Consider the following 132,667-nt stretch of genomic DNA (forward strand, 5'->3'; position numbering starts at 1 on the left):
CGCTTGCTGTGTTGTTGGTAAAGGGTATTTTCCGTGACCAATGTGTTCTCTTGACAAAACTATGTTTGCCCTCTTTGCTTTTGCCCTCTCCATTTTTCACTCCAAGGCCAAACTTGCCTGTTTTCCATGTATCTCTTGACTTCCTACTTTTCATTCCAATCTCCTATGATGAAAAGGGCATCTTTTTTTTTTTTTTTTCTTGCTCGTTCTAGAGGTGTTATAGGTCTTCATAGGATTCATCAACTTCAGCTTCTTCAGCATCAGTGGTTGAAGCATAGACTTGGATTATTGTGATATTGAATGGTTTGCCTTGGAAATGAACAGAGATTATTCTTTTTTTAGATTGCATCCAAAGTAGTAAAGAATCTGCCTTCCAATGCAGGAGACTTAAGAGACATGAGTTCCATCTCTGGTTTGGGAAGATCCCCTAAAGGAAGGCATGGCAACCCACTCCAGTATTCTTGCCTGGAAAATCCTATGGACAGAGAGCCTTAGGCAGGTTACAGTCCATAGGATGGCAAAGAGTTGAACACAACTGAAGTGACTTAGCACACACACAGAAACTGCATTTTGGACTCTTGTTGACTATGAAGGTACTCCATTTGCTCTAAGGGATTATTGCCCACAGTAGTAGATATAGTAGTCATCTGAATTAAATTCATCCATTCCTGTCCATTTTAGTTCACTTATTCCTAAGATTCACCAGCTGGAATCAAGCTTTCTGGGAGAAATATCAATAACCTCAGATATGCAGATGACACCACCCTTATGGCAGAAAGTAAAGAGGAACTAAAGACTGATGAAAGTGAAAGAGGAGAGTGAAAAAGCTGGCTTAAAACTCAACATTCATAAAACAAAGATCATAGCATCTGGTCCCATCACTTCATGGCAAATAGATGGAGAAACAATGGAAACAGTGAGAGACTTTATGCACTTGAGCTCCAAAATCACTGTAGATGGTGACTGCAGCCATGAAATTAAAAGATGCTTGCTCCTTGAAAGAGAAGCCATGACCAATCTAGACAGCATATTTAAAGGCAGAGACATTACTTTGCCAACAAAGGTCTATCTAGTCAAAACTACAGTTTTTCCAGTAGTCATGAAGGGCTAAAGAAAGCTGAGCGCTGAAGAATTGATGCTTTTGAACTGTAGGGTTGGAGAAGACTCTTGAGAGTCCCTTGGACTGCAAGGAGATCCAACCAGTCCATCCTAAAGATCAGTCCTGGGTGTTCATTGGAAGGACTGATGTTGAAGCTGAAGCTCCAATACTTTAGCCACCTGATGTGAAGAACTGACTCATTAGAAAATATCCTGATACTGGGAAAGATTGAAAGCAGGAGGAGAAGGGGACAACAGAGGATTAGATGGTTGGATGGCATCACTGACTCAATGGACATGGGTTTGAGCAAGCTCCAGGAGTCAGTGATAGATAGAGAAACCCGGTGTGCTGCAGTTCATGGGGTTGCAGAGTTGGACATGACTAAGTGACTGAACTGAACTAATTCCTAAGATGTTGCTGTTCAATCTTACTGTCTCTTGCTTGACCATGTCCAGTGTACCTTGATTCATGGATGTAACATTCCAGATTCCTATGCAATATTGTTCTTTACAGCATCAGAGTTTACTTTCACCAGCACACACCTCCAGAAGTGAGTGTCATTCCTGTTTTGGCCCAGCTGATTTCATTCTTACTGGAGCTGTTAGTAATTACTCTCTGCTCTTCCCCAGTAGCATGTTGGACACCTTGCAACCTGAGGGGCTCATCCTCTAGTATCACATAGTTTTGCCTTTTCACAATGTCTTTGGGGTTCTCTAGGCAAGAATACTGGGGTGGATTGCCATTTCCTTCTCTACTGGATCACATTTTGTCAGAACTCTTCACTTGACCCATCTTGAGTGGCCCTGCCTGGCATGGCTCATAGCTTCACTGAGTTGCACAAGCCCCTTTGCCATGACGAGGCAGTGATTTTTGAACGATATACGTGTATAAAGGGTATATGTGTATATAAATCATTTTGTTGTATACCAGAAACAAATATAACATTGTTAATCAACTATAATTCAATTTTTTAAAAAAGTGAAACCTCATGGTGGTAGCAACTGGTGTTTCCTCTAGCCAAAGCAAGAACAATCTTTTTTTCAACTTTCCGACAAAACATTTGAAGATTTAAGATTTATGTTTATTGACTTGCCTAGGTCACATGTCCAGCTTTAACCCAATGCCCGTGTCCAGGAAAGAAGAAATAATAGGGATTGGATTTGGGACTCACCACTAAAGCCAGGAGTTAGTGGGTGTGTGATGCTGTGACCAGGGAGAAGGAGGGAGAAAGGAGTGCAGAGCAGAGAGATCATCCTGTCCCCCAGAGAGGATAATCCTAATAAAGGAGAAATTTTATGACTTTATAGGAGAAACATGCTTTGTCTCATCTTAGAAGCATTTACATTGATTCAATCACTTAAATACTATGTGCTATGATTATCGCCTTCTGTTCATTTCAAAGGCTATTCCTTGAACATTGTATAAATTCCGCTCACACCATAAACTCTGGTGCAACAGCATCATTTGCTATCGCAGTACAGCTTGAGAAAAGTTCAAGGCCCTGAAAGTGCTTTGAGGCCCAAATTAACCCTCAACTGCACTAAATACCATCTCTTTTCCCAGCAGTTTTATAACGTCATAAATATTTTTGGGTCTGATATGACTAATGAGTTCCATAAAAGAATTTCTAGCCCACAAACATTCTAGTTCAAATTCTTTTTGGCCACACTAATTAGGTATTTTATGTAACTGTGCATGGTTGGACAGCTATTTTTAATAATTAAAGTTAACAAAATTTTATGATGTCCTTACAGAAAGACAAGACTTTTGTTTTTATTGTCGGTTGGTTTTTGTTTGTTTGCTTCCTCTCACCAGGCATTAAAACAGAGCCACGTCTGAGAGATTTTTGCTGCTCCATATGGAAGAACATAACCAAAAAACATTTTTCTGATGGTGACATTAAAGCAAAATTTCAGTTCAAGTACACCCTATTTCACCTCAGTATCAAAAGTACTCACCAAAATGAGGAAACCAACCACTTGAAGTTGCTAAAGTTAATTTTAAATTCGCACTGTTTATGTAGGTCTTTATTACTTTTGAGAAAGTACTTCAGTCAAATTAGACACAAAACCTCATTCAGATGCCTCATTACCCTTCCTTTTCACTGAAATGCATTACAGAGCGGATGTTAATGACAAGAAGGCTTTTGTTCTCCCTCTTTCAGAAGAATCCTAAAGAAGGAGAACTATTTTCTTTCTCTCACCTCTAACCCCCTTTGAAATGTTTTGCTGGGTTTTTAGTCCTAGAGGCAGAAGGATGCCCTTGTCCTAGGGTCATATTTAATAGGTTTTGAATTAAAGTGTCAAACACTGAAGGGTGTAGTTCTGAAGTTACCAGAAAGTTAAGACTGAAAATGTCTCAACTGTTAGATAATTTCTCTGATGTGAAGGATGGAGATGGGTTTCTTGTTTACTTTGGATTTATTTTTCATGAGAGTTGTGAGGAATGGGGTTCTTCACAAGACGTGGGAAAATATGAAAGGGCTTGGGGGCTGGTAGAAGGGGTGGCATGTGAGGACCTGGAGAGACAGAGAACCCTAAGCACCATGGCCTTGATGCTGGGCAAAGTTTCTGTGCTCAGGCTCTGGTGGAAAGATAGAGCTGCTCACAGCATCTGAAAGATCATGGACCTCAGAAAATGACTTGATACCCTGGAGACAAGAATTCTTTCTCATATTTGCCAAGCATTGCTAAGTTCCTCAGTTTACCATCTGAAAGGAAAGGGTCCTTTGAAATAGAAAGTACGACAAACTTTAATTTCTCACCACCCAGGGGAAGTGAGGGCATAGATTCAATTAAGTTTAGAAAAATAAGGGCACTACAGACTTTTCTTGTACCTTCTGTTGACTTAAAAAAAAAATACACAACATGAGAGTTGCACATTAAGTTTTATTTGAGGCAAAGTGAGAATTGCAGCCTCAGAGACAGCACCTCAGATAGCTCTGAGAAACTGCTCCAAATAGGCAGGTGGGTACATCAGTATATATGTGATTTTGGTGAAGGGAGAGTACATGCATTCTAGTACATATTTTTTGCAGGAGGTTTCTGCTAGCTATGGTGATCCAAGGATGAAAGAGCAGATAAAACCAAGAAGGGTCTTGGAATGCAGGAATGGAAAAACAAGACCCTATCATCCTTCCCTTCCCTATGTTGTAACTATTAATGTAACAGTATAACCTGTCTCCCCTCCTACCCCATAAGGAGGAGGTATTTGCCTTACTCTTCCTCCCACCCAGTATACATGCCTCATCCAATTAGCAAATGACCCGCAAGAACCCTATCCCACTCCCTGTACCATGGGTATAAAAGTGGACTAAGACCCCCCATTCAAGGTCAGTTCTCCCTTGAGCTGGCCTGCTGTTCTAACAGCATCTCCCACTCTAATAAACTTTATTTCCCTCTCATTCTGTCTCATGTCTGGAAATTCTTTTCCAACCTGCACCCAGACCACAACACTAGCCATGAGGAGCAGTCATCACCATAAAGGATTTTAGTGCTTTTCTAGGTATGAAGAGATATAAGAATTGGGCTCATAAAATTGGTTCCTGAAAATATCTAGCTATCTAAGGACTTATTCTGTCATTTTTCCCTGAGCAAAGAGTGTCTCATTTCTGCTTTCCAAAACTGCTGTCTGCATTTCTGCTCTCCTTTAAGGAGTTCAGGTGTTAATGGTCAGCAGCTGCAGTAGCACATGATTTAATCCTTGTAGAGGCAGATGGCAAGTGCCCATGGCAAATGCCAACTTGTAGTTGATACTTCCTTACAAGTATAAGTGGAAATCACACTCTCTGTTTGTTATTTTAACCTTTGTTCAGCACTACTGTCCAGCTGACACCACCCATCAAAATTCTCTTTGAGTTGCCATTTCCAAATATTAAAAAAAAATTCGTTCTTCAACTTCTAAACAGAAGATAGAATTACTTGTAACAATAACCCTGTATACAAGACAGCAAAAGAGACACTGATGTATAGAACAGTCTTTTGGACTCTGTGGGAGAGGGAGAGGGTGGGAAGATTTGGGAGAATGGCATTGAAACATGTATAATATCATATATGAAACGAGTCGCCAGTCCAGGTTCGATGCACAATACTGGATGCTTGGGGCTGGTGCACTGGGATGACCCAGAGGGATGGTACAGGGAGGGAGGAGTGGGGAGGGTTCAGGATGGGGAACACGTGTATACCTGTGGTGGATTCATTTTGCTCTATGGCAAAACCAATACAATATTATAAAGTTAAAAAAAAATGCTTCTGTAGACATTAAAGCCCCTTTTAAGGCTGAAACAGAATGAAATGAAGACAGAATTTATTGTATTAGGATGACAACAGCCACAGACTCAGGTAGAGGCATCTTTAGAACACTTGCTACCAAGCAGCTTTTAGAGTTAATAAGAGAACAAACACGTAGAGAAGAGTCACCAGAGCACAGAAACTTTGGACCTTTTCAAGTAATGTTTTCTGCAAATGCAAACATACACAGAAACTAGCCGAACTACTTGCTTTCCAGTTATTATAAAAACAAGGTACAGGAAAAAGGCTGAGGTTAAGTAGAATAAAATTCATACAGCTCAAATTTCTCCATAGATAAGCAAGGAAATTTGGGTCTAAAAGAACCACACATATCCATGGCATTCTTTAAATGGTGTTTCTGTATTTACTATTTGTTATATTTGGTGTATAAATTTCAAAGCAGCTTTTAAAATCCAACAGTGTTTCAAAATTATGTTGCCAAAGGAACATGAACAGCAGATCTTGGTTATTAACCTTGAAATTGATTAGTGGAATGATGGGCGGGATGATCTCTAGCCTTTATGCTACAATTTAGAACCAAGATATCATTGTTCAGGTAAACAAAATTGTGTTCACACTAGTATGTATTGTTATCTTTCATATATGAGTAGTATTGCTTTATTCCATTTACCCTCATGGTGCATAAAAGGAATAGTGTTGTATGCAGAAGTTCTAAAACAGCTATCTTTATTGAGTACTTACTATGTGCCAGATACTGCCTCATTTTATCTATTCTATTCTGCATAATATTATTTTAAAGGGGAACAGTCCTGAAATTTGCATCACCCTGACTTAGTAGTAAATGGCAGACCAAGGATGTAAATATGGATTGTGTCTCATCTCTAAAACCATATGTGACCCACCATTCTACATTTTAAATGCATACTAAAATCATAGTAGTGCTACCAGGCAGTACCTTTCTTTTGCTGCCTTGCTTATTTAACTTATCATAATGCCCTGAAGACCCATCTATATTGAAGTTTAATAATATTCCACTGTCTATGTATATATGCATGCTTCTTCCTACTATTTCAATCATCACTAACTTGTTCACCATATAATTGTTGAAGCCTTCTGTGCCAGGCAGTGGGGCGTTGGGTATACAAAGACAAACATGTCAGATATGTTCCTGTTCTTATGAAATTTTGTTTAATGTTTTCTGATAGAGAGTCAAACATTATCAAGTTAATATATTTCAAGTCTACATAAGTAATGGCAAGAAGTAGACACACAGCACTGTCTTTTAATGGAGAGTCATCTGAAAAGTCAATTTAAAGCTGTTACCTAAAGGAATAGAAGGAAGAACCACATCTTTCAACACATTTACCAAGTTCAACTTTGGGGTTCATATCATTCAAAGGAGCAAGAGGCACACCCCAGGGAAACTGGTGATTGCCCCAAGATACCCCAGTGATCAACAACAAATTAATGTGCTCACCAGATGTCCATTGACAGATGAATTGATAAAGAAGTTTTTTTGTACATATATACCATGGAAAATTACTCAGCCATAAAAGGAATGCATTTGAGTCAGTGCTAGTGAGGTGGATGAACCCAGAGCCTATTCTACAGAATGAAATAAGTTGGAAAGAGAAAAACAGATATTATCTATTAACACATATATATGGAATCTAGAAAGATGGTACTGATGAATCTATTGGCAGGGTGGCAATGGAGGTCCTGAGAGTCATTGAACACAGACTTATGGACCGGCAAGGGGGGAATAGGAAGGAGAAGGTGGGGTGATTGGAGAAAGTAGCAAGGAAACATTCACTAAGATATGTAAAAATAGATAGCCAGTGAGAATTTGCTGTATGACTCAGGGAACTCAAATCAGGGATCTGTGACAAGCTAGAGGTGTAGGATGGGGTGGGAGGTGAGATGGAGGCTCAAGAGGCAAGCAACATATGTATACCTATGGTTGATCCAAATTGATGTATGGCAAAAACCAACACTATTGCAATTATCCCTTAATTAAAAATAAATAAATTAAAAAAAAATAATACTGTGCTCTTTCTCCCTGACCACATAGTTGCAGAATCCTTTTGAAACTCCTTTGTGAAAACAAAGAAAACATTAGTGTATAGTTACCTATAAGTAGACTAAGCAGCTCAGAATATGGCATGGATTTAGTCGTATTTACATCAGAAATTCTTCAGACAGCAGGGCTGGGAGAGTGAGTGATTAAAGGGACAGATTTGTTATTATGTATTGCTATTGTTTTTTATTGAGGTGAAAAAGTTTAAAACAGTTAAGGAGTTTTTGAAGCTTGTTGGAGAGAATTTCAAGGTGGCATCTGAGTTCAGCAGGGAAGATCCAAGATATGTACCATGGCTGCGTTAAGAGATAGGAAAGGAGGTCAGAGGAGAGCCTGAGGTCAAAGTGCAACCCATTCTCTAAGACAGAAGCCTTAACCAGAAGTGAAACAAGTGTGAAGGGTTCAGGGCAAAATCTTTGAAAGAAAGACATAGCCTGAGGACATGACATAAACTGATTAGAACCAAATGGGTTGAAGATGGCAGGGGAGTCAAAAGAACCACAGTTGCTTTTGAACTGGGGCATTGGAGAAGACTCCTGAGAGTTCCTTGGGCTGCAAGGAGATCCAACCAGTCCATCCTAAAGGAAATCAGTCCTGAATATTCATTGAAAGGATTGATGCTGAAGCTGACACTATAACACTTTGGCCACCTGATGCGAAGAACTGACTCATTGGAAAAGACCCTGATGCTGGGAAAGATTGAAAGTAGGAGGAGAAAGGGATGACAGGATGAGATGGTTGGATGGCATCACTGACTCAATGGACATGAGTCTGAGTAAACTCTGGGAGCTGGTGATAGACAGGGAGGCTTGGCGTGCTGTAGTCCATGGGGTCTCAAAGAGTCAAACATGACTGAGTGACTGAACTGAACGGTGGGGGAGTCAACTTCCACTACACCTTGAGCCTCATTATATGCTTTTCTAACACATCAGCTATATGACATACCCACAGGTGACAAGACAGTCCCAAGGCTGACCATAAAAGGTCAAAAAGTGAGCAGTAGCCCAATTTCTGGAAATCCCCTCCTCTTTCCCAAAATAATTGGAATGATCCTCCCACTCATTAGCTTATGAAATCACCCAGCCCATAAAACTTAACCACACCACATTTCAAGGCTCTTCTTATCTTCTGAGTTGGCCCACCCTGTGTGTGTGGAGTGTGTTTCTCTTGAAATAGATCCACTTCTTACCTACCACTTCATCTCTAAGTTCTTTCGAGACAAAGCAAGACCCTGAGATTCACCAGGAACAGAAGGTTGGGCAAGAGTTGAGTATTAGTCAATATCTCCAGTCAGATTCCCTAGAAGCAGAACCTGAATCACAGATCCAAATGCAAGTGATGTATGAAGCTGCCCTCAGGAGAAACCAAGAAGAGAAAGAAAAGCCAGAGTCAGAAGGGAAAAAGCCAAGGAGAGTGCAACTTCCCCAGGGAGCCCCAGGTTCAATCTGACCCCTCAGGGAATCCTCAAGGAGTTGGAAATGTAAATCCCATCTCAGAGTTGAAGGGTCTGGACTTCTGTCATGCACACAGTTGGTTCTAGTTTCAGGCTATCCTGACCAGAGAACACATGACCTGGGGGCCCTTTCCACTGACCAGGCCACGTCCATGTCCACGGCATCCTCTGAAGCAGGTTTAGCCATGGTCTTTCCACATAAAGACACATCTGAACTGAAGGATGGATGCTAGAAACAAATCTGAGAGGATCTGAGAAATGTAGAAGGATCTGTAATAGCACTTGTTAAATTCTAAATAAATACAAGTGACCAAGAGAACAATATAGGGCAAAGAGGAAGAGGATGAGAATGAATTGAGCTTCTGGACTAAGATGCCAAGGACATGCCTCCCTGCTCAGGGTTCAAAGCATGGTCATCCCCATGGAGGCAGGTATTGTGCAAGAAAGGCCCAAGACTGAATCTCAGAGGCAACAAAGATGTTGAGTAAAGATACCCAAGGAGATAGGTGAGGTGGTCTGGTATTCCCATCTGTTTAAGAATTTTCCACAGTTTGTTATGATCCACACAGTCAAAGTCTTTAGAATAGTCAATGAGCAGAAGTAGATGTTTTTTTGGAATTCCCTTGATTTTTCTATGATCCAACAGATGTTGGCAATTTGATCTCTGGTTCTTCTGCCTTTTCTAAATCCAGCTTGTACATATGAAAATTCTCAGTTCCCATATTGCCGAAGCCTAGCTTGAAAGATTTTGAGAATAACCTTGCAAGCATGTGAAATGAGTGAAATTGTATGGTAGTTTGAACTTTCTTTGGCTTTGCCTTCTTTGGAACTGGAATGAAAACTGAGCTTTTCCAGTCCTATGGCCACTGCTGAGTTTTCCAAATTTGCTGATATATTGACATAGCACTTACACAGCATCATGTTTTAGGGTTTTAAGTAGCTCAGCTGGAATTCCATGACTTCTACTAACTTTGTTGGTAGTTATGCTTTCTAAGGCCCACTTGACTTCACACTCCAGGATGTCTGGCTCTAGGTGAGTGACCATCTTGGTTATCCAGGTCAAAGAGATAAAAACCCAGAAAGACAATAAGCAATCACTACTCTGATAAAGGAAATGGTTAAAGGGTAATTCCCTTTGTCACAATTCTATTCAGCCAGTATGTCAGGCAGGAGCGAAAGATGAACAGTAGATGATTAAGGGTTAAATGGGGGTGAATCTTCTGACTCATTCAATTTACTTGATTTGTTGACAAAATCATTTTCCTAATCCAGGAATATAGTTTATTGCAATATATTGAGTATAATTCCCAATATGTATATACAGGAATATATATGTACATTTATATAGTTCCCAATATTTATACTGTATATATAGTAGGTCCTCATTTGTTACCTATTTTAAGGGAATCTGAATTAGAATTGGGCTCTGAGTAGAAACTAGCACTAGTTACAGAGTGGTGTCTCCAGCAGCCAGCTTAAGCCCATAGGACCAAGGTGCAAGCCAAATAGACACAGAATAAATCTTTGGGAAAAATTTGAAATAGGCTCCCCAGATGAGGCCTCAAAGTTTTCAGATCTGAGAACTTCTTAATACTGCTATTCATCTAGACTCCTTGAAAGGAAAGTGTTGTCTTGCTATTGGGTTAATGGAGACTTCACCTACCACGGTTGAGTTTAGTTCAGTTCAGTTGCTCAGTTGTGTCCGACTCTTTGCAACCCCATGGACTGCAGCATGCCAGGCCTCCTCATTCATCACCAACTCCCTGAGCTTGCTCAAACTGAGGTCCACTGAGTTGGTGATGCCATCCAACCATCTCATCCTCTGTCATCCCCTTCTCCTCCTGCCTTCAATCTTTTGCACCACAGAAGGGGTTAAATAAATCTAAGGCCAGAAATGCTGATGACCACTGAGGTGACATCTTAGAAGCATCCTCATTGGAAGAGAGCCACACGGCAAAGTTCATTCATAAAATAGAAGTGGGATGAATAGATGTAAGCTATTATATATAGGATGGATAAGCAAGGTCTTACTGTGAGGTGACATCTTAGAAGCATCCTCATTGGAAGAGAGCCACACGGCAAAGTTCATTCATAAAATAGAAGTGGGATGAATAGATGTAAGCTATTATATATAGGATGGATAAGCAAGGTCTTACTGTGTAGCACAGAGAACTCTATTCAATATTCTGTGACAAATCACAATGGAAAAGAATCTGAGAAGAATGCTTATATATATATATGTATAACTGACTCACTCTGTTGTACAGCAGAAATTAATACAACATTGCAAATTAACTATACTCCAATAAAATTTGAAAATATAAATTAAAAAAATAAAATAGAAGTGATGAATTTAAGAATGGCAGGAGGATGGGGGTATTGAGCGGGGGCCCCCACACACTAGAGGATTGCCTCAAGTTACATTTGTAAACTTTCATTTTTAAATGAAAGTCTATTTACCGAAGAGTAACAAAGAAAATACAGAGTTCCCTATACCTTCTCCCAGCTTTCTTTCACACCGACATAGTAAGTAAACATGGTATGCATATCAAATGCTAGAATATTAACATTAGTGTTGAAACTGACTCACAGACTCCCTTCTGTATCCCCAAGATTTTTGTCAATGTCCTTTTTCTGTTCCAAGATCTCTCTACATTGCCTTTAGTTCTCATGTCTTCCCAGCTTCCTCCAAACCAGGAGTGTTTTCGTGTTTTTTTTTTTAACTTCAACACTTTTAAAGAGGACTTGTCAAGTCACCACAGAATGTCCCTCAGTTTGACTTTCTCTAATGTTTTATTATGATGAAGCCAGCGTTCAAGTTAGATTTTAAAAATAACCCACATAACATAGTAAATACAAAGTTTGTAAGGAACACAACTAAGGCCAAGGAACACCAAAAAAATGGAAAGATCAACAAAGAGAAAGTTGCATGATAAAACTAACATCAGGCAAAATAAAATGTAGAATTAAAGGAGAAAGGTGTGAAGTGAGGCTAAACAGCACAATTCATAGAAAAAAATGTAACCAAGTGCAGTAATGCAACACAAAATGTCAGTCTTGAATTCAAATGTGTGCAAATTATATATATGTGTGTATGTGTGTAGAGAAGGCAATGGCAACCCACTCCAGTACTCTTGCCTGGAAAATCCCATGGATGGAGGAGCCTGGTAGGCTGCAGTCCATGGGGTCGCTGAGGGTCGGACATGACTGAGCGACTTCACTTGAACTTTTCACTTTCATGCATTGGAGAAGGAAATGGCAACCCACTCCAGTGTTCTTGCCTGGAGAATCCCAGAGACGGGGGAGCCTGGTGGGCTGCCATCTATGGGGTTGCACAGAGTCAGACACGACTGAAGTGACTTAGCAGCAGCAGCAGCATGTGTGTGTGTGTGTGTAATATATAGAGAGAAAAATATTTATAAAGTCTTAAAATATACAGAGCGAAATCTAATGGGTTATGAAAAGAAAATGACGAGTTTTAAGCATTTTTTTTTCACAGATTTTTAAAAAATGATTTATTTATTTATTTATTTTTGGCTGCACTGGGTCTTTGATGCTACATGTGGGCTTTTCCCTAGTTATGGTGAGTGGGTGCCACTCTTTTTGTGGTGCTCAGGCTTCTCATTGCTGTGACTTCTCTCGTGGAGCTAAGGTTCTAGGTGCATGGGTTCAGTAGGTATGGTTCCTAGGCTCTAGAGCACAGTCTCAGGAGTTGTGGCACATGGGTTTAGTTGCCTTGCAGCTTGTGGGATCTTCCCAAAGCAAGGATTGAACCTGTGTCCCCTGTATTGGCAGGCAGATTCTTAACCACGGGAGCATCAGAGAAGTCGTTTTTCACAGACTACATTCACCAATCACATCTAGTAAATAAAAATATCAATAATAAAATAGTAGCCCCCCAAAAAGATACCCCTAATGATAGCCAAACATACCATGAATTTGGATTCTAGAAGTCATAGTTCAGTTCACTTCAGTTGCTCAGTCGTGTCCGACTCTTTGCGACCCCATGAATCACAGCACGCCAGGCCTCCCTGTCCAACACCAACTCCCGGAGTTCACTCAGACACAAGTCCATCGAGTCAGTGATGCCATCCAGCCATCTCATCCTCTTTCGTCCCCTTCTCTTCCTGCCCCCAATCCCTCCCAGCATCAGAGTCTTCCAATGAGTCAACTCTTCACATGAGGTGGCCAAAGTACTGGAGTTTCAGCTTCAGCATCATTCCCTTCAAAGAAATCCCAGGGCTGATCTCCTTCAGAATGGACTGGTTGGATCTCCTTGCAGCCCAAGGGACTCTCAAGAGTCTTCTCCAACACCACAGTTCAAAAGCATCAATTCTTCAGCGCTCAGCCTTCTTCACAGTCCAACTCTCACATCCATACATGAGCACAGGAAAAACCATAGCCTTGACTAGACAAACCTTTGTTGGCAAAGTAATGTCTCTGCTTTTGAATATGCTATCTAGGTTGGTCATAACTTTCCTTCCAAGGAGTAAGCGTCTTTTAATTTCATGGCTGCAGTCACCATCTGCAGTGATTTTGGAGCCCAGAAAAATAAAGTCTGACGCTGTTTCCACTGTTTCCCCATCTATTTCCCATGAAGTGATGGGACCAGATGCCATGATCTTCATTTTCTGAATGTTGAGCTTTAAGCCAACTTTTTCACTCTCCTCTTTCACTTTCATCAAGAGGCTTTTTAGTTCCTCTTCACTTTCTGCCATAAGGGTGGTGTCATCTGCATATCTGAGGTTATTGATATTTCTCCTGGCAATCTTGATTCCAGCTTGTGCTTCTTCCAGCCCAGCGTTTCTCATGATGTACTCTGCATATAAGTTAAATAAGCAGGGTAACAATATACAGCCTTGACGTACTCCTTTTCCTATTTGGAACCAGTCTGCTGTTCCATGCCTAGAAGTCACACTCCTAAGTAATTTTAGTTACAGAATAAACGAAAAATAAACTTAAAATCTTTTGTACCTCAGATTCAACAAAAATGCATGTAAAATTTGTGGCATGCAGCAGTAATTAAAGAGGAATTTATAGCAGTAAACGCATTCAGAAAATATGAATTGTTGGAAAAACAACCTAAGCATTTGAATCAAGAAGTTTAGGAAAGAACAACAAAATAAGTCCAAAGAAAATAGAAGAAAGAAAATACTGAAGAGAAAAAGATAAATTAATGAAGTTGAATTATGCATCAAATCAGAGTTGGTCAATGAAAAGCTAAACCAATTCTCTCATAAGACTAGCAAAATTGAAAACATTTCTGTGATTAAGAAAAGAGAAGTTTTGAGTAAATATCACAAAGATAGAAAGTAATATGGATCATATTAGAGTATATATGTTCCAAAGCATTATTTCATGGATAATTGTCAGGAATTTAAAAACCAAATATAATAGATAATTTCCTGGAGAAAAATGAATTATCAAAATTCATCTAAGAAGAAAAGAATCTGCATAGACCAATATGCACTTTTTAAAAAATGTACTTAGAATAATAAATGTCTTTCAATTTACCTTCAGTAGCAGAACTCTAGATGTGTTTTATGGGACTGAAAGCTCCAGGCTTATTTAATTTCTTCCAGTCTAGGAAGATATAAAAATGTACATTTTATGAAATGAGTGTAATCTTGAAGCATAAATAGAATATGGATGCTATAAGAAAATGATATTATTGGCCAATGTCACTTATATACGTATAAAACAATTCACATAACTCTTAAAAGACTGTACTAAATGTAAAAGGAATGTTCTAAAAATAATATGTCACAGACAAAAAAAAAAAAACCCGTTTATCCCAGGTATTATTTCAAGTTAGAAAGTCTTTTAACACAGATGCTACAGTTTATGAGAGAAAAGCAATATAATTGTGTCAGTAGCTGCAAATTGAGACAATGAGTTTATTTAGCATATCATTTTGGGCTCCGAAAGCACTGCAGATGTTGACTGCAGCCATAAAATTAAAAGGCGCTTGCACCTTGGAAGAAAAGCTATGACAAACCTAGAAAGCATATTAAAAAACAGAGATATTACTTTGCCGAAAAATGTCCACCTAGTCAAAGCTACGGTTTTTCCAGTAGTCATGTATGGATGTGAGAGTTGGGCTATAAAGAAAGCTGAGTGCTAAAGAATTGATGTTTTTGAAGTGTGGTGTTGGAGAAGACTCTTGAGAGTCCCTTGGGCTGCAAGAAGATCCAACCAGTCCATCCTAAAGGAGATCAGTCCTGGGTGTTCATTGGAAGGACTGATGCTGAAGCTAAAACACGAATATTTTGGCCACCTGATGCAAAGAACTGCCTCATGGGAAAAGACCCTGATGTTGGGAAAGATCGAAGATGGGAGGAGAAGGGGATGACAGAGAACGAGATGGTTGGATGGCATCACCGACTCAATGAACATGAGTTTGAGTAAGCTATGGGATTTGGTGATGGACAGGGAAGATGGACAGGAAGGCCTGGCGTGCTGTGATTCATGGGGTTGCAAAGTGCCGGACACGACTGAGCGACTGAACTGAACTGTGCATATGAGCTTGGTGAAATTTCTACAGGTTAAATTCTGATTACACCATTTGTTGAATTGAGGGTGTAAATTAAGTTCTTTCTTACAATCTTGATAGAAGTGTCAATTGATACCATTACTGTAGAAAAATTTTGTTACCAATTAATTTTTTAATTGCACAGAGGGTCTATCTGTAGTTATCTGCTATACAAAGTCATTCTCTGATAAATAATAGAGCACAAAAGCAAAATATGTTTATTTTAGCATTGTTTGAAATTATGAAACAATATAATTACTTAAATAAAATATGATACATGCATATGATTAAATAATCTGTGAATCTTTCTGAATAGTCTCAAAAAACCTAATGTTGTGAGTGATGCATATAGTTAGCATTAATGTAAATTTAAAAACATTAATACTTGCACACTTTTTTCTTTAAAATAGTATTAAATTTGTTTGGAAAAATACAAACAAATTGATAATCATGGTTCTCTCTAGGTGTAAGTGCAGAGAATCAAGATAAAGTCTTGGAGGTCATGATGATTTCAAGTTTATCTTAAAGGTTTTGTTTTTTTTTAAGACAAAGTATTCATGTGTATTTATCAATAAAAAGAATAAAATAAAACTTCAATCAAATATTCTGGGAAGTTGAGGTGATTTAATTCTATGTTGGAGTATAGGTAATTATTATATTTCCTTTACCATTTTTCTGACTTTTATGGACTCACACCCCTATCTGTGTGTGTCTCTCTCTCAATCTGTTTCTCTCATATATGCAAAATAAAAGAGTAAAACAGGGAGATACTACAAGTGGGAGTAGGGGGTTGAGGAGGTTGGGAGAGGTTAAGAGAGGGATGGGGAGTTAGTGTTTAATGGGGATGGCATTTCAGTTTAGGAAGATAAAAATTTGGGGGGATGGATGATGGTAAAAGTTATACAACAATGTGAATGTACTTAGTGCCACTGAACTGCACAGTTAAATATGGTTAAAATAGTATGTTTTATATGACTTTTAGCACAATCAAAAAAAACATTTTAAAAAGAATAGTTTTTACATTTTATAATAGTTTTTTAAAAAAATCAGAAAAGATTTCATGACATGCAAAAATTACATGGAATTCAAACTTCAGTGTTCATGAAGTTTTATTGGCACACAGCCACACCATTTGTTTAAAACAAAGAAAGGAATTTTACATAGTGCAATATTGTAAATATCTGTTATCTCCAAATTCATATGTTGAAATGTTGATACCCATACCCCCATGGAATGATATTTGGAAATTGAGGTTTGAGAAGGTCATTAGGTCATGAGGGTGGAGCTCTCTTGAAGGGGATTAGTGCTGTTATACAAGTGGACAGAGAGCTGGCCAGCTCTCTTTCTGCCATGTGAGGGTGAAAGAGTCAGAAGACACTCCTCTGTAACCAAGAAGGAGCTATCCCCAAGAACCTGACCATGCTAGGACCCTGATTTTGGGCCACCATCCTCCAGAATCATGAGCAATAATAGATGGCTGTGGTTTAAGCCACTCAGTCTATGGTGATTTGTTAAAGCTCAAGCTCTGTACCTATGGGTATTTCTCTACACATGCTGCTGCTGCTAAGTCGCGTCTGTCGTGTCCGACTCTATGCAGCCCCATAGATGGCAGCCCACCAGGCTCCTCCATCCCTGGAGTTCTCTAGGCAAGAACACTGGAGTGGGTTGCCCTTTCCTTCTCCAATGCATGAAAGTGAAAAGTGAAAGTGAAGTCACTCCGTCATGTCTGGCTCTTAGCGACCCCATGGACTCCAGCCTATCAGGCTCCTCCATCCGTGGGATTTTCCAGGCAAGAGTACTGGCATGGGTCACCAGTGCCTTCTCTGTCTCTATACATAGGCAGATAAATAATCTAGGAGAGATTATTAGAGAGCATTAAAGAGCAAGAAAAATGCTAATTCAACTCCCATATCCCTAGATGGTGAAGGAAAATAAGCAGGGGCTACTTGTAACACACAGAGAGATCTATTGAGATCTATTTCATGGTTTGATATCTAACTTAAACAATTCTCTGGACAGTTCTGGTTAGGTGCATGCATGGCAGAGATAGAAGTAAAACACAGAAAGCTTCAGGATGTGTGGGTTTTATTTATAATGGCACGGACACTCTAGCAGGCACAAAGGAAATAAGATAGAAGAGTGGGGTATCAAGATATACATCCCAACAAAATGGGACATTCTGCAAGTGTCAAAATGCCCTGGAGGACCTGGTGTATGTGGAAGGAGTTAGAGTCACCCTAAAGAGCACGTGAGTCCAAAAGAACAAGACAAAGTGAGTATGGATGCAACTAGGCATTTTTCCTGCCAGAACCTTTTGGCAGGTAGAAAAGAAGAGCTGCTCTTGATGTCTAGAATGATGGGGTAGGGGAATGGACAGTGCATTTTATGAGTTGGGACAGAATGGACCTGAGGTACATACAAGAGTGGGAGTGTGTTTCAGTGTACTGCATATAAATAAATAAGTGGAACAATCTGTTGAGACTAAGTCTTCTTTCTGTGGGCCATCTGGTTCATATCAATTAGCACACACTTATTTTATTTGATCTTTAAATAGGCATTCCCTTAAAGAGCATCTAATGTAACATTCGTGTGAAATTGCTTCAGATATACATGAAATAGGTACTCTGTAGGAGTTCCTAAAGAGCAAAAATGGAGTAGCTCTTAGTTGCAAATAAAATACCAATCAGTGTTACATACTATATGTAGGTATATATACATATGGCTGGCCTGGTGGCTCAGACAGTAAAGAATCTGCTTGCAATACAAGAGACTGAGGTTTGATCCCTGGGTTGGGACGATCTCATGGAGAAGGAAATGTCTACCCACTCCAGCATACTTGCCTGGAGAATCCCATGGACAAGGAGCCTGGGGTTACAGTCCATGGGGTTGCAAAGAGTTGGACATGACTAAGCAAATAACATTTTTTTAACAAATATACGTATACAAATGTATACATATATTTGCATAAAGCTCTTCACACAAACACACACGTATACACATACATCCATATATATATATACATTCATATTTATAAGAGAGTCCCAGAAAAACATTGATTTCTGCTTTATTGACTATGCCACAGCCTTTGACTTTGTGGATCACAATAAACTGTGGACAATTCTGAAAGAGATGAGAATACCAGACCACCTGATCTGCCTCTTGAGAAACTTGTATGCAGGTCAGGAAGCAACAGTTAGAACTAGACATGGAAAAACAGACTGGTTCCAAATAGGAAAAGGGATACGTCAAGGCTGTATATTGTCACCCTGTTTATTTAACTTCTATGCAGAGTACATCATGAGAAATGCTGGACTGGAAGAAACACAAGCTGGAATCAAGATTTCTGGGAGAAATATCAATAACCTCAGATATGCAAATGACATCAGCCTTATGGCAGAAAGTGAAGAGGAACTCAAAAGCCTCTTGATGAAAGTGAAAGTGGAGAGTGAAAAAGTTGGCTTAAAGCTCAACATTCAGAAAACGAAGATCATGGCATCCGGTCCCATCACTTCATGGGAAATAGATGGGGAAACAGTGGAAACAGTGTCAGACTTTATTTTTCTGGGCTCCAAAATCACTGCAGATGGTGACTGCAGCCATGAAATTAAAAGACGCTTACTCCTTGGAAGGAAAGTTATGACCAACCTAGATAGCATATTCAAAAGTAGAGACATTACTTTGCCAACAAAGGTTCGTCTAGTCAAGGCTACGGTTTTCCCAGTGGTCATGTATGGATGTGAGAGTTGGACTGTGAAGAAGGCTGAGCGCCGAAGAATTGATGCTTTTGAACTGTGGTGTTGGAGAAGACTCTTGAGAGTCCCTTGGACTGCAAGGAGATCCAACCAGTCCATTCTGAAGGTGATCAGCCCTGGGATTTCTTTGGAAGGAATGATGCTAAAGCTGCAACTCCAGTACTTTGGCCACCTCATGTGAAGAGTTGACTCATTGGAAAAGATTCTGATGCTGGGAGGGATTGGGGGCAGGAGGAGAAGGGGAGGACAGAGGATGAGATGGCTGGATGGCATCACTGACTAGATGGACGTGAGTCTGAGTGAACTCCGGGAGTTGGTGATAGACAGGAAGGCCTGGCGTGCTGCGATTCATGGGGTCGCAAAGAGTCGGACATGACTGAGCGACTGATCTGATCTGATCTGATGTATGTATTTTTTAAAATCTAGTATCTTCTCAGCATTATACTTATGTTTTAAGTATTTAACAAGCTTTCTTCAATAAATGGATAAATACTGTGACTATAATATCAAACATATTACCTTGCTGCTACTGCTAAGTCACTTCAGTCGTGTCCGACTCTGTGCGACCCCAGAGATGGCAGCTCACCAGACTTCCCCGTCCCTGGGATTCTCCAGGCAAGAACACTGGAGTGGGTTGCCATTTCCTTCTCCAATGCATGAAAGTGAAAAGTGAAAGTGAAGTTGCTCAGTCGTTCCTGACTCTTAGCAACCCCATGGACTGCAGCCTACCAGGCTCCTCTGTCCATGGATTTTCCAGGCAAGAGTACTGGAGTGGGGTGCCATTGCCTTCTCCTTAAGGAGAGTTAAATATGATTTTATTACCTAAAGATTGGCCTCCCACATTTTTAATGTGAATTCTGAATGCAGTACATTACTATCTATATGGAACTGGTTAATTGGATATTTTGATTAATTGAGAATAACCATTGTTCAGCAGTTGGATTACAAATCTTCAAAGAAGGAGAATACAATAAAATATTTTACACAACAATACTATTGAACATAATTTAGTGTTCTCTCTTTGTTTCTGAAAGAATTTTGCAAAGATGTATTATTCCAGGATGATCATTATGAGCATTAATTATCTTTTATTAGTACCATACATGCATGAGTTATAAGGGATCATACAATGCATGAATCACTTCCATACATGCACAAGTTATTATGACCTTCATTTGTACAGCCTGTTTAATGTGCCTTGGAAATTCTTTTCATTATTCTTTTTTTTTTTTTAATTCTGAAACATTCTCATTTGTTTATTTTTCTTTTTATAGGATAAATGTAAAATATTACCCTTAACTATGTAGATTCTGAATTTTGGACATTCCATTGCCCACAGCCTAATTCCTAAATTATGGATCTCCAACTAAATAATCCAAGAACTCCTTAAAATATTCCAAGAACATTTTAATATACATTCATATTTCCTGCTATTGCTACTCTCTTTAAATTGTTTTATATTCAAAATTGAGCTCAATGATTATGGATGTCACTGCATATTATTAGCTAATAGAGAGTTTTGCACTAATGAAGAAATTTTGAAAGACTGAAACTTCATTAGAAGTAGTGTAGTGCTAGAAATAGTATAGTAGCAGAAATAGATAAAAGGAGATAATAATAACCATAATTTCTTGCACACTTACTCTGCACTGGGAATCCTGCTGAGACTTCTTATAATAATACATTATATCCTCACATTAATGTTACTATGTTCTTTTCATTGGGGAAACTGAGGCTCAGGATGTTAAAAAATCTGCCAACATTTACTCTGGTGAATGGGACGCTACCTCAGACTACCTGCTTCAAAGTCTTTTGTTGTAAAACACTGCAAAAAATAGAACTGTATGCTGTAGTTGGTAATTTTTAGGTTGTTTTTAATCCCTCTTTGAACATAGGGTAATTGAGAAGAAGATTCTTTAACAAGGTCTGCAGGGTTGTAAATGACAAACCCAAGGCTATAACCACACACTATTATTTCTTTTAGCCCAATCTTTCTACTCTCTCCTGCTCCCTCTGTGACTACATACTGGATAGGCTTCTGACATAGCATAGACTCTGCGATTATTTCTATAGGATGCATGTCCCATGTATATTTCTTGGGAAATTTCACATTTTTATTTGGACATTTAAGTTAATTCCTTGGAAATTTGAAAGCTTCTAAGATGCCAGTGGACTGATAGGAGACTCTAGTGATTTTTGAATGAAAGGGCTTTTGAGTATACAAAGGAATTAACCAGAGGCAGGCAGCTGTGCTTAGAAAGAGGCTTTATAATAGTCCAAGGCAGAATTTATTAGATATTCCTGCTAATGAGTTCCATGTTATATTTTCTCAGTGAGTGAAATATCATCTTCATAGCTGACAAGCCAGCAGATTCTGACTTAGATTTATGAAAAATGCTTAAAGTTTGTTAGTAAGCAGCAGAGATGCTGCTGCTCTTGTGTATCAAGTTCATGTCCTCAGGAGGTTTCTAAAAGCTTTATGGAAACTAGGTTGTGGTCCTGCAAGAGAAACAGCCAGAGCGTTTACTATTTTGAAATGCCATGTTCCTTTGGCTACATTTGCAACTCCTATAAACACTTAAAAGCACATCCCTTGAGAACATACAATAAACTCAGCTGAGACTTTCAAAAGCTAAAATCACTTGCCTCTTCATCTTGTTTACCATCTAACAAAATAGGTTTCCTGTTATGTGTCAGCCAAGGCATAGGGACAAGGTAATGCTAATTGACTAATAAAATCCCTATTTGATGAGGTAATTGACTGCATTCACACTGCTTTACAGAGCACTATGATTCCTGCTTGCCTCACTGTGAATCATATTAACTGAACTGCCATTGCCTCAGGCTACGAATTGGGATTTTTTTTTTTCTGAAAATTGTTTCAAGTTATAGGATTAAGATCAGATGGGAATTTTGGTTAAGAAACAAACACTAGCTAAAGTGTTTTACATCATCAGCTATGGAAATTTTGCTTTCCTGTTCATTATTTCCTCAGTCACTTTAACTAGGAAATAAAATTCAAATGGCACTTTAACTTTTAATGGCAATGTTTCTACACTTTACCATTCGTACTTTTTCTTTTAGTTAATGTCTAGCTTCAAAATTCTATGATCTGTAGTAAAATGACCTTTATTTGGCTGAAGTAATTTTTACTTATTTTTCTTTAAGACAAGTTATTTAATTTCAATGATTTTCTTCTGTATTTAAATGATATGCATTATGCATTCTGATTCGTATTATAGTGATTTCTGTACTTAACATGCTTATCTCTCTCATACTGTTGACTATCATTAAGGAGTGATTCCACCCTTAAAAGTTTTCTTCATCTTAAGCTAACAGAAGACCTTGAATATTTTTAAGTACCCAATAAGCACTTATGTATTTACAATTTTTTATTTACTATTCTACACTGAGAAGATTTAGAAAGACTTGTTTTGGGTATGATACATGTTCATTTCAGTTCAGTCACTAATTCGGGTCCAACTCTCTGCAACCTCATGGACTGCAGCACACCAGACTTCCCTGTTCATCACCAGCTCCCTGGGCTTGCTCAAATTCATGTCCAACAAGTCAGTGATGCCATCCAACTATCTCATCCTATGTCATCCCCTTCTCCTCCTGCCTTCTATCATTCCCAGAATCAGGGTCTTTTCCAATGAGTCACTCCTTTGCATCAGGTGACCAAAGTATTGGAGCTTCAGCTTCAGCATCAGTCCTTCCAATGAATATTCAGGGTTGATTTCCTTTAGGATTGACTGATTTGGTCTCCCTGCAGGCTAAAGGACTCTCAAGAGTCTTCTCCAACATCACAGTTCAAAAGCATCAGTTCATTGGTGCTAAGCTTTCTTCATGGTCCAACTCTCACACCCATACATGACTACTGGAAAAACCATAGCTTTGACTAGACGGACATTTGTTGGTAAAGTAGTGTCTCTGCTTTTTAATATGCTGTCTAGGTTGGTCATGAGAAGGCAATGGCAACCCACTCCAGTACTCTTGCCTGGAAAATCCCATGGATGGAGGAGCCTGGTAGGTTGCAGTCCATGGGGTCACTAAGAGTTGGACACGACTGAGTGACTTCACTTTCACTTTTCATTTTCATGCATTGGAGGAGGAAATGGCAACCCACTCCAGTGTTCTTGCCTGGAGATTCCCAGGGACGGCAGGTTTTGGTAGGCTGCCATCTATGGGGTTGCACAGAGTCGGACACAACTGAAGCGACTTAGCAGCAGCCGCAGGTTGGTCATAGCTTTTCTTCCAAGGAGCAAGCATCTTTTAATTTCATGGCTGCAGTGACCATCTGCAGTGATTTTGGAGCCCGAGAAAATAAAGTCTCTCCCTGTTTCCACTGTTTCCCCATCTATTTGCCATGAAATGATGGGACTGGATGCCATGATCTTAGTTTTTTGATATTGAATTTTAAGCCAGCTTTTTCACTTTCCTCTTTCATTTTCATCAAGAGGCTCTTTAGTTCCTCTTTGCTTTCTGCCATAAGTGTGGTGTTATCTGTATATCTGAGGTTGTTGGTATTTCTCCCAGCGATCTTGATTCCAGCTTGTGCTTCATCCTGCCCAGCATTTTGCCTGATGTATTCTGCATTTAAGTTAAATAACCCTTGTGACAATATACAGCCTTGACATACTCCTTTCCCAATTTGGAACCAGTCCATTGTTCCATGTCTAATTCTAACTGTTGCTTTTTAACCTACATATAGGTTTTTCAGAAGGCAGGTAATGTGGTCTGGTGTTCCCATCTCTTTAGAATTTTCCACAGTTTGTTGTGATCCACATAGTCAAAGGCTTTAGCAAGAAGGCAAAGACCTTTTTCTGGAATTCTTTTGCTTTTTCTATGATTCAACTGCTACTGCTAAGTCACTTCTGTTGTGTCCAACTCTGTGCAACCCCATAGACGGCAGCTCACCAGGCTCCCCCATCCCTGGGATTCTCCAGGCAAGAACACTGGAGTGGGTTGCCATTTCCTTCTCCAACGCATGAAAGTGAAAAGTGAAAGTGAAGTCGCTTAGTTGTGCCTGGCTCTTCGTGACCCCATGGACTGCAGCCTACCAGGCTCCTCCATCCATAGGATTTTCCAGGCCAGAGTACTGGAGTGGGGTGCCATTGCCTTCTCCAGATGTTGGCAATTTGATCTCTGGTTCCTCTGCCTTTTCTAAATTCAGCTTGAACATTTGGAATTTCTTGGTCCATATACTGTTGAAGCCTAGCTTGAAGAATTTTGAGCATTACTTTGCTAGTGTGTGAAATGAATGCGATTGTGCAGTAGTTTGAATATTCTTTGGCATTGCCTTTCTTTGGTATTGGGATGGAAACTGACCTTTTCCAGTCATGTAGCTACTGCTGAGTTTTCCAATTTTGCTGGTGTATTGAATGCAGCACTTTCACAGCATCATCTTTCAGGATTTGAAATAGCTCAACTAGAATTCTATCACCTCCACTAGCTTTGTTTGTTGTGATGCTTCTTAAGTCCCTACTTAACTTTGCACTCCAAGATGTCAGGCTCTAGGTGAGTGATCACACCATTATGGTTATCTAGGTCATGAAGATCTTTTTGTACAGTTTTTCTTTGCACTCTTGCCACCTCTTCTTAATATCTTCTGCTTGTTAAGTCCATACGGTTTCTCTCCTTCATTGTGCCCATCTTTGCATGAAATATACCCTTAGTGTCTCTAATTTTTTGGTAGAGATCTCTAGTCTTTCCCTTTCTATTATTTCCCTCTATTTCTTTACATTGATCACTGAGGAAAGCTTTCTTATCTCTCCTTGCTATTCTCTGGAATTCTTCATTTAGATAAATATCTTTCTTTTTCTCCCTTGCCTTTAGTTTCTCTTTTTTTCTCAGCTATCTGTAAGGCCTCCTCAGACAACCATTTTGCCTTTTTTGCATTTCTTTTTCTTGGGTATGGTCTTGATCACTGCCTCCTGTACAATGTCACAAACCTCCATCCATAGTTCTCAGGCACTCTGTCTATCAGATCTGATCCCTTGAGTCTATTTGTCACTTCCACTGTATAATCGTAAGGGATTTGAGTTAGTTTATACCTGAATGGTCTAATGATTTTCCCTACTTTCTTTAATTTGGGTCTGAATTTTGCAGTAAGGAGTTCATCATCTGAGCCACAGTCAGTTCCTGGTCTTATTTTTGCTGCAATGACTATAATCAACCTGATTTCGGTATTAACCATCTGGTGATGTTCATGTGTAAAGTTGTCTCTTGGGTTGTTGGAAGACGGTGTTTGCTATGACCAGTGCCTTCTCTAGGCAAAACTCTGTTAGTTTTTGCCCTGGTTCACTTTGTTCTCCAAGGCAAAACTTGCCTGCTACCCAGGTATCTCTTGAGGAGAAGGGCACGGTAACCTACTCCAGTACTCTTGCCTTGGAAATTCCATGGACAGAGGAGCCTGGGGCACTACAGTCCACGGGGTTGCAAAGAGTCGGACATGATTGAGCGACTAACACACACACACAGACACACAGAGGTATCCCTTGACTTCTGGTTTGAGAAATTTAAAAAATACTTATGGAAGTCAAAATGCATTTATTGTTTGAAGTACAGAAATTCCAACTAGAACTGAATTCATGAATTTTCTCATTGCTCTTACTGGGTAAGGACAAAATTTAATAATACGTTTATGTGTGTGTGTGTGTAGAGAAAATGCATGTGTGTATATCAAAATTAAAAATATCAAGTTTATGCATATTACACACACTAACATTATAATCACCTTTGAATATGACATCTCTATTACCCATTAATATCAATCACAAGAAAGTCTGTAAAGTATATCTACTCCATTGATGTAAAGAAAGAACTGAACACTAACCTCATAAAATATTAAGACTAGCTTCATACAAAAAAAAAAAAAGTAGAGGGGAGTTAGTGAATGCTAGATCATTGATATGTTGCATAAGCATATGAATTTAATTTTAAAATATAAGTGGCAAATTCTGCTTTTCTAAAGCAAGGTAGTAATATTCTAACAATAAATCCTTATTAAAGGTTATAAAAATCGTTTCAAACTATTTCTCATCTTAGGCTTGGTACTTTAAAATTTTATATCCAACTGTTTATTGAAACTGAAATTTTCCATTATATGGATGATGATAAATTGAGTGGTTTTTAGAGCAGCTTAATCTTTATACTGCATATGCAATCTTTATACTGCATATGTAATGGTAAATATTTTAATTTCATTATTTAATAAAGAGGAAACTGCATAACTGAAAAATGCTTGATGTTGAATAAAAACATTTCAGTTAAAATAAGTATTTGAAGACACGCCATCCAAGAATGACCCACTGTAGAGAAATAATGAGACGTAAAATTAACCACTAACCTAAAAGGAAAGGAGCCTGGCTGAACTTAGCATTCCTGTCAGTGCTAAGTGTGAAACGTAAAGGTCAGCTTCGGTTTGGTTGGCATTTAAGATGTGAGCAGTATGAAATGGCTAAAAAATAAGTTAAACATTTAACAATCTGAATTTTATATGTCAGAGAGTGGATTTTTTACTTAGTTCATTGGGCAACACAAAGCTCTAAAGATACCTGAGCAGAATGCCATGATCTCAGTTTTGTGTGTCGGGGGGTGGGGGTGGGTGAGTAATCTCTAACTTTTCCTTGTTCTAAATTCAAGTGAGGATTTGCTTTCTGGAATTGATTTTCCTGTCTTTTTTTTTTTTTTTTTTTTAATGGCTGTCCTGGTTCTTCTTTGCTGTGCCAGCTTTTCTCTAGTTGTGGCGAGCAGGAACTATTATGTAGTTACAGTGTGTGGGCCTCTCGTTGCAGAGCACAGGCTCTAGGGCATGCGGGCTTCAGTAGTTGCTGCACATGGGCTCAGTAGTTGAGGCTCCCAGGTTCTGGAGCATAGGTTTAATAGTTATGGCCCACAGGCTTAGCTGCTCTGCAGCATGTAGAATCCTCCCAGAACAGGGATTGAACCCATGTCTCCAGAACTGGCAGGCAGATTCTTTACCACGGAGCCACCCGTGAAACCGACTTTCACCTTTATTTTAAAGAAATTAACATCATGGCAAATAAGTAGAGAAGGTGATATTGGATTGCATCCTGATCAAAAAAAGAAAAAAAAAAAAAAAAAAGGGTGGGACAATGGGCAAATTTGAATAAAGTCACTAGATACTAATTCATCAATGTCAATTTCTTGATCTGGGTACCTAATGCATGTGTACTTAGTCACTTCAGTCGTGTCACACTCTCTGCCACCCCATGGACCATGGCCCGCTAGGCTCCTCTGTCCATGGGATTCTCCAGGTGAGAATACTGGAGTGGGCTGCCATTTCCTTCTCCAGTGATAAAGTATGAAGTGAGTGAAGTGAGTGAAGTGAGTGAAGTGAAGTCTTTCAGTCGTGTCTGACTCGTTGCAACCCCACGGACTGTAGCCTACCAGGCTCCTCCATTCATGGGATTCTCCAGACAAGAGTACTGGAGTGGGTTGTCATTTCTTTCTTCACTGGGTGCCTAGTACTACTGTGATTATGAAAGGAGTTCCTTGTTTAGGAACACACATTGAAGGGTTTAAGTGTAAAGGAACATCATTATATCTGCAACTTTCTTTTAAATGTTTCAGAAAAAAAGTGTCTTCTTAGCACACACAAAGTGGGAGAAAGAAAATAAAGCAACTGTGATGAAACACTAACCTTTGGGCACTTGGATGAATGGCGCACAGGAATTCTTTGTAATATTTGCACGTTTTTTGAAAGTTTGAAACAATGTCAAAAAAGTGTTTAAAAAAGAAAAGTAGTATGTCCACAGCATACAACAGGTTAAGAGACGGCTAGGCTGTGAACGTTTGCACACAGCATACTGACAATCTACTTTAGAGGAGTTTTGAAACTAGTTAGTAGAAACTACCAGAATTTAATGGGCTTTCCAAATGGCACTAGTGGTAAAGAATCTATCTGCCAATGTAGGAGAGGCAAGAGATGCGGGTTAGAGTAGGAAATGGCACCCTACTCCAGTATTTTGGCCTGGAACCTTCCAGGGGCAGAAGAGCCTGACAGGCTACATACCGTCCATAGAGCCACGAGTTGGTCACGACTGAGCATACACATCAGAATTTAAAACATAGACATTTTTCAACTCGGTAACTCCTCTTCTGATATCTACCTTGTGGAAATACATGCATATGTGAGCATAAACATTTAGTGCAATGCTATTTTGCATTAGAAGGGATAAACAGAACTTCCCTGATGGTCCAGTGGCTAAAAGTCTACATTCCCAAAGCAGGGGTCCCGGGTAAATGACTGATCCCTGGTTGGGGAACTAGATTCCAGTTGCTGCAACTAAAGATGCCGTGTGCCACTAAGATCTGGTGCAGTCAAATAAATATTTTTTTTGAAAAAGATAATGTTTTTTTTAAAAAGAAAGCAAAAACAGTAAAAATTTGTGTTTAAAAAGTAGCTCAATTCAGGTACATTCACACTAAAGAATAATAGGAGGCCAAATATAGATGTATGGACATCTGATATGGCCCCAAATAGAAATATCCCCAATAGGTGAAAAATAATAAACTGAAAAACTGTACATATGGTACAATTCCATTGATGTTAAATTGTCCTTTATATTTAAAAAGTAGATAGAGGTTGTAGATGCCTAGAGTAAGGTCTAGATACTCAAAAGACAGTGGTGACCTCTGGGAAGAGAGGAGAGTTTGTAGAAAGAAGGTGATAACACCAGCATTAAGTGCTTACTTTAAATACATCTGTTTTTCTAATGCAACAAGATATTTATGCATTACTTATGCAATTAAAAAATAAACATCACAAAGTAAATTCAATAACAGAGTTAAGAAGGAGGGAGCCTTCAGACTGCTGTAACAGTCTGATGAACATAAAAGGGAAACAAGTTGGGTGGTGTTTGCAGAAATGGAGACCAGGTGGTCGGCGTAAGAGAGAGAAGTTTAGGGCTTGGTACTTGACATCGGGTACCATGTGAGAAAGGAAGGTGGATGGACCTCAGAGGAGTGAAATAGTGAGTTGTTTTTTTTTTTTTTAATCAGAAACAGGAAATAAGAGAAGCCACTGATTTGTAAGGAGAAGATCATTTTTATTTTGGAAAGATCAAATTTGCAACACTGATATCCAGGTAAATACTGCAAGTTTCCTAGAAAGACATAATATTTAAAGTACACAGATCAGAACTACCCTGGGGTTAATTGGCTAAATTTTCAACATAACAATAGAAAGCAACTGTTAGTGGACACTGATTGTACTGCATTATGATCATTGTGTAATGTTCCATTTGTAGTTATATATACACACTTAATCCTGGGATAGCTATTTATATATATTTGGGTAGTAAAATGGATCTTAGGAGGCTGCAATATTATATTACAGAAAGAAATTCATTCACATTATTTTCAAGAAATAAATTCTCACAAAATGAGACTATTTTCCATTGGGTACATATCCCACTTAAAACTGTATAGAAATCAAACTCCCTAATATGAACGAAATTTGCAAGGATAAAGAAAAGAGACTATAAGGAAGTATAATTATTATTAATACAAATGTAAATGGTCTAAGTCTTTTTCAAGACACCTTTTTCCTATCACAGTACCATTACGATACTACTGCCCTGGGTCCTAGCAGGATGTTAAGTCTACCAATAGGGTGACTTGTGGCAATTTTAAAATGATTCAGATGGCTAAGCTTCTGCAACTAGAGGGTGCTGAAAGACCACAGAGGATTAGATACATCTCATTTTGTAAAGATTTAGTAATCAGTGACTCTTTTACAAATTAAAGTCTTCAATAAAATAGCCTTGAAATATAGGTTGCAGTTTGCATAAATTGTATGTAAACACACTTTATTATTGAATTAACCATCCAAGATCTCAGCTGCTACTAAATTCTCCACATAAATATATTTATTTGGCCTCATGTTTATGTTACGTGGATTACTGATAGTCCTAGTATCAGCTATGGAGAAATAAAAGGTACTTTGGCTCTGATATTACTAGGAAATTCAAGTCTTATAGACCAGAAAGTACTTATTTTCAAGTTAGAACAAGATCAAAGCAAGTAAATTTAAGTAGTCCAGACTTTCAGCAAGAAAGAAAATGCAACTAGAGGTGAGGCCTAATGAAGTAATCATTTACTTAATTGTTAAATGTTTTGTAACAAGTCAAACATTATTCAAATAAGAAAAAAGAAAATGAAAAAAATTAATTTTATTTTAAAATATGCTAGCATTTTAATAAAATTAAGAAGCTACAATCTTTTAATGATTTTAATTTAATGATTATGGATTTTTCTTCCTAACTCAAGTTACTTCTAGTAATAAGGTATTTTCTTCTTGGTTTCTTAAAAATGGTATGAAATCACAATATTCATTACTATATTCCAATTTAAAATATTTATGACTCTTTTTAAGGCACAATGATTCTGTATACTCTGTATCAACAAAATAAAATCCATGAAAATATATTTAGGTTTTAAAGTGGACTAAATAGAATTTCTTTTATCAGAAATATTTAATCAATATATCTACTTTCTTATCAGAAACCAGAATTCAGCACGAATGTAGGTAAATCTAGACTTCCCTTTATTCCAAAAATGCTTACTGGATTTTATTGTCTGGCATTGCCAACACGGGCACACTTTAAAATTAGCTGACTTTACAAATTAGGAATCTTTTTGAACTTTATTTCTCCACAGCCCCCACATAATTATAGCTGATATATTTCTACTTATAAAGTTATACCATATGTAATATAATTTTGCTTTATCTGTAATAATACCATCTAAAATTATACAAGAATAAGATGGCTTTCTTTGAAAGTTACAAGGAAGATTTGAAATGCTACATACATTGGAATGCTGATCTTAACAGGGTTCAGCGTGCATACCATTTTATTATCAGAATTATCAGAAGTGTTTGCAATTTACACTAACTGGAGAGAAATGTTTGGATTTTATTTTATGTAGTATGCTTATCCTTCGTTTATTCCTAAAGCAATTATGTTTGCTTTACCTAAGTACATCATGATTAGAGCACAGACGTAACACAATCATGCTGCCATTCCACATGAAGGTGCCATATTTGTGTTACAATCCCATGGCATCCAAAATGCAACATACTGCTATGAAAATGCAAAGATTGTTCACAGATTGGCATTTATGAATGAGGTTGGTCACAATGCAATGGGATTTTACTTCATATGAAAGGAAAGGGTTTATCATAAATATATAGACCAGTAGATAACATTGAAGAATAAGAAGCAGAAAGGAAACAAGGCTCTCGCGTAAAGGTCGATTCTCTTTGCTGCTGTCGGAATAACGGGTTTGGCAGGAGGTGGCTTCTTGTTGTTCTTGGCCTGAGACTTCCCAAGTCCGTTGTTGACCTCAATGGGTTTTCCATAGCAGTCATAATTGGACAATTCAAAATCTCTCGGTAAGCTTCCCACAATGCTGAAGTCGTTAGATCTCAGATCAGACTTGGACGTACAAACCTTTTTGCATCTAGTCTCCCCAACCTGAGAATAACAATTAAAGACAGAGGGTATTGAGAATTTTTCTACGTATAAAGAATCTGGCAAAACCAATACAATATTGTAAAGTTAAAAAATAAAATAAAATAATAAAAAAAGAAAAAAAAAGAAGTTAATATCCAACACATGTAACAGGTCATACAATTCAATATCAAAAAAATAAACAACCTGATTAAAGATCGGCCATAAGAACTAAAAAAAAAAATCGGTGGTTTATTCAGTTGGCTAGTGTCTCATTTAATCCACTAACAGAAATAATAGTCCACTGATTAAACCACATAATTACCTGAACATTTATGGTTCTAAAATGTTGCCTATCCATGTAACAAGGCTTAAGTCGTGGGCATAAACTTTCAGGAGGTTGTTTTATGTTAAGGGATCACGGTACCTATCATCATTTATCTTAGGTGCTCCCAGGCTTGTGAGATTTCTCAGCTGAAAGACTGATTAATAATAAAAATCCAGCATTGAACTATGACACATATCATATTAGTAGACTATACAGAATACAAACATCTTCTGGTGCTTCTAACCTTTGACTTTCCTAGGGATTCTACTTCCAAATTGAGTGGTTTTTAAATGACTGAAGCATGTATCTCTTCAGTGAGACAGACTGTATTTATAAACCACACTCACAAATATCTAAAAATGGTCACAATGATCATAAATCAAAGACTGATGAATGAAAGGCATTCATCACTTGTTGACTAAAGATAAAATAGCTAGAGAATCCAAAGAAATCGTGTATATTTCAACCAGATCATATCCTACAGAAAATATTCAGCTGATCATCTCTGAATTTCTAAATTTGACTTGATTTCCTATAATATATAAAATCATTATTTCACAATGAACTCTCTCTGGCCATCAGAAAAGTTCCTGGAAAAGACAGATGTATAGTGCTGACCAGCGATGTAAGGAGTGCCTCCACTGCTTAATCTTCCACTGTTCTTACTTCCAACCTTTGTGGTTTACCTTTGGAGTCTTCACTAAAATATTCACTGCTGCTGCTGCTGCTGTCACTTCAGTCGTGTCCGACTCTGTGCGACCCCAGAGACGGCAGCCCACCAGGCTGCCCCGTCCCTGGGATTCTCCAGGCAAGAACACTGGAGTGGGTTGCCATTTCCTTCTCCAATGCATGAAAGTGGAAAGTGAAAGTGAAGTCGCTCAGTCGTGTCCGACTCTTAGCGACCCCATGGACTGCAGCCCACCCGGCTCCTCCGTCTATGGGATTTTCCAGGCAAGAGTACTTGTTACCATAACTCTCAGTATACTAGAGTTACACTAGTTTTTGCCTTATTATTATAATACATTGAGTAATTTTTTGAATTCTATTTACTAGATTATGCCTGGGTAAAAATGATGCTCAATGTAAGACATAAAACAAATGATTCTCCAGCAGTCTTCCAGGTACCAGGACACTGTCCTTTATCTGAACAGACACCGAGGCATGTTTTCTGGGCAAAGTCAAGTGGCACTTTTTAGAGGTGGATAGCAAAGACAACCAACATACACTGAGTGAAAAAACAAGTGAAAATGTGTTTACACATCATCCTGGCTTGATGCATTTAAGTTATTTCTATATTTTCAATCTTGAACAAGCACTAGTAATGCTTTTTGAAGCTGGTTTACAAATGTTGGCTTTACCATTATATCATTATACTACATAGATATTTTTACACTCCTGTCGGATAAGAACTTTTGAAAAAGAAGTTTAGGTAAACAAATAGTTTAGGTAATATAATAGTACAAAAGCATTCAAGAAGTAGACTTCCCTGGTGGTCCAGTGGTTATGAATCTTCCAATGCAGGGAACATGGGTTCGACTGCTGGTTGGGGAGCTAAGATCTCACATACTGCACAGAACTAAGCCTGTACATCCACAACTACAGAGCACACGAGACTCAACTAGAGAAGCCCGCGTACCACAGCAGAAGATGCCACGTGTCTCAACTAAGACCCAGTGCAACCAAATAAACAAATAATAAACAGAGAGCATACAAGAAACTGTTAATAAGTAGGAATGGGATTGAGGCTCTGGAAGTTCATCCTTCTTGAACGTCTTATATGTTTAAAAAAATGGAAATCATCAATATATTAAAATATTTAGAAAATGTCTGTTTATCTCCATCCTGGTTTGACTGGACTTTGAGCTAAAGGAAGCAAACCTGAGAAAAGGGGATTCCTGATCCCCATTTTTTTAATGTGTATTTCCAGTCACCCCAGTGTGAGAGCCCAGTGGGGCTTAAAGCGGAATTATGTCTTGATGGAGTCACCACTGATCCAGAGTCTGATCCAAATCAATTTTACACAGCATCTAGGAAAATGTCTGGAGAAAATAAGGACTCATCAATATAATGAAACAGAACAAAGCTAGCAACTAGAATCGAAGTAATTTAAATGCAACTTTGGGGAATCATTCATATATATGCATGAATACATATATTTAAAATTTACTTCCATGTGTTCTATTTAAATTCCCCAATTTGAAATCTTAAAAGGTCTCTTTCAGCAAGCAGCCCATCATCATCACACACACACCACACACACGTTTCCACTCACACACCTTCCCAGTAAGTGTCACAAACAGAAGACACAACTTGAAGCTCCAGTTTTTCAGTGTTGTTTGAAGGATGTGTAAGCGAACTGTATAAAGACTGAATCACAACCTGCACTGGAACAGAAATGGGAAGAGCCTCTACGTAACAAACCTTTGCATTATTCTCACTCTCAGAGCAGCCTGCTGTGGGTACTTAAGACTCTTCCTCCCTTCAGAGTCCTCCACTCCAAAAGCACTAATCATGCTTTGGAATCCACATATCAAAGCAAAGGAGGACTTAAGCTTCTGACAGTAACTCAGGAAGCATGATTCTTATCAGTTTCTTTTTTTTACTTTTTCACAAAGAAGGCTGTACATATTTACTACAGAAATGCATTTACTCTGAATAATTCATGACATCACGAATGGTTTCATTACCTGTAAGTAACCAGACAAGTAGCCAAATTTATATGATACTATAATCTAAGTAATACATTTAAACACCTCAAAGTTTCTAGTTTTTTAACATAAATTTATTCTTATTAATAGATTCTGCCAGCAATGTTAGTCATTATAAAATTGTATTAATATCTATACAGTTTATTAAAAATGTAGACAATGCATGTTATATTTATTCTGAAAGATTGTTTAAATATAGTAAATACCTAAAAGAAGAATAACTTCAATGTTAAAGTGATAACATGAAAACCACCCCCAAAAGCTTCAGTTTGGTTATACTAAATGTTTAATCATTTAATTTATTAAACCCTCTTCTATAACTGTATTTGCAGATTTTGATATTTGAAATGAGGGGTGTGAGTATGTGTGTGTGTGTTGGTGGAGAGAACATCTACAATGGAAGTAATTTTCAATGATGTGACAGAATTGAATAAGGGATAAAATTAGGTTCACTACCACTCATAATTCTTTACCTAGTTAACTGGTCTCATCAAACACTTTATACAAACAAAACTTTCTTCAGTTATCACTCTGTACGTCAATATCAAATCAAATCTTTACACGAGTACAAAGATAAAATAAATACTATTTTGTACTTTTCAGGATGGGGAACACATGTATACCCTTGGCAGATTCATTTTGATATTTGGCAAAACTAATACAATTATGTAAAGTTTAAAAATAAAATAAAATTAAGATCAAAAAAATACTATTTAATAAATACAAATAAATATTATTTAGTAAATACTATTTAATAAATATTTACAAAATAAATACTATTTTAAGCATCATAATATTATATGCATAGGGACTAAATGAACTACTTAAAGTAAGACAGTAACCCTACTTAACACATTCTTAAAGGTGATCTTGGTACTATGATTCTCTAATTTATAATTCCCCCATTGCTCCTCTTAGGAACATGTGACTCATTTACTTTCATCCTATAAACTTGTCATTTCTGAAAATTACTGGTAGCAAAAATCAGGTATTAATGCTACAATAATGAGACTGTCGAGGATGAAAAATGATGCACATAAGAACTTCCAAAGGCTTCCAACTGTAGCCTCTAAGATTGTCTTCGTGGTCCTTCCCAGCTTCAATCTTCACACATGCAAAAGCGAATCACAGTAAACAATGTTGTTTTTTTTTTTTAATTTTAGGGAGACGTTGGCTGGAACAAAAAATAAATTCTTTTTCTCTTTTTATCAATGACAATATTTCTTGGCCAGAAGACTTAGGTGTGATTTCATGGTGATAAAGGTATCCTCTACAGATGATAAAGATGCTCAGAAGGGAATAATTCCTATATATTTTACTGTATTTAAATCAATTCTTATTGTAAAATATATATAATTTTCATTAAGAAATAGAAATCATATTCATGCTACATGAAATGCAGCTCTGACTCATCTGGTGGATACTAGTACCGGTTTAGTCACTAAGTCATGTCTGACTCTTGCGAACCCATGGACTGTAGCCTGCCAAGCTCCTCTGTCCATGGGATTCTCCAGGCGAGAATACTGGAGTGGGTTGCCATTTCCTTCTCCAGAGGATCTTCCCGACCCAGCAATCAAACCTCAGTTTCCATGCATTGCCGGTAGATTCTTTACTGACTGACCCATGAAGGAAGACTATGAAGGATACTAGGGGTTGGAAATAGGTTCATGTGAACAGCAATAGGTCCTCAACTGTTTTGATTGAATAAAAGTAGAAATACATGAATGAAACAAATCAATAAACAAAATATTAGGATTTGTGGAGGAAGTACCAGATTTGGGGAAGGGAGAAACCCAAACAACTATATATGCCTGATGGCAAGTGATTTTAAAAATCAGTATCAAAATACTTCTACAATTCAAATTTCACTGTGTTTTCATTAATCACCATTGTTATTCTGTCTGAAAATAAGTGATACATTCCCTGATTGACGTTATTGAGCAAAAATTTGTATTTTGAAAAGCGAAATATACTAGAACAAAGTATTCTGAAACTAAAGTCATAATTATATTTTACATCAGCAAATTCAATAAATTAAAAGGGCAATGGTTTTGAAATTTCCTTTTTCATATTTTCTTTCATGTGTCAATGTATAACAGTCTTCTGAATTTGTCAGTCTTACACATTTGCTGTAAGTTGGATGTGCCTATTAAAGTTGAGTTATTTTTGGACTCATTTTCATTTTGAAGCTTGTCTCAGGATACAAATTGCACACAGGTTCCTGTGCATCTTGGAAATTTCATTTTGTAAGAAATAAGAGTACTTAAATTGATTTCTGGAGATGAAAAGTGAAAGTCACTCAGTCGTGTCTGACTCTTTGCAACGTCCAGGCCAGAATACTGGAGTGGGTAGCCTTTTCTTTCTCCAGGAGATCTTCTCAACCCAGGGATCAAACCCAGGGATCTCTCGCATTGCAGGTGAACTCTTTACCAGCTGAGTCATCAAGAAAGCCCAAGAATACTGGAGCGGGTAGCCTATCCCTTCTCCAGCAGATCTTCCTGACTGGGGTCAAACTGGGGTCTCCTGCACAGCATGTGGATTCTTTACCAGCTGAGCTACCAGAAAAATCCTGGAGATGAAAACCTCTGGTCAACTTTTCAACTCTAAAGCATTATTCTATGACTTTAGTATCAAAATGTTCTAGTAGTTTCAGAATCCAGGCATGTATGCTATTACTAGTTGCTAAAAACATAGAGAATAAAAAGATAAGAGTTTTCAAATATGTTGATTTATTTAAATGCGTGTTTATTTAAATTATTTAAATATGTTGTTTTATTCATTGGGTAGTTATTTTAAAGCTTGAAAGCCAAATTTAGGATAATTCAGTCTAATATCCTGGATCCTACTTATCTTTTATATCTATGTTCACAGATCATGCTGGCATGTTCTCTATTACTCTGAAAATCTGAGTGTAAAGAATCTGTTTCCACCAAGACACTGGTTCATGGAATTAAGACCTAAGATTCTGCTGGCATGTCAGTAAACAAAGAATATTGCAGTCATGAACCAATCGCATAACAGCCACCACCCTCCTCTCCAGTGAGCCCTGAGGGAACCCAGGACGGAAACAGGATGCCCCTCATTTGGCAGTCAGTCCTGAAGCTGCCCCCAATGTTGCATCTGAAGGAGACTCAGGATGAGAAAACACAGGGTCCTGGCCCAGACAGCCAAGGTGCACATCAGAGAAATGACTTCACTAAGCACAGACTCTCGCATCTTCCCTTACAGAGAAAAGAGCTAAATTCATTAACTTGAGAAGTCTGGTTTTCAATCTGTTAAAAGAGTAACAATAACCTTTTGTTCCAACTACCTAGTCTTTGTTGTAAAGACTCTTGTGCAACCTGGCTCCCCTCTTCCTCTTTGGAGCAGTTCTCTCAGCGTTCTCTGAGATGAAGTCTCCCAGGCCATCAGCCAACCATATGTTGCCCACAAGAAACTCACTTCACATAGAATGATATAGACATGATGCATGGAAAAGGATGGAAAGAGATATGTTAAAGACACGATTTCATTAAGGCTATGATAACTCCACATTAATGGATATTTTATACTTATTCTTCATGAAGAGGAATAGGGTATAAAGAGCTCTAGGGCCTGAGGAACCTCCCTACAAGGTAGCAATGAAGAATTTGCAAGCAGACTTGACTGAAGGCTTAGAAAATGAGTTGATGACTTAACAGAAAAACAAACAAAAAAGAGCTTCAGGCAGAACCACCTTAGAATAGTTTAGTGGCCTCTGTATCTAAAAGTGTGTTAACACTCTAGGGTTCAGTGGTGGTGGTGGTGGTGAGCAAATGGACATGGTCTGGGGTCAGGGTAGGCAGGAGGGCAAGGTTTCCCAGAGGCAGAATGGTCTGGACCTGTTAGTCTCTTGCAGAACTTCCCATGCTAAGTTCCATGGAACTGGTCCCCTAGATAAGGGTCTTCTCAACTTGAGGATATCAAGTAGGCATAATGGGATAAGTGGACAGGTGTCCTTAACCCATGACATTGCCTGTGGCTAAAGGACTTATCATTACCTGAATCTGGAGGCACTGTTCACTATTCTTAGCCCGATCACCAAGCAACAAGGCAAGGTTATGGTTTTCCAGTTCTTCTCCAGCTACTCACCCTGCACTGGACATATACCAAACCATGGGCATAGTTTCCCTTTGGGCCAGGCACCCAATAAAGAAGTAGCCTGCCTGACATGTGCTTTGTGAAGCACATTGATGCGAAGCAACTTGATGCGAAAGAGGTGGGAGATTGAATCAAGAACATGGGCTCCCTATGTCCCCTGGCCATTCGTGAAGGATTGCCACATGAGAAACAGTAGGAAGGTCTGGAGTTTGGGCAAGACCTCCACATTTGATAGTGAACATCATACTGAAGGAATTTAAGCATCCTTGAATTCCACGGAAGTCATCTAGCAATTTGATGGTTGATTTGCTAAGTGTTCTATTCTTTTCCAAAAAGTAGATTGAGCTTAATTCTTTCTCATCTGTGAGCAAGAAATGAGTGTGAATCAATTCTACCAAACCTTTACACCCACAGAACGCATTTCACTGGCCGACGTCAGACGTCATCCTTACCTGCAAGGTGCTGATGTGAACAGGTGTGCTTGCGCCATTCACAGTGTTCTTTTTAGCCACGTTTCCCCCCTTCCCAACTGCTTGCTCAGCCTTGGCAATTCTGGCTTTTTCTGCTTCAACTCGCTTGGGGTTATTGAGCATCACCTGGACGACTGCGTACTCCACCAGGGACGCAAAGCCAAAGAGGAGACATGCGATGAGCCACACGTCCAGCGCCTTCACATAAGACACCTTGGGAAGTTCTGCAGCCAGGGTTGTACACTCAGAGGCCAAACTCAGTACCGAGAAGATTCCTGCAGGACAGAGACCAGAATTCAAGATGCTTCTTGTTGCTGCTGCTGCTGCTAAGTCGCTTCAGTTGTGTCTGACTCTCTGCGACCCCATAGATGGCAGCCCACCAGGCACCTCTGTCCCTGGGATTCGCCAGGCAAGAATACTGGAGTGGGTTGCCATTTCCTTCTCCAATGCATGCATGTATGCTAAGTCACTTCAGTTGTGTCTGACTCTGTGCGACTCCACGGACAGCAGCCCATCAGGCTCTTCTGTCCACAGGATTCTCCAGGCGAAAATACTGGAGTGGGTTGCCATTTCCTTCTAGGGCTGGAGTAAGATGCTTCTTACTCCCATGAAATGTTCTACAATCACTGTTCTTTGATGAAATCTGTCTCCAGTAACTGGAGAAGGAAATGGCAACCCACTCTGGTATTCTTGCCTGGGAAATCCCATGGACGGAGAAGCCTGGTGGGCTACAATCCATTCAAGTCACAAGAGTCAGACACGACTTAGAGACTAAACCACCACCACCTCTCTAGTAACCCATTATCACTCAAGTTCCTTTAAAGCATAAAGAGTAGAAGAAATACTATGTATATAATTTTTATGAAGGAATTATTTAATGTGCGTGAGGATGCATGTAAACACCTAACATTTTTTAAAAATAAATATAAATGTAAACCACGGTATAAAAACCACCATTTGGATCTTATCTAAATATTAAAGATATCTAAAACTATTCCATAGTATCTCTAAGGAAGCCACAGAGCTCTCTGATTAGAGAAGTTATTTCACTTCTTAGCTTTACTCTAAACATTTATAGAGCTGAGTTTTGCTCCCTGAACTACTAAGTCAGAAAAAGAATAGAACATATAAAGCAATTTTCTGATAAGGTTCAAAATTTTTAAAAATCTAATAGAAAAGACAAAGCAAAGAACATCCTGGATTATTTCAGGGAAAATAAATGATTCTAGTTTTTTAAGGAAAGAATGAAATCTTGTTATATGTTTTATTAACCTTTATGGGATGCTAACTAGTTGTGTATCAATTTAAGTCAAATATGTGTAAAATTCCAAAGGAGAATAGCAATAATTCATCTCCCTCCTTCTCTCCCCTCCTGCCACACTCCTAAACTTTCCCTGGGTCTTCCTTCCTCAGTATTTTCAGAAGAGGGGCTGGGAAGCCTGACTTGTTGGGACCATCACCACCACATACTGGGCTGGAGCCTCAGGTGAGGTCAAGGAAGCCTCACTCTAAGTCAAGCAGGAGCAGGTTTGCCCCGGCTCTTGAGAGTGAATTTCAATTATGGGGCTATGTGCACCTTTTTCTTCCTAGATGTGACCACTTCTGAGAGCTAGTGAATATATTACCCTAATGATGAAAGATGTACTTGGCTGTCTTTGCTCTTGCACTGGGAATACAGTAAGTACTATACTAGTATCAATAATCAGCTAAAACATTGAAAAATATATATTCCATCAGTTTCATCATTTCAGAGGCTTCTGAAAGGTGTAGAGATTTTTTATTTTTGTTTGTAAATACTGAAGAGCTAAGAGACTCTCCCAGAAAGAGATACTTTTTGTAAAATATAACTTCTGCAGATAGAAATAATATTAAGTATATATATATGTGTATGTATATATATATATACTTGTATATAACAATATTTGGAGAAGGCAATGGCACCCCACTCCAGTACTCTTGCCTGGAAACTCCCATGGATGGAGGAGCCTGGTGGGCTGCAGTCCATGGGGTCTGGAAAGTCAGACACGACTGAGCAACTTCTCTTTCACTTTATACTTTCATGCATTGGAGAAGGAAATGGCAACCCACTCCAGTGTTCTTGCCTGGAGAATCCCAGGGACAGGGGAGCCTGGTGGCTGCTGTCTGTGGGGTCACCCGCACAGAGTTGGACACGACTGAAGAGACTTAGCAGCAACAGCAGCATACAACAATATTACATATATACATGTATATAATAATATTACATATATATTTAGGCTTGCTAAACATCTCATTTACTATTATAGTAACTATCCTTCATCCTGATGAAAACTAATTATGTAATAGCATTATATTTTAAAAGTTAACATAGGTTTTAATGTTTTCTAACCTGGAAGTGAAAAGTAGCATAAAAACCCAAGATCTTCTCAATCACTGCCATAACCTCAGTTAATTATAGTTATGGGCACTCAATTGGTAAGTCATTTTTCCAAAACATTTTTTCTTAATTTTTAATCAAATGTTATGTCAACCTAAGCAAAAAGGGGCCTTGAGATAGACTATACTGACCGTTCTCTGTTTTCATGGCATTCCATTCTCATCAATAACAGAATGTATCACATTGTAGCAAATTTAGTAGCATACCTGAGCCTTTGTCTTGACATGTTAGCAACCTTATGAACGAAATGGACAATAGTGCCAGATTATAGAAGGTCTTAAAAGTCCTAAGGTGAACCTCTAATTGTATTTGGTAGAGAAATGATATTATCAAAAGAATGTTTCAGTAATGTCCCTCCAGTAGGGATATACAAATAGACTAAGAAAGAGAAAATAGGATATTCAGAAACAAAGAATAACAAAATGAATGATAGGATTGATGTAGAAAGAGGGATTCTGGAGGAGCACTTTTTAAAACTTGGTTACCGATTAAGAAAGAAGGTAGACTGAAACAAACTTCTGGACAGAACGACTGGGGAAACATGAAATACATAATAGGAATAGGAGGCTATAGAAAAGATGTGACTTTGAAAGGAAAATACCTAGTTAGGTCAAATCAGGGTCTAGAAACAAAAACTGGGAACTTGTTAAAGGACAAACTGGTCAGTCAGTATCATTTAGGGGCGTCATGGTGAAAAGGGGAGGGACTCTGAGGCAGGGATGCTCAGGCGTCAGAAAAGGGGGATCAAAGAAGCAGAGAGGAATTAGGAGGGATAGGATATTAATGGACATTTGGGAGGTATTTAAAGTCCCAGGTGTTAAGTTAATAAAACCCATAATGGCCAATTCCACTAAGATTTGTATCGTTTTGAAGAAGCAGGAATGGAAATGGAGATGAACTGAGGGACATGACTGTGAACCTTGTCTACAGGAAACCATTAAAATAGGAAACGTCCATATGCTCTTTCATCCTAAGATAAGAAATTTGAGAAAATAATATTTCTCTAGACAATTCAGTATTTTCTTAAGACAGCTGTCAGATGGGATTACTTCATTTCTAACTAACCCATAGTGAAATTTTGCCTGAATTTTACTATATTATGAACCAATAAAAAGAAATGTGAAGCCCATCATTCATACAAATGTGGATTTTTATAATTTCAATATTGTATTCTTAATAAAATATCCTTATTTAATGGAGCACCTCTCTAATAAATGTCAGGACTTCTTGGTTTAATATTTCTAAAAACGTTTAAAATATATAGTCCTTATTTGTCATTTGTTAATTTTCTCTCCCTAGTGCAAAAACAAATCAAGTCTAGATTTCAAATCAGGGAATATGCCATAAAATTTTTATCAATTCTGATAAATAGATGTGGAGGTCTACATATATTAAATGTTATGGCTGACAAATAATATAAATTAAAGCAATAATAAATTACATAAAGAACTGACCTGGACAAAAACATTTATAAAGAATTCAGAGGGAAGAGAAAGTTGTTTAGCTCATCAGTATAAAGAAAATACTTTATAGTGATAAAATCCTTACAGGACCACTATGTATAGTGAACTCTGATTGACTGTGGGATGTCCAGAGAGTTTTCATTTAGCCAATCTCAGAGGAAGCATCTGTAGAATGATTCTTAAATAGCACATATGCTAGGAACTTCCCTGGTGGCTCAGACGATAAAGCGTCTGCCTGCAATGCAGGGGACTTGGGTTCAATCCCTGGGTCAGGAAGATCCCCTGGAGAAGGAAATGGCAACCCACTCCAGTACTCTTGCCTGGAAAATCCCACAGATGGAGAAGCCTGGTAGGCTACAGATGGAGGAGTCTGGTAGGCTACTGTCCATGGGGTCGCAAAGAGTCAGACACGACTGACCGACTTGACTTCACTTCACTTCACTTCATGCTAGGAATGCACTGAATTAAAGAGGAATACCTGTGGTGGATTCATGTTGATGTATGGCAAAACCAATACATTATTGTAAAGTAATTAACCTCCAATTAAAATAAATAAATTTATATTAAAAAAAAAACCAAAAAGCAAAAAAAAAATGAAGAGGAATACCAAAGCTAGAAGACTAAAAAAGGAAAAGAAGAAAAAAAGGGAAAAAAAGTGTGAAGAATGGAAAGGAAAAGAAAGGGGGTTCTATTCACAACAAACAGAACCAACAGAGTGAGTTTGGAGAAACTGTGCGTAGCAGCTACTATCTAAACCTAAAATCTTTTTTATCCCACACTGAGATGAATTACAGTACTCTCTAAATTCCTATATATGTAGTTGTTATTAATAACATGAAAATTCATTTAGAAATACTGCAAAATTATTATATCAGCATGTTATCATTTCACATCATTCTAACCAAAGGACAATTAAAAGCAAAACTACAGTTGCTACCATGTGCAAATCCAAAAATAGTTTTGAAATTTTTGAAGGAGATTCTTACAATCAAAAAGATCTTGAATCATGCTCCAGATGATAATAAAGGCTATAAGAAAAAAGAAAGGTACTATAAGAAGAAAGAAAGAAAGAAAGACAGGTGGCCTGCTGCTGCTGCTGCTAAGTCGCTTCAGTCGTGTCCGACTCTGTGCGACCCCACAGACGGCCGCCAACCAGGCTCACCCATCCCTGGGATTCTCCAGGCAAGAACACTGGAGTGGGTTGCCACTTCCTTCTCCAATACGTGGCCTACTAGAGATCTGAATTGTGACCTGAGTTACTCATCTTTTTACATTTATGATTGAAAATTATTTGTTTTAAAAAATCCTTTTTTAGCAGCAACAAAAGCATTTTATGTATCAGGAAAAAAAAATGTTACAGCTTACTTAGAGTAAGAAGTAGAAGACATTCCTGCCACAATCACTTTTATAGTTAAAGAAATAGCTGAAGACAAAGCCTACCTAAAATGCACAGAGGAAGCTCTGATTTTTGTTAACAGTGAAGAATGTAAATCAAAAAAAGACAGGAAGAAAAATAAAACTAGAATACAAACCAATCCTTTTTTTAAAAAAGCAAAATGAATCTAGGGTAAATGATACATGTTTTTCTCCTAAATTTTTAAAAAATAATATGAGCCATCCTAGGAAAAGATTGGAAAATTGATTTTGTAATCTTTTGAAACAATGTAGGGAAAAAAGAGAGAAAGGAAATATACACTGGGTCAAAATAGCCATATTGACAGAATATCCTGAAATTTAATTTAAGTCAGTAACATGATTTCATTTTTCTTTTTGGGTAAAATTAGAAATATGTGTGAGTCTAATATCAGAGCTTCAAAATACCTGAAGCATAATTCCATAATTAGAGTTGGAGATTTTAACCATACCCTCATCAATAACTATGACTTAGACAAAAGACAGGAAAGATTTTAAAAGTACTATCAACTGACTTGGCTCCATTCATACTTATGAATACTACACCAACAATGACAAAGATGCGCTGCAAGTGTACATGGGATGATGCCAGGAAACATATGCTGGGCTGGGCCATTAAAAAAGGCTCAATAACATAGAAGTATTGAAATCATAAACTTTGTTCCCTGATAAGATTAAAAACAAATCGTATTCAAGTACTTATGGAAATCCTAAATATTTGGAAACCAAACTACACACATCTAAAAAATCCATGGGCTCAATAAGAAATCATAATGTAAATAAGAAGAAAAATGTTAATGAAACAAGGTAAAAATATATCAACATTTGTGCACTTCAGCTAAAGGAGGCCTTACAAGGAACTTTGTAACTTTAAGGGCTCAAATTAAAAAAGAAGAAAGACCTAAAATGAACGGAGTTTCTACTTCAAGCATCAAGAAAAAGATAAAATAAAATCTATTAGAATCTAAACAAGAGTAGGTATATGTTTCCGTATGGCTGATTCACTTTGCTGTACAGCAGACTCTAACACAACATTATGAATCAACTATGTTCCAATAAAAATTATTACTCCTAACAAATTAATTTAAAAAATAAAAAAATTAAAAATCTAAACTAAGTGAAAAGAAAGAATAAAGAGCTAAAATCAATGAAAAAGAAAAGTAAATAGAAAAAATGAATGAAATCAAAGCTTATGTTTTGAAAATACCAAGAAAATGGATAAGCCTTTAGCTAGAGCAGTAAAAAAAAAAAAAAAAATTGACCAGTTAACAGTATCAGGAATATATAGGATTGAACACATTGCTACAGCTAGACATTAAAAGGAAAATCAATATTATGAACATGTTTGTACCAATAATTTTTCCAATTCATCTATCATCTAGAAATCAATTGGTAAAATTCACCAAATAAAGGGAAACAACATAAACATTTAAACATACACAGAGAAAGCATCTGGCAAAATTCAACAGTCATGATAAGCTCAGTTCAGTTCAGTCACTCAGTCGTGTCTGACTCTTTGCAAGTTGGAATAGAGAGCTGGTATTATAAGCAACAGTGAATGCTTCAACTATTGCTACCCAGGGTTAGGAATAAACATCTCTCACAATTCTATTCAACATTGTACTAGAGGCACCACAAGAAGACACAAAAATTAAGTGTTTGGGGAGTATGTGACAGAGGAGTATATAAAACAAACAAAACAGTATATTACATTGATAAAGCCTTACAAATAGCTGTGAAAAGAAGAGAAGTGAAAAGCAAAGGAGAAAAGGAAAGATATAAGCATCTGAATGCAGAGTTCCAAAGAATAGCAAGGGGAGATAAGAAAGCCTTCCTCAGCGATCAGTGCAAAGAAATAGAGGAAAACAACAGAATGGGAAAGACTAGAGATCTCTTCAAGAAAATTAGAGATACCAAGGGAACATTTCATGCAAAGATGGGCTCGATAAAGGACAGAAATGGTATGGACCTAACAGAAGCAGAAGATATTAAGAAGAGGTGGCAAGAATACACAGAAGAACTGTACAAAAAAGATCTTCATGACCCAGATAATCACGATGGTGTTATCACTAAGCTAAAGCCAGACATCCTGGAATGTGAAGTCAAGTGGGCCTTAGAAAGCATCACTACGAACAAAGCTAGTGGAGGTGATGGATTCCAGTTGAGCTTTCTCAAATCCTGAAAGATGATGCTGTGAAAGTGCTGCACTCAATATGCCAGAAAATTTGGAAAACTCAGCAGTGGCCACAGGACTGGAAAAGGTCAGTTTTCATTCTAATCTCAAAGAAAGGCAATGCCAAAAAATGCTCAAACTACTGCACAACTGCATTTATGTCACACGCTAATAAAGTAATGCTCAAAATTCTCCAAGCCAGGCTTCAGCAATACAGGTACCGTGAACTTCCAGATGTTCAAGCTGGTTTTAGAAAAGGCAGAGGAACCAGAGATCAAGTTGCCAACATCCGCTGGATCATCAAAAAAGCAAGAGAGTTCCAGAAACACATCTATTTCTGCTTTATTGACTATGCCAAAGCCTTTGACCGTGTGGATCACAATAAACTGTGTAAAATTCTGAAAGAGATGGGAATACCAAACCACCTGACCTGCCTCTTGAGAAACCTATATGCAGGTCAGGAAGCAACAGTTAGAACTGGACATGGAACAACAGACTGGTTCCAAACAGGAAAAGGAGTACGTCAAGGCTGTATATTGTCACCCTGCTTATTTAACTTCTATGCAGCGTACATCATGAGAAACGCTGGGCTGGAAGAAGCACAAGCTAGAATCAAGATTTCTGGGAGAAATATCAATAACCTCAGATATGCAGATGACACCACCCTTATGGCAGAAAGTGAAGAGGAACTCTTGATGAAAGTGAAAGAGGAGAGTGAAAAAGTTGGCTTAAAGCTCAACATTCAGAAAACGAAGATCATGACATCTGGTCCCATCACTTCATGGCAAAAAAAAAAAAAGATAGGGAAACAGTGGAAACAGTGTCAGACTTTATTTTTGGGGGCTCCAAAATCACTGCAGATGGTGACTGCAGCCATGAAATTAAAAGACCCTACTCCCTGGAAGGAAAGTTATGACCAACCTAGATAGCATATTCAAAAGCAGAGATATTACTTTGCCAACAAAGGTCCATCTAGTTAAGGCTATGGTTTTTCCAGTGGTCATGATGGATGTGAGAGTTGGACTGTGAAGAAGGCTGAGCACCGAAGAACTGATGCTTTTGAACTGTGGTGTTGGAGAAGACTCTTGAGCGTCCCTTGGACTGCAAGGAGGTCCAACCAGTCCATCCTAAAAGAGATCAGTCCTGGGTATTCATTGGAAGGACTGATGCTAAAGCTGAAACTCCAATACTTTGGCCACCTCATGTGAAGGGTTGACTCATTGGAAAAGACCCATTTCTCCAAAGAAGACATACAGATGGCTAACAAACACATGAAAAGATGCTCAACATCACTCATTATCAGAGAAATGCAAATCAAAACCACTATGAGGTACCATTTCACGCCAGTCAGAATGGCTGCAATCCAAAAGTCTACAAGCAATAAATGTTGGAGAGGGTGTGGAGGAAAGGGAACCCTCTTACACTGTTGGTGGGAATGCAAACTAGTACAGCCACCATGGAGAACAGTGTGGAGATTCCTTAAAAAACTAGAAATAGAACTGCCTTATGATCCAGCAATCCCACTGCTGGGCATACACACTGAGGAAACCAGAAGGGAAAGAGACACGTGTACCCCAATGTTCATCACAGCACTGTTTATAATAGCCTGGACATGGAAGCAACCTAGATGTCCATCAGCAGATGAATGGATAAGAAAGCAGTGGTACATATACACAATGGAATATTACTCAGCCATTAAAAAGAATACATTTGAATCAGTTCTAATAAGGTGGATGAAACTGGAGCCTATTATACAGAGTGAAGTAAGCCAGAAAGAAAAACACCAATACAGTATACTAACGCATATATATGGAATTTAGAAAGATGGTAACAATAACCCTGTATATGAGACAGCAAAAGAGACACTGATGTATAGAATAGTCTTATGGACTCTGTGGGAGAGGGAGAGGGTGGGAAGATTTGGGAGAATGGCATTGAAACATGTATAATATCATGTACGAAACGAGTCGCCAGTCTAGGTTCGATGCACGATACTGGATGCTTGGGGCTTGTGCACTGGGACGACCCAGAGGGATGGTATGGGGAGGGAGGAGGCAGGAGGGTTCAGGATGGGGAACACATGTATACCTGTGGTGGATTCATTTCGATATTTGGCAAAACCAATACAATATTGTAAAGTTTAAAAATAAAATAAAATTAAAAAAAAAAAGGAAAAGACCCTGATGCTGGGAGGGATTGGGGGCAGGAGGAAAAGGGGACGACAGACAATGAGATGGCTGGATGGCATCACTGACTCAATGGATATGAGTCTGAGTGAACTCCGGGAGTTGGTGACGGACAGGGAGGCCTGGCGTGCTGCGATTCACGGGGTCGCAAAGAGTCGGACACGACTGAGTGACTGAACTGAACTGAACTGAAACACTATTTTAGAAAAGTGAAACATACTTTCCCCATAAAATGCAGAAACCTCACTTCTAGGTCTTTATGCAAAAGTAATGAAAACATATACCCACACAGAGGCTTGTACACAATTATTCGTAGCATCATTTGTAATACTCCAAAACTGGAAACAACCCAAATCCTCAACAACTGTTTAATAGGAAAGCATACTATTGAAGTGGAGCAGGACCCTATGGGTTTTGTCCCTTATGTCTTCTGTCTGCCTTCTGTCTGTGGAAAAACTTAAGCCAAAGAATAAGTTTAATCAGAGAAGTGAGAAAATGCAGAAACAAAAGAAAACAAAGGACATCAAATAATAATAGTTTAGTCATTAAGCATCATCAAAAACCTTTGGCTTCCCTAGTGGCTCAGTGGTAAAGAATCCTCCTGCAACACAAGAGACTCAGGAAATGCAGGTTCTATCTCTGAGTTGGGAAGATCCCCTGGAGGAAGAAATGGCAACCCGTTCCAGTACTCTTGCTGGGAAAATCCCATAAACAGAGGAGCCTGGTGGGCTACAGTCCACGTGGTCACAAAGAGTCAGACATGACTAAGCATGTGTGCATGCATGCACAAGAACCTTTAGTTCCTTCTCAAAAGCTGTAGATAATATTCTAAGTCATATCTTGTGAGCCGTCATGTACATACTGAAACCCCCACCAAGTGGAGAAGTTAACTACACGATTACCAGACTGTAGCCATGACATGTGCACTTAGCTTAGTTGTGTCTGACTCTTTGGGACCCCATGGACTGCAGCCTGCCAGCTCCTCTATCCATAGGATTTTCCAGGCAAGCATACTGGAGTGGGTAGCCATTTCCTTCTCCAGGGAATCTTCCTGACCCAGGGATCGAACCCAGGTCTCTTGCAATGCAGGTGGATTCTTTACCGTCGGGGAACGGTATAGGGAAGGGAAGCCCTTCCATGGGGAAGCCCAGCCATGACATACACTGCCAACATACTGACCGATCCCACTTTAAATTTATGATCATTGACGTCAAGAGGTCCAGGATCCTACCAGGTAGTCAGGATGTATTTCCTCTGTTCCTTTACTACTTTGTCTCTCCCTTCAATCCTGCAACACTCTCTCCCACCACACCTGCAACTCATGATCTTTCTTACTACTTTATTAAAAAATCAAACTCAATGACAAGCCCCACGACCACATTTGTCCACGTTCTCTGTCTATGCCCACTTGCCCTGCCTTCTCTCCTGACCCTACAGACCAGGGTCAGTCATCTCAATGCACAGGGCAAATGTAACTCACCACCTATTTCTATAAATCAAGTCTTATTGGGATACATTCTCATTTCTTCAGCTATGTATTTTCTAAGGCTGCTTTAGCACTATGATAGAAGATTTGGGGATCTCAACAGAAACCTAAAATGTTTACTCTCTAGTCTGTTACGGAAAGAGTTTGCTGACCCCAAGGAAAAATTGACTTTAGCAAAGTCCAGTCTCTCCCTTGCCTACCACTCATGTTCCCTCACTACTGCTGCATTTCTTCCATTGCTAATTTTTTCCTTTCCTACTGATTATTTTCCACCAAAAATAACCATGCGCTGACAGTCTGCCTTAAAAAAAACAAAACCAGAAACCTTCTTGACTCCCATTCCCACCCCTACCATTTACCTATCCTCTTTTACTTTTGGCACCTAACAGTGTCCAACGAGTTGTTCACACTGCCCATCTCCAGGTCCCCCTCCTAGGCACTCCTGAAGTCACTCCCACCAGGCTTTCTCCTTCTCCTCACTCCATGGACACTCTTTGTCCTGCACGCCAGCAACTCCCCAGGCTGCTAAAGCCAAGGGTAATCTTTAGCCCTGGCCTTGACCTACGGGCACTGACTGGTCACTCTCCTTCCCTGAAAACACATAATTATCCACTTGGCAGGATTCTAGGAAACCACATCACATGGGTTGTTCCTCATCTTCTCAATCTCAAGGATTTAGCCCTGAGACTCCGCTATCTCCATTCCACTCACCCCTCTAAATACCATCTAAATCCTGAGAAATCTCAAACTCAGATCTCCAATTTTGTTTTCTCCAAGACCTGCTATCTCCACCTAACAGATATCTCAAACTCAGTGCATCCAGAACCTTCCCACATTCTCAAAACTACTCTACCTGAAGCTTTACTCACCTCTGTTAATGGCAATTTCACCTCTTAAGTTTATTCTACTTTCTTAAATCCCACATGCAACACATCTACAAATCTCTCTCTACCACATCCATCATCTAATATTCATAAGTACCTCCACTAACACTCCCTGGTTCACACCAGTGATTATTTCAGGCTTCCTACCTGCTTTCCTTGCTTCTATTTTTGCCGCCTTTGCTGCCTTTCAGCCTATTCTAAACAAAGAAGTAAAGAGAAACAGTTAAAATTTCAATCAGATCGACTCAAAAGCTCTCAGGGCCTTCACATTTCACTCTGAATAAAAGCCAAAGTCACCAGAATTCCTTAAGAAGTGTTCCATAGCCCATCTCTCACCGCTGTTATTTTTCTGACCTCATCTACTGATTCCCCCTTCTCTTACTGGATTCCTTAGTGTCCTAGGCAGGCTTCTGCCTCAAGGATGCTCCCCTGATTGCTGACCAGTCACTCCCTTCCTAGAAATCTATAGTGGTCCATTCACTCCCCTCCTTCCTGCTCTTCTCAACATCACTTTCTTATTGAGGCAATTCTCCACAAGCAGGCTGCTGCCCTCAACTTTCCATTCTGTGTCTCCATCTTATATATTCTATGTTGTACTTATTTGGTGTCTGTTTCTTCCCAAGAGCGCATAAATTCACTGAGGCTGAGTTGTGCTTTTAAAAATCTATTTTATAAACTATTTATTCACTACTTACTTTACATCCCATCATTTTGCATAGTACCTAGCCCATAGTCAGTGCTCCATAGGTATCTGCTGAATAAACTAGAATGTGTCTAAGTGCTTTGTAAAGTAATATGTAAATGAGGCACATTATGAACTCATGAATGGGCTTAACACTCACTTTTTTCCCCAAATTTCCAAAAGTCCCTGCAGTACTTTTTCATCCCTGTTGATGTCCAAGAGTATGTTCGTAGAGGCTGGATCTGATGGCTAGTTGTAACAACTGGTAGGCACAGAGCTGGAATTCAGACCTGGTTTGATTCTAGAGATCGATATTTAACCATTAACTTCTTTCCAAATAGTGGGTCTGCTGGATGCTAAGTGATAGCTCAAGAATTTTATAATCAGAAGTCCTATAAGAGATGAGGGTTTACAGAGAGTTTCCTCCAAAAACAAGCCAGAGATTGGGATGTCTCCAGAGCATCCTTGGAAGGCTGATATTTCAATTTATATCACTTCATGAGAGTAAGATAACTCTAATAAACAGAATATTTAGCAATTTAAGGGAAAAGCATGATATTTTTGACAAGCATAAGACTTTAAATCAAGTTTTGAGGTATTTTAGTCCCAGTACAATATCTACAAAGTTAATTCTACTTTCCTAAAGGATTAATCTAGCAATTATATTGTCTTCCTTAGAGATACACAATTCTTAGGATGAAATTTCTCACTTTTTTTGCTTATTAAGATATAGATCTGGTCTCTGTGGTTTTTATTAGAGAAAAATCACCAAATTTCTTATCTGGATAAAATTGTCATTTTCATTGGCTCTTTCCTGATTTCCTATTCTTTAATATCTGTATTTAGTTCCTCCAGTAAGTCAGGAGGGAGGCTTGCACAAGGCCTTTTTGATGATAGAAAAAAAATAAAATCCTGAAACTAATCAGGTTGCTGAGAGGTCAGATATTTCACAGACTTACCTATGTAAGTTTCATGTGATGTTCAGAAAACACACACATACATATGAATGACAAATTTCAAAACTCTCCAAGCAATCAAAATGTGTTGTTACGATGCTCTTACTTTAAAGTTTATTCACTTTACCCAGAATAAAGGCTCTCAATTATTTTCCCAACCAAAGACTATTTAAGCCTTAATACAGATATAATTTCCAACTCTGGCTAGTGGTGTTTCTATGTCACAGAGCATTAAAAATAACAAACAGGCTTGATACATATCTATAGGATCACCAGATCCTATTTTCTCTAGCTCTCCTGATGGTATGCACACAATAATTAGTGTTCAGGAAAATGATGCCAAGTCATTTTTAAAACGATAAATGTTATTACACATTCCCTGATGAAAAGTATGAGATGGTATATAAAATGATTTAGAAAGATTTCTACTCAAATAGTCATTCATTTTTAAGCTTGGCACTACTGGGGATTTTAGGCTTCCATTATCCATGAAAATCGCTTATTAATAGTTATTTCATGAGCATCAATTTAGGGTGGATTAACTGCTTAAAATACCCCAAGGACACAAAAAGAGAAAACTTGGCTTAATTATAGAATGCATAAACAGAGAGAAAATCTAGTTCAATGTCAAGAATTGGAGAAAGTCTGAGGAAAAGGTTACAAACCATTCCAAGACTCATTGTTTCTAAATGATTTAGTATGAATTCAAAACTACGCAGTCTCTTCTATAAAGACGCAAGCACGCTCCTGACCCCCAGAGAGAGACACTTTACCCAGGGGCACTCTGGCAGCACTGGCATCAGGGTTGATCCAGAAGGAAAGCCAGGACAGAACCACGATGAGCAGGGTCGGGGCATAGACGCCCATCATGTAGAAGCCCACCTGCCTCCTCAGGGTGAAGATGACTTCCACACATGTGTAGTACCCTGCCAGACACAGAGGCAAACAGGAGTGAGGTTCCTGGCACATCCGACTGCAAAATCACAGTGTGCACGTAAATCAGGAGTCATTGCTGCTTGAGGCAACTTCACAAAGTGAACCCCACCAAAAATGGAGTATTTTTTTCTGTAAATATACATCATTTATGTGATATAAGAGGATGGAATTATGGGACCTGTTTCACCCAACCTTTTGCAACTCCATTATGAGACTGAGAAGCAAACTTCCATGCTGCTCTGTGATACCCAGTCTCAGCTTTTAAGTCTTTGTTCAGAGATTTTTCAATGACTTAAACTTTTTATCATCCTTGGGTACTCTGAGAGCCCCTGGGAACAGCAAATCGAAGCAGCGCAAGTCTACAAAGAAACACTCCTGGATTATGCATTGTCAACATAATTTTCAGCCTTGTGAACCACTTCTTATCTGGGAGGACTGGCCCACTACAGTAGCTCATATGCATATTTATACTTTAACCCTGAAGATAGTGTAAGAGGTAAACATTAGCAAGGATAAGAAATGAATGTCCCCAGTCCATGAAGGTAAAAGGTTACAGACGGCAGACATCTGACATCTCTCCAAGCCTCCCCTGGCTCCACTCCAGGACCTTGAATGTTCCCTAATCGAGGGAAAGGATTTCACTTTCACAGACATAGACAAAAGCAGACACCACTTTACAACATCATTCTAGAGCTACCATGATATCAACTAGTCTCCCAAATTAATCACAAATTATGGGCCGCCTCATAATAGCCTTTGCTGACTGGAGAAAGAAAATAAGTGACACAAATATTCTCGCGGCATTGGCATAGAAGAGACATTTCCAGATGTCTGAGATGCTTTATTTTAATGCTTACTTTAGATGAAAATGTCATTTCCCATTCAACAAAAGGAAGGTTATGTATGAATTTCAAAAAGTTAAAATATTTTCAGCTGTGCTCAGCTTAAACTGTACAAAATTATTTTCAAATGTCAAAACAAATGAATGAACAGTGAATAAATAAAATAATTATGGGGCAAAAGGCAATATTACTTTTTACTATGCTAACATGTGTATAACTCTGGCGGATTCATGTTGATATATGGAAAAACCAATACAATATTGTAAAGTTAAAAAATAAAATTAAATTAAAAAAATAAAATAAAAATAAAAACTTGCATTTATCCCTTTTTGCTAGTTGGGAAGAAGACATATACTTCAGATGCTAGAATAGTTGTCACGTCATTTTTATTCGTTAGTAGTATCCAGAGTAGTAATTGCACACAATGCACATGTTAAAAACTGTTGAATAAAAGAATGGCTATTCTTATCCTTTTATCAAATAACCTAGATCAGAAATCTATCCTTTTCCTAATGTGAATTATAATGATCGATACCTCAGAGAGATTAGAAAGATATTAGGGCTAATACATAACAAATATAAAGAGCTGATATGAACTGAAGTAAATTCTAATTATGCCAAATGTTTCCATATTATATCAAAAAAAGCAATGCACAGTGTTTGTCTTTTTTAAATTTTAATTTCACTGAAAGTGAAAGTGTTAGCTGCTCAGTTGTGTTCGACTCTTTGCAACCCCATGGACTGTGGCCTGCCAAGCTCCTCTGTCCATGCAATCATCCAGGCAAAAATACTGGAGTGGGTTGCCATTCCCTTTAATTTCATTAAACTAAGAAATTTGTGAAAATCGTGCACAGGTTCTAAGAAGACATGAAGGGCAAACCGATGGAAACTTCCTCTCCTTATTCAATGCCCATCTCTTATTTCAACTTCCTTCCTGGACAAATAAGAACAAAAGCTTCCAACTAACAATCATGCACAAAACTTCCAAAATGTCATCTTTTACAAGTCTATTTGCTGTGATCAAGAAGGCCCACAGTGTTTCCTACGAGTGGTTCTGAAGTACCTTGCTTTGTAAGAGCACCACTTGCTCAAGGTAACTAATTCCACTCCCATCTAGTGCCTATGAAGTAGGGAAGGACACATATGTGTTTACTATGTATCTTTAGGAGCCTAGGTTGTCACAAAGATCGTAATAATTTTCTATAAGGTTGCTTACTTTCAAATGCATTTTGTATCCTATCCCCTCACATATAGATGACAGCCTAGAAACTTAAGTCCTTCATCTGAAGGCACCCCGCTGGGGAACTTCCCAGGACTTGGATGCATGTGGCAGAGAAATACATGCTTGGATATAACAGTGATTTGCTCCATAAGCTTTTATCAGAAACATTTCTTGATCTTTTTTGATCTTTTCGTGGTACTGTTAAATTTATGAGAGGCAGGTGGGCAGCTAATTGATATAAATGTTCATTGGCGAATTCAATTTACTATTTCCTATGAGGCTTTACTTGATTATTATTCACTTGGGCTTCCAATGTAAGTATAGAAATTGAATTTGGAATTATACTTTCATACTCATATTTTTCTCCACCTCTGTAATTTCTATAATTACAGAAACAGTAATTTTTAATAAAGTTAAAGCCAAATCATGATTTTTGGATAATTTTATACAAATTAAACAAAGTATTGGCCATCCTTTTGTACATGCTGCCCTCTGTCTTATCCACTATTCTACACTGTTAAGCATTCCATATATTTTGAATGTTCTATTTTTCTACATATATTTCTAAGTATTATCCAAACACTAAAATGTTTCTTATATACATACAATTATTCATATAAATGTTGATAAAGCATGTTTACTGAAATATATTTTCAATTATTACTCTCTTAGCCATGAGTTTTTGTTATTTTCTGTAAATAATGATATATAATTGACTCATTTATGATAAACCAAAAATACCATACACAAAAATCTAGGAAAGATTTACTAATCATAAATCTTGAGTATCTCCCCGAATACTCTCCACCACAGCACACCCTAGTTCCTTCTTTGAACTAAAAGGGATTATATTTCATTTATTTGCCTGCCATTGGCTCTATAAAAAAGCAGGGATCTATCCTTTATTTACTGCTGAATCCCCAAATGAAAACTTTTAAATTCAGAGCTTAAAGGTGAAAAAATGAATAACACCAGAGTTTTCAACTTTGTTTTTACATAATTTTATACTACATAAAATTAGATATAAAATTACTAATTTTATTTTCATCTCTAGATGAAGTTTAAAACTTCAATAAAAGATATTTCAAGCTTCTCAAGACAATTTAGAGATTATTCATTTTAGAATGTGAAGCATATAATCTGGATGTGGGTAACTATTTTCCAAGTAAAATAGCACTCACTGAACTCATAACATTCCTGTGAGGACTAAATTATGGAATTCCTACAAAGCACTTAAAACAATGCCTTACAGCAAGAACTCAAAAAGCCATCTACTAAATGTGTTTCTATACAACAATCCTCCCAAAAATACCTCTATTGGCTTTCAAGTTCATTTTTTCGTTTGATTTGTAAAAATCCCTAAAAACTGTAGTCAGGCTCTATAATTTGAGTGAGGAGCAGAGAGAGGAGAAGGAACACTGTGCCCAGGTCACAGCTGACACGGATTTGTCCTTGACATTCAGTAAGACATTCACCGAGTGTTTTAGGTATTTTTTGTGTTCAATACAGGAGCTGTCTCAGAATGAGCAAAAAGATCATGTCCATATCCAACAATCACTGAAATCTATGATTTCTTCATTGAGTACACTGACGGCAAAATTTTTAAGAGTGCTCCTTTTTTCCATTAAAAAAAATTGGCAATTCTTTCAGTAGTGTATTTGCTTATTTTGTTTCTTGTCCTAAAATACTATCAACTCTACAAGAGAAGGCACTCTTTATATATAAGTGTTATATAATCTGTTAATTTATTTGAACGTCAGTGATAATGGATGCTTAAACTAACTATTTCCGAGCTGGCCTGTGTCATGTTTATTACAATGATGCAAATATGCAATTGTTCATGCTTCTATTCTAGTGTCAGATAGGAATGTTTTAAGTCATATCTTGTCCTTCCTTAATGATGTCACAATGGCAGAATTTTAGTGCAAACATTTGATCTCTATAAATTTTCCACAATCACACTATATATTTTTACTTTTGCAAAGTCAACATAAATGTTGCAAAAACTTAAACTTTAATTTCATCTATTCATAAATATCTTTGATTTACTTCCTGATATAGACTTAGAACTGTATGGCAATTTACAAGTTAGACAGATTATTGATACGAATGTAATGATCAAAATCAATCATCGTTTTATTTACATTGCTAAGGGCAATAGCACTATATTTAATATCTAAAGTCCTCAATAACCTATAACTACCATAGGAGACACAAAGGTTTGAATACTAATCATATTATGAAAGTATTGATCAGTGAGTACTGCATTTTCACTTCTGTAAAGCTTGATGTAATTTAATGAATGAGATTAACTTGTTGAGATTTCATAATCGGCTGTTCCATAACCTAGGCCAAGAATATTATGTAGTGAATATTTACCAATGCCCAATTACCTCATGTGCTAATTATTTCCTGCAGAGTATAAAGATGAATGCTTTTGAAAATCAAGAATATGCAGTCAAAAACTAACATCAAAAAACTGCCCTAATGACAGCAGATGACTATAAATGGGTTACATGTTCACACCCATAATGTCTGGCCCTTCCCAAAACAGAATTTCTTGGCAACATCTAAGAATATCACTGCCTGGAGAATAAAATATAAAATAAAATAAAAAAATAAAAATTGAAAACTCTTTTATTTGTAATTACATAAAGAAAAGCAAAACTATCTACTGAGTAAAAAAAATGTTTAACTTTAGTGAATGTAATTTTATGAAAGATTTAAATATATCAGTATGAACCATCTATAAATTTTGAACTTATTTTTTAACTAGTTTTCTCTATTCTGTCCTTAGCATATACAGTATTGAAATAAATCTTTGGAATAGGACTTCATTTTGTTTAATTTAAAGGACATTACTTACCAGTGCCTTTATAGTATTTTGTGCAGTTACCATATTCAATATCTTCCTTTTTAATATCAAATTGAGGCAAGGCAATTTTTTCTAACTGGACAGGATCCCCCGACTGCCAGATAAATCTTAAGTCATCAGTTGTGTAACCAACTATAAACAAAAATAAACAAAATACTAGCTTGGGATATAACATTAACACTTTTTCAATATTGAAACATCCAAATATTAAACATAGAAATGGTAAAACAATAGGCCATTCTTACGTGAAACTTCCGTTAGAAATGTAAAGAGGTAAAAATCTATGGCCACTAATGCAAGTATTCATACAAAAGTTACAGATAATTGGCTTAAAGAAAGGACAAGCTAAAGTAATCAGCATATGGCAAGTAAAATCCCAGGGTGTCAAAAATGGTAGTACATTTGTCTTTGTCAGAATTCTGAACTGTCATCAACAAAATAGTAGGAAATAAGTGATACTAGCTTCCTGAATGTAAACATTTACAAATTATGCCCATATGCTACCTGGAAGTTTTCAGAAAAACTTAAGCACCAAAACAAATTTTCTGGAAGAATTAACTACCAACTTCCCTAAAGGAGTTGCAGGGCCTCAGAAAAACAATAAAACAGCTCCTCAAAGGGACATCTCTCCATCGCTAGTGCCTCCGGGAGCCCACCCTGTGGGCTTAGGTAACCTGGCTATAATTCAAGGGCCCATGGGCTTATGGTATCTAACAGCCTACCATTCAACTCTTTCATGCCTGTATTTTTAAAAGCCATACTTTAGTGTATACAGTAACAGAAGTGAATATATATATATACCTTTGAAATTTATACAAATATATATTGATACACAGACACACATCTACAACACATACACAGGTACATACATACACTTACATCTGCAAAATCTCAAATTATAGTCAGAAAGCAATACATATTGCTCAAATTTAGGATCCAGCTTCAGTAAATTAAAAATAAATAGCAATAACAACAAATAACCAGTAAGTAACTTTAAAGTGTATCATCAAGTGCATACAATACATTTTATAAAGTTATTCTCTGTAGAAATAGGACACAGAATATGGGTATTCAGGCTGAAGACTCCTTACATTAGTGTTAGTTTTTCAAGTTTTATTACCTACTTTTATTTTCACCTGACAAGCTTCATAGCAATTTACCATATTTTAGAGCTAATCCTTTTGGTGAAGACATAATATATCTTTCAGAAACTGAAAAATACATGATCACAGAAGCAAAGAAAATCCAAAATCCAATTTTGTAAACAATCTTTTTATAGAGCCATAGAAAGTGAATGCTTGGTAACATTTAGTTAATTTTTTTTCAGGGTTTTCCAAATTTTCTGCTGTGATAAATATAGTTTTAACATTATTTTAACATTAGAAAAGTTATTAGGACAGACATCATTTTCTCCTTTACCTTGTCTATATTACTAATTCAGATGAAGATGGCAATTGGAATAAGTTAGAATTGTACAACTACACCTAAATAACTCAACTGAAATAAAAAAAAACTAATAAAATGCCAAAACAAAATATCAAAAAGATTATCTTAGTACAAATTATATAGTAAAACATAATTCTAATAAAATATAAAATATTAAAAATATAAAATTTATAATTTCCCTACATAAATTATTCTAATGCCTGAAGTGATCTGAAAGTCACTCAGTCACGTACGACTCTTTGGGACTCCATGGACTATAGCCTGGCAGGCTCCTCTGTCCATGGAATTCTCCAGGCAAAGAAAACAGGAGTGAGTAGCAGTTCCCTTCTCCAGGGTATCTTCCAAACCCAGAGATCAAACCCAGGTCTCCCACATTGTAGGTGGATTCTTTACCTTCTGAGCTACCATTCTAATGCCTGAAATGAAGTGAAGTGAAAGTCTCTCAGTCTGTTCCGACTCTTTGCGACCCCCTGGACTATACAGTCCGTGGAATTCTCCAGGCCACAATACTGGAGTGGGTAGTCTTTCCCTTCTCCAATTCTAATGCCTATTTACAGTCAAAAGCATTAGCTTCAGCATTGTTATCTACGATATTAGTAGCACGTAATGTCTCAAAATTTTAAGCATTTTATTCCTATAGTCACTTAGGGTCTCATTTACATACAGCTCTCAAGTTGCATCTTGCAACGCTGTGTATCCATGGGAAACAAGGTCAAGTCCAAAGGGCAGGAAAGAGTAATAGATAACCTGAAAGCAGAAGCAGAGGTCTTAGAACTCGTTTAACACATGCCTCGGTGACACACTGATTTTTAAAGAAAACTATAAATCCACAAATATAAGCCATAAAAAGAGTACCTCATACTGACAAGGACATCTCCATCTCGAAAAATGAAGAGAAGGATGTTTTCCTGGGTGACATCATGAAAATTGGCACTTTTTTCATTTGCAAAAAATAAATCAGGTTTCCACAGACATTTGTACATTGTGGGGTCCACGGTCAGGGCGTCCGAGCCCCGGAAATCACTAGGGAGCTTCAACCTGGGATCGTTCCATTTTTGCCTCAGGAAGATGTTGACTCTATAATCCTGGAAAAAATTATGCGTGCATGTGTGTGTTTACTGCTATTTTTAAGAACACGCTCAGCACCAGAATAAAAAGGGTTCAAAGATTAGCAGCCCAAACATGCTTGCTCGTCTGACATCAAGTAGGGTCACAATAGCTCGGGTATCTTTTGTGTCTTTCTAATGACTCTACAGACATCCTCTCAGCACTTGCAAGTTCAAGTGTCATCACAGTACTTTACCGATAATTGCTTTACCCTAACACAAATTGTACCAGGGGGTTAGTTGGTATTGCCATAAAAGCATACGGACTGCTATATATTACCATTTTTCTTCCCCCCAAAGTAGGATAAATTTTAGTTAAAAATAAATAAAAAGCCAAGAGAAAATATTTCACTTGTCTTTTACTCAACAGCAAATTACAAAAATAATTTATATGTATATAAAACTACAAGGGGGGTGGTGGAGGCATGAAGTAGAAGTTTGGGATTGGCACACACAAACTATTATATATAGGATGAATAAACAATAAGCACCTACTGGACAGCACATGGGGAACTATATTCAATATCTAGTGATAAACCATAATGGAAAAGAATATGAAAAAAGAATATGCATATGTATAACTGAATCACTTTGCTGTACAGCAGAAATTAACAGTACAAATCAACTGTATTTCAATAAAAGTAAAATAAATAAAAATAAAACTATATATAACACTGGATTGTATATATATTTGAGAAAGAAAAGAAAAATTATCCTCGATAACTCATATAAGTAAATGATTAGAGAGATATTCAAATAAGATTTGGATTATGCAAAAGAGTAGAAAGTATGTACAAAAGTATGTACAAAATTTGTACATGTGATGCTATATTCAACAATAGTAGAAAAAGGTTTGGAAATCCACTAAATAGCTGCTTACCTCAGTTTTCTACCTCTGTCCAAAGTTTTAATTTTACAACTTTGTAAAAGCTGAATTATATCAAGACACAGAGATTCTAAGAATATATGACCCTAGAAACATATTTAACACCGTAATACATTTATTTGCCAGGGAAATGGCATTCTGACCCACATTGGCTTGTTAGTATATAAAGTCAAACTTAGCATTGTGGCATCATGCTCAGGTCTTTTGATTTTAATTTTAGATGCTGAACTGAGAATATGCACAAAAATGTCCAAGGTGTAAACCACTTTGGGCTTAAGCATCCTTATTTCAAGTATTCTAAATTCACAAAATATTATCTATCCATAGCCTTTTGATATGATCAAAATGAAACAGATCATCAACTTCAAATCAAAATGTAAATATTTAAATAGGAAGAGATAATATCTTATCTTTTATTAAATAATAAGATTTAATATTATTACTCAGATCAGATCAGATCAGTCGCTCAGTCGTGTCCGACTCTTTGCGACTCCATGACTCACAGCACGCCAGGCCTCCCTGTCCATCACCAACTCCCAGAGTTCACTGAGACTAACGTCCATCGAGTCAGTGATGCCATCCAGCCATCTCATCCTCTGTCGTCCCCTTCTCCTCCTGCCCCCAATCCCTCCCAGCATCAGAGTCTTTTCCAATGAGTCAACTCTTCGCATGAGGTGGCCAAAGTACTGGAGTTTCAGCTTTAGCATTATTCCTTCCAAAGAAATCCCAGGGCTGATCTCTTTCAGAATGGACTGGTTGGGTCTCCTATTATTATTAGAAGTGAGAAAAAGCTCCACCCATCAACAGAAAATTGGATTAAAGATTTACTGAGCATGGCCATGCCCATCAGAATAAGATCTAGTTTCCCCCTCAGTCAGTCTCACGCATCAGGAAGCTTCCATAAGCCTCTTATCCTTCTCCATCAGAGGGCAGACAGACTGAAACCAAAATCTCAGAAAACTAACTAATCTAATCACATGGACCACAGCCTTGACTAACTCAATGAAACTATGAGCCATGCCGTGTAGGGCCACCCAAGACAGACGGGTCATGGTGGAGAGTTCTGACAAAATGTGGTCCACCAGAGAAGGGAACGGTAAACCACTTCAGCATTCCTGCCTTGAGAACCCCATGAACAGTATGAAAAGGCAAAAAGATAGGACATTGAAAGATGAACTCCCCAGGTCGGTAGGTGCCCAATATGCTACTAGAGATCAGTGGAGAAATAACTCCAGAAAGAATGAAGGGATGGAGCCAAAGCAAAAACAACACCCAGTCGTGGATGTGACTGGTGATGGAAGCAAGGTCTGATGCTGTAAAGAGCAATATTGCATAGGAACCTGGAAAATTAGGTCCATGAATCAAGACAAATTGGAAGTGGTCCAAAAGGAGATGGTAAGAGTGAACATCGACATTTTAGGAATCAGCAAACTAAAATGGACTGGAATGGAAGAGAAAGAGCAAGACCATCCCCAAGAAAAAGAAATGCAAAAAAGCAAAATGGCTGAGGAGGCCTTACAAAATACCTTTGAAAAGAAGAGAAGCAAAAAGCAAAGGAGCAAAGGAAAGATATACCCATTTGATGCAGAGTTTCAAAGAAAAGCAAGGAGAGGTAAGAAAGCCTTCCACAGTGATCAACGAAAAGAAATAGAGGAAAACAACAGAATGGGAAAGACTAGAGATCTCTTCAAGAAAATTAGAGATACCAAGGGAACATTTCATGCAAAGATGGGCTCAATAAAGGACAGAAATGGTATGGCCCTAACAGAAGCAGAAAATATTAAGAAAAGGTGGAAAGAATACACAGAAGAACTATACAAAAAAGATCTTCAGACCCAGATAATCATGATGGTGTGATCACTCACCTAGAGCCAGTCATCCTGGAATGCGAGGTCAAGTGGGCCTTAGGAAGTATCACTATGAACAAAGCTAGTGGAGGTGATGGAATTCCAGTTGAACTATTTCAAATCCTAAAAGATGATGCTGTGAAAGTGTTGTACTCAATATGCCAGCAAATTTGGAAAACTCAGCAGTGGTCACAGGACTGGAAAAGGTCAGTTTTCATTCCAATCCCAAAGAAAGGCAATGCCAAAGAATGTTCAAACTACCACACAATTGCACTCATCTCACACGCTAGTAAAGTAAGCTCAAAATTCTCCAAGCCAGGCTTCAACAGCACATGAACCGTGAACTTCCAGATGTTCAAGCTAGATTTAGAAAAGGCAGAAGAACCAGAGATCAAATTGCCAACATCCGCAGGATCATCGAAAAAACAAGACAGTTCCAGAAAAACATCTATTTCTTCTTTATTGACTATGTGAAAGCCTTTGACTATGTGGATCACAACAAACTGGAAAATTCTTCAAGAGATGGGGCTACGAGACCACCTGACCTGCCTCCTGAGAAATCTGTATGCAGGTCAAGAAGCAACAGTTAGAACTGGACATGGAACAATACACTGTTTCCAAATTAGCAAAGGAGTACCTCAAGGCTGTATATTGTCACCCTGGTTATTTAACTTATATGCAGAGTACATCATGAGAAATGCTGGACTGGATGAAGCACAAGCTGGAATCAAGACTGCCAGGAGAAGTATCAAAAATCTCAGATATACAGATGACACCATCCCATAAGGATGGCAGAAAGGGTAGAGGAAATAAATAGTCTCTTGATGAAAGTGAAAGAGGAGAGTGAGAAAGTTGGCTTACAGCTCAACATTCAGAAAACGAAAATCAGGGCATCTGTCCCATCACTTCATAGCAAATAGACGGGGAAATAGTTGAAACAGTGACAGACTTTATTTTTCTTTTGGCTCCAAAATCACTGCAGATGATGACTGCAGCCATAAAATTAAAAGACACTTGCTCCTTGGAAGGAAACTTATGACCAACCTAGACAGCATATTAAAACTCAGAGACATCACTTTGCCAACAAAGGTCCAACTAGTCAAAGCTATAGTTTTTCCAGTAGTCATGTATGGATGTGAGTGTTGGACTATAAAGAAAGCTGCTCCTGCTGCTGCTGCTGCTAAGTCACTTCAGTCGTGTCCGACTCTGTGAGACCCCATAGACAGCAGCCCACCAGGCTCCCCCATCCCTGGGATTCTCCAGGCAAGAACACTGGAGCGGGTTGCCATTTCTTTCTCCAATGCATGAAAGTGAAAAGTGAAAGTGAAGTCGCTCAGTCATGTCCGACTCTTCGCAACCCCATGGACCACAGCCTACCAGGCTCCTCTGTCCATGGGATTTTCCAGGCAAGAGTCCTGGAGTGGGGTGCCATTGCCTTCTCCTAAAGAAAGCTGAGCACAGAAGAACTGATGCTTTTGAACTCTGTTCTTGGAGAAGACTATTTGAGAATCCCTTGTACAGCAAGGAGATCCAACCAGTGCATCCTAAATGAAATCAGTCCCAAATATTCATTGGAAGGACTGATGCTGAAACTGAAACTCCAATACTTTGGCCACCTGATGTGAAGAACTGACTCATCTAAAAAGACCCTGATGCTGGGAAAGATTGAAGGCAGGAGAAGGGGAAAACAGAGGATGAGTTGGTTGGATGGCATCATCAACTCAATGGACATGAGTTTGAGTAAGCTCCGGGAGTTGGTGATGGACAGGGAAGCCTGGCCTGCTTCAGTCCATGGGGTCGCAGAGTCGGACACGACTGAGCGACTGAACTGCACTGAATGATCCGTCATAATGATTGGTATTCCAAAAGTATATACACTAAAAGCCATTTTATTACCTCCTCTAACTGCTGTGGAGGGTTTCCTTGGTGGCTCAGAGAGTAAAGAATCTGCCTGCCAATGCAGGAGACATGGGTTGGACTCATGAGTCAGCAAGATCCCCTGGAGAAGGAAATGGCAACCTACTCCAGTATTCTTGCCTGGGAAATCTCATGGACTGGAATTTCCCATGGAAAATCCCAGAGGAGCCTGGCAGGCTATAGTCCATGGGGTCACAAAAGAGTCAGACACAACTTAGCCACTTAAACAACATTACTATTGTGTCTTATCAAATCATCAAAAACTGCATCTTTAATCCTCAGTATCTCAAACATGCATTCGTGGTATTATGATAAAATACCATGTCCTAAACTTATATTTAAGAGTCAGATAACAGTGCCGATGTATCTTGTATAAGCCTGTTATTAAAGCCATGTTATCTTATTTCAGTCAGTGATCATGACATGAAAATTTTGAAGATGAATTTTTTAATTTTTCACTTGTTTAATCCATATAAAACTATAATATCATTATACAGGTATTTACTGTGTGCTAGGCATATTTGATCTAAGTGCTTTACAAAAGATCCTTGTATATGCTTCCTATTACTGGGAAATACAATGCAAGCCTATCGTCATGTTTTCCTTTTTGTCTGGCATTCAGGGAACTAAAAGCTAAGCCCTAGAGCCCAGCAGTCCCCAACCTTTTTGGCATCAGGAACTGGTTTCCTAGAAGAGAATTTTTCCATGAATGTGGTGGGGAGCGGGGTGGTTCAGGCGTAAGGTGAGCAATGGGGAGCGGCAGATAAAGCTGCACTCGCCCCCCACCAGCTGCTCACCTTCTGCTTTGTGGCCCATTTTCTAACAAGTACTGGTACCGGTTCCTAGCCTGGGGATTTGGGGATCCCTGTTATAGCCAATTGAATTAATGCATAGCTCACTTCCTGATATGAGTATCATTGTATGGCTCCTGAACATTTAGTACTATTTCAATTACTTCATCGTATTTTTATTATTATTAGATACCATAAATCACCTCTAGAAACAGGGCTGGATAAAAATGAGTAACTGTTGAGACATTGCCACATACTGAGAAGAGTCTTTCAGCATTATTTAGGCATGGCTCCCAGGCAACTTTGCCAGTGTAGCTGCTAAAATCAGGATGCTGGTTCCCTCTTTAATGAGTTACATGAATCACTGACATGTCCTCACAAAATGCAGTTGTTTCAACCTTTTAAAAATTGTGCTTTGTTCTCAAAAAGCGAAACACAGAAGTACCATATGATCCCGCAATTCCACTCTTAGGCACGTGCCCCTAAAAATTAAAAGAAGAGACTACAACTGATATTTGTACACCCTTTTTCATAGCAGTGTCATTTACAATACTGAAAAGGTGAAACAATGCACGTGTCATCAACAGATGAATGGACACACCAAGTGTTGCATATACATACACATCATGGATTATTACTCTGCCATAAAAAGGAAAGAAATTGGGGTACATGTTACAACATGAATGAACCTTGAAAACACGACCCCCTAAAAATCAGGACTAAGGAAGAATTTGCCCAGTATTACTACTTAGAGCAGGGATACCGGGGCAAAGCAAACCCTGGGGAAGAAAAGCATTTAAAGGGCTGGCTAGAAGTCTGAGAAAAGGTAGAAAACCCTGGGAATTAGATTTCACCAAACTAGAGTCAAAAGCTTTAAGATGGTCAACAGAGCAAACACCATCAAAGGTCAAATACAATCAAACTGAATACTTTCAGCAAATGAGGAAGCCATTGACAATTTCAGCAAAAACCCTCATGGAAGGACAGAGAGCCTGGCGGGCTACAGTCTATGGAATCGCAAAGAGTCAGACACGACTGAGTGACTAAACACAGCACAGCAGAGTGGCATACAACAAAAGCAAGATGACAGAGGGTTAAGAGGTGCATGAAGACCCCTATCTATAAGATGGAGATAAAATAACACACCCACAACACAGGGTTTTTATAAGGAATAAACGAGAAAACATACGTAAAGTACATGAACTTCACCTGACTGTATTATGTGCTAAGCAAGCATTTTGTTTTATTGGGACATACTCATTATGTTGCTATTCTTTTATAATGTTGGTAATAGTGGTTAATAGACTTTTTGCTTCAAAAAAAAAAAAATCCTGCCTATACTGTAATTCATTGGGTTTGCTCCGTACTGTGCCAACTGACCTACAATTGTACTAAATAGTAACCCCTTTCTAAGGTCACAAATCTTGAAACTGTGCCTTCAGCATCTACTGAAATTCTTGCTTCTAGCTGCACTGGGATAAGCTCAAAACACTATTAGTTTGGGCTCTCTACTATAATCCTGTATCAAATTTTATTTCTTAATAGAACTCCAGAGTTGTTTTAGAATGAGCATCACTGAAAAACTGGAAATCAGTTACTTCATTGTATTATTCTTGGTCATTACAATTTATTATCTCATTATGAAAGTCCTTCCAAGATGCTTTTCCATTAGCTATGTAGCTACATATTATTATAGTGAATACAAGTTGTTGCAAGTTTATATAAGGAGTGTTTAAAGTTTTTACAATTTAAATTAATAGCTTTGGCTCCACATTCATTAGAAGATAAAAGCTTATTAGTTAGTATGCTTTGGTTCATTTTTTTATGAGCATTTCTAAATAATTGCTAGTTACTGGCATTTCAAATGCTCTACATTAAGATAACTAATTTGGAAACCTATTTATTTTCATTTTCAATTACTCAATCACTATAATTACAACTCTATCATATTATTTTGCAATGAAGAAATTCCCATCAGAAACAGACTTCTTTTATCACTGGAAAATTACTTAATTGTTTTGAAAGAACTTGGTGACAAAAACTATCATTGTTCATCACAAATAGCACACGAACAGTCATGATCTGGAACATGGATGTTCTCCAAGATTTTCAGTACCAATTAACACCCAAATTAAGCTACTTCTCAAGGCAATAAAAATTTCACAAGAAGACATTAAAACTAGTTTGTTTCATTAATGATATTTTAGTTTTAAGAACTGTTTTATATCTTGTGTTATCGTTAGGATAGCTAGCACGGTTACTTGTAATTTTTACCTAACACTTATATATGCAATTTTTACTCTTTTATTTTCTTTATGATAAAAAATGGCATTCATGGAAACAAAGAAGATCAAATCTCATGGTATCCAGCAGGATTACATTTAAAGTTCTGGCAACAGAGCTTGTTTTTCAACCAAGCCTGGTTTGAAAAGGATTTAAATTTAATCCTTAGTGAGGTTAGACGTTTCATGCAAGAACTGCAAGCTAACCAAACGTCAGTAAAAATTCTTAGGTTACACTTTATTTTTCTCAATATGACATTTTAAAAGTTTTATTAAATACTGTTCTGTAACAGCATATGACTATCTAAATTTTTCTAGATCTATGCCAATATTCTATTTTGATTGGGGGTGCCTGCTATGTGGTGCAATGCAGCCACCCTAACTATAACCTCCGTAAGTCTTGCAATCTGCCAGATCAGATACACAGAAAATTCTCAATATATTTCTGTTAAATACAGTAGTGAAGAAGTAATTTTCATGACATTTTGACAGATTAGGAGATTGGTCCAGCATTATTTACACCACTTATGTAATGGTGCAAATTTTCTATATCAGTTGATAGTGACAAATTACAAGAAGGGAAAATAAAACTGGGGTGTTTCTCATCCTTCCTGATTGTCTAAGACAGGTGACTTTTGCACAACACTGGGTTAGTAGCGCTTACCCTCCATGCAGCCAAAAATCCACATGTAACTTTATTGTTAGCCCTCTGTATCCATGGATTAAGCCAACCAACGAACCATAGCTCATACAGTACTATAGTACACAGATAGTATTATGGTGAAAATGGTAGAAGCAGACCCACGCAGTTCAAACTCGTGTTGTTCAAGAGCCAACTGTATAATGCTATGACTTATGATGTCGAATCACCAAAGCTTCTGAACAAAACAGCTAGAAGAAATAGATTAAAAAGGATTTACCTTCATTTTGAGGTAAATCCACTAAAAAGTAACTGACAAGGAAAAGAGACAGGTATACAGTATATATTAACTAATAAAAGCATAGCTTCTCTTTCTGGTTATGTCCTTTTGATGATTAACTTGAGTGAGTGAGACTTTTAGTAATTAATCATTGCACAAAAAATGACTGGCTATTTTTGAATTTCCATATATGGAAACAGTAATGTACATAATCAGATAGCCCTCTAGCAGCATTTGGGAGAAAGTCATATGTAATCAGATAATTCTCCAAGAGAATTTGGGAGAAAAAAATTATTAACTAGTGTCCACCAGCATGTGTATCAGTTCCTGAATGCTGCTAAAACTATTGCCAACAGTCAGTGGCTTAAAGCAAGACTGATCTTGACCTTCTAGGTCTGGAGTTCAGAACATCAGAATCAGAGTCACTGAGCTGAGGTCCAGGCTGGTTCCCTCTGGAGGTCTGAGCAGCCAGTCTGATCCCTTGCTTTGCCCAGCATGGCCGGGTTGTCTGCATCCCTTCACCTGCATCCTCTTCATGTCACTTCTACTGCATTGGTTACATCACATCTCCTGTTACTGACTCTACCCTCCTGTCTCCTCTCCTAAGGACTCTGGTGATTACACTGGGCCCACTTGATGATCAGGATAATCTGCATTGCAAGACTTTTAATTTAATCACAGATGCAAAGTCTCTTCCACTGTGTAAAATAACATATTCACGGGTCCAAAGATTAGGATAAGTTCCTCTTTAGGGGATAACTATCTAGCCCAGCACAAGGCACAAACCCTGAAGATGAATAGCAAGGGAAGAAATTAAATATTTTAAGATTTGAGTATCTAAGATGCAAAGTAGACAAAAAAAAATGGAGCAAGCATGTCAATATTATCCTATAATAAATGAAACAATGTTGGAAAGTTAATAACAAAAGCAATAAAATGTATACAATAGTAAACTAAGAAAGTTTTAAGAAAAGAAATTTAGATTTACATAGAGAAGAAAATATATAAAATAAAATTTTTTTAAAACAACAAAGATAAGTAATTTCCAAGAACCAGAATTAAGCTCTTTTAGCTGATCCCAAATATGAGTTTTTTTCTTGACGGGTACAACTGTGTTGCCCAAACAGAGCTGAAGCCTACTATTAAAACACATAAAAAACTCATGCAGCAGAAAGGCATAGAAAGTTTGGCAGGATCACAGATTGTAGTGTAACAATAATTCGATATAATTACAAAGCATGTCTACACTGAAGAAAATGGATTGTATAAACAGGCTTTATTTCCATGAAAGAGTTCTTATGTATTTCTGACAAGGCAAAATATGTATATAGACTGTTATAATATATCATAATACTTAATTGTATCCCATGAATGCAAAAGTTTACATTTTCTATTATAAAAACCCACAGATTTCAGTCAAAGGTAGGAATCGAATGGAGAAATCAACAAATATTTTAAGCATAACCATACAGCAGATGCCACTTCACCTCTGCTGCTGCTGCTAAGTCGCTTCAGTCGTGTCCGACTCTGTGCGACCCCATAGACAGCAGCCCACCAGGCTCCCCCGTCCCTGGGATTCTCCAGGCAAGAACACTGGAGTGGGTTGCCATTTCCTTCTCCAATGCATGAAAGTGAAAAGTGAAAGTGAAGTTGCTCAGTCGTGTCTGACTCTAAGCGACCTCATGGACTGCAACCTACCAGGCTCTTCGGTCCATGGGATTTTCCAGGCAAGAGTACTGGAGTGGGGTGCCATTGCCTTCTCCACACTTCACCTCTAACAAATCTATATTCTTACTGATTTGAGGGTCTTAGTTCAGTTGTCACCAGCAGTAGCATACAAACTGATATAATAAATGACTGTCATAACAACTTCAAAAGAGGATGATTACATTTATTTGATGATTTTAGTGAAAGTGAAAGTGAAACCGCTCAGTCATGTCCGACTCTTTTCGACCCCATGGACTGTAGCCTACCAGGCTCCTCAGTCCATGCGATTTTCCAGGCAAGAGTACTGGAGTAGGTTGCCATTTCCTTCTCCAGGGGATCTTCCCAACCCAAGGATCGAACCCGGGTCTCCCGCACTGCAGGCAGACGCTTTACGGTCTGAGCCACCAGGGAATTACAGCATTAATAATGAGACCTTACAGAAATGGAAGGCAGCAGAATGCAGATGAACACACAGACATGAGAAATAGGAACCATAAAGCTAAAAACTGAGATGCGAAAAGCTGAAGGAGCACGTAGCCCTGGAGGTTGGAGAGTTTCAGGAATATTTATATGGCTGTGATTTTTCTTCTACTACACAGTTACAGATTGTGAATAAATGTAAGATTGCTTTCTGTTTAGCCATTGACATTTAGCATCTGAATTAAAAGACAAATAAGCAGGAAGGAATGTTTTACAAACAGAATTGGCTAAAATATCCTTATAATGTTAATACTCATTGCTTCAATGGATTCTTTGTTAGATAATGAACTTTATACACTGGGGAAAAGGGCTGCCTCCTTCCTTCAAAAGTTGCTCCACCTCTGTCTGCAGCTCTTAATGCCGCATCCACCACCAGGCTCTGGAGTTAAAGTAAAAAGACCTGAAGTGCAGAGGAAAGCTCTGGCCAATATTGAAGCTTCCAAATTTTAGGACTTCCTTTATTTCAGCAGACCTTTGTAGGGAAATTTCTAAGGGGATATTAATAAACAAAACCTCAACTGTACAACAGAGTTACTAACAAAAGGTTCATTTTCTTTAGGATGAGATTCTACTGTAAAATATGACATTAACTTGCAGATGCATCACAACCCTACAGTCAACATCCCTTTAGGGTTGCAATGCCAGAAAAAATATTGTTCCTTAATTTCTGTAATTTTTTCACTCATTTTAGGGTGTAACACATCAAGTACACAAAAGATTCAAGCACAAGCCTCTCTGATATCACACTGTTCAGCATACTATTTCCATGAACATATATTCTGTATTTAGACAAATCTAAGTCTCTCTACTTTTCCAGCCTCTTGTTCTGGGGGTATCATTTGCTTATTTTCTTTTTTTTTTTAAGAAATATGTTCCTTGGCTATTACCAAAAAAAGACGAGATCTAACAGAACTTTGTAAATCAACTATATGACAATAATTTTTTTTTTAATGACAAGCAGTAACAAATTCTGTTTAGAATGTGAAGAGATTGTACACTATTAGTGGAAATTCAAATCAGTAAAGCTACTATGGAAAACAGTATGGAGATTCTTCAAGAAACTAAAAATAGAACTATCATAAAATCCAGCAATCCCACTTCTGGGTATATGCCCAAAGGAAACACGACATCTAGAAGAGATGCTTGCATTTTCTTGCTCACTGCAGTATTATTTACAACAGCTAGAGTATGGAAACAACCTAGGCACCCATCAATGAATGAATGGACGAGGAAAATGTGGTACACACACACACACACACACACATACATACATATAAAGTAGAATATTATTCAGCCTTAAGAAAAGAAGGAAAATACTATCATTTACAACAACATGGATGAACCTGAAGAGCATCATGCTAAGTAAAATAAACCAGATAGAGAAAGACAAATACGCCATGGTATCACTTATATGTCGAATCTTAAAAAAAAAAAAAAAAAAAAAAAGAGTCAAATCCATAGAAATGGAGAGTTGAAAAGTGATTGCCAAGAATTTGGAGTATGGGAAAGAGGGAGAGGTTGGTAAAAGGTGTAAACGTATGGTTATAAGATGAATAAGGTTTGAGGATCTAGGGTGTAACATGGTGACCATAGTTGTAACACTACTGTGTACTTGAAATTTGCTAAGAGGACAGAACTTAAATGTTCTTATAAAAGAAAAAATATATATACATGAGATGATGGATGTGTTAATTATCATGATGGGGGAAATCCTTTCACAGTGTAGAAACATATCAAATCATCACACACGTTTTAACTTACAATTTCACCTGTCAGTTATACCTCAGCAAAGCTGAAAAGTTAATAAGCCCACTCTTTGTGACTGGAAGGAAAAAGAAAGACCCACTTATAATATAACTGCTCTCCACACCTGTGTATCCTCTTACCCTCCTGAGTCATTGCTACTATTTCCGATTGGTATTTGTAACAAGTCATGAAGAACAAGCTTTGTCTTAGACACATTTCTCCCCTTAGAAGACATATAGTGTTATCTCTATACAGATAATAGCTTGTACCTTTCTTAACTATTACACAACAAGGTATTAAAGAGTTTTTTTTTTGAAAAAGTGAGAAAATCTATAAAATATCACAGCCCTGAAAGAGACATCTGTAAAAACTGTCTTAGAAGTATGAAATAAACATTGCCAAAACAAAAAAATAATCATTACAATAAAGTAGACTATTTAAGTCTATTTGATGAGCATGGTTTCAATTCTGAACCTTTAGGCTATATCAGCACAACACAAAGGGAAAGATAGGTTATTTCATCAAAAGAAATAGCAAATATAAATAATTTGGCTCCTCTGCATAAAGGTCTCTAAATTGACAAAACTAACATTCTACTGTAATAGCATTCTTTACTCTGTTATTTAATCTATAAATTCAACATGGGCTTCCCAGGTGGCGCTAGTAGAAAGAACCCACCTGCCAATGCAGTAGATGTAAGAGACTCGGGTTCAATTCCTGGGTCGGGAAGATCCCCTGGAGGAGGGCATGGACAGAGGAGCCTGGTGGGCTGCAGTCCATGGAGTTGCAAAGAGTTGGACACGACTGAAGCAACTTAGCACATACGCATGCACACATTCAACATGAGTCTATTTTTAAAGTTTGCTCTGCCAATACTTTTATGGTGACCTGGGCTCACTTTTTGCTGGCCAAAGCAGAATGTATTAATTTATTTAATCAATATTAGTTAATAATGTGACATCATTTATGGGCTCACTCATTGAGGACCTACTGTCTTCTGTATTTTATGGAAAATGAAGAAGCAGAATGCACTGTTTTTGACTTTGAGAGATTAATAACTCCATCAGAGAACAAAATTATAACACACAAAAAGAGTTGAATTACAGTCAAGAAGTGATCAGTTTAACAAACAAACAATGATAGAGATGAAAGACGTGGATGGAAAAGGGGGCAGAGAGTGAGTGAGTGCAGCTCAGAGTCAGAGGCTCTGTTCAGACAAGAGATGGAGGTCAGAGGTAAGAGTGCAGGCTGAAAACCGATGGAATCCGGCCGCAGCAATCAGTGCTCGGGGTTCGCTATTGTGAAGAGTGAGCAGAAGGATGAGACAAGATCATATTGAGAAACCATGCACTATTTTATTATGATCCTCAAATAACCTATGAGAAAGTTCCTACCCCTTTTCTGTCAGCCCTTTGCCCCAGGTATTTTCAGCTTGATACAGTCAATGATGGACTGATGGGACCAAAAGAAGTACAGTGTCTGTTAACTGGAAGGCATTCAATATTTATTAAAGAATAGATACATTAATGGTACTTAATGAGCTAGGACACATGTGTTGCTCTTGTGCAAATGAGAAAAAAAAAAAAAACTGTATTAGTTGTGCTAAAATGCAGGATAGTACTGGGGATGTTTCCAACAGGATGTAACACCTCAATCACGGTGTTTTAGGGGTAGTATAGTGGTCTCATGAAAGATAAAACAGGGTACAGCGAAAAGCACAGATACCAAATAAATTTCCCAGACGTGTCACCTTGAGAAAATTACATTTCTCACTCTTCTTGTCGGAATTGCTTAAACTAGTCATATTTTCAAATGATGAATGCAACTCTTGTCTCCTCAGTGATACATACTTGTCTGTACATTGTTTAAGAGCTTTCTTGATCTATAATATACTAGATATACAGCCATTTAGGTTAACTAAAAGTCACTGGAGTGAATTTTGGACTTGATTTCAAAATAACTAATTATTCAAACTACACACTCTCTAAAAAAAATTAAGTATTCAGAGTTAAAGACATGCTTCTATGAAAAATAAATAACATTCTCATCACAATATATTTTACCATGATATTAATTAATATAAAAATGTGTCATAATTTAAATATAACACACAATTTTATAACATGCTATGATGCTCCTAGGAATATAGGAATACATTCTTTTTCTGGTCTGAGATATTCCCTGAAAAGCTACACTGTGTTGTAATCATTACTATTAAGCTTTTAATCCACACCTTATATTATTACTTAAGAAACATATAAGTATCTCAAAAAATGATGCTCAAAATAAAACTTTTAAGCCTTCTTCCTCCCACCTGAAATACCATTTCAGCATGTGGTTTTTCAGAAAGGGTATAATATTAATATTTTAAAACATTAATAAGCAAGTGGACTTTCCTGAATGTCTTTGAGAAGCTGAAGGGTAACTGAACCACACGTCACTCAAGGAATCCACAAATCATCCTTCACAGGCTTCTTTGTCCCTAACACCCAACTCTCGCCGGTCAGCAGCCCCACCCCAAGCCTCTCTTTCCTTTTCTTCCTGGGCCTTTCCTTGTTCTTTGTTTATATAACATAAACGTTTTAGGGAGCTCTGTTGCTCTACTTTAGGAAAATTAAATTTGCTTTTTACAATTCTCTGCTTCACACATCCCAAAATTAGTACAAGAGAGAAAACAAAGATTATCCTCAGGAGACTAGAAGAAAAAACAAAAGAAGACTATGAACACAAAAAGTTTTGAATGCTCATACACATAAGTGTATTAGGAAATAACGTTGCACCAGAATATTAATTGCACAAATCCCTTTCCCAGGTGGCATCCACTTAGTTGTTCAGAGTGAAATGTTAATTCTCCCAATTCTGTAAGTTTCAATGCAGTATAAAGACTAAATGTAAACTGCAAAAATACAAAGGCATTGAAATCACTAATTCAGCAAAACCCTGAAATTTGAATATTTATACTAGGAGAGAGCATGCATTTTTTTTTTTCCTGAGAATTACTCCTTATTTTTCAGTTATAATTTCTTCTAATATTTTCCACTTAAACTATTCACAACTAAAAATATTAAATGAATTTTAATCTTACCATTGTTGTCTCTTGAATAGATCCAAAACTGTTGATAAAAATGTTGACTACTACATCAACAGGAATGCCTGTCAATAAAAATTAAGGATATAGTTTGGTGGCTGTAAAAACCTTGGTCAGAATCTTCATATTTTTATGGTTTATGCAGTTGATTGTTATATTTTTTCCAATCCACACAGATGTATAAACCTATGGTTTCAAGATACATGTTCACAATTGCTATTAACTTATTCTTCTAAATAGGGATCAACACACAAACAAAAAATGAGTTATGTTGTTCTTCATAGCACTATTTATTCAGAAATATTTCTCTCTTAAATTGTAGGGACTCTGGGAAAATACATTTACCTTAAAAAGTTTTCAATTGAGCTGATGCATTTACTTTAAGATATTGCAAATTATTTTTTTAAAACATCATTTAAAAATATGATTTATGTTTTGTATTTTATAGTCTTTCAAATTTTTTACCTTAAATGGCAAGCAGAATACAACATTTATTATATTTTGATTTTTAATCCATGAACATGTAAACTTAATCAGACATACAACAGAATCGTTATAAAGATTTTTGCCTGACCTGTTGGAAAATAATTTTAGAGTTCATAGAGTGAGAACTAAGGTATAATGTTGCCAATTTCTTTCTTGCTTTCTTTTTTTTTTTTTTTTTTCACTCATTGTGGGTTGCTGCTTGGGCTAACAAAGGGAAAATGTGAAGTTAGCCTTTTGGCCACATAACCTCTGACTGATGAAAAACAGGTGTTGAATCAATACATGGTAGACATGTGACAACCCAGACCATGGTGCTGTTGAAAGTAACAGAGTAGGTTCTGGTAATGAACAAAAAACTCTGTTTTTACAACATCGTTGTATAACTTCAGTTGACTAGAAGCAGCTGCAGGCTTTTCTTTTTTTTTTCTTGTAAAGGAAAAAAAAAAAAAAAAAATCAAGCCTCCTAATGTTAATGCAATCTACATTAATACCTGTCCTTAGCCAGCAACAAAGATGGCAGTTTTCCAGAGATATATTCATATATCTAACTCATCAAGAGGAAGAAAGAAAGAGGGAAAGTAACAAAGAAAGAAAGGAGGGAAGGGAGAAAGGAAGGCAGGCAAACATATACAATCTTCTCACAACTTTTAGTGCAAGTACAGTTTTGGTTTTTAAATGGTGTGATAGGTGGTAATATTTTATTGAAATAAAAATATAGTCACATTTATTCACAAAGTTAACGTGTTTTTAAAAACTATATGGCTTTTTCTTTCAGCCAAAGCATAGAGGGTTTTTTTTTTTTTTAAGTCAATGTAAAAAACCAATAAAGAGTAAAAAAATAATTTAAATGCCTATCAGAGCTTTCTCTATTCGGAAATGAGTATATGGCTGTTCTCCTACAAAGTAGAACTTTGGTGTCTGAATGAGAGCCAGAGCCTAAATTTAAATTATTAAGGTTAAGAATACAAAATACTTAGGAAACCCATCGCATGGGTTAGTCTATTAATTCACCATAGAAAACCCGTCACATGGGTTAGCCTATTAATTCACAATATACCTTTTTCTTTTAAGCCCTAGAACCATATACAACTATTACAAGTAATGTTTTGCTTATCTTTAAACATTTTTTGCATTTAATTGCTCAGACATAAGAACATTACAGAACAGTTATTACTGTTTTGAATATGTGAAATAAATGATTTTACACAGATAAAATTAGGGTTTAAACTGCAAAGAATGGAGATATTGACGGGGGAGAGACAAACCTTTGAAATTTGGTCTTATCCTGGGATCATAACTGACCAGCAGCCTGTTCAAGATATTGCTGGTGGAGTTGGCGGGTACTCGGGCTAGATCCTCTGCTGACTGTTGCCTATGAGAGAAAAAACAAAACCCTGGTAAGTATTTAGAAACAGCAAGCAACAGGCATGGGTGATTTTCATTAAAGACTTTGCTTTTTGAGACAAATATATAGCATGTCTTTTCCAAATAGAAGTGAAAAGTAATAGATATTATCAGAAGCCCAAAAGATATGTCATTAAAAAAATAAATAAAACAGAAAAGTAATCCAGCATTTAATTTTAACAAATGCATAAAACACTGCTGCAAATAATCCATGTTTCTTTTTTTTAAATAAAGTTATGCAGATCTTTTACTTGTCCTGAAGCAGTATGCAGTCAAAATCTAGACAAGCACAAAGGAAGGGCAGACAAGGAGTTAAGAGAAAAAAAGAGATAGTTTTTGAATAATATATTAACCTTCTATCTAAGCAAAAAAGTATGCGAAGACTACAAGATGATATGGACAAAGAGATAGTCCAAGAATTTACAAAATTTATAAAGTCATCTGACACTTGTAAAATGATACTGTGTAAGAAACACACAATGAATGCTCTCTGTGGAGTTTGCTGTTGTTTAGTTCGTAAGTCGTGTTCGACCCTTTTTCGATTCCATGGACTGCAGCCTGCCAGGCTCCTGTGTCCATGGGATTTTCCAGTCAAGAATACTGGAGTGGGTTGCCATTTCCTACTCCAGGGGACCTTTCGGACCCAGCGATCAAACCCTAGTCTCATGCATTGGCAGGCGGGTTCTTTACCACTGAGTCATCAGGGAAGCCATTAACTCTGGATTGGTAAAAGAGGTCCTTTACTATCAGACCAATTAAATAAAGGAAAGTAGAGAGGTCTGAGATACAGCTGCCTTTTTCTTTTATTCAATATATATACATATTTGCTATCAACTATCAAAAAGAGAAAAACTGCCATATTTTTCTATTGTAATTAACTTTGAACAATGAATCTTGACTAAATTGGTGTTGCTTGGGAGCACTTAAACTCTTCCTTGGAGGTCTTTGAAAACTGTTCTGTTGTTTACTGTTTGTTTGGGATCTATTACTACCCATAAAATCTTATCATATAATAATTTTCCCAGTCCAAAAATCAGTTCAGTTCAGTTCAGTTGCTCAATCACGTCTCTTTGCGACTCCATAAATTGCAGTGCTCCAGGCCACCCTGTATGTTGCCAACTCCCATTTACTCAAACTCATGTCTATTGAGTCGCTAATGCCATCCAACCATCTCATCCTCGGTTGTCCCCTTCTCCTGCCTTCAGTCTTTCCCAGCATCAGGTTCTTTTCAAATGAGTCCATTCTTTGCATCAAGTGGCCAAAGGACTGGCGTTTCAACTTCAGCATCAGTCCTTCCAATGAATATTCAGGACTGCTTTCCTTTAGGATTGACTGGTTGGATCTCCTTGCAGTCCGAGGGACTCTCAAGAGTCTTCTCCAATACCACAGTCCAAAAATAATATCCATGAAAATCACAAGGAAGATTAAAACTACACTTGAGCACCCAGCATTGTCTATTCTGTATCAATATGATGTGCCTGTGTGCTCAATCTCTTCAGTCCTGTCTGACTCTTTTGCTACCCCATGCATTGTAGCCCGCCAAGCTCCTCTGTCCGTGGAATTCTCCAGGCAAGAATACTGGAGTGGGTTGCCATGTCCTCCTCTAGGGTATCTTCCTGACCCAAGGACTGAACCTACGTCTCCTGTATTGCAGGCAGATTCTTTAACCACTGAGCCACCTGGGAAACCCCATTGAGATGGTAAAAGTATAAATTTCATAAATGACATTAATTTATAGGAAGCAAATAATGTAATACACTTGCTTTGTTTTGAGATCCCAGCTCTGATGTATCAGGCAATTTTGTTCTTTGTTAATTATGCTACTATGAGCTGATATTATACAACCACTAGAGGTGAAATATGACATTAACTAGCATTCAAAAAAAAAAAAAATCTAAAAATACCATGAGTTGATACAGACAAACTTTTCAAGTAGTTATCAGAAAGAATCCAAAACATTGGAGAAATAAAGTGAAAACCAATTAGTCAAATCTCCCCAAAGTGCAGAAGATTAAGTAGATTTAAGTTGTATCTCTTGACCTTATCAGCTCTCATATCCTACCTAGTTGCAGGTTTTGGGGACTGGTAATGAGATTTTTCCATTTCATTGCAAGGGAAATTGTAACCTTCTTAGAGCCAACTGTCATTCCTAAGCAAAATGTAGAAAACTTCAAAGAAAATGAGCCTATTTCAGAAAATTGGATATTAGGATGCAATTAGTGTCCAAACTCATCTACAGGTTTTCTCATTCAAGGAAGGAAGATAGAATTGATGGATTACAAACTACACTTGAATAGGATCAATTAAGAACTGTTATTATTATCTCTCAATGTAAAATCCTTCAAAAGTCTATTTCTTCTAAGTAATGCAAGAACCAGACATCATAAAACCAATTAATAATAACTTATCTATTTATTTTTTTGGCCATGCCATGGAGGATTAGTCCCCCAACCAGGGATCAAATCCGTGCCCCCTGCATTGGAAGTGTGGAGTCCTAAATACCAGCCAAGTCTCATAATAATTTTTGTGGTAGAGAACTGTTCAGCCTGATTTTCTTCCCAGCTGTGAAGGGAGGAAGAATACAACACCCCACAATCTATACCTCTTCAGCATAAAAATTATTTTGAACCAAAGGCACTTGAAGAAAAGCAAACAGAGGGGCAGGATTTCTCTAAATTCTTCTTATCTGACTACAGTCAGTCACACTGCTACATTTAAAATGAATAACCAACAAGAACCTACTGTATAGCATGTGGAACTCTTTCAATGCTATGTGGCAGCCTGGATGGGAAGGGAGTTTGGAGAAGAATGGATACATGTAGATGCATGGCTGAGTCCCTTCACTGTTCACCTGAAACCATGACAATATTGTTAATCAGCTATGCTGCTGCTGCTGCTGCTAAGTTGCTTCAGTCGTGTCTGACTCTGTGTGACCCCATAGACGGCAGCCCACCAGGCCCCGCTGTCCCTGGGATTCTCCAGGCAAGAACACTGGAGTGGGTTGCCATTTCCTTCTCCAATGCATGAAAGTATAAAGTGAAAGTGAAGTCACTAAGTCGTGTCTGACTCTTCGTGACCCCATGGACTGCAGCCTACCAGGCTCCTCTGTCCATGGGATTCTCCAGGCAAGAATATACCCTAATACAAAATTAAAAGTTAAAAAAAAAAAAAAAAAAAAAAACCAGAGAAAGAGTTTCTCCAAAAGGAACCCTCTTGTCTTCAATCCCCTCCCCAGAGTTTTCATCAACTGGGTAAGATGACTCATCACAGGACAGGACACCAACACTTGATCCACACCCAGGAAAACAGAGTCACAAACATCACACCTCTTTCATCTCTTCTTCTCCAGACCAGTCACCTTTTCTAAAAGTCATCCACTTCCTCTGGAGGCCCACATTCTCCTCCCCTCCCCCTTTCAAGATGATATATAAATTCCCAAAACTCACCACTCTCTCCCATATTCAATTTTGTTTTTCTCTGATGCTGGCCCATATGCACATAACATTAAAAATTAATAAATGTGCATACCTTTTATTTTGTTAGCATGACTATTGTCAGACTACTTCACAGACCCAGCTACTGAGGATGGGGTAGGGAAGAAAAAGAAACCTTTTCTCCTTTACAGCTGTAAGTCAAGTTACCCAAACTCATCTTCTAGCCCTTCCAACTCACTACCAGATTTTATTTTTCTCCCGATTGTCAGCCCCCCTTAGTGGAAAATCATAATTCCTACTCATCGTTGAACAAATCTACAGTATTCTTTAATACTGCTACTCTAAAATGATGCTTTGATTATACTGGTTTACTCTAATAAACTGAAAAATATACTCTTGGGCCAACATCCATTGAATCATAGAGAAAGCAACAGAGTTCCAGAAAAACATATACTTCTGCTTTACTGACTACACCAAAGCCTGTGGATCATTGTAGATCCACACAATGACTGTGTGGATCACAACAAACTGTGGAAAATTCTTTAAAAGATAGGAATACCAGACCATCTTACCTGCCTCCTGAGAAATCTGTATGCAGGTCAAGAAGCAACATTTAGAACTGGACATGGAACAACAGACTGCTTCCAAATTGGGAAGGAGTACGTCAAGGATGTATATTGTCATCCTATTTATTTAACTTAAAGGCAGATTACATCATGCAAAATGCCAGGCAGGATGAAGCACAAGCTGGAATCAAGATTGCCGGAAGAAATATCAGTAACCTCAGATATGCAGATAACACCACCCTTATGGCAGAAAGTGAAGAGGAACTTAAGAGCCTCTTGATGAAAGTGAAAGAGGAGAGTGAAAACACTGGCTTAAAACTCAACATTCAAAAGACTAAGATCATGGTATCTGGTCCCATCACTTCATGGCAAATAATGAGGAAACAATGTAAACAGTGAGAGACTTTATTATTTTGGGCTCCAAAATCACTACAGATGGTGACTGCAGCCGTGAAATTAAAAGACACTTACTCCTTGGAAGAAAAGCTATGATAAACCTAGATAGCATATTAAAAAGCAGAGACATTACTTTGCCAACAAAGGTCTGTCTAGTCAAAGCTATGGTTTTTCCACAGTCATGTATGGATGTAAGAGTTGGACCATAAATAAAGCTGAGCACCAAAGATGATGCTTTTGAACTGTGGTGTTGGAGAGGACTCTTGAGTGTTCTTTGGACTGCAAGAAGATGCAACCAGTGCATCCTAAAGGAAATCAGTCCTGAATATTCATTGGAAGGACTGATGCTGAAGCTGAAGCTCCAATACTTTGGTAACCTGATGCAAAGAACTCACTCATTGGAAAAGACCCTGATGCTGGGAAAGATTGAAGGCAGGAGGAGAAGGGGATAGCAGAGGATGAGATGGTTGGAAGGCATCACCGACTCGATGGACATGAGTTTGAGCAAGCTCTGGGTGTTGGTGATGAACAGGGAAGTCTGGCATGCTGCAGTCCATGGGATTCAAAGGGTAGGACAAGATTGAGCAACTGAACTGACTGAATTTTTGATAGCTTTTTTCATATCTATGTGTATATTACTAATTATACTGAATGTACTGAGTGATTCTTGAGGGAACCATGGCTTCTATGGTTTTGTAATTCCCTATACTCATGTAGCAATAAATACATAATACTCCAGGCACTCTCCACCTGCCAGCTTTTCTACATCAGTTTCAGTCTCTGGATGCCCACGGGTACTATAGTAGTAGCAGCTTTGCTCAACATTTCCATACGAAGAGCATTTGCTCTTCAGAAATTCTCTTAGGAGAAAGGATTTTTTTTTTTTTTTTTTCTCAGAAGCTTCCCAGCATTGGCCACTCCTGAACCAATCACTAGTAAAGAGGAAAAAGCAATCATGATTGGCTCAGATCTATAGTCTGGTAAAGAACAAATACTGGAGAACCAATCACCATGTCCATTACACGATTTCACTTGATCATCACACTCACTCACTTGGTTACATAGGAGAGACATAAACCACACAGAGAATAGTTTCTCACAGAGAAAGAGGAAATAACATATAGGCAGAGAGTTAGCAACAGACAAGTAAATGGGGCCATAAGGCATGTATATATGAAAACCAGGACACAGCAAGGTTCAGAGATTTTCCAAGGTGGGAGAGTCAAGAATGAACCCTGGTAATCCCTACTACTAGCCATCATTTCACAAACTTGCCATAATAAAAGTGGAATATTATCTATCTTTTATTACTGTCCATCCATATACTCCTTTATGTGATAGAGGACATTAATCTTACCAATTTTCAAAATCATTCATCCTGACAATTTGAAGTTACACTTTCTACAACTTGCCAGGGTCTCCCTTTCCTGTAGTCATCTTCAGATGCTTGGACTTCTCTCCACAGTCAAACTTTAAAATATCTTGTTAGTAAGCACAAAAACACAGTTTGGGTTGACAAAAAAATCTCTTGAAATGAAAACAAGAGTATATCAAATATGTTATAGACCTTTTTCTTTATTCTTATTTGTGTCAGTACATATTTTCATGTCTTTGCTGTAAGCAACTGGATACGAATCTTTAATTAACTCTTCACCTTTCTTTATATTAGAAATTCAAAGACATTTAAAAATTTAAGTGAAATCCCATGTAGTTTATTTTCACATACATGAATCCAGGGCATTTTCCCTACCTAAAAAAGCAGAAATTTTTTTTTTTTTCCAGCTTCATCAATCCTAAAACAACATTAAAGTCATCTTTACCGATTAAGTATATATATATAAGCCACTTTATTTTCTTTCAACCAATCTGTCAACAGTTCTGATATTATTACACAACCAGATTGATTTCATGGAAATATGATATTAATTTAAGACAATAATTGAGTCCATTCAGGGAAAGTGATCAAATGACTAGAGAAAATAATGTCTTAGACCAAAAGCCTTTTTACAATCTGTCCTCTTTTGTTCACTTGCCTAAACTTGAACTGATGTCATGACTAATATGTAAAGATATGCATGGAATGGACCAGGCTGTATAGCTGGATGATGTAACGTTTTCCAGAACTAAAGGAAAAATCCAGAAATGTCTTTCCAAAGGGGGAAGCTCAGTTTTCCGTTAACTGCAGAATGTTCTTATTTTCCGTGACCCTTTAGTGGCCACACTGCACAGCAGCATTTCAAAACTGGGGTGCACAGACATATTGGCTGTATGTCCTCCCTTAAACCAGGAACCTGAGACATAGGATCATTTTGTTTTTCCTGTGAGTTACAATGCAGCAACGATATTACACATCTTCTCAGATCTGGGTGTGGCATGGATCTCTCCAGCTTGGGTCCTCTCAAGATGGGAGCTGCAGAGTTTTCTACAAGCACAGGAGAGCAAGGAAAGAGTGACGTTTGCACAATGTGTAGGTTTTATTATTTTTCCTCTTTACTCTAGGGCAGTGGTTGTTTTATTCTTTTTTAGCACCACAGACATGCTAAGAATTTGATAAAAGTTATGTTCTTTCCTTAAAAATTGCCCACAAAGTTTGCAATCCTGAGGTTTCCTGGACTGTGCTCCACAGATTAAGAAACCCTCCTTCAGGACCTCCCTGGCAATCCGGTGATTAGGACTCTGAGCTTCCACTGCAGGGGACACAAGTTTGGTCCCTGGTCGAGGAACTAAGATCTGGGATGCCATAGAGCATGGCTAAAAAAAAAAAAAAAAAGAGAGAGAGAGAGAAAGAAAAGAAACCCTTCTTCATGGAAACTAGTGCTATTATCCTCACCTAAAGTGAGATAAAGGAAGTTTTTTTTTTTGAGACTCTGATGGGACTTTGTCAAAAAAGACACAGGAACAAACTGAAAGAGCTTCCCACGGCCAAATCTAGGATGATTTCAGCAACAAAATAAAATCAAGTTGGGTTATAATCCAAAGTACAAAATAAAGACCCATAAGTCCATAAAGATGTAAATAAAATGACTGATTGAATAAATAAATAAATGGTAGAGAAAAGACAAATCTCCCATGCAAAATTCCAAGTAACTGGCATAGATCTCTGTGCTCAAACTGGTGCAGCATCACATCCCTCCTTGGTGTGAGCTGTGCATAGAGACATCCTTCCAAAGACCACAGGATGGAAAGGGAGAAAAATAGCAACTTCTACACTGGTAAAGTCTAACAAATACAACTTTACCCAGGTGATTAAACTTAACCTGTTAACCCCATGATAAATCATGCTGATTTTGTGTACCTTCAATATAGTATGATGAGAATGTTATTTCTAAACTTGTGTTCTTCCTCCGCAGAACACATAACCTCAACATAACCATGACAAAAACACTGGACAAGTCCCCATGGAGGGATGTTCTACAACTACCTTACCACTATTCCTCAAAGCTGCCATGGTCATGAAAAACAAAGTCTGAGAAACTGTCACAGCCAAAATGAGCCTAAGGAGACATGAGGACTAGATGCAATTTATAACCTAAATGAGATCCTGGAACAGAGAAAAGATATTAAATAAACACTAAGAAATATAAATAAAGCATAAATTTTAGTTAATGACAATATACCAATATTCATTCTTGAATTGTAAAAAAATGTGCTAAACTAATATAACATGTTAATAATAGAGAAAACTGCTGCTGCTGCTGCTGCTAAGTCACTTCAGTCATGTCTGACTCTGTGCAACCCCATAGACGGCAGCCCACCAGGCTCCCCCGTCCCTGGGATTCTCCAAGCAAGAACACTGGAGTGGGCTGCCATTTCCTTCTCCAATGCATGAAAGTGAAAAGTGAAAGTGAAGTCTCTCAGTTGTGTCCGACTCTTCCCGACCTCATGGACTGCAGCCTACCAGGCTCCTCCATCCATGGGGTTTTCCAGGCAAGAGTACTGGAGTGGGGTGCCATTGCCTTCTCTGAGAGAGAAAACTAGGCACAGAGTATTGGGAACTCTATATCATTTTGATAATTTTTCTATAAATTGTCAAGTCTAGAATTGACATTTAAAAATGTCAAGTCTAAAGCCGTTATAACTTTTTCAAAGTGTATTTGAGAAAAAAAGAAGAGGGGGTAAATAATAATAATAAACACCTCTGCAAAGGTGAGCAAGGTGACAAATAGCATTGTGAAAAGATGCCCCACATCCTGTATCACCAGGGAAACGCAAACTAAAACAATAATGGGGTACCACAGCACACCTATTCGAATGGCCAAAATCCAGAGCCCTGACAATACCAAATGCTGGCAAGGATATGGAGCAACAGGAACACATATTCATTGCTGGTGAGAAAGCAAACTGGTACAGCCACTTTGCAAGGCAGTTTGGTGGGTTTATACAAAACAAAACCTATTCATATAGTATGATCCAGTAACAGCACTCCGTGGTGTATACCCAAAGGTGATAAAAACATGTTTACACAGAAACCTGCACACAAGGTTTACAGCAGCAGCTTTATTCATCACTGCAAAAACTGGAAGCCACCAAGATGTCCTTCAGTAGGTGAACGGATAAACAAACTGGCAAACGTTCAGACAGTGGACACTGAACGTCCAGACAGTGGAACAGCACTAAAACAAAATAAACTGTCAAGCCATGAAAGTACAAGGAGCAAGTGAAATGCATATTTCCAAGAAGCCAATATGAAAAGGCTGTACATGTGCAACTATATAATATTCTGGAAAAGGCAAAACTATGAGAGACAGCAGAAAGACCAGTGGTTGCCTAGAGGTTGGAAGTTTGGAGGAAGGAAGACCAGGTGATGCACAGAGGATTTTTAGGGCAGTGAAAACACTCCATATGACATCATAATAATGGATACTGTAATGGATGGATAACGTCATTATACATTTGTCAAAATCCACAGAACTTGGACAACACCAAGAGTGAATCCTCATGTAAACCATGGACTTTGAGTGATTACGATGCAGGGTCATCAACTGTAACAAAGGTACCATCTGGTGGAGGATGTTGATGTGAGAGGCTAAGCAGGGTACAGGGGAAATCGCATACCATCCTCTCAATTTTGCTGTGAATCTAAAGACGCTTTAGAAAAGCAAAGTTAAAAAAAAAGAACAGGAAAGAAACGAAAAGATTCAAAAGAGGAAATTACACTTTGTTATTCCAAAATCCTTCTTACTTCATAACTCTGTAAACTCTGTATAAAATCATGGAAAACTGACACTATGATCATATGTGAAGGTTGGGGCTTATGATAAACTGCTGCTACAAGTCGTACATATCACCTCAGAAGGTTCCAATTTTCATCCACATGGAATAATTTTCAGTTGGATAATCAGATAGACATACAAAGATAGATAAACACTTTCTATATCCAGGTAATAAATTTGGTCAGTAGTTACTTAAGAATCTTAAGACTCTAGATAATCTTTGGATTATTATAGAGTATTTTAATTTGCTTATTATTTGCCTAACTATAGTGTAATTTATTATCATTTCTCTTGAAATCTTTTGTATTTATTTTCCATTTGGTTTTCCCAGATTAAATTATGAATTGAAGGTTTATGCATACAGGGAGTGATACCCTCTACCATCATTATGTCAGTTTAATTAGTTTATATTATTTGAAAAGAAAGTGTTTATGGGTATATGTGTATGTGGGTGGGAAAGTGTGTTGTGTTATAATTGGCTAAGAATTGTAATTACCAACAGTGTTCCTCAATAATTGTTTTATTTATCACCCCAGTTGGGCTTAAGGAACTGATGAATTCCATGGAAACATCTTAAAATCTTTCATATCTTAAATTATGCAATTACTTATCCATGGCTCTTTGAAAAGTATTTTTCACAAAGTAGAAACACCTCTTTGAGAGGTGCTGTATACTGGATACTGACAATTGCCAAAACCCATTAAAGACTATGGTCCTTTGGACAGAAGCCTCATGACACAACAAATTAAACCTCAATCCAAAGAAAATGTTTCTTGTGCAATTATTTTCCATACTATGCAGAAATCATATTCCACCTAGCCCAGAAAATTGGTATCCATAGAAATACCTCTGACTCTGAGACTAATTACAACTGGAACAGGACTTATCTTCACTCAGTTTTTCCCACATACAGCATTAATATAAAATATTTCCTGTCTGGCTTAATATAAATGGTAATATGAGAAGCCCCACAGTCACATAATAAAGTTAAGTGTGAATATCACTGAAGAAACCCTTAAGGGTGGATACGTGTTCTAGTGTCAGACAGGCTGTGAGAGTCCAATGTGACAGTGGTGAATCACTTATGCTCTCTGAGGCTTCATGTATTCCATGTACTTTAAATGAAGGTTTAAATGAGGTGACTGATAAGATCCTTCAGGTGACAATCTAAATCGCCCTGTGATGAAGGCTGTGACCTTGTGCCCCTCAGATCACCCAGCAGAACTGAGGCTGCCAAGAGCTCAGAGCTCTGACCTGCAAAACTCTGGGAACAACCTTCAGCTGACAGGACGTGTCTTGCCCTGGAGGCAACCCAACTCTGAAGACTCTGACGCGTGGACACCAAGGCACCAAGTTCCTTTCTACTAACTTTAGCGGCCATTCTGAAAGTCCATCCCAGTCTCAGAGCTCCAAGGGCACCAACTAAAGCCTCAGTTTCATCTGCATTGTTCCTGTGTTTGAATCCACCTCTCTCAGATCCAAGAGGTCTTCTTCTAGAAACAATCTCTTTCTACAGGGAAATCTTCATCTCAGAGGCTGTTTCTGAGAAAATTCAACTGATGATATAAACTAAATAAGATTCCTTAAAGAACAACCAAAGCTTCACCAGTAATGCAACTACCAATATGCTACGTGTCTCTTCTACTTTAGTTATTTTAAAAGGTTTTATTTAAGAAAGCTCTTGGCATTCACAACATGCCATGTACCAGTTATGCATATAAGAGTCAAACACACATGTGGATGATTCTGATATAAAATGAACTTGTCCAGTGATTCTAAGCTTGGTTGCACTGAACCCACCTGAGGAGCTCAGCAAACTGTAGGTACTGAGCCCCATACCCCACCTTCAGGTTGAGTCAATGTGGGATCAGGATTTTAAAGGCTTCTCAGATGATCTGAATGGTTAGACAAATCACCTGTTAGAAAACAAAGCTCCATGACAAGCAGACATGGATTGTAATATGAGGAACCCTAACATTTAAGGAGCAGATGGAGGAACACAAGCCAAAAATTAAAACAAAGAATGAGCTGCCCAAGAAGGAGGTGTGGTCTACGAATGTCACCTCCCCCATTAGTAAGCAAAGGATGCTGCAACCATCAAGACTTCAGCTGCTGCAACTGCCCCAGCTATGTACCCCGAGGGGATTCAGGATGAGAATCACAGGATGCTGGCCCCAGACAGCTGAGATGCACATCAAAGAAATGACTTAAGTGAGCCCAGACTTTTGTATTCTCCCATACATACTGCTACTGCTGCTACTGCTAAGTCGCTTCAGTCGTGTCCAACTCTGTGCGACCCCATAGACGGCAGCCCACCAGGCTCCCCCGTCCCTGGGATTCTCCAAAGAACACTGAAGTGGGCTGCCATTTCCTTCTCCAATGCATGAAAGTGAAAAGTGAAAGTGAAGTCGCTCAGTCGTGTCCAACTCTTCACGACCCCATGGACTGCAGCCTACCAGGCTCCTCCATCCATGGGATTTTCCAGGCAAGAGTACTGGAGTGGGGTGCCATTGCCTTCTCCGTCCCATACATAGAAAGCACTAAATTCCTTAACTTGAGATATCTGGTTTTCCTTAATCAACAGTAATTTTTCAAGTTCTGACTGCCTGATCTTTGTTGCAGAAACTCTTATATAGCCTGGTTCCCCTTCGCCTCTTTGGAGCCATCCCTCAGAGCTATGTGAGATGCTGCATCCCAGGTTTACATCGTCAGTTTTGTGCACCAAATAAAACATAATCCTCAATGTTAAGATTGTTTTTTAAGTCGACAGAGGAAACCCATAGGTGTGTTATCAACAGAAATCCAGGAAAAAAAAAATTTGATGGAGGGGTTGGTTCACAGGACCAAGGCTGCTGAAAGGTCAGTAAGATGAGAACTAAAGACCTTTCCAAGGATTCAGCAAAAGGGAGAGAGAGATATTTCAAGATGAGGGAGAAACAGAAGCCACACTGGAGTGGGTGGATTGGTCAGAGCAAGGAGGGATAAGGACTGAAGAGCTTGACTGGAGAGACTTCAGAAAACAGAACAAGAACTTCTGTACTCTCCTTCCCCTGTGGACACACTGACTCAAGAGCATCTCAGAGATCCATTCCCTTTGCGAGAAATCCAGAAATTAGCTAAGAGGCTTCTCCACTTAACCAGCCTCAATGGCACCAGTAGGAAAAGGGGAGATACCATCTCCCCAAGGGCACCCACTCCCAGACACAGGCCAGTGAGAACAGGGAAAGAGTGGAACCAGCACCCCAGCTCACTGAGGTACCACCCCAGGGACAGGTTTCCAGCTCTCCAGTCTCAGGACCACGAAGGGGCTGGCAGACTCCATTCCCTGCGGACCACAGAGAACCAAGCTGGGACTGGAACTAAGGGCACTGGTGACACTCTTCCTGCCCCGTCAGCACACAGTGTTGGGCTCTAAAACCCCAGCTCTTCCCCATATCTGCACCCTCTGGAGTCCTGCTGCACTCTGCACTATGGACAGCACGTGGAAACAACCCAAAGTCTACTGACAGATGAATGCATTTTTTAAGAAGGCAGTTTATGCATGCAATGGAATATTGCTCAGCCCTGAAAAGGAAATCCTGCCCATATGCAACAACACAGATGGTCTTGGAGGATGTGATGCTAAGTGAGATAAGCCAGGGAAAGAAGAACAAAAACTACAGGATTCCACTTATATGAAAAACCTAAAAAAGACACTAACATAAACAGAGGAAAAAATGGGGGGGGGTTGGCTGGAGTGGGCATGGGGGGACTGGAGCCACTAATCAACGAGTTTAAAATTTCAGTTAAGCAAGATGAATAAGTTCTAGAAATCCCCTGTACAACTACCTATAGTCAACCATGCAGTATTGGACATAAGAATTGGTTAAAAAGGGTAGATCTCATGTTAAGTGTCCTTGCTACAATGAATTTTTTTAATTAAAAAAAAATTTCCAGTAACAACTTCTCCCAAAAGAAAATCCACACTTCATGTATACATATATTTTAACTGAGTTACTGCTCAATTTAATAGAGAAAAAAGTCAGTCAAATTATTAGTTTGCTTTTTTTTTTTAAATCAAATGGCTGATTATTAAAACTATTTCCATAGCTAATATTTGAAAACCAAATTTAAAGCTCTGGCTTCCATCTAAGGAAAACCTAGCCCATGAAGAAATAAAAACTAAACATTAGCAGGACAAAACATCATTGAATATATTTCCTGAATACTTCAACTTCAAAAATTAATAAAATAAATCTACCTTTTTTAACCATCCCCCAAAGAAGACTTTGACTACACTGATTCCACAAAAGGAGAACAAGTGACTAGAAACAGGTATGGGTTTCAGAGACACACTGACATTTTTGTTCACTTTAGTCTGTGATGCAAAATCCAAGTATGTGATGAAAGATGCAGTTGAGTCGATAAACTTGAACAAATTAATTTCAATTTCAGATTCCCCCCAAAAAACAGGAGTCAATGAAATCTACATTGTGGTTTAGAGAATTAGCCTTGGCTGGATGAAGGGGAGTCCCTTTTCTGAAAGAGATGAAGGGAGAAGAGGACACAGGCAGGATCACATGCCTAGGGAAAGCTGAGTCAGACAGATGTTCTGTCCTCAAAAGCTTCACAATAGCAATCCAGAACACTTTTCTTGTTTACCTGCCAAGAATTAAGTTATCACACAAACACCTAGAAGATAAATGAAGTACACTGAATTGTATTTCAAAACAATTTTGAACATCAAAGGTAAACAAAATATCAGTGTAACTGATTTTGAAATTAACTCTTTAGGACTGTTACAAAATGATTCACTAAGCATGGTTATTTTCAATTGGTCTATAGTTGTCTATATTTGTTAACACATTTTGGGTATGGGGGGTGTTCTTTAAAAGTAAATTTTCCAAGAGTTGAAACTATTTCTCCCTCACAGAACTCAAATAAAACGTCAATTCTGCATACACAGCATGGGTAGCATTACACAATGAGCCAGCCACAGCTAGGTATTTTCCTAAACATTGGAAATGCACAAGCAAAACAACATACAAACACACTGCCCTCACAGAGCTAAATCCCTGACTCACGGAGTCATCGTCACTCGGTCAGTTCAGTTCAGTTCAGTCGCTCAGTCGTATACGACTTTGGGACCCCATGAATCTTAGCATGCCAGGCCTCCCTGTCCATCACCAACTCCCGGAGTTTACTCAAACTCATGTCCATCAAGTCGGTGATGCCATCTAGGCAACTCATCCTCTGTCGTCCCCTTCTCCTCCTGCCCCCAATCCCTCCCAGCATCAGGGTGTTTTCCAATTAGTCAGCTCTTCACATGAGGTGACCAAAGTGCTGGAGTTTCAGCTTTAGCATCAGTCCTTCCAATGAACACCCAGGACTGATCTCCTTTACAATAGACTGGTTGGATCTCCTTGCAGTCCATGGGACTCTCAAGAGTCTTCTCCAACACCACAGTTCAAAAGCATCAATTCTTCGGCACTCAGCTTTCTTCACAGTCCAACTTTCACATCCATACATGACCACTGGAAACACCATAGCCTTGACTAGAAGGACCTTTGTTGGCAAAGTAATGTCTCTTCTTTTGAATATGCTATCTAAGTTGGTCATAACTTTCCTTCCAAGGAGTAAGTGTCTTTTAATTTCATGGCTTCAGTCACCATCTGCAGTGATTTTGGAGCCCCAAAAAATAAAGTCTGATGCTGTTTCCACTGTTTCCCCATCTATTTCCCATGAAGTGATGGGACCACATGCCATGATCTTCGTTTTCTGAATGTTGAGCTTTAAGCCAACTTTTTCACTCTCCTCTTTCACTTTCATCTAGAGGCTTTTTAGTTCCTCTTCACTTTCTGCCATAAGGGTGGTGTCATCTGCATATCTAAGGTTATTGATATTTCTCCCAGCAATCTTCATTCCAGCTTGTGCTTCTTCCAGCCCAGCGTTTCTCATGATATACTCTGCATATAAGTTAAATAAGCAGGGTGACAATATACAGCCTTGACGTACTCCTTTTCCTATTTGGAACCAGTCTGTTGTTCCATGTCCAGTCCTAACTGTTGCTTCCTGACCTGCATATAGGTTTCTCAAGAGGCAGGTCAGGTGGTCTGGTATTCCCATCTCTTTCAGAATTTTCCACAGTTTATTGTGATCCACACAGTCAAAGGCTTTGGCATAGTCAATAAAGCAGAAATCAATGTTTTTCTGGGACTCTCTTGCTTTTTTGATGATCCAGCAGATGTTGGCAATTTAACCTCTGGTTCCTCTGCCTTTTCTAAAACCAGCTTGAACATCAGGAAGTTCATGGTACATGTATTGCTGAAGCCTGGCTTGGAGAATTTTGAGCATGACTTTACTAGCGTGTGAGATGAGTGCAATTGTGCGATAGTTTGAGCATTCTTTGGCATTGCCTTTCTTTAGGATTGGAATGAAAACTGACCTTTTCCAGTCCTGGAAACTGCTGAGTTTTCCAAATTTGCTTGCATATTGAGTGCAGCACTTTCACAGCATCATCTTTCAGGATTCAAAATAACTCAACCAGAATTCCATCATCTCCACTAGCTTTGTTCATAGTGATGCTTTCTAAGGCCCACTTGAGTTAGCATTCCAGGATGTCTGGTTCTAGGTGAGTGATCACACCATCGTGATTTTCTGGGTCGTGAAGATCTTTTTTGCACAGTTCTGTGTATTTTTGCCACCTCTTCTTAATATCTTCTGCTTCTGTTAAGTCCATACCATTTCTGTCCTTTATCAGGCCCATCTTTGCATGAAATGTCCCCTTGGTATCTCTAATTTTCTTGAAGAGATCTCTAGTCTTTCCCATTCTGTTGTTTTCCTCTATTTCTTTGCATTGATCACTGAGGAAGGCTTTCTTATCTCTCCTTGCTATTCTTTGGAACTCTGCATTCAGATGCTTATATCTTTCCTTTCCTCCTTCGCTTTTCGCTTCTCTTCTTTTCACGGCTATTTGTAAGGCCTCCTCAGCCATTTTGCTTTTTTGCATTTCTTTTCCCAGGGGAAGGTCTTGATCCCTGTCTCTTGTAAAATGTCATGAATGTCCATAGTTCATCAGGCACTCTGTCTATCAAATCTAGTCCCTTAAATCTATTTCTCACTTCCACTGTATAGTCACTGGATAGCAATCCCCAAATCCCCAGTTCCCAGTCCTAAAAGAATATTGTTCAGTGCTAAGGTTTGCATTTGATATGGTTTCAAATACCTGCTATCCAGCCACATTTATGAAAAGGTGGTTATTGAAATGTTACGAAAAATATCCTCATTCCCAATTAATTTGCTTTGCCTATTTTCTCCATGTATGATGACTGTGGGCTTTGCTCCAGCTGGCAACTCAGATTCCAACTCTGAGCCCAGGCATCCTGTAGTCCGCACACCTGGGTTTCAGAACCCTCCTGGGCCTTCAGGCACAGCTCCTCTACTGCTAATTTCACGCTGCACTTTCTTCCTCTCTCTCCTGGGACCACATCTGAGTTGCAGGAAGGACTCAATCTTTCTTTCTCCTGACAAATAGTAACATGGTTCCACTCACAGCAGCCTCTCCTGTCTGTTCCTCTGTCTGCCACCCACAGTTACAGCCATGACTTCACTTTCATGGGGTCCAGGGACCAGGTCGCCATGAGCCCCCCACTCGGGGGACACAGGTGACTCTGCCTCTGGAGTCACCTAGAGAAGGAAAAGCATCCTCTCCATCTGCTGGGGACCATGAGAACTGCCACGGCACCTCCACAATCTCCTCCAAAGAGGCTCTCCCACTGGTCTTCTGCATTCTAACTCTGCTGGGCCATGGATGCAGATGGCGGGCTGGAGGTCCCATGAACATGACCGCATCAGAGGTCTGTTTCCCAACTCTAGGATGCAGGCATGGTTGTTCTTGGCCTTTGGAACCTCATGGAAACTGATGCAGAAAAAATCCTACTTCAAATTCCTGACATACTGAGCTAAGTTCCAACTCCCCTCCTCCTGTAATTGCCAAAAGAAAATACAATTATAGATTACTTATATAAGTTACATAAGTAAATGTACTATTTACTTAATAATTAAATATAATTAATTAAAATGGTCCTTAATATCAAACAATCAATTATCATGTATATTTTGGATTCTGGCCAGACACAGTCTAAGGACAAAAGACTTTCAAATGTGACAGGTGACTGTGAATTAATATAGGCAGATATTATTAATATATGAAATAAGCTATGCAGGCTCTTTAAAGTAGAAATTTAAGAATTTTCACATGAGGTAGGATTTCAGAATTATGAACATTATCAATTAGAATTTTAATAACTTGGCTTTTTAATTAAATACAAATTTTCTATTATACTTAATAACTGAATGAACCATTGGTCATTTTGACATAAAGAGCTAATAAAAACTATTTCAAAAACTTTTCATTTCTGATGTGAAGCACTTAGAATAGCATGTAAAAGAGAGTAGAGAATCATGTCGTAATCAATGCTATTCCTCCCCCTGCAAGGTCACTGTAAACATGTTTCTGCTATCTACAAGGAAGTCTTATTTTAATATTCCCATTCAAGTAGGTTTTCCTGTAAAACATTACACAATTTTGAAAGGTTATTTGTGCAATATTGCTTAGAAATAGGCCTCCAAAGACAGACAGACAAATATGTGCAGAGAAAACAATTTGAAGTTCTGTAAACCAATCTTCTGGAACCCAGGGAAATGGAACAATGAACCACACCCATAATCCACCTCACTGCATGGTGACTTAACGCCCACACAGGTTTTACAGATCCTGTGTGCTTCTATAACAGAGGCTTAGAAGAAATACCGTTATGTTCTGTCATCAGAAGATGACAGAAGATATTGACTCATAGCTATGTATGGCATTTATATGTATGTAAAGTATTTTGCCTTGAATCTGTGTCTTAGCACAGAATAAGTGGTAAGGTTTATAGGTGCACAGGGAAGATGCTCAAAATGTAGAACACAGAATAAACAGTACTGATGAACTTATGTCCAAAGCAAAAACAGAGACACGGACATAGAGGACAAACCTTTGGATACCAAGGGTGAGGGGGAAAGGGTGGAAGGAACTGGGAGACGGTGACTGACATGTACACACTACTCTGTATAAAATAATTACGAGTGAAAACACACTGTGTAGCACAGGGAACTCTACTTAGTACTCTGTGGTGACCTAAATGGGAAGGAAACCCCAAAAAAGAGAGGATATAGGCATACATACGTATGGGATCACTGGGCTTCTCAAGTGGCTCAGTGGTAAAGAATCCACCTGCCACGCAGGAGATGTGGGTTTGATCCCTGGGTTGGAAGAATCCTTGGAGAAGGAAATGGCAACACACTCCAGTATTCTTGCCTATGAAATCTCATGGGCAGAGGAGTCTGGCCAGCTACAGTCCATGAAGTTGCAAAAGAATCAATACAACTTAGTGATTAAACAACAACACAGATATACATATAGTTGATCCATTTTTCTGTACAGTAGAAACTGACACAGCAGAGTAAAGCAACTAAACTCCTACTAAAAAAAAAAAAGAAACTCCTATTCTAAAAAAGAGACAGAAAAAAGAGTAATTGAATGAGTTAAATGATTCACTTTTTAAAAAATAAAATTAGAAACTGCAAGCCAGTTGAGAGTCATAGAGAAATCATTTTCTTTTTACTCTAAGTTGGAAGTTTGCTTAAGATTTGTGAAATCCCAGAATAGAATATTATAAATGCACTCAAAGTACTAATGACTGTACCTTTTATTTAGAATTAACTATAGGACTACTACCATTCCATTGATAATTCAGAGCTGCCTAGACACACCTAATGTTGCTAAGCAAAAAGATGCATGATAATTCCAGGAAGAAATTAAAGGGATTTGTCTTTATCTTGGATATTTTGATTACAGCTTCAAAGGTCAGTTTTGCCTTTATCATACAATTCTTATTCTAACCAACGCAATCTATTTTAGTATTACTAAAGTTTTGGTCACCTAGCCTTAGTGATGCTAAATATTATTTTAGTCTGAAAAATTTTGAATCCTCTGGAATCAAAAAACCATAGACAAAACTAACAAAGATGAATTATACTTCTGGTAATTACAAACAGTGCTTGTATGAACATTTTGTTCTGTATTTTGGTAAACATGTCCACATGTTTCTGCTTAGTATCTATACATAGGAATAGAATGCCTGAGTCATAGGGTGTATGGATTTTCAGTTTCAGGAGACACTGATAAGCGGCTTATCAAATGGTGCTGCCTATGTGGACTTTCACCAGCAAAGAATGAAACTGTACCTGTTCACATTCTCACGAACACCTAGTATTTCCCTCTCACTTCCACTTTAGCCACTCTGTTGAGTTATAATAGTGTCCCACTGTCATTTTAATCTGTATTTCCTTGACGAGTAATGAAGTCAATCATCTTTAAATACAGCTCTGGCCTTTTGGCTGCCATCATTTGGGCATATTCAATTATGCTGTTTGCCTTTTTCCTAATGATTTCTAAACATTTCTTATATATTCTCCATAAAATTAGGGTGTGTGTGTGCGTGCATGTGTCTATTTATTTGGAAACAACACAAACATCTACAAAAAGTAGAGAAAAATAAAGGACAGTGATTTCTATCGTGAACTATTACGCAGCAATGAAAAATGGTTGAACTCTTGCTACATTTAACATTGTGGATCAATCTTACATATATTTACAGGATTATTCCATTTATCATACTTCAAAAATGGGCAGACAATAAGTGGCTTCTAACTTGACAATATTCTATTTCTAAATCCAGGTTCTGGTTACATAGTTACATGTGAACACTTAAGCTGCATGCTTAAGATTGCACTTTTCTATATGCAAACTACACTTCAAAAATGTTTAAAAACAATAACACACAAACAATTTTGTCACATTCTGTTATTTACAAAGAATGCATTCCTTATTATTTACAAAGTACTTCAATGAGTTTTAAGTCTTAGGAAAAGCCTACAATAAACCTAATATATGTTTCTTAAAAACATACAAAGTGAAGTCAAGATAAAGTGTTCTTACTGGTGAGGGCAACAACTAGAAAACCACAAACATGGTGGTAAGGAAGTTCATGAGAAGACTTGGACTGGAAATCAGAAGTCTATGTTCCCCTCTGGCTTTTGGCCAGGGCTATGCTCTTGGCAAAAAAAATCTTACCTCCTGGGACCCCAGCATTCTTATCTCCTAGATGAACAGGATAAACTATGAGATGTACCCAATGACCAAAAAAATGAGCCACAATACCCACCAGAGAGTATCACTGGAATATCACTGACTAATCTTATGACCTTAAGAAACACATGCCACAAGTTGCTCATGTGTAAAGGGAGGGTGCCACTGCCTGTTGTATAAACTCAGTTGAGAATCTGCCCAGCTCTGAGTCTCACACATAGCTCACAGTGCCGGCCTGGCACAGATAGGTGGGACATGTGTTGTACTCACTCCAGTCCTAAAATCCTGAATCTTAGGAGAATATGTACAATAAAGTGACACAGGTATTGTTTAGCTGTAAAATTAGGTTTTCTGTCTCTAAAAATTAGCTTAAGTCATGATAGAATAAGAGCTAGAATCATATAAAATATGCAAAACCCCCTTGAGCTCTTTCAAAGAAACTCAATATCACAAACACAGGCAGTCCACCTTATAGAATGTTTAGGGTTCAAAAGATAATTTCATACACAATGTCAAATTATATTGTCAGATAAACACTGTAAATCAGCTCATCATTTCTATTTTACAGATAAGAGAACTGAGCACAGGTGGGGCAAAAGAAAGGTCACAAATGCATTAAGTGATCCATCCCAGAATAGTCCCTTCATACTCAAGACAATGGTGTTCCCACCTATTAAACCTCCAGAGCAAACTTCTCTTTCCAGTGACTATGAAAAATTCATTAATTCTTTTGGCAGTTCTTTCATTTTACAGATCAAGACTATTAAGGTCCAGAGCAATTTATCTGAGGACACAAAGAAAGTTAGTGACAGAGTGAACCCCATTTTCCTGAATTTCAATCCCATTCTTCCTCTTTTGTATCAATTCAATTAATTCCACATTAATATCTGTCCACTTTAATATGCACATTAATAAAGATGAGATGATCAAGGTGAATGTCTGGGACAGAATAGAAGATGTTTAAACCCTTTCTCATGAAAGGCTAGGTGCAGAGCTAAGGAAGGTTGACAGCAGAGCTAGCTTGATATATTAATGCTGAGGTCCAGAGGAAGTTACAAATAATTAACTGGAACTCACAAGAGTAACTATACCTGGAGATAAGGATGTGTGCATAACCCACAGATACAGGTAGAACTTAGGGGGAAAGTGTTAAGGAAATAAAAGGACCAAGGATGAACCTCTAGCAGCACTGAGGATATGGATATCTGGTAAAATCCACTATTTCTTGACAGACATAATGGAATAGCCAGGGAAGGTGTCTAACCAGATACATGCTGGAAGGCAAATTGGGACTGGTGGGGGACATGGTCATTTCAGGACACAGAAGACAAACATTGCTACTGCGAAGTCACTTCAGTCGTGTCAGACTCTGGGACCCCATAGATGGCAGCCCACCAGGCTATGCCGTCCCTGGGATTCTCCAGGCAAGAACACTGGAGTGGGTTGCCGATTCCTTCTCCAATGCATGAAAGTGAAAAGTAAAAGTGAAGTCGCTCAGTCATGTCTGACTCTTCTCGACCCCATGGACTGAAGCCTACCAGGCTCCTCCGTCCATGGGATTTTCCAGGCAAGAGTACTGGAGTGGGTTGCCACTGCCTTCTCCTAGACAAACATTAGTCCTTGTCAAATTATAAGGTCTCAAAATAAATTTAGCATATTTTCTTTAAAGGGACAAAATTAATATCTTCATCAAAATACAGAATGGCTGGACTTCCCTCGTGGTCCAGTGGCTGAGAATCTGCCTGCCAATGTAGGAGACATGGGTTCGATCCCTAGTGCAGGAAGATTCTACATGCCATGAGGCAATGAAGCCTGTGTGCCACAACTACTGAGCCCTTGCCCTAGAGCCCATGTTCTGCAACAAGTCACCCCAATAAGAAACCTAAGCACTGAAACTAGATTAGTTCCTGCTCCCTGCAATTAGAGAAAGCTCACACATAACAACAAATAAGTAAATAATGAATAAATAAATTAAGGAAAAAAGACAATGGGACAGGAGTCAATGTGAATAGGAGAATTAATGAGGTTGTATTGCTTCCTTTGTTACAACAGTAATGTCTGGCTTTTGTAATTCAAAGCAATTCAAGTAAAAAAAAGAAAAAAAAATAGTGAATTAGAACTGAGAATGATCTCAATGATCCCCCTTCACGGATCACTCCTTTGCTGTGGCTAAGGGGCTTGTGTAATTTGATGAAGCTATGAGGCATGCCATGTAGGGCTAACCAAGATGGATGGTCATAGTGGAGAGTTCTGACAAAACATGATCCACTGGAGCAGGGAATGGCAAACCACCCCAGTATACCTACCATGAGAACCTCATGAACTGTATGAAAGGACAAAGATATGACAATGAAAGATATGACAACTTCCCAGGTTGGAAGGTGTCCAATATGCCACCGGGGAAGAACGGAGGAGAACTACTAATAGCCCCAGAAAGAATGAAGTGGCTGGGCCAAAGCAAAAACGATGTTCAGTTGAGGATGTCTGATGATGAAAGTAAAATCTGATGCTGCAAAGAACAGTATTGCATATGAACCTGGAGTGTTAGGTTACTGAATCAAGGAAAATTGGATGTGGTCAAACAGGAGATGGTAAGAATAAACATCAAGATCTTGGGAATCAATGAACTAAAATGGATGGCACTGGATGAATTTATTTCAAATGACCATTATATCTACTGTATAGAATATATAGTAGTATATATTCTATATAGTATACTATATAGTATGAAGTGAAGTGAAATGAAGTCGCTCAGTCGTGTCCGACTCTTTGTGACCCTGTGGACTGTAGCCTGCCAGGCTCTTTTGTCCATGGGATTCTCCAGGCAAGAGTACTGGAGTGGGTTGCCATTTCCTTCTCCAGGGGATCTTCCCAACCCAGTGATTGAACCCGGGTCTCCTGTTTTGCAAGCAGATGCTTTATCCTGAGCCACCAGGGAAATAGCATATAGTAGAGTAGTATATATATAGAATACATAGTGGGCAAGAATCCCATAAAAGAAATGGAGTAGCCCTCATAATCAACAAAAGAGTATGAAATGCAGTACTTGGGTGCAACCTCAAAAATAATAGAATGATCTCAGTTCATTTCCAAGGCGAGCCATTCAACATCACAGTAAGCCAAGTCTATATCCCTATTACTGATGCCAAAGAAGCTGAAATTCATTAGTTATATGAAGACCTAGAAGACTTCCTAGAACAGCAAAAAAAAAAAAAAAAAGATATTCTATTCATCATTGGGGACTGGAGTGCAATAGTAGGAACTCAAGAGATACCTGGAGTAACAGACAAGTTTGGCCTTGGAGAACAAAATGAACCAGGGCAAAGGCTAATTGAATTCTGCCAAGAGAAGCCATTGGTCATAGCAAATACCTCTTTTCAGCAACACAAGAGACAACTTTACATGTGGACATCACCAAATGTTCAATACCGAAATCAAATTGATTATATTTTTCGTAGCCAAAGATGGAAAAGCTGTATACAATCAGCAAAAACAAGACCCGGAGCTGACTGGGGCTCAGATCATCAGCATCTCATAGCAACATTCAGGCTTAAACTAAAGAAAGCAGAGAAAATCACTATGCCAGCCAGATACGACTTAAGTCAAATCCCCTATGAATATGCAGTGGAGGTAACAAATAGATTCAAGGGATTAGAACTTGGAGAAAGTGTGCCTGAATAACTATGGATGGAGCTCCGTAATACTGTACAAGAAGTAGTAAACAAAACCATCCCAAAGAAAAAGAAAAGCAAGAAGGCAAAGTGGTTATCTGAGGAGGCCTTACAAATAGCTAAAGAAAGAAGAAAAGTGAAAAGCAAGTGAGAAAGGGAAAGGTATGTCCAAGTAAATGCAGATGTCCAAAGAACAGCACAGAGAGACAAGAAGGCCTCTTCAATGAACAGTGTATAAAACAAGAAGAAAACAACAGAAGGGGAAATACTAGAGATCTCTTCAGGAAAATTGGAAATATCAAGGGAACGTTTTGCCCAAAGATGGGCACAATAAAGGACATCATGGGAAAGACCTAGTAGATGCTGAAGAGATCAAGATATGCCGATGATGCCACTCTAAAGCCAGAAGACGAAGAAGAGCAAAAGTGCCTTGTGATGAGGGCAAAGGAGGAGAGTGCAAGAGCTGGCTTAAGACTAAATTAAAAAAAAAAAGACTAAATATTTAAAAAAGCCAAGATTATGGCACCTGGCCCCATTACTTCATGGCAAATAGAAGGAGAAAATGTGGATGCAGTGACAGACTTCCTCTTCTTGGGCTCTAAAATCACTGCAGATGGTAACTGCAGCCATGAAATCAGAAGACGATTGCTTCTTGGCAGGAAAGCTGTGACAAACCTAGACAGTATGTTGAGAAGCAGAGACTTTACTCTGCCAACAAAGAACCGTATAGTCAAGGCTATAGTCTTCCCAGCAGTCACATACAGTTGTGAGAGCTGAATCATAAAGAAGGCAGAATGCCAAAGTGGTGCTGGAGAAGAGTCATGAGAGTCCTTTTGGAAGGCAAGGAGATCAAACCAGTTAATCTTAAGGGTTAACGGGACACTCATTGGAAGGACTGATGCTAAAGCTGAAGTTCCAGTATTTTGATCACCTAATGCAAAGAGCTGACTGATTGGAAAAGTCCCTCATGCTGGGAAAGATTGAGAGCAGAAGAAGAGGGCATCAGAGCATTAGATGGCTGGGCGGCATCACCGATGCAATGGACTTGAACTTGGGCAAACTTTGGGAGATGGTGAGGCTAGAGAGGCCTGGCGTGCTTCAGTCCATGAGGTCGCAAAGAGTTGGATACGACTGGGCAACTGAACAACAGAGCTGAGAAAGGAGAAGCTGCTGTGGGCTGTCAGTTTAAGAAGTGTGACAATGAACACAGGCGAAGAAACAAAGTTGATGAAAGAGGAATATAAAAACTACTCACTTTTAATATTTTAAATGATAGTGAATGAGGATCTACTGTATAGCACAAGGAACTCTGCTCAGTGTTATGTGGTAGCCTGGATGGGAGGGGAGTTTAGGGGAGAATGGTCCCTTTGCTTTTCATCTGAAAATATCATGATGTTGTTAATTGGCTATACTCAAACAGAAATTAAAAGTTGAAAAAAAAAAAACTACACACTTTTTTTTTTCAGGTAGGCAAAACTTCAGCATATTTTTAAGCCCTTGGAAAAAGGAGCCAAAGAAGAGAAGATGATGACACATGGTAGAGCCAAGTGTGGTGATGGGGAAGTCTCAGAGGCGTGGGGGGTGGAATCAAAGACTCTTCGTCTAGGTCAGGAGGCAAGAAGAAGAGAAAGGATGATGCCATAGGCAGCTTTGGAGGGAAGAAGGAGGGGTTTGGGGTGCAACTGTCCAGTGACTTCTATTTTTTTTTTCCTTTAAAGTTGAATTTCACACTGTAGGCAAGGACTGAAAGGGGTGTTGATCAAGGACTGAAACTGCTGTTAGGAAAAGAGAACAATGGAGCCACTAAGAGCCAAGTAAATGTGGAGGCCCCGCAATGAAGACCCAGAAAAGGCGAGATCAACACACAAAACAAACCAATGGAGATTCCAAGCAACATTTGTAAAATGAAAGAAAAATATTATAGACATTCTAATCCAATAAATTTGGAACTTCTAGGAGATATCAAAGAATGCTGCAGTAAGACCTTGGGGATGTCTCAGCTGCAGGGTCCGTGGTATAACTCAGAGCTCAACAGTGATGCACAAAAGGCAGCAAATCCACTCACTAAAGGTGGGCCTATTCTCTTTGGTTACTCTCAGGCTCAGAGTCCTAAATTTCCCTGAATCCCGAATCATCATGAATTCCTACCACTGTCTTCTCACAGGAGGACTAATACAGGTCAGATATTTCACATTCTTTAACAGAGTCTATTAGTGATTTAATCAGTGTTTTGCTATTATTCCAATCAGAGCTCTGAGAAATGTAATTTCCTATTTACATCATTTCTCAGAGGAGCTATTTATATGTACATAAATTTGAATAATTTGCTTTATGAATTCTATGTGTAAATTTCCATAAAATGTCTGGGCCAGAGGAACTCATTTACGAAGAGTTCTCTGTTCTCAGGAGGACAGCAGTGATGTGCCTTTTTCAGGTAGTAGCATAAGGAGAATACAGGAGACTTATGCAAAGCTACTGCATCCTTTACTGCATTATAGAAAGTATTCACCTCCAAAAGAAAACAAAAAAGCAAGCACAAGACATAAGTTTGTAAGTCAAATTCCACAATTTGATCATTATAACTTGTAAAGAATTACAGAGCTAAGAACGGTGACTATTCACCTTGGACACATGTCATTCTTCGATTTGGGAGGACAGTTACATACCTGTATTTTGCTAAGTCAAATCTGCAATCATATCCCTTAGTAATTAACTTGCTTAAGAAACAGAATTTTGTATATTCTCTTTCCATTTTTTAGGCTTGATTGGTTCTAAATCAGAAAACAAAAAGATTGTGACAAAAAAAATAGCCCTGAATATTAAGTTACCAAAACAATCATAAATAAAACAGGATTGTAGCATAATAGATAGAATTGGAATAAATAAATGAAATGAGACTACTGAGATAAAATTTTTCACCATGCAATGAGAAAATTGAGACCAAGATTAATTAAATGACTTACTGAAAATTATAAAGCCTATCAGCAACAGTTCTGAGATACAGCAGGGCTCTTTCTCTCCAATTACAGTGCTTTTTCCATCAAGATTAAACAGAAATACAGAGGGAATTTAAATAGCACATGTTCCAAGTATTTGATCTCTAAATACGGCCCCAGGGAGCCACTGAATTAATTTATGATTAACTTATGATTTTTCTATATACTCAGTCACCTGTTTGATTCCATTTGATTAAGTCTTAAAGACTATGAAACTATATATATATATATATATAATTTATGAAATTATATATATAATTTCATATGAAACTACATATTCATATCTATATTCTATATAAGAAACTATATAAACTGTATTTATATATACACATACACTTTCATAAAGTATATATGCATTTCATAAAATATATATATATATTTAAATATATATATATTCTGCCTACATGAAAATTCTTTGCATAAGAGCTTCATTTACGCTTACTAAGTTAAAGTGTATATACTATAATGAAAGTGGAGAGAGTGCACCATCTCATCTCAAGTATTTGTAATTTAGCTAAAGAGTTAACATAATATAAACGTTTCAATCAGAAAATAAAAGCTATCATATAAAGAGTAATAATATTAAATCTAATCGAGTGTCAAAACATACAAGATAAACAAAAAGGATTCTAAGAGATCAAGAAGTTTAATTTTAGTTTTAATCATAAAGTCTAATCAAGCTTCCCAGTGACACTTGGTCTGGTTGTTGTCCCTAGTCAAGCATGTTCATCACTCTGGTAGCAAAGAACCACCCAAGGAAATTCACTTTTTCTTTGGATAGTTATATCCTAAACCGTAAAACTGAAATGTCTTCTTCTATGTTTCTCTCTCTGGTCTTGGTTCTGTAACGTGAGGTCTAAATACAAACTCCTCATCTATTCTTAAAGAAAAAATTCAGAGTACAATCGATCAAACCACAGACTTTCATGTTCCAGCAAACCCTGATCATGGTTCTTGGAAGAAATTCTCATGTAAATCCAACCCTCATAAACAACAGCAGCCAGAATTCCACACAAGGTTCCAGTTATGATATACCCGCCAGGAAATTAACACTCTTTTCTATCTAAACACTGTATTCTATCAAGGTCCAAGAACTCAATTTATTAACAACTTCAGCATGCTATTAATTTGTATTACTATTTTTCTCAATGGAAATTTCTAATCATTTTACAAGTTTCATAAGGCAAGGCAAGGTAATATGATGAACTTATTCACAAAACAGAAACTCACTCATAGACATAGGAAACAAACATGGCTACCCAGGGGAAAGGTAGGAGGAGAGATAAATTGGGAGTTTGATATTAACAAATACTACTATATATAAAATAAACAAGGACCTCATGTACAGCACAGAGAACTATAGTCAATATTCTGTAGTAATCTAAATGGGAAAATAATTTGAAAAGGAATATATTATATATATGTATATATATATAATACATACACATACATCTAAGTCACTTTGCTATATACCTGAAACTAACACAACATTGTTAATCAACTATACTCCAATATAAAATACACTTTTTTAATTTCATAAAGCAAAGAAATATCTGAGATGTACCTGGAAGGGCTGCATAGATTAAGCAGGAAGTTGTCATCCTAACCAAAAGCCTGTCTAAGCATAAGTGGCAGACTGGCGTTAACGACAGACTGACCTTTCTGAGACAAGAAAATAGTTTTATATAAAGTTCTGCATGTAAATCAGAGAGGCCTTTCAAAGTCATAATGAAAAGTCTGCCCTGGATCCATGAAGGAATAAGACAACATTGTGGTTCTGGAACATAAGATTAACAAGATGAAAATGGAAACAATATATAAGGCAAATAATAATGAGCAGAGAAAAAATACAGTAAATAAGTACGAAGCTATTGTAGCAGATAAGTTGAACATGATGGTAAGCACAGATGCAATGAATAGGACAGACATAGGAGATCACTTTAAGAGAAAACAGGTTCCATTTAAATTTCATGCCCAAATAACTAAAATAATGAAGAAGCTTACTTTAAAACCTAGGGAATTATTTGTAAAAGGAAGATCATTAATTCAACTGACTGCAAAATAATTGCATGCCATTAAATTAGAACGGTTCAATAGCTAGTAAGAAAATACATAACTGCCCATTGACGAAAAATTTGTTCTACTTTGTTACGGTGATAATAATATAGGCAATTTTCAATTGCATCCATTGTACATGCTCTCAATACTCTTTATAAATCAGCATTTCATCTTTCTTGCCAATGTATTTATCTTGAACATCCCCATTAGGTAGTTAGAAAATGGAAGTAAACAAAAATCAACCCATTACATTAATAACTATTAATTATTAATTACTATTAATTAATACATAGTAGGCAAGAAAATCAGAATAGGAAGAAAACGGCTAACATTATTTAGGAAACACACAATGGCTTTAATTATTCACAGTAATCCAACCCTCCTTACTACACAGAACTGATGTATATAGATGCTATCATTAAATGGTACGACAGCTCTCTCCAGGAGACAAAAAATTCTCGAACACATTTATACACACACAACTTTCTCAGATTGTGAACAAACTAGTAAAAAAAAAAAGTCATACTGTTTCCCATTACACACAGAGAGAACCATAAATCTTTATGCCATGATTTTAAAGCTAGAGTGCCAATGGTCTGAGGGCTTCCCAGGTGGCTCAGTGGTAAATAATCTGCCTGCTAATGCAGGAGACATAGGAGATACGGGTTCAATCCCTAGGTCAGGAAGATTCCCTGGAGGAGGAAATGGTAATCCACTCCAGTATTCTTGCCTGGAGAATCCCATGGACAGAGGAGCCTAGTGGGCTACAGTCCATAGATTTGCAAAGAGTAGGAGATGACTGAGCATGCATGCACCAACAGTTTGACAGAAAGATCATTAAGAAGATAAAATAAATACATGCAAACATGACTACACACTCAGAAATAACAGCAGCCCTCACAAGTATCAAGTAAGGGCTTCTTAGGCTTCTTCACACCTAAGATAGAAATATGGGCCCAAAATGGGAGAAGTGAAAGTCTCTCAGTCATGTCCAACTCTTTGCGATCCCATAGACCATACAGTCCATGGAATTCTCCAGGCCAGAATACTGGAGTGGGTAGCCTTTCCCTTCTCCAGGGGATCTTTCCAACTCAGGGATTGAACCCAGGTCTCCTGCACAGCAGGTGGATTCTTTACCAGCTGAGACACAAGGGAAACCCAACAAAACCGGAGTGGGTAGCCTATCCCTTCTCCAGCAGATCTTCCAGACCCAGGAATCAAACCGGGGTCTCCTGCATTGCAGACAGATTCTTTATCAACTGAGCTATCAGGGAAGCCCAAGAAAGGAGATATCAAATGTAGCTTGCAAGCATATTAGTTATACCTATAGTGAGCGAGTAGGTGAAATTCAAACACTCCTTCGTTAACAGTAGAAGGTTCCCTAACTCAGTGATGCCAAAAAAGGTAGTATGTACCAAGAGGTTATGATCTGGCCAAATTCAGTATTAAAAAGTGTTATTATGTCTGCCATGAGCACAAATAAACATGATAAATCATGTTTTGGTTTTGGTTGTGATAGTTTTATTTTGTTTTGCTTTTGCTTATTCAATCAAGAATTCTGGAAGTATATTTTAGAAAGTTCTGGTTTCATGTACAATAGAGATATAAATACAAATCTATAAATCTATGCCTCCTTCTTATCAATTATGGCAGGCATTCATTAGATAATTTAAATTTGTCATCTGTCAATCACTATTTCTTGAAATTAATAGTAGCTTAACATGCTTATTCCAGGAAAAAAGATTGTGTGGTTTTAAAAGATACTAAAAAAAATCTGATTACTCATGAAATTTCAAGAAGAAATGCTACCACTGAAAGTTAAATCCTTATTATTAGACCAAGATATATTTATTTTATATGGTAGAGCTTTCCAAGACAATGCACCAAAAATAGCAGCTGATCTATTTAAGTCTGGATGGAGATAAAATTTTTAAAAGATGATTCTGTATCATTCTACTATTGGATAGTCTTAAGGCTATCATCACATACAATATATTAGAATCAAAGAATCTTTAGAATCTCACAAAATGAAATGTCCATAAATACTGCCATCTGGCCTAACCACCCATTCAACGCTCAAACTTTCTATAAAATATGCTGCCAAGCAATTATCCCCCATGGCTGAGTGATTGGAGTCACTGGGAACTCTACTATCTCCCTGCCTAGGCAATTATATCTGGCAGACTGCTATTAGAAAATTCTTCCTAATTTGGAGCCAAAATTATCCCTCTTCGTGTCTTCTGTTCATTAGTCCTTGTTTTAACTACTGGTGCCAAGCAGCAAAAACTTTCTCATCTAAATCAAAATTTTTCAAAAAATTGAAGACAACTGTCAAATACCTCAGTTCTTTTAGCTCTTCCAAATATGACATTATGGTAATTACTTCAACTATTCTTATTTCTCTCCCCTGAAAGTACCGACTAGCACAGTACAGAAATCTCTGTAAAGCTTGCTATAAATAACTGAATTATTTTAAGTGAAGTAATATGCTTAACACAGAATTAGTAAAATATTAACACTAATTTCTTTCTTAAGTAACTAAATATAGTTATATACAGCTGAGAAAGACATGGAAAGATAAAGTATATAGTAACTCATCTGTATCATGTGTATTCTAATATACTATTCTACTCTATTATACTATATTATGTTACATAATGCTTCATCTGTATCATGGTTACAATGTTAACATACTGGTTACAATATTAATATATTATAAATAGGGCTTCCCTGGTAGTTCAGGTAGGAAAGAATTTGCCTGCAATGCAGGAGATCCTGGTTCAATTCCAGAGTCAGGAAGATCCCCTGGAGAAGGAAACAGCTATCCACTCCAGTATTTTGGCCTTAGAATTACACAGACAGGAGCCTTGTAGTCCATGGGGTTGCAAAGAGTCAGACACAACAGAGCACCTTTCACTTTCTTTTTTTTTTTAAACAATATTAATAGCATCTAACATTTTTTCCATTTGCTCTCTGCCAAACTATGCTTTGCCCATTCTATATACTTGGACACATGTTTTCTGAAACAAAGTGCAGTTTATACTTCAATTTTGTTAGATTCAGCCCCTCATTTTGGCCCTTCAAGACCATGAAAAGTGAAAGTGAAAGTTAAGTTGTTCAGTCGTGTCTGACTCTTTGCGACCCTGTGGACTGTAGCCCACTAGGCTCCTCCATCCATGGGATTCTCCAGGCAAGAATACTGGAGTGGGTTGCCATTTCCTTCTCCAGGGGATCTTCTCGACCCAGGGATCGAACCCAGGTCTCCTGCATTGCATGCAGATGCTTTAACCCCTGAGCCACCAGGGAAGCTCATTCAATACCATATTAGATCCTAATTCTATCTCACATATTCACCATCTATTTCATTTGAGTGTTTCCCTCGTACAGTCTTATTTTCCCATTGGTAAAGATGTTTAACATGATGAGGCCAAACTTTCATCAGGAAACATCATGCAGGTTGAAATGCTGTACTAGCTACCTAGTTGTTAACTAATTTTCCCAATACTCAGACTGTAGGTCAAATACTATCCACAGAGATCTATACATTATTTTCCAGCACTATAAAAAAAATCTAGATACAATGACATAAGTTATTCAAAGATCTGATGTTTGTATTCATTTTTTAAACAAATGTTTTTTCCATGTACATTTTGTACCTGGCATTATGTCAATCTCTGGTGACCAAGTCAGTAAGATGATGCCCTCAAGGAGCTTACAGTCTAGTAGGCAAAGCACACAATTACAGGTGATATCATCGGATAGCCTTATAAACGGGACAGGCAATTAGGGAACCACAAAGGAACAGAGTGTGATTATAGAAATCAGATTGTTAGGCTTAGGAAAGGTCTCCCAGAGCAAACCGCAAGGTTTGTGTTGAATTGACTTTGAGGTCATTATAGAACAGTTAGATTGAAATGTTGGATGTGTGGGTGTGGTGCTTTCTAGACAAATCTGGGCTGGACACACAAAAGTCAACAGTGAAAACAGTATTTGCAGTTGTGGATTTGAATAAGAGCACTGAGTCAGAAGTTAATGAAAGAAGGAACTCTGGCATTTTGGTAAAATGGAAGAATATTTCAGAGGTCTGAAACATCAAGTGTGTATGAGACTTGAGTAAGGGTGTGGGCTGGATGGGGAGATAGAGCTGGGGGAGTCAGAGGCCAGTTCAGCAGGAGTTCTGTGAGAACCCTTTCCAGAAGGCTATGGGATCCCTAAAAGGGCTCTAAGCATTGGAATGACTTGAGTAGATTGAAGAAAATACACTCTAGGGTTGATGTGGGGTAGGAATTGATGAAGGACAAGAAGCAAGGAGACTAATAAAGTGAAAGGAGACTAATACAGGCAAAACAGGTGAGAGGAGGAGAGAAAGCAGGGTCATGATAGCGATGGGAGTGACTCACACACTCCTAACATTGTGCAGACTCTGACCTTGGAGTCTGGGTGACGAATGACTGGATTTGAGAAGCTAAGGTAGAGAGAGGGTCCCAGGTAATCCTGAGGATCTGAGCTTGGATGGAAAAGAATGCAAATGGAAACACCACTTTGGGAAAGGGTGGGGAGGGTTTCAATACTTGGTTTTTATCACTTTAAACTGAGTTTTAAGATCAAGACAGGATTACTAGGTACTAATAGAAAAGTTGGATGTATGAGTATGGCTTGAGCTAAGAGAGGTCTGAGCTAAAATTAGAGCCTGAGGAGGTAATAGTGAATGGATGGAGTTACAGTCAGAGATTTGGACACAACCACTAATGCAGAATATACAGGAAATAAAAAGACCAAAAGATTAAGATCAATGTAAACTTCAACCTATAAAAGAGAAAGCTAAACAGTGTCCAAAGACTTCATCTAAAATATATTTTCTAAGTTTATTTTATATTTATTAATAGAGACTAAATTTCTGAAAATTTTTAACTCAAATTTATCAGGTAGTTTGTCAAGCTGGTACTGCTGCTTTCATTATACACCATAAAAAATGAATAATGGCACAAATTTATGACTGTCAAGCTTCTCAAAACAATGTAGGTTAAAAAAATAATAAAAAGCCAGGAAAAGTTTATCATAAGATTCAAGCTTCACGCTGACCTAGAATATGAAGGGTCCTAAGTTCTTTATTTTTTCTACATTTAAAAACATTTTCCTCCTTATTTCTAATCTTTGGAGGGAAAAGTTAAAAGAGTAAAATGGGAAGTTTTTGCTCATGTTTGCTACATGAACATAACACATTAACTGCGTATATAACATCCAACTCCATTACTCAATTGTATTCCAAAAAAAGTTTAAATAAATGAAGATATCACTGGGCAAGTTTCGCCATATTGAAGAGAATATAGTAGTCCACTTAACTTCTTGGTTTTGTGATCTCAAATACTCCTCTTAATCAAGGTGATTAATGTTTAACTTACACAAAATGGGCAAACTGAACTGTATGAGATACAAATAACTTGCATATTCTTTCTCAGCCCGTTATTATAACTGAGATTCCAAATCTGGATCTTCAAAAAAATTTAATATAGTGGATCCAATAATAGCCAGGAAAAAACCTTAGTCTTCAGAGGTTTGCTGCTGCTGCTGCTAAGTCACTTCAGTTGTGTCTGACTCTGTGCGACCCCATAGATGGCAGCCCACCAGGCTCCCCCATCCCTGGGATTCTCTAGGCAAGAACACTGGAGTGTGTTGCCATTTCCTTCTCCAATGCATGAAAGTGAAAAGTCAAAGTGAAGTCGCTCAGTCGTGTCCTACTCTTAGAGACCTCATCATGGACTGCAGCCTACCAGGCTCCTCCGTCCATGGGATTTTCCAGGCAAGAGTACTGGAGTGGGGTGCCATTGACTTCTCCCTTCAGAGGTTTAGTGATCATTTAAAATCAAAATTCTTTATAAAATGCTCAAAGAAAAATTATACCAATCTAACTCTCCAAAGTACATCTACTTTTTAATAAGTTGGATTTGGGGCAGCATAGCTATGCCCACTGTTCATAAAGTTTTATTTAGTCTCATTATTATTACACAAAAGTAAGTAATATAATCAAAATTTGACTACTGTGGTTGAGATAGATTTCTCAACATATCTAAAATACTGTGATATGGGCTTACCAGGTATATATTGGGCCTTCCGCTTAGAGATCACCAATATGTGCCAAAGAGAATCTTCAGAGTTTCACTCTTTATCTATCAGATTTAACTTTAAAAATCTGTCTTAACTGTAGACACCCTAAGCATATACAAGTCAGTTCATGTGTGTGTGTTCATTCAGTCTTGTCCAACTCTTTGCAACCCCAGGGACTGCAGCCCACCAGGCTGCCATGTCCATGGAATTCTCTAGGAAGAATACTGGAGTGGGTAGCCATTCCCTTTTCCAGGAGATCTTCCCAACCCAGGGATTGAACCTGGGTCTCCTGCACTGCAGGCAAATCCTTTACCATCTGAGCCAACAGGGAAGCCCTAGGCAATAGAATAATTCTGGGAAGGGGTAAGTCTGTAAGTTGTTCAGTTTTGTCCGACTCTTTGTGACCCCATGGACTGCAGCCTACCAGGCTCCTCTGTCCATGGAATTCTCCAGGCCAGAATACTGGAGTGGGTAGCCATTCCCTTCTCCAGGGGATCTTCCCAACCCAGGACTCGAATAGTCTCCAGCAGGCAGATTCTTTACCAGCTATGCTATCAGGATGCCCTCTAAAAGACTCTTATAAGATACATGATAGTTATAAGGCTTGCAGTTGCCACATTCAGAACTCTGGTTCATGACATTTGATGGGGGGACTGGGTGGGAGAAGGGTGGGGAGACAGGATTCCTATCAGCTTCCTCAGTGATCACAGATGGCTTGACTGATAAACCGAATCACCAGGACTATAAGACAAATACAACAGTTCATGTCAATATGCTATGATTTATCAAATAAAAGGTTAATATAAACACGATCCAAAACAAGACAATGTGTCCTTTTGCTTGGGAAGAGTAAGGCCTGACCATGTCCAGTTCCCTAAAATGCTCATCTCCAGGCTGTTGCACAAAAACTGTATCAGTGAAGATGAGTGACAGAGGCAGGAGGTCACACTCAGCCAGGCAGTTGGGGCCATCCTATCACACCCAGAACCCGGCCCGACATCAGACCGTGTAAACTGGAATAAGCAGAACTGTTATAGTTGTAAACCAGGAGGTACTGCTTAACAGGGAGATTTATGCATGATAAGGCTTTATGTGGGTCACCATACCAGCCCCAGAACTTCTGTCTCACATATTCATACAAACATCCACCCTGAATACAAACTCTAATATCTTTTCTTTAAAAAATACACTTCCTAAAATGTACCTTAAAAATCTTTATGGAATATCTATGAAACTATATAGTCTATATTTAAATAATGATGATGCTGGAATAATGTTACCCCAGACCAATATGGCACTTAAGAAATCTTAATGTAAAAATAATCAGTATCAGCAAATTAGTTTTTATTCCAGATAACTGCATACATTGTAACATTACTACCTAAAAGCACATATTTTGTGAAGGTTATTTATTTATATACTATTATTCACCAGTAATATTAACTCTTTATTTTACAAAATGGAGCCCAAACCACAAAACCTTGCTGGTTTTTTTCTGAGTGGGGAGGGAGTGGGAATTGGACTTAGATTCTTTTTTATAAGTAACTTCAAAATTAATGACATTTTCTAAGAAATATCCTAATTTCTTAATATAAATCTTTTGCCAAAAATAAAATACACTGAAATGGAAAACTGATCTACTGTGTGAATTTTCTCCTGCCATGCATTAATATGAATTAAATAGACCTTAAAATTATAGTTCCAGCTATATGATTTTTTAATGAATATTCATTTTTAGGAGTTGTTTTTAAAAAGTCAACTTTTTGAACTGGTACTTGCTCAAAACACATAATCTCAGTATCCAAAGAATTCACAGTAAGAAAGAAATAACTTTTTTTCCTACTTTTATAAAAGATGTATAAAATTATATAAGTCCACGGCATGAACAAAACTTGATAAAACTCTACTATTTTCATCTAAAAGCTGAGAACTAGCTTTCATTTACTAAAGCCTTCTTCACTCTGTCACTTTCTACCTATGAAACAAATTGGTACATATTCTGATTGGAATAGTCCTGATGACATGTGTTTTAGTAAACCACTTTACTTTGATAAAAATGCAATAACATCTCTCTGTATAAGAATATAAGACATGAAGGACATACGATGGACATAGGTACTGCTTCTTTTTCCCCTTCCCTTTCTTTGAAGACTTTTCTTTTGAGTAGGCTTCTTCAATACACAAGGAAATTAAAATAAAAAAGGCCACTGCCAATAAAAACTTCATCTTGAAAATTTAAATTTCAGAAGACAGATCTACAAGAAAGAACAAGAAGATATTTACATTCATGAGACAAATGACAATTACATGACTCTTTAAGGATCATGACTGTTACTACCATGGACAGGGCACTTGTACATCATATTCTCACAGCTCCTGGCAAACATCTGTCTTCCGTACATGCACAAACATGAAGGCTTTGTCATATTTTAAGCTTACTAAATATATTATACTCGGTAAAATTTTCTATTCTTCTTTCTCTTCCTTGAAAAAAAAAACTCTGTAAATTGCATCTCTGTAATTACACCTTACTTTATATTTTGTGACTCTCTGTGATGTTTTCATAGTAAAAGTTAGTTTAAAAATTGCTTCATAGAAAATAAGACCCCCATGAGGAGTAAAAAGTAAGTATGTAAAATTTTCTACTATATAGTTTCATAAAATTATAAATTGATACTGAATTACAGAATGTATCAATACACGCTTAGAAAGATAGCTGGAAAGATGTTTACAAGGTGTTAAGATTGTGCTAGTACATTTAAATTTATGTTTTATTTTTTAAATTTCTTCTGTTCTTTGACTTTTGTATGCATATTTTTTTCAAAGACAATATAAACTATTCTCAAGGAAAAAGTTAATTCTAATTATTAAAGGACTGACAGAAATAAAAGAAAAAAAATAGTATCAAAGTTTCACCCTCTAAATTCATGGTCTTTTTTTTATATACATTAAATTTGCAAGTTACTTTTTACCCAAAAAAGGAAGGTGCATAATATTTTAAGTTAGCGTTCTCCTTGTCTACTCAGATGGTACTAACATTTAGCATTCAATAGATGATTTCTGACTCTAGAAATTCTAGGCAACACTGCAAGAAATAAATTAGCAACTATAGTCAGATTCCTCCAAATAATCTTCTTAGCCATATTTTAATAACGTTTTTCACGCTCCAAGAGAATTACATTCTTGCCTATCTGATGCAATAACAACAATAAAAACTTTAAGCATCTTCTAAACACTGGAATATTTAAATCTCTTCCGCATCCTTCATTCCCAAACCATAAATTGTTTCTCCTTCTTGTTTCCTGCCGAGTAAGAGACCGGCCTGTTCCCCAACATTAACTTAATCCCCAACTCCTCATAATTTTGCTTCTCCTGTGGCATGTTTTCCACCAATCTTCTTCCTAGGAACTCTTATTTTCCCACACTTATTCTTCACAGTCCCTAAGCAAGCAGTAAGGGCTTCCTCCCTGGTCTTTCTCCTGAAGACACGACAGAGGGGAATTATCAGGCCCACAGCTGCCCTCAGTCAACTCGCAACACTGGACTTCCTACCCCTCCCCCCACGCCCCAGCCTAGGGGGACATCTGGTGCAGACACCTTGCCCAAGGCCGCAGGTACTGTGCCCACATCTTTGCCCACTCAGCCCCAGGAGCCCAGGAGCCCAGAGGCCCTGGAGGTCTGAGGGTGGAGAAATTCCACCCTGTCTCTCTGTATCTACCTCCCACCTTCCGAAGGGGCTGGCTACAGGGACTGAGGGATCCCTGCAGACCAAAGGACGCCAACTGCGCCTCTGATCCTCCGCTGCCCGCATCCCTCCAGCCGAGCACACCCACACCGCTGACCCGCGGGGATGTGCTCGCCGCCACCACCAGGGATGCTCTCGCCTCCTCCTCTTCTTCCTCCTCCTCGCGCCGCCGCCGCAGTGCCCGGTGCCCCCGCCAGGCCTTGCCGCAGAGGTGCGCATCCCTGGACCCCCGCGCCGCCCCTTCTCTCGGAGCCGACTTACCTGAGGCGCCCCTCCCGCAGCCCCGGGAGGACGCGCGCTCCGCCGGACGCGCCGGTGCGGGAGGGGGGCCGCGGGGGGAGCGGCCGCGTCCCCGTCCCCGCGTCCCCGTCCCCGCGTTCCCGCGATGGGCTGACGCGCCTGCTCCGGCCGAGGAGCCTGCGCCGTGGTGTCCGCGCCGGTGCGGTCTGGGCGCTGCGGGGCCCGCGGCACAGCCAGAGCATGGCGAGAGGTGGGCCGGGCGGGACTGCAGAGGTGTCCCGGCTGCACGCGTGTCCCCTTCCGGCCTCTGAGTGGAGGAATGCAGTCCCCACCAGGGGCTAAAGAAGATGGGGACGGTGGGTGGGGGACAGGGCGCGGGGGACAGCTGGGTTACTTCGAAAGGAAAAACCTTTCAAGGAGCTGGAATCCTTTAGAGTCTATTTTTTACCACTAGCAACAAAAAACAATCAAACAACAAATGACCTTCTGAGACCTAAGCAGACAACAGTTTCTGTGACTATCATTTTTATGGTCTTCTGGCATTTAACTTCCTCTCCAGTCTTTTTTACAATTTCTCTGCAGCTGCTGCTGCTGCCAAGTTGCTTCAGTCGTGTCCAACTCTGTGCGACCCCATAGACGGCAGCCCACCAGGCTCCCCCGTCCCTGGGATTCTCCAGGCAAGAACACTGGAGTGGGTTGCCATTTCCTCTAAGCCTGACCTTTTTAAGCATGCTGAAATTGATCAGAATCCATAAAACCATACAATCTTGGACACAAGTTGATTCATATCTTGGCTATTGTAAAAAATGCTACTATGAACGTTGAGGTGCATGTATTTTTATAAATTTTCTTCAGATAGATACTCAAAAGTGAAATTTCTGGGTCATATGGTATCATCAGTTCTTCTTCTTTTTTTTTTTTTTTAATTTTTATACACCCTCCATAGTGGCTGTACCAGTTTACATTCCCACCAACAGTACACACAGGATCCCTTTCCTACACGTCCTCACCAACACTTCTTAGTTCTTCTGTGTTTTGATGACTGCTGTTCTGACAGGTGTGAGGTGACAGCTAACTGCGGTTTTGTTTTGCATTTCCCTGATGATTAGTGATGTTGGGCATTTTTTCACGAGTCTGATGGGCATTGGTATATCTTCCTTAGAAAATGCATTCTTGATTCTTGTGCTCATTTTTTGACTGGGTTGCTTGTTTTTTGATATTGAGTTGTGTAAGTTCTTTCTGTTTTAGAGGTTAATTCCTTACTGGACATACCATTTGCAAATATTTTCTTCCATTCAATAGATTGTCCTTTTGTTTTGTTGATGGTTTCCTTTGTTTTGCAAAAGATTTTTAGTTTGACTAGGTCTTCAGTTCAGTTCAGTTCAGTCGCTCAGTCGTATCTGACTCTTTGCGACCCCATGAATTGCAGCACGCCAGGCCTCCCTGTCCATCACCAACTCCCAGAGTTCACACAAACTCAAGTCCATCGAGTCAGTGATGCCATCCAGCCGTCTCATCCTCTGTCGTCCCCTTCTCCTCCTGCCCCCAATCCCTCCTAGCATCAGAGTCTTTTCCAATGAGTCAACTCTTCGCATGAGGTGGCCAAAGTACTGGAGTTTCACTTACTTTTGCTTTTGTTACCTTTGCTACAGGAGATAGATCCCAAGAATATTGCTAAGACCATACTGCCTGTGTTTTCTTTTCTTCTCAGAATTGTATAGTTTCAAGTCTTAAATTTACATCTTTAATCCATTTTCAGTTTATTTTTGTATGTAGTATGAGAAAATGTTCTAGTTTCATTCCTTTGCATATAGCTGTCCAGTTCTCACAACACCAATTATCAAAGAGACTGTCTGTTCCCCATTGTGTATTCTTGTCTCCTTTGTCGTAGATTAATTCACTCATACATGTGTGAGTTTATTTCTGGGTTCTCTATTCTACTCTATTGGTCTATGTGTCTGTTTTCCTGCCAGTACCATATTGTTTGATTACTATAGCTTTGTAATATTATTCGAAGCATGGAAGTGTGCTACTGCAAACTTTGTTCTTCTTTCACAAGATTGATTTGGCTATTTGGGATCTTTTATAATTTCATATAAACATTGGAACTAAAAAAAAAAAATAAACATTGGAACTGTTATTAGAGTTATAAAAAAATGTCGTGGGTACTTTGAAAGGAATGCCATTGAATCTGTAGATTGCTATGTGTAGAAAATATATTTTTGTTGCTGTTGTTGTTCAGTCACTAAGTCATGTCTAACTCTTTGTAACAGCATGGACTGCAGCATGCCAGGCCTCCGTGTCCTTCAGTATCTCCCAGAGTTTGCTCAAATTCATGTCCACTGAGTCAGTGATGCTATATAACCATCTCATCCTCTGTCACCCCCTTCTCCTCCTGCCCTCAAACTTTCCCAGCATCAGAGTCTTTTCCAAGAGTTGGCTCTTCACATCAGGTGGCCAAAATATTGGAGCTTCAGCTTCAGCATCAGTCCTTCCAATGAATATTCAGGACTGGTATCTTTTAGGATTGAATCCTTTGATCTCCTTGCTGTCCAAGGGACTCTCAACAGTCTTCTCCAGCACCACGGTTCAAAAGCATCAATTCTTCAGTGCTCAGCCTTCTTTATGGTCCAAATCTCACATCCATACATGACCACCAGAAAAACTATAGCTTTGTATATGGATCTTTGTCATCAAAGAGGTACCTCTGCTTTTTAATACACTGTCTAGATTTGTCTGGAGAAGGAAATGGCAACCCACTCCAGTACTCTTGCCTAGAAAATTCCATGGATGGAGGAGCCTGATGGGCTACAGTCCATGAAGTCGCAAAGAGTTGGACAGGACTGAGCGACTTCACTTTACTTTTACTTTTTCTTTAGGTTTGTCTAGCTTTCCTTTCAAGGAGCAATCGTCTTTTAATTTCATGGTTACAGTCACCATCTGCAGTGATTTTGGAGCCCAAGAAATAAAATGTGTCACTGCTTCTAATTGTTCCCCTTCCATTTGCCATAACGTAATGCAACTGGATGCCATGATCTTCGTTTTTTGAATGTTGAGCTTTAAGCCAATTTTTTCACTCTCCTCTTTCACTCTCATCCAAAAGCACTTTAGTTCTTCTTCACTTTCTGCCATTAGAGTGGTCTCATCTGCTTATCTGAAATCATTGATATTTTTCCTGGCAATCTTGATTACTGCTTCTAATTCATCCAGCCTGGCATTTCACATCATAGACTCTGCATATAAGTTGTATAAGTAGCATGACAATATACAGTCTTGCCCTACTCCTTTCCAAATTTTGAGCCAGTCAGTTGTTCCATGTAAGGTTCTAACTGTTGCTTCTTGTCCTACATACAGGTTTCACAGGAGACAGGTAAAGTGGTCTGGTATTCCCATCTCTTTAAGAATTTTCCTCAGTTTGTTGTGACCCACACAGTCGACAGCTTTAGAGTAGTCAATAAAGCAGAAGTAGATGTTTTTCCTAGAATTCTCTTGCTTTTTCTATAATCTGCCAGATGTTGGCAATTTGATCTCTGATTCTTCTGTCTTTTCTAAGTCTAGCTTGTATATCTGGAAGCTCTTGGTTCATGTACTCTTGAAGCCTAGCATAAAGGATTTTGGGCATTACCTTGCTAATGTGTGAAATGTACTGTAGTTTGAACATTGTTTGACATTGCCCTTCCTTGAGACTGGAATGAAAACTAATCTTTCCGAGTCCTGTGTCCACTGCTGAGTTTTCCAAATTTGCTGCCAAATTGAGTACAGCACTTACACAGCATCATCTTTTAGAATATGAAACAACTCAGCTGGAATTCCATCACCTCCACTAGCTTTGTTTGTAGTGATGCTTCCTAAGGCCCACTTGACTTTATACTCCAGGATGTCTGGCTCTAGGTGAGTGACCATGCCATCATGGTTATGTGGGTCATAAAGACTTATTTTGTACAGTTCTTCTGCTGCATTTTATTTCCACCTCTTCTTAATCTCTTATGTTTCTGTAACTATTACTACTACTAAGTTGCTTGAGTCATGTCCAACTCTGTGCGACCCCACAGACGGCAGCCCACCAGGCTCCACCATCCCTGGGATTCTCTGGGAAAGAACCCTGGAGTGGGTTGCCATTTCCTTCTCCAATGCATGAAAGTGAAAAGTGAAAGTGAAGTCACTCAGTCATGTCCGACTCTTCATGACCCCATGGACTGCAGCCTACCAGGCTCCTCTGTCCATGTGATTTTCCAGGCAAGAGTACTGGAGTGGGTTGCCATTGCTTTCTCTGATGTTTCTGTTGCTGCTGCTAAGTCGCTTCAGTCATGTCCGACTCTGTGTGACCCCATAGACGGCAGCCCACCAGGCTCCCCCATCCTTGGGATTCTCCAGGCAAGAACCCTGGAGTGGGTTACCATTTCCTTCTCCAATGCATGAAAGTGAAAAGGGAAAGTGAAGTCGCTCAGTTGTGCCCGACTCTTTGTGACCCCATGGACTGCAGCCTACCAGGCTCCTCCATCCGTGGGATTTTCCAGGCAAGAGTACTGGAGTGGGTTGCCATTGGGTTCTGCTATTTCTGTCCTTTATTGTGCCCACCTTTGCATGAAATGTTCCATTAGTATCTCTAATTTTCTTGAAGAGATCTCTAGTCTTTCTGTGCATTGTTGACTTAAGAAGGCTTTATTATCTCTCCTTGCTATTTTTTGAAACTCGAGTATATGTATTCAGTTGAGTATATCTTTCCCTTTCTCCTTCACCTTTCACCTCTCTGCTTTTGTCAGCTATTTCTAGGGCTTCCTCAGACAACTGTATTCCCGTGTTACATTTCTTTTTCTTTAGGATGGTTTTGGTCACTGCTTCCTGTACAATGTTACAAACCTCTGTCCATAGTTCTTCAAGCACTCTGTCTGTCAAATCTAATCCCTTGAATCTGTTTGTCACTTCCACTGTGTAATCATAAAGGTTTTGATTTAGGCCATATCTGAAAGGCCTAGTGGTTTTCCCTACTTTATCAATTTAAGTCTGAAATTTGCAATAAGGAAATCATGATCTGAGCCACAGTCAGCTCCCAGTCTCGTTTTTGCTGACTGTATAGAGCTCTCCATCTTTGGCTGCAAAGAATATAATTAATCTGATTTCCTTATTGGCCATCTGGTGATGGCAATGTGTAGAGTTGGCTCTTGTGTTGTTGGAAAAGGATGTTTGCTATACCAGTGCGTTCTCTTGGCAAAACTCTGTTAGCCCTTGCCCTGCTTCACAAACTTTCCTGTTACTCCAATATGTCTTGACTTCCTACTTTTGCATTCCAGTCCCCTATGATGAAAAGGACATCTGTTTTTGGTGTTAGTTCTAGAAGGTCTTGTAGGTGTTCATAGAACCATTTGCCTTCAGCTTCTTCAACATTAGTGGTTGGGCATAGACTTGGATTACTGTGATGTTGAATGGTTTGCCTTGGAAGAAAACTGAGATCATTCTGTCATTCGTGAGATTGTGCCCTAATTTCTGTATTTTGGACACTTTTGTTGACTATGAGAGCTACTCCATGTCTTCTAAGGGATTCTTGTCCAGAATAGTCGATGAGTTTCTCCAGGCAAGAATACTGTAGTGGATTGCCACGCCCTCCTCCAAGGGGTCTTTCCAATGCAGGGATTGAGCCCACATCTTTTTGTTTCCTGCGTTGGCAGACAGACCCTTTACCACTATTGCCAGCTGGGAAGTAAAAGAAGGTATTTCCTACATATTTTATTCTTTTTGATTGACTGCAAATGAAGTTGTTTTCCTGATTTCTCTTTCTGCTATTTCATCATTCAGTTCAGTTCAGTTCAGTCGCTCAATCGTGTCCGACTCTTTGTGACCTCATGAATTGCAGCACACCAGGCCTCCCTGTCCATCACCAACTCCCAGAGTTCACTCAGACTCACATCCATCGAGTCAATGATGCCATCCAGCCATCTCATCCTCTGTCATCCTCTTATCTTCCTGCATCCAATCCCTCCTAGCATCAGAGTCTTTTCCAATGAGTCAACTCTTCACATGAGGTGGCCAAAGTACTGGAGTTTCAGCTTCATTCCCTCCAAAGAAATCCTAGGGCTGATCTCCTTCAGAATGGACTGGTTGGATCTCCTTGCAGTCCAAGGGACTCTCAAGAGTCTTCTCCAACACCACAGTTCAAAAGCATCAATTCTTCGGTGCTCAGCCTTCTTCACAGTCCAACTCTCACATCCATTCATGACCACAGGAAAAACCATAGCCTTAACTAGATGGACCTTGGTTGGCAAAGTAATGTCTCTGCTTTTGAAGATGCTATCTAGGTTGGTCATAACTTTCCTTCCAAGGAGTAAGCGTCTTTTAATTTCATGGCTGCAGTCACCATCTGTAGTGATTTTGGAGCCCAGAAAAAGAAAGTCAGACACTGTTTCCACTGTTTCCCCATCTATTTCTCATGAAGTGGTGGGACTGGATGCCATGATCTTCCTTTTCTGAATGTTGAGCTTTAGGCCAACTTTTTCACTCTCCACTTTCAGTTTCATTAAGAGGCTTTTTAGTTCCTCTTCACTTTCTGCCATAAGGGTGGTGTCATCTGCATATCTGAGGCAATTGATATTTCTCCTGGCAGTCTTGATTCCAGCTTGTGTTTCTTCCAGTCCAGCATTTCTCGTGATGTACTCTGCATATAAGTTAAGTAAGCAGGGTGACAATATACAGCCTTGACGTACTCCTTTTCCTATCTGGAACCAGTCTGTTGTTCCATGTCCAGTTCTAACTGTTGCTTCCTGACCTGCATACAGATTTCTCAAGAGGCAGGTCAGGTGGTCTAGTATTCCCATCTCTTTTAGAGTTTCCCAGTTTTTTGTGATCCACACAGTCAAAAGCTTTGGCATAGTCAATAAAGCAGAAATCAATGTTTTTCTGGAACTCTCTTGCTTTTTCCATGATCCAGCGGATGTTGGCAATTTGATCTCTGGTTCCTCTGCCTTTTCTAAACCCAGCTTGAACATCAGGAAGTTCACTATTCACGTATTGCTGAAGCCTGGCTTGGAGAATTTTGAGCATTACTTTACTAGCATGTGAGAGATGAGTGCAATTGTGCGGTAGTTTGAGCATTCTTTGGCATTTCCTTTCTTTGGGACTGGAATGAAAACTGACCTTTCCCAGTCCTGTGGCCACTGTTGAGTTTTCCAAATTTTCTGGCATATTGAGTGCAGCACTTTCACAGCATCATCTTTCAGGATTTGAAATAGCTCAACCGGAATTCCATCACCTCCACTAGCTTTGTTCGTAGTGATGCTTTCTAAGGCCCACTTGACTTCACATTCCAGGATATCTGGCTCCAGATGAGTGATCACACCATTGTGATTATCTGGGTCATGAAGATCTTTTTTGTACAGTTCTCTGTGTATTCTCGCCACCTCTTAATATCTTCTGCTTCTGTTAGGGCCATACCATTTCTGTCCTTTATCGAGCCCATCTTTGCATGAAATGTTCCCTTGGTATCTCTAATTTTCTTGAAGAGATCTCTAGTCTTTCCCATTCTGTTGTTTTCCTCTATTTCTTTGCACTGATCACTGAGGAAGGCTTTCTTATCTCTTCTTGCTATTCTTTGGAACTCTGCATTCAGATGCTTATATCTTCCTTTTCTCCTTTGCTTTTCGCTTCTCTTCTTTTCACAGCTATTTGTAAGGCCTCCCCAGACAGCCATTTTGCTTTTTTGCATTTCTTTTCCATGGGGATAGTCTTGATCCCTGTATCCTGTACAATATCATGAACCTCAGTCCATAGTTCATCAGGCACTCTATCTATCAGATCTAGGCCCTTAAATCTATTTCTCACTTCCACTGTATAATCATAAGGGATTTGATTTAGGTCATACCTGAATGGTCTAGTGGTTTTCCCTACTTTCTTCAATTTAAGTCTGAATTTGGCAATAAGGAGTTCATGATCTGAGCCACAGTCAGCTCTCAGTCTTGTTTTTGTTGACTGTATAGAGCTTTTCCATCTTTGGCTGCAAAGAATATAATCAGTCTGATTTCAGTGTTGACCATTGATGATGTCCATGTGTAGAGTCTTCTCTTGTGTTGTTGGAAGAGGGTGTTTGCTATGCCAGTGCATTTTCTTGGCAAAACTCTATTAGTCTTTGCCCTGCTTCATTCTGTATTCCAAGACCAAATCTGCCTGTTACTTCAGGTGTTTCTTGACTTCCTACTTTTGCATTCCAGTCCCCTATAATGAAAAGGACATCTTTTTTGGGTGTTAGTTCTAAAAGGTCTTGTAGGTCTTCATAGAACCGTTCAACTTCAGTTCCTTCAGCATTACTGGTTGGGTCATAGACTTGGATTACTGTGATATTGAATGGTTTGCCTTGGATACGAACAGAGATCATTCTGTCATTTTTGAGATTGCATCCAAGTACTGCATTTCAGACTATTTTGTTGACCATGATGGCCACTCCATTTCTTCTGAGGGATTCCTGCCCGCAGTAGTAGATATAATGGTCATCTGAGTTAAATTCACCCTTTCCAGTTCATTATTACTGTACAGAAATACAATAGATTTCTGAATACTGATTTTATACACTGCAACTTTACTCAATTCATCTCTTAGTTTAAGTGTTTTACAGTGGAGTTTTTTGGGTTTTCTATATATAGTACCATATCATCTGCCAATAGTAAGTTGTTTTTCCTTCCTTTTCACATTCAATGTTTTTCTTTTTTTTTTTCCTTATCTGATTGCTGTGGCTAGGGCTTCCAATACTTTGTTAAACAGAAGTGGTGAAAGTGGACATCTTTGTCTTCTTCTTGATCTTAGATAAAAAGCTTCCATCTTTTCATCATTGAGTATATTACCTGTAAGTTTGTCATTAATTGCTTTGATTATTTTTGGATATGTTTCCTTTGTACCAACTTTATTGAGAGTTTTATTATGAATGAATTTTTGAATTTTGTCAAATGCTTTTCTATATCTATGGAGGTAAACGTGTGATTTGTATTATGTGTTATGTTAATGTGGTGTATTTCATTGATTGATTTGTGAATATTGATCCATTCTTGCATCCCCAGAATAAATTCTAATTGATCATGATGTATCATCCTTTTGGTATATGGTTAAATTTTGTTTAATAGCATTTTGTTGAAGATTTTTCATCTATGTATATAGGGACATTGTCTGTAATTTTATTTTTTGTAGTATATTTTCCTGGTTTGAGTTTCAGGGTAATACTGGTCTCTGTGTATATGTTTGGAAGAGTTTCTTCCTCTTCAATTTTTGGAATAATTTGAGAAAGATAGGTTTTAGCTCATCTTTAAATGTTTGGTAGAATTCCCCTGTGAAGCCATATTTTTTGTTTGTTTGGAATTTCTTTGATTACTGATTTAATTTCATTACCAATAATTAGTCTGTTCAGACTTTCTCTTTGTTTCTGATTTAGTCTTAAAAGTCTTAGGAATTTATATATTTCTTCTAGGTTGTCCAATTTACTGGCATATAACTATTCATAATATTCCCCTATGATTGTATTTCAGTGATATCATTTGTAATTTGTTTTTTAATTTTATTTACTAGGTCCTCTTTTTTTCTCAATGAATCTGGCTACATATTTATTAATTTTGTTTATCTTTTTCAAAACACCAGCTCTTAGTTTAACCAATCTTTTCTTTTCTCTTTTTTCTATATTTAATTTGTTTCCACTCTTACTGCAAGTTATTTTAACACCCTATTTTCTATGAAATACCAGAGGCTCAGAAAGGGAATTTACTTCCTTGGGATAATAGAATTAAAAGGGAAGAGATGGGATTATGTTATCTTTAATGTCTTATTAGAACATTAAAACTCCAGTTCTGGTTGCACATAGGTGAGTTAAAGCAGCTTATGTTTTAGACATAGACCTGGTTTGTATAGAATTCTGACTGTCCTATAGGCAGTTGAAGTAAAAGAGGCTGTTCTAGTAATAGATTCAGAATCTTTACCTCCAACTTTGGATTAGTCCTAAAGATTAACTAATATGTGAATCATTTTTCACTTAATTTTTCTTTCTGTTCCACATAATAGCAATAATAATAATTGTCATCATTGATTGAGGGCGTACTATTTTCCAGATGCTGCACAAGTTTATTATCTCCTCTACAACTTTATGAATTTAATACTATTCTTATAGGGCTTTCCACCTGGCGCTAGTGGTAAAGAACCCACCTGCCAATGCAGGAGACATACAGATATGAATGTGATCCATGAGTTGGGAAGATCCCCTGTAGCAAAGCATGGAACCCACTCCAGTATTCTTGTCTGGAGAAACCCATGGACAGAGGAGTCTGGTGGGCTACTGTTCATTGCAAAGAGTCAGACATGACTGAAGGGACTTAACAAGCACAAACTCACTATTCTTATAACAAATTATAGATAAAGATCCAGAGTCATCATATGACTTTTGCAAAGTCTGTTAATCACTTTCTTAATAAATGATTGAGAGAACTATACACCTAACTGTGTCTGATTTTGGAAACTGGGCAATATTTTTGTGTGACTGTAAATTGTATATTTAATAATAGCTCATGACACCCAAAATAACATTTGTATACAACCAAAACCCATTAAATGTGATATAAATTTGAAAGATAAAAGTAGAAATATGAGTAAGAAACTCCTACTTATGAATTTGAACATTGTATTATTTCATCTAATTGAGAAAACAGTTCAGAACAATCAAAGGCCACTGAATATCTGACAGTCCACCTCAGCCCTAAGCTTATAGAGAGGAACTATCTGTGCTTGGAGCTATATGGTTATCCAGATTTTAATGTTTTGCCAGAATATTGAGTGTAAAACCACCAAGATCATATCATAAAAATTTTAGATAAATTAGATATACTGTATTTCCTAAGTCCTTAGCAAAAAAAGGGAAATAATTACTTACCTCTTTGTAAATGACATGATGCTATCACTGTACTTTAAGAACATACCTTAGGAAAAAACAAGTAAACTTAGTGATTATTTAGTGTTATCTTTATTGAACCAAACTGGGGTTCACTTACCCATGCACAGAAAAGCCAATCTACTAACACCAGTAGAAAGTGCAGAGTTTATTGCAGGTACCAACAAGGAATCAGGCAGCTTATGGTCAAAAGTCCTGAACTCCCGATAGCTTTAGGGAAGGGGTTTTAGGGATGGTGAGGGAGGGAGCTGCAGGATGCATGATCAGATCAGGCACAGTATCAGATTGGTTGGCATTAAGGTGAAGTTTCAAGCATCATCAACCCTCTGGTTTCAACTAGTCCAGGGTCTATGTGCTTGTGGTCATCAGTTTTCAGCTTATGGGGATCTGCTTTCTGTAAAAATAACTTGAAACCATTATCTATTTCTTATAAGAAACGGGGAGTTTGGGGGTTCTGTGTGGCAGATTTATAGTCTAAATTGTTACCAGTTCTCCAGTCCAATAGCTGTCCTTTGTTTCTACATCTTCACATCTCCTAATCATTAACTCCTTTAGAAAAGGAGGTTTTCTTCATTTATTTATTTATTTAATTTATATATATTTATACATATTATTTATAAATATTTTATTTATTCATTTATTTATTTATTTTTGGCTGTGCTGGTCTTTCTTGCTGTGCAGATTTTTCTCGAGTTGTGGCGAGCAAAGGCTACTCTCTATAGCTGCAGTGTGTGGACTTCTCACTGCTGTGGTTTCTCTTGTGGAGCACAGGTTCTAGGGTGCACGGGCTTCAGTAATTGTGGCATGTGGGCTCAGTAGTTGTGGTTTGTGGGCTTAGTTTTCCAAGGCATGTAGAATCTTTCCAGACCAGGGATCGAACCCTCATCCCCTGCATTGACAGGCAGATCCCTATCGACCACACCACCAGAGAAGTCCATAATCATTAACTCTTGAGTCAGCCTTTTTCTTCAAAAGACAAGGACACAGGGGTTTGTAGACAGTTTCATTACTAAGGCTCATCCAAATAGCAACAATATCAAGATCACTGATTTTTGCCAAATCGCTTCCATTCAGATAGGGGCTTCCCTGATAGCTCAGTTGGTAAAGAATCTGCCTGCAATGCAGGAGACCCTGGTTCAATTCCTGGGTTGGGAAGATCCCCTGGAGAAGGGATAGGCTGCCCACTCCAATATTCTTGGGCTTCCCTTGTGGGTCAGCTGGTAAAGAATACGCCTGCAATGTGAGAGCCCTGGGTTTTATCCCTCGGTTGGGAAGATCCCTTGGAATAGGGAAAAGCCAACCACTGCATTATTCTGGCCAAGAGAATTCCATAGATGGTTCATTGGGTCGCAAAGAGTCAGACACGACTGAGTGACTTTCACTCACTTCCATTCAGGTAGGTGTTTTGAAGAAATTGTCATCCATCCATTCCTTTTCTAAGGGGGCATATTTATACTGAAGCCATTTTTTTCAGTCTAGAAAAGTTAGTGTAGATAAGGTGATGGTTTGAAAGACAAGGTCTTACAGTTAGAAAGATGTAGACCTGGGATTTAAACAATGCAGCAATCCCCCATATAACAAATGTAAAATAGTTATCAGTAATTGAACATTTGTTTTGTGTATGCCTTTTAAAATGTAATCTAAAGGTGTCATATTATTTTAATATGTGCCCCCATATGCATCTCTGCTCTGCAAGCCATAGCCACCTTCACATGTCACAACAATGTCATTTTCATACCTAGCAAAATGAAGAATTGCTTAGTATCACCTAAATTCTGCCCATAATTAAAATTTTCCAGTTATTTTAAAAGATATATAAGCATAGATTTTTTTTTCGTATCATGCACCCACTCACTCTCGTTCATTCCTGACTTTTCTCTGTGTGTTGAATTACTCATTCTTCTGTCTTTCAGTTAGCATGTGACAGGTCAGCGTGTTCCTACTGCTCAAGGCCAAATGCTCCTCTGAATCAACAATGATAGTTCCTGGGGCAGAGGTAGATGAACAGTCACTCAGATCTGCAAATCTTCCAGGAAAATAGAATCTCCGCCAAAAGCATTTGCAGTTTTTATCAAGTCTGAGCAAAGTTGTAGTTGCCTCTTGACCAGTTTAGGACGCGCCTGTTAGCAGAGCTGCAGGTCTGGGAAGAGGTCAGGCTCCCCTCCCTCAGCCAGGAGTTCACACCTTCAAAGTTCACAACAGCTGTCTTCTCCTGGTAACCAGGTGTGTCATATCAGTTTAAAAAGCAACCCCAAAACCTCTTTTAGAAACTTGCAACCAGTGTCAGCATTCATTTATTTTTGGTTATTATCTACCTATTTTTAAGACCTAGGTAAACAATTGCCTGGAGAATCCCAGGGACGGTGGAGCCTGGTGGACTGCCGTCTGTGGGGTCGCACAAGAGTCGGACACGACTGAAGCGACTTGGCAGCAGCAGCAGCAAACAGATAATATTGGAGAAGTATTATCTATGAATGATATTAAGAATTTATTTCTCTAGGTTTTCTAATATCAAGCTAGATTAGCTGGAAGTTCCACAAATGCATATTGTGAATTCAAAATCTGTGTCTTTGTTGGAAAGGTTTTCTATTTGCCCACAAGCAAATTCTACTTACAATTTTTGTCTCTAATGTGAGAGATGATGACTAAAAAGATCCTATCTTAGCAATTGTTTAGTAGAATTAGCAAGTAAATGTATAATGGTAGTACAAATATTTAAAAGTAAGTTATAGAAAGAAAGCCATGAGCTTCATCAAATTATTATGGTGTTAAAATGAGATTTAAAATCAGGCTTATGAAGCAAACTAACCTCATCATGTTATCATTAAATAACTACTTAAGCTTTCTGTGCCTTTTTTTTTTTTTTTTTGCATCTCATAGTTTCTGGTTTTATTTCACTAGTGTATATTTCCGTTTTTGTATTTTCATGAGTCATCTCTCCAAAGATTATTTTAAATGCTCTGGATACATTGTTTTCTTCTCAGAATCATGCATTTCTTCTTAGAGACACAGACTAGAATCATAGTTACCAAAATTATTCCAAAGAAGGGGGGCACAGACAGTATTTTGGTAACAGAAAGCAATATTGCTGGAATGTTTTCTTAGTTTTTTATGGTGAGTGGAGTTTCATGGTAGTGTATATCTTTTTTAAAAAAGAAAAGATTTACTTTAAACAAAAGACAGCTATAAAGGTTTAAATATTCTAAGCATGAATATTTAGGCAAGAAGTCTTCTTAAATTGTTACAGAGAAGTA

At 38.3% G+C, this 132,667-nt stretch overlaps 1 protein-coding gene across 2 annotated transcripts; it reads right to left on the reverse strand.

Moving 5' to 3' along the window:
- Window positions 1–29,218: 29,218 nt before the first annotated feature.
- Window positions 29,219–120,620, reverse strand: GLRB (glycine receptor beta). Of its 2 annotated transcripts, XM_086345953.1 has the most exons (10): window positions 118,529–118,691; window positions 116,627–116,777; window positions 78,772–78,878; window positions 77,018–77,085; window positions 61,106–61,335; window positions 60,915–60,997; window positions 58,796–58,936; window positions 53,703–53,855; window positions 39,253–39,545; window positions 29,219–31,669 (listed from the first exon to the last, which is right to left on the reverse strand). In XM_086345953.1, the coding sequence occupies exons 2-10, from the start codon at window positions 116,746–116,748 to the stop codon at window positions 31,373–31,375; spliced, it is 1,494 nt and encodes a 497-aa protein (XP_086202079.1). In that variant the 5' UTR covers window positions 116,749–116,777; window positions 118,529–118,691; the 3' UTR covers window positions 29,219–31,372. The 2 variants fall into 2 exon arrangements, with proteins under 2 accessions (XP_086202079.1, XP_086202078.1); XM_086345952.1 differs by lacking the exon at window positions 116,627–116,777 and having other exon boundaries at window positions 118,529–120,620.
- Between the last annotated feature and the right edge of the window lie 12,047 nt (window positions 120,621–132,667).

This window comes from Bos grunniens, chromosome 17 (assembly GCF_055505025.1).
Source record: "Bos grunniens cultivar Pamir isolate PY7600 chromosome 17, Bosgru_T2T1.0, whole genome shotgun sequence".
NCBI lineage: Eukaryota > Metazoa > Chordata > Mammalia > Artiodactyla > Bovidae > Bos > Bos grunniens.

Excerpts from the sequence above, each read along its gene's own strand:
- GLRB (XM_086345952.1), bottom strand. The coding sequence starts at position 118,749 with ATGCTCTGGCTGTGCCGCGGGCCCCGCAGCGCCCAGACCGCACCGGCG. Across the intron at positions 77,086-78,771 it reads GATAAGACCAAATTTCAAAG|GCATTCCTGTTGATGTAGTA; the intron begins GTTTGTCTCTCC and ends TTTTATTGACAG. Across the intron at positions 31,670-39,252 it reads TTCACATCAGCACCTTGCAG|GTTGGGGAGACTAGATGCAA; the intron begins GTAAGGATGACG and ends TGTTATTCTCAG.